The sequence below is a fragment of the Schistocerca cancellata genome, chromosome 9 (assembly GCF_023864275.1).
Source record: "Schistocerca cancellata isolate TAMUIC-IGC-003103 chromosome 9, iqSchCanc2.1, whole genome shotgun sequence".
Taxonomy (NCBI): domain Eukaryota; kingdom Metazoa; phylum Arthropoda; class Insecta; order Orthoptera; family Acrididae; genus Schistocerca; species Schistocerca cancellata.
The window spans coordinates 156,727,450-156,849,345 of NC_064634.1; the positions used below are offsets into that span (position 1 = coordinate 156,727,450).

At 40.9% G+C, this 121,896-nt stretch overlaps 1 protein-coding gene across 6 annotated transcripts; it reads left to right on the plus strand.

Annotated features, from left to right (window-relative positions):
* Positions 1-41,417: 41,417 nt before the first annotated feature.
* On the plus strand, positions 41,418-120,168 carry LOC126100267 (apoptosis-inducing factor 3). 6 transcript variants are annotated; one of them, XM_049910858.1, is made up of 12 exons: positions 41,418-41,552; positions 42,046-42,168; positions 42,495-42,555; positions 49,529-49,701; positions 64,856-65,032; positions 68,029-68,195; positions 78,361-78,482; positions 93,271-93,404; positions 95,838-96,172; positions 117,299-117,509; positions 118,755-118,948; positions 119,074-120,168. In XM_049910858.1, the coding sequence occupies exons 2-12, from the start codon at positions 42,096-42,098 to the stop codon at positions 119,086-119,088; spliced, it is 1,662 nt and encodes a 553-aa protein (XP_049766815.1). In that variant the 5' UTR covers positions 41,418-41,552; positions 42,046-42,095; the 3' UTR covers positions 119,089-120,168. The 6 variants fall into 6 exon arrangements, with proteins under 6 accessions (XP_049766815.1, XP_049766816.1, XP_049766814.1 ...); XM_049910859.1 differs by having other exon boundaries at positions 41,504-41,580; XM_049910857.1 differs by having other exon boundaries at positions 41,528-41,735.
* Positions 120,169-121,896: the final 1,728 nt, after the last annotated feature.

Consider the following 121,896-nt stretch of genomic DNA (forward strand, 5'->3'; position numbering starts at 1 on the left):
CGTATGCAGCGGGGCTTCCGCCTATCCCAGACTGTTTCACAGAACCGCTCGTGCAGTGTGTACGGATCACTGGGCGCACTGCAACCATTGTGGAAAAGATGAGCGTGTCCGAACGGTGTGCGATGAACCGTCAAGACGATCAGAGGTTCCCTGCATGCGTCAAGGGAGACAATAGGCCCTCCAGGTAGCCCTTTCGCTAACAAGCTATCTATAAGCCTCACCACTGGTACCGAGCGACGTGGCGCAGTGGTTAGCACACTGGACTCGCATTCGGGAGGACGACGGTTCAATCCCGTCTCCGGCCATCCTCATTTAGGTTTTCCGTGATTTCCCTAAATCGCTTGAGGCAAATGCCGGGATGGTTCCTTTGAAAGGGCACGGCCGATTTCCTTCCCTATCCTTCCCTCACCCAAGCTTACGCTCCGTCTCTAATGACCTCGTTGTCGACGGGACGTTAAACACTAATATCCTCCTCCTCCTCACGACTGGTGATACAGACGTGGGTTTCTAAGTTGACACAGGGACTGCAGTTTCCTTGGTAAAAGTGCAAACGCATGTTCGTCTAGGTTCCCAAGACGTAGCCCCACCCTCTCACACATTGGCAGCATACTCTACAGTTCAGTTCACAATCGCCACAGCCTACAGGGAGGTCGCACGGTTGACGACGCTATTTGTTGTCGACAGTCTCTCACCTGGAAACATTTTCGATCTGGATCCCTCCTCGTTCTTTCGATTCTCCATCCATGACGAAGTTCAGCTCGTCTCTGACACAATTCCCTTTCAGGAACTTGATGATTTCTGTGGTATCGTTCAAAGATCGCGGTGTCGTAACAAAGTTGGCACCTCGCAACAATATCACAGAGGATAACGATGTCTGGCTGCATACTGCAACGACGAGTGGGAGGCGCTGACGAAGCCGCACGCTCTCCCAGCTTCGTAACGCCACCGCACCGAGACGCCGGTATACAGCCGAGCAGAGCAAAGCCTAGTTCGTGATAAACGATTAAGTTGACAGCATCGTCTTAGATAAGGTACATCTACATCTACGTGATTACTCTGCTATTCACAATAAAATGCCTGGCAGAGGGTTCAATGAAGCACATTCAAGCTGTCTCTCTACTGTTCCACTCTCGAACGGCACGCGAGAAAAACGAGCACTTAAATTTTTCTGTGCGAGCCCTGATTTCTCTTATTTTATCGTGATGATCATTTCTCCCCATGTAGGTGGGTGCCAACAGAATGTTTTCGCAATCGGAGGAGAAAACTGGTGATTCAAATTTCATGAGAAGATCCCGTCGCAACGAAAAACGCCTTTGTTTTAATGATTGCCACTCCATTTCACGTATCATGTCTATGACACTATCTCCCCTATTTCGCGATAATGCAAAACGAGCTGCCCTTCTTTGAAACTTTTCCGATGTCATCCGTCAGCCCCATCTGATGCAGATCCCACACCGCACAGCAATACTCTAGAATAAGGGGACAAGCGTGGTGTAAGCAGTCTCTTTAGTAGACCTGTTGCACCTTCTAAGTGTCCTGCCAATGAATCGCAGTCTTTGGTTTGCTCTACCCACAATATTATCTATGTGATCGTTCCAATTTAGGTTCTTTGTAATTGTAATCCCTAAGTATTTAGTTGAATTTACAGCCTTCAGATTTGTGTGACTTATCGCGTAATCGAAATTTAGCCTATTTTATTTAAGTACTCATCTGAATAACTTCACACTATTCCTTATTCAGGGTCAATTGCCACTTTTCGCACCATACAGATATCTTATCTAAATAATTTTTCAAGTCGTTTTGATCATCTGATGACTTTACAAGACGGTAAATGACAGCATCATCTGCAAGCAATCGAAGACGGCTACTCAGATTGTCTCCTATGTCGTTAACATAGATCAGAAACAATAGAGGGCCTATAACACTTCCTTGGGGAACGCCTGATATTACTTCTGTTTTACTCAATGACTTTCCGTCTATTACTACGAACTGTGACCTTTCTGATAGGAAATCACGAATCCAGTCGAACAATAGAGGCGATACTCCGTAGGCACACAGTTTGGTAAGAAGACGCTTGTGAGGAACGGTGTCGAAACCCAATTGGAAATCTAAAAATATGGAATCAATTTGACATCCCCTGTCGATATCACTTATTACTTCATGAGTATAAGGAGCTAGTTGTGTTTCACAAGAACGATATTTTCTGAAACCATGCTGACTATGTGTCAATAAATCGTTTTCTTCGAGGTACTTCATAATGTTCGAATACAGTTTACGTACCAAAAACCTTCTGCAAATCGAGGTCTTACGCTGAACTTTAACTTGTGAACATTATGTCTATGTACTCCAAATGAAGAATCTTGGAAAGCTGATTGCATACAGTGATACTTTAATATTCAGAAACACCTGTAAATACTCAAAACATAACCGTGGAAATGGGTTATATAAAGTTAAATAACTCTTCGTATCTATTTTGCAATAAAGTGAACCAATATTTTACATGTTCTAGTTTCCACGTGTACTCCTCACTGAGTAAGTTGTAATGCTCATTGTTCAAAGTGACGTCCGCCAGTCTCAATTCATGTACTGTAACAGCGCATGCTGTTCTGCCGCACTCTTGCAAAGATTCCATGTGTCTGCTGTACACTGGAACAGGTAATGAGTGATAAACAGCGTACACCTCCCACCACCAAACAGTCATACTGTACACAATTTAGCTCATAGAACGTGTGTCATGTGACGGCCGCATGGATCGCATCGGCACGTTAACCTGTGCCGCACGAACGCCACTATCCCCGGTGTCAGTTATCCATTGCATCAGACAGCTTGTGAAGTGTTCATGGCGAGGTGAGTTACTATGTGTAGTGCATGACGCATAGTCAAAGATGGAAGGTTACTCGTCGCAAGAGTTAGCAGACATGCATTTGATGTACACTGCGGCAGGATGTAGTGCCTGTAAAGCCGCAAGAATGTACAGAGAACGCTTTGCCAACAGGCGTCATCGTAATTGGAAGGCGTTTATCGCCATTGATACCAGCTTATGAGAGACAGGATCGTTCATGCTGCAGAGTGTCAGACTAGGTTCCCGGCAAAGATATATCAAAACACCAGGTTTTGAGGAGATGGTGCTGGATTGCGTGGCCATGAAACTCACATTTTGAATAGTACAGTGTAGAGAGTACTGGTGGAACAAGTATACTCATGCTCATAGATTAAGGATAATTACAGAATGTGGTGCCACACAACGTGCCACTTCACAAAACTGGCGCTAATAGCAGAGGCACATAGCGAACACACACGACACAGATCTGTAAGTCCACGGTATTGGTGATAAGTTGAGAAAACCGTCCCGAAACACACATGCTACAAAACGCCACTACTTCCTGCGCATGTACCCCGACGTCAGTATGGGATATGATCACAATGCACACGTACACAGGCCGCACAACGGGTTGCCATACTCTGGATCAGGTGGTCGAGCAGCTGCTGGGTATAGCCTCCCATTCTTGTACCAGTGCATGTCGGAGCTCCTGAAGTGTCTTAGGGGGTTTGAAGACGTGCAGCGATACGTCGACCAAGAACATCCCAGACGTGCTCGATGGGATTTAGGTCTATAGAACAGGCAGGCCACCCATTCCCCTGATATCTTCTGTTTCAATGTACTCCTCCACGATGGCAGCTCTATGGGGCCGTGAGTTGTTATCAATCAGGAGGAAGGTGGGACCCACTGCACCACTGAAGAGGCGGACATACTGGTGCAAAATGACGTCCCGGTACACCTGACCTGTTACAGTTCCTCTGTCAAAGACATGCAGAGGTGTACGTGCACCAATCATAATCCCACCCCACACCATCAAACCACGACCTCCATACAGGTCTCTTTCAAGGACATTAAGGGGTTGGTATCTGCTTCCTGGTTCACGCCAGATGAAAACCTGGCGAGAGTCACTGTTCAGACTATACCTGGACTCGTTTGTGAACATAACCTGGGACCACTGTTCCAATGACGATGTACTGTATTCTTGACGCTAGGCTTTACGGGCTCTCCTGTGACCAGGGGCCAGTGGAAAGCACCTTGCAGGTCTCCTGGGGAATAAACCATGTCTGTTCAGTCGTCTGTAGACTGTGTGTCTGGAGACAACTGTCCCAGTGGCTGCAGTAAGGTCCCGAGCAAGGCTACCCGCAGTACTATATAGCCGTCTGCGGGCACTAATGGTGAAATATCGGTCTTCGTGTGGTACGCTGTGGACGTCCCGTACTGTAGCGCCTAGACACATTTCCTGTCTCCTGGAATCGTTGCCTTAATCTTGAGATCACACTTTATGGCACACGGAGGGCCCGTGCTACAACCTGCTGTGTTTGACCAGCCTCCAGTCGCCCTAGTATTCTACCCCTCATAACGCCATCAATATGTGTTCTTTAAGCCATTTTCAACACGCAGTCGCCATTAGCACGTCTGAAAACGTCTACACACTTACTCGCTGCACCGTACTGTGACACGCACCAACACACCTCTGCTATGTGGACTGCTGCCAGCGCCACCATGCGACGACTGCAGTCAAATGCACCGCATGGTCATAGTCTGAGGTGATTTAAATCCGCAAACCGCCCACCAGAGCGTTGTTTCACCATGTATCAGCATTATCCTTAATTTATGAGCACGAGTGTATTATACACCTATCCTAAAGAACATGTCCAAGTGCTGGAACTACTTCTGTCAATGCATTCACTGCAGTGCAGTAGTGTCGCACATTACACAGTTTGTATTATTAATGGATGAGACCACTTTCACCGATGGTGTTTTCAACAGCCCCGTCTGGAGTAAGGACAGTCCCCACACCACCCTCACCAGTGGCCATCAGCAACAATCCTCTGTCCTGGGCATTGTCCAGGATCACCTAATAGGACCTTTATTTGCTGCCTCCCACTTTGATTAGTCCACATTACCTGGTATTCCTGAGCGATATACTGCCACGTTTCTTGGAGATTGTACTCCTTGTTGTCTGCGGAAGGATGTGGTTTCAACACGACAGTACACCACCCCACTTTAACGTAAATATCAGCGAGCATCTGAACAACATGTACCCTCATCGTTGGATTGGAAGGGGTGGTCCTGTGCCATGGACAGCGTGATCGCCGCTTCTCACAACTCTTGTAAGGTGTCAGGCAAACCCAACACCTTCCATGAAAACCCTGACATGATAGCAAATCCGGCAGTATGTCACATAGCTCCAAATAAATCCTGACATTAAATTAACCAAAGTAATACGATCGACGAGTGAGCAAATGGAATACCACAGACTAACACAAGAACGCCTAAATGCATGTCATACCTTCCCACCGTGAAACAGACGCAGTTCTGAGGGGAGAAATGAGAACAGAAGCCGAGAGCAGAATCGTGTAGGCTAGGAGGCCCTATGATATGGGACGGACACCCACGTCACCAGCTGACCGCCAAAACCACCCCCCTGCCCATGTTAAAAGATAGAGCCCTCCAGAAGAACAGTATAGATCTTACGATAACACAAAAAGGGCCACACCAGCTGCAAGTTTTTGCGTGAGACTTTTTCGCGTCTCTGTTACGTTGCAAACGTTAAAAACATTACCCCACCACGAAAAGTATAACGTTTCTCATTGGATAGACAGAATTTTGTAGACGGAGCTGAAGGTTAACATTGAGACCCTGATTGGTCAGTTGAAAACACAGCCAGATGGTTTTTTTAAACCAACTTCGGTAAATTGTAGTAAGGAGAAGTTAGGAGAGAGTTGCTTCCGAGACGGCGAGGTGAGCGGAGCTGTGCTGTCCGCCGCCCCCTGACGAACACCGACAACGTAATGAACGCACGCGATGCCGCATAACAGCGCATAAAGCTTCACTCAGAACTGCAGAAGTCTCATCTGTTACATCCCCTTTTTGCGTAATACTAGTGTCGATCGTCAATTAAAGCTCATGGTATTCACATTTGCTACGTAAGTTAAAATCTGAAACTCGATGATTTTTCTGTTATATAATTATTGAGAAGCCACATCAGCCACTGTAATTTACGACAAGTTAGATAAGTAATTAAAGATAATTGAGGGTCACTGTAGACCATTTTGATAGTTTTCTCTTTTGTGAAACTTAATTTAAACCTACATTATAGATGTGATATGGCATAGGTCATCCTTCGATCCATTATAGAACTTGAAAACCCATTCAGTGAATGTTCGTTCACATTTTTGTTGAACGCAGTTGGTTTTTATCATCCTGTGTTAAAACATTTCCTTTTATCAATAGTGCAATTTATAAACAATGTTTTGTGAGTAGAATAAAATTTCCAGTGGTAGATTTAACTTCTTTTTCGACGTTATTTTACCAGCTAACTGAAAATAGGAAAGCCTTGAACCCCTTCCACTAAATTTAGTTAGTATTAAGAATCTTTTACAGGGAGTGCAGTGGACCTGACGCTGAAATCATTAAGAATTTGATTATATCACCGCTAGTCTCACTGAACTCTTCTGAACTCTACATGTCATGTGTGGTCTGGCGTCTCCTTACCAGCAACAGGTCCCAGGTTCAAACTAGTCAATTCCCTAAAAAAAAAATAAAAAAAAGGAAAAAAAACACGCTCAGAGCGTCGTTGCGCGAAAGTGGCAGGGAGACACGACTTAGAACAAACAGACACCACGCAGAATGTTAGACTCTGGACTTCATCATCTGCAGTTACATCAAGACGTTGGCGTATGGAACCTCCGTAGAAACGGATGAACATCTTCTTGCTAGGGACCAAGCTGCCGGTCTCCAGGCACAACATACTCCAGGGATCTTCGAGGGAGTGCAGCAGAACTTCATGCGCCACTGCCATACACGTATTCACACTGGCGTCGTCGCCTAGAACAATTACTATGAGCTATGTAATGTGGTGTATGCTGTGCATGTCCATAACACAATACATACGCTTTTGCGACCATTGGATTCCCAATCTCAAATTAATCAGCTGTGGACCCACTATCACCTGTTTAATCTGACTCAACAGGCAAACCTTTTGGCTCAGACATCCTGTAGACAGGGTGGTCCATTGATCGTGACCAGGCCAAATATCTCACGAAATAAGTATCAAACGAAAACACTACAAAGAACGAAACTTGTGTAGCTTGAAGAGGGAAACCAGATGGCGCTATGGTTGGCCCACTAGATGGCGCTGCCATAAGTCAAACGGATGTCAACTGCGTTTTTTCTTTAAATAGGAACCCCCACTTTTATTACATATTCGCGTAGCACATAAAGAAATATGAATGTTTTAGTTGGACCACTTTTTTCGCTTTGTGATAGATGGAGCTGTAATAGTCACATACATATGGCTCACAATTTTAGACGAACAGTTGGTAACACATAGGTTTTTTAAATTAAAGTACAGAACGTAGGTACGTTTGAACATTTTATTTCGGTTGTTCCAATGTGATACATGTACCTTTGTGAACTTATCATTTCTGAGAATGCATGCTGCTACAGCGTGATTACCTGTAAATACCACATTAATGCAATATATACTCAAAATTATGTCCGTTTACCTCAATGCATTTGGCAATACGTGTAACGAAATTCCTCTCAACAGCGAGTAGTTCGCCTTCCGTAATGTTCGCACATGCATTGACAGTGCGCTGACGCACGTTGTCAGGCGTTGTCGGTGGATTACGATAGCAAATACCCTTCAACTTTCCCCACAGAAAGAAATCCGGGGACGTCAGATCCGGTGAACGTGCGGGCCATGGTATGATGCTTCGACGACCAATCCACCTGTCATGAAATATGCTATTCAATACCGCTTCAACCGCACGCGAGCTATGTGCCGGACATCCATCATGTTGGAAGTACACCGTTATTCCGCCGTGCAGTGAAACATCTTGTTGTAACATCGGTAGAACATTACGTAGGAAATCAGCATACATTGCGCCATTTAGATTGCCATCGATAAAATGGGAACCAATTATCCTTCCTCCCATAATACCGCACCATACATTAACCCACCAAGGTCGCTGATGTTCCACTTGTCGCAGCCATCGTGGATTTTCTGTAGCCCAATAGTGCATATTATGCCGGTTTACGTTACCGCTGTTGGTGAATGACGCTTCGTCGCTAAATAGAACGCGTGCAAAAAATTTGTCATCGTCCCGCAATTTCTCTTGTGCCCAGTGGCAGAACTGTACACGACGTTTAAAGTCGTCGCCATGCAATTCCTGGTGCATAGAGATATGGTACGGGTGCAATCGGTGTTGACGTAGCATTCTCAACACCGACGTTTTTGAGATTCCCGATTCTCGCGCAATTTGTCTGCTACTGATGTGCGGATTAGCCGCGACAGCAGCTAAAACACCTACTTGAGCATCATCTTTTGTTGCAGGTCGGGTTTATGTTTCACATGTGGCTGAACACTTCCAGTTTACTTAAATACCGTAACTATCCGTCGAACGGTCCGGACACTTGGATGATATCGTCCAGGATTCCGAGCAGCATACACAGCACACGCCCGTTGGGCATTTTGATCACAATAGCCACACATCAACACGATATCGATCTTTTCCGGTCCATTTTAACACGGGTAATGTATCACGAAGCAAATACCGTCCGCACTGACGCAATGTCACGTGATATCACGTAGTTGTACATTTGTGACTATTACCGCGCCATCTATCACAAAGCGAAAAAAGTGGGCCAACGAAAACGTTCATATTTCTTTACGTACTACACGAATATGTAATAAAAAATGGGGGTTCCTATTTAAAAAACGCAGTTGATATCCGTTTGACCAGTGACAGTGCCATCTGGTTTCCCACTTCAAGCTAGACGAGTTTCGTTCTTTGTAGTTTTTTCGTTTGATGCTTATTTCGTGAGATATCTGGCCCGGTCACTATCAATGGACCACCTTGTATATTGAGAGGGAGCCTCTTGTCTGAGGAACACGCGACTACAGCGAGAATGCTCTTATGCCAAAGGTTACACTAGGAGAAAAATACTATTGTTTTAATAAAATCTTACTTGCTTATTCCTAACAATTGTAATAGAAGTTTCTAATTAGATATAAATGTTAGTAAAAGGGTCATAGCTAGGAGTCTGATTGCTCTTTTCATTCTACACTCCTAGGGGTGGAATGATCTATTCCAGATCTGGCACGCTGGAGAGTTACATTTCCATTCAGCCAAACATTAAACAAGCTGATAGTGGAGCAAATGGGGGAACATCCTGAAATCCTTCATGAGAACTAAGGGATTGGAACCATATTAATTTATTTCTGGCATAACGTCCTTCGATGAGAACATTGTCCCAGCCAAAAATTAAAATATGTATGTGTGAAGTGTGCATATGTTGAATGGTGTGTCTTTATGAAAAATGAAACAGGCTCCGCGAACGTTATACTACGCCTTCCACATCGATGGCAACGGGTTCTACACAACGCTGGTGACTACTTTGAAGGACAGTAACCGGTGCAAAAAATTAGGTCTTCTGTATCGGTTGTGAATAAATAGTTGCCACTATTTAAGTTCCAAACCTCGTATCTGTGAAAGCACGACGCTTGTAGCGAGTTTATGGCCATTCTTTGGAAAGTGCGAAAGGGACGCAACAGGGGAGATAACGATCTTTTTATGGAGTGCTGTGGTTCCATCCAGGTCATGTTTTAGCAAAACACACGGCGAAAACGCATGGGAAAGAGGCCACGAAGCTGAATATTTTTTCCTTTTCTCCCAATTAACTTTAAAGTCGCTGATTGGTCAAATCTGTGTGTGCAGAGCAAGGGGCAGTCGCCCAGTTTCGAATGAGGCGCTCCAGCTCGTGATTAGCTTGTGCTAAAGTGAGAATAGCCTAAGATGTAATTGTTCTATGCTACCGAGATGGCGAGGAAAGCTGAGAGAAAGGGGACTCTCTTGTACTGGCCCTTCGCTAGTAAAGAACTCACTTGTATGAATAGCAAGAGCTCAGATGGAAAACCAGTTCTAAGCAAAGAAGGGAAAGCAGAAATGTGGAAGGAGTATATAGATGGGAGAGCCAGCCATTACAAAACTCTACCATCTGGCGAGCAAGATGTATGAGACAGGCGAAATACCCTCAGACTTCAAGAACAATATAATAATTCCAATCCCAAAGAAAGCAGCTATTGACAAGTGTGAAATTACCGAATTATCAGTTTAATAAGTCACGGCCGCAAAATACTAACATGAATTCTTTACAGACGAATGGAAAAACTGGTAGAAGCCGACCTTGGGGAAGATCAGTTTGGATTCGGTACAACACATGAGGCAATACTGACCATGCGACTTATCTTAGAAGATAAATAAACGAAAGGAAAACATACTTTTCTAGCATTTGTAGACTTAGAAAAAGCTTTTGACAATGTTGACTGGAATACTCTCTTTCAAATTCTGAAGGTGGCAAGGGTCAAATACAGGGAGCGAAAGGCTATTTACAATTTGTACAGAAACCAGATGGCAATTATAAGAGTCGAGGGGCATCAAAGGGAAGCAGTGGATGGGAATTAAGTGAGATAAGGTTGTAGCCCATCACCGATGTTACTCAATCAGATTGCCAACGACATTGTACGAGGTGCATTCAAGTTCTAAGGCCTCCGATTTTTTTTCTAATTAACTACTCACCCGAAATCGATGAAACTGGCGTTACTTCTCGACGTAATCGCCCTGCAGACGTACACATTTTTCACAACGCTGACGCCATGATTCCATGGCAGCGGCGAAGGCTTCTTTAGGAGTCTGTTTTGACCACTGGAAAATCGCTGAGGCAATAGCAGCACGGCTGGTGAATGTGCGGCCACGGAGAGTGTCTTTCATTGTTGGAAAAAGCCAAAAGTCACTAGGAGCTAGGTCAGGTGAGTAGGGAGCATGAGGAATCACTTCAAAGTTATCACGAAGAAACTGATGCGTAACGTTAGCTCGATGTGCGGGTGCGTTGTCTTTGTGAAACAGCACACGTGCAGCCCTTCCCGGACGTTTTTGTTGCAGTGCAGGAAGGAATTTGTTCTTCAAAACATTTTCATAGGATACACCTGTTACCGTAGTGCCCTTTAGTATGCAGTGGGTAAGGATTACGCCCTCGCTGTCCTAGAACATGGACACCATCATTTTTTCAGCACTGGCGGTTACCCGAAATTTTTTTGGTGGCGGTGAATCTGTGCGCTTCCATTGAGCTGACTGGCGCTTTGTTTCTGGATTGAAAAATGGCATCCACGTCTCATCCATTGTCACAACCGACGAAAAGAGAGTCCCATTCATGCTGCCGTTGCGCGTCAACATTGCTTGGCAACATGCCACATGGGAAGCCATGTGGTCGTCCATCAGCATCCGTGGCACCCGCCTCGATGACACTTTTCGCATTTTCAGGTTGTCATGCAGGATTGTGTGCACAGAACCCACAGAAATGCCAACTCTGGAGGCGATCTGTTCAACAGTCATTCGGCGATCCCCCAAAACAATTCTCTCCACTTTCTCGATCATGTCGTCAAAACGGCTTGTGTGAGCCCGAGGTTGTTTCGGTTTGTTGTCACACGATGTTCTGCCTTCATTAAACTGTCGCACCTACGAACGCACTTTCGACACATCCATAACTCCATCACCACATGTCTCCTTCAACTGTCGATGAATTTCAATTGGTTTCACACCACGCAAATTCAGAAAACGAATGATTGCACGCTGTTCAAGTAAGTAAAACGTCACCATTTTAAGTATTTAAAACAGTTCTCATTCTCGCCGCTGGCGGTAAAATTCCATCTGCCGTACGATGTTGCCATCTCTGGGACGCTTTGAAAATGAACGAGGCCTCATTTTAAAACAATGCACATGTTTCTATCTCTTTCCAGTCTGGAGAAAAGAAATCTGAGGCCTTAGAACTTGAATGCACCTCGTAATTCTGTCAGCGACAGCAAAGGACCTGGAAGAGCAGTTGAGCTGAATGGACAGTGTCTTGTAAGGAGGACATAAGATGAACATCAACAAAAGGAAAACGAGAATAATGGAATGTAGTCCTATTAAATCAGATGATGCTGGGGGAATCAGATTAGGAAATGAGACACTTAAAGAAGTAGACGAGTTTTGAGCGAAATAACTGATGATGGTCAAAGTAGAGAGGATATAAAATGTAGACTGGCAATGGCAAGGAAAGCGTTTCTGAAGAAGAGAAATTTGTTAACATAGAGCATAGATTTAAATGTCAGGAAGTCTTTTCTGAAAGTATTTGTTTGGAGTGTAGCAATGTATGGAAGTGAGACATGGACGATAGATAATTTAAACAAGAAGTGAACAGAAGCTTTCGAAATGTGGTGCTACAAAAGAATGCTGAAGATTAGATGGGTAGTTCACGTAACTAATTAGAAGGTACTGAACAGAATTGGGGAGAAGAGGAATTTGCGGCACAACTTGACTAGAAGAAGGGATCGGTTGGTAGGACATGTTCTGAGGCATCAATGGATCACCAATTTAGTATTGGAGGCCAGCGTGGAGGGTAAAAATCGTAGAGGGAGACCAAGAGATGAATACACTAAGCAGATTCAGAAGGATGTAGGTTGCAGTAAGTACTTGGAGATGAAAAAGCTTTCACAGGATAGAGTAGCATGGAGAGCTGCATCAAACCAGTCTCTGGACTGTAGAGAACAACAACAACAACAACAACAACAACATCAACTACACGATCGAGATATGGGCAGCTGTAAAGGCAGCATGGCTCAATATTTCTGTAGAGTACTTCCAACGACTTGTTGAGACCATGGCACCTCGAGTTGCTGCACTACGCTGGGCCAAACGAGGTCCAAGGCGATGTTAGGAGGTATCCCATGACTCTTGTCACTTCAGTGCAATTTAGCAAGAAGTATGTTTTGTAACCTGAAATGTGACTAGTGAAAGAAATTACAGTGTGGCATAGAACCTTTTATCGGATGGGCGAAGCAGACTTGAGCCGAGACGTGTCAATTCATTATAACAGCCGTAAAAGGGAATAATCTGTAGACAATTTTTTCCCGTGAGATTTCTAGATTCTTAGATGGTCAAGTTCAATTATATACGTTTGAAACAATGAAGCAGATGGTGCTGTTACGAAAAACAGCAATATGATGTTTCATTACGAGACCGACCATCATTACAAAAATTGGTAGTTATATAGTTTTCCTGCGACATTCCAAAATGTTTGCAAAAATTCCTTATTGCGTAGAGCAATGGATCTTATGGGTCACGACGATGTCGTGATTGTACACTGCCACCCAGGAATATATGTCTACAGCGTAACTAAATTGATATGAGTTTAGTTCCGTCACCTGGTGGGAGTACGGCAGAAGAGACACCAGCCTGGAGACACACAGAGCCGCTACCACAACGGTCACAACTTCAGCGCGGCGAGCGCACCACACCGGGCGACATCTGCCCTCCCCATAGCGCCTCGTTCGACCACAGAGCCACAGCCCGCTTCGAGCATATGACCTCGGGCAAGCCACGGCCGAGTGCGATGGACTCCAGCGAGTATGAGCGATCAAAACGCCCAATTTGCACGCATCCACTGTACACTTCATATAAAGATGCTTCATTAGTCTGTACAAAAGCAAGATAAATAACTCCTTTTACACGTAGTGTTAAGTCCCACTGGTTATATTATGTAACGCGCGCGTCCGGAAACCGAACGCACTCCGGTCCTCGCGTCGCGGAAGACGGCGGTGTACTGGTTTTTGGACAACATGGTTGTGGAGAGAAGCAGCGATTAGTATGATTAGCCAATAATTCAAGAACAGTCTTAATCGCATTTATTATTGTTATAATACCGCCAACCAATTTCAGCCCGACGTAGGGGTCATCTTCTGGGCGTTTACACCATTGGTCGACTGCTGGTGGTGTCACTCCTGTCTACATAACGGCAGGAAACTATCTGTAGACAGGAGTGGCACCACCAGCAGTCGACCAATGGTGTAAACGCCCAGAAGATGACCACTACGTCTGGCTGAAACCGGTTGGCGGTATTATAACAATAATAAATGCGATTAAGACTTCTTGAATTATTGGCGGTGTACTGGCTGCAGGAAAGCGCGATCTCTCCGGCGTTTGCCATTCGCGACGTTGCCAACGGAGAGGTGAGGAAGTGACCTGTCAGCTGAGGTCGCTACACTTATAAGGGTGTGAGAAAAGTAATGACACTGATTTTTTATCTACCGAAGTGCCTTTTTTTTCCAAGGAATAATATTGTCGTCTTCAAAGTAGTCACCCTCCGGCAGCTGCACTCCCGGGGAGTCATTGTTCCCAGTCTTGGTAGCAGCACTGAAAGGCTTAAACTGGTAGGGCCTTTAACTCGTTGGTCATGTTCTTTTGAATGTTCTCCAGAGTCGTGTGGTATCACGTATTAATATCACCCCATGGGTGTCATAACAACAGAACAAACGGAACAAAACTGATAGATGTAAAGGTAATATCCGGAGTACCACAGGAAAGTGTGATAGGATCGTTGCTGTTTACAGTATATACACGATGCTGCAGTGTTCATAGTAGGATATTAAAAACACACCATCAGGCAGAAACTGCAATTTATTTATTACCTCTTAACTCAATTAATAGTTAAAGGTAAGCCATTTACTAATGTGTAAGTCATTGTCCATTGCATGGATTACTTTTTGAATATGGCTTCTATCAAATGATGCCCCTCAGTGAACGCTATCTAAAGATACTGCAAGACTTCGTTCTTCCCCAGTTAGGTATTGTCGATGTGGATGTGGAACAATTATAGTTTCAACAAGACGGAGCGACCTAACATGCAGTCAGAATTTGCATGGATTTCTTGCGACAGACATTTCCTAGTAGTCATTTCCCGTTTTGGTGACATTTTCTGGCCGCCTCGCTCACCTGAACTTTCATTTGCAGACTTTGCAACGTCCCCTTACAAAAATTATACGTGACTGTGTTTAAACTGACACAATATTTTCAGCGCAACGCAATCTGACTTTCAAAAATCCCTACAAAAGAATGGCCCTGACTAACATTAACCAATACCTTTCACAAATCACTTACCTCACCAAAAATCTTCGTTACTCGAACTACTGCAATACAGCGACCGCCACTACTGCCAGCTAAATAAAAGATTCAAACTACTGAAGGCACTAACTACTAATATGCATAGTTAACAAATGAAAGATTTTGATAGAGAACAAACAATGTATTTACCTTAATAGTGTTCAAAAATCATAATATATATAGCAGTTCATGACATCCATTCTTACAAATTTCAAAATTCCGCCATTTCTCTCCCCACATCTACCACTGCTGGCGGCTCACCTCCAACTGCACAATGCTACGTGCTGTTCACATCCAGCTGCCCAACACTACAATGGCAGACAACAATGCAAACTAGCCCCAGACTGCACACAGCACAGCCAGTGATTTTCATACAGAGCACTACGTAACGTTGCCAATAAGAAAACATAAACAGCCTACTTACATAGCCCCCATGCTCCCCACAAAAAATTTTACAAATTGTTTTGGGCAGTGGCCAATAATGATTTGATGAAATTTTTCATAATTACAGTAACAAAGATATAAATGCACACACTTATTGACACAATGTTGGTCAAAAGCTAAAATTTTCTCACAGTCCATAAAGACAGTCCTGATCGTTCATCACAGTAAAATAGCAGTGTTTTTCTCAAAGTCTGAGCAGTAAAAGAAAATGCACACAGAAGTAGTGGATTTCCATGCAGTCTTGAACAAGCAGTGTTGTCCTTCCAACGGAAAGGCAGTGCTGACTCTCGACATGCAGACAGGTAATGGGCCACAACAGAGCAAACCCACAGCAGAGTCAGTCCAAGTTCAAGAATATTGGTAGGTAGTTCATCACAGAGCAGACCCACTGTAGTCCTGGTAGAGATTACGGTATTGGTGGGCCATCAGAGGTGCAGACCCACTGCGGTCCTTGTAGAAATAATGATATTGGTGGGCCATCAGAGATGCAGACCCATTGTAGTCCTTGTAGAGATTACGGTACTGGTGGGACACTAGAGATGCAGACCCACTGCAATCCTTGTAGAAATAATGATATTGGTGAGTCATCAAAGATGCAGACCCACTGTAGTCCTTGTAGAGATGGCCAGCAGCCATCTGTTGTGACTGTGCAGGTGCACAATCACCACTGAAGAGTCTTGCAGATAATATAGAAAGTCCATAACCACCACTTGTGCACTCACAAAGTTTTTGGAATTGTCCTTAGAACCAGCAATGCTGTTATCCAGTCCCCTGCTGAATTATTAACACACGTGCAAACACTAACAGTCCCTACTTCTCACATATTGTCCATATAGTATGACCAACAGAAACGTGTGCAGTGAAATGGAACTTACAAGTTACTTAATTTGATGAACTGCTGTCAATTACAATTTTATAACATAAGAATACAATAACAAAGGTACAAAATACATCATTTAAAACATAATAATACAGATAACATTTGTAGTAATACAGGCTTTACAAAATAATAGAAATAAACATACACATCAATGTTACAGGAATTATGAGATAAGTAGACACATAAAAGATCTGAATAACTTTTGAAACATCACCTTCACACGAGCATTAAAACAAAACAGAATAAATAATGTCTAAACATCTTTACAAGGTAAATAACATATTATTAATGCCAATTATATTTGAGGATAACAGTATTCCTCATCATAGTGAATGTAGCTTAGTATTAGAAGAGAAAAAAATTCTATGAAACTACACAGAGACAGGAAGAAAACAAATACACAAGGGTACACAAACACATAGTGGGTTTACACAAGGAAAGGACAAGGTTTATTTTACTGCAGTATTTTGCAGACAAAACTTTCTTTACTTCTTGGAGATCTCCCTTCGTTCTTCTTTATTTCCAAAAAGTGCTATCTATACCTGCTTTCTGTACTTTTTTTGTAAAACTTCTCAATGCATTTCTTCCAATTCATCGCAACTCATTCTCTTATATAGTCTACCCCTCTTAAGCTAACTTAAATCTACTGAGCTCAGATGCTAAACTAAGGGACGAGGCAATGCAGCAGCACAAAACAATTAACACAAACAGCAATGACAAAAAAAATGGAAAATTGCAAAGCAAGCTACAGTAAATCTAAATTACCAGATAAAATGCAAAATTACAACTAATATAAGCCAATGAGCAGCAACAAGAAAAATAAATCAGTAGTAAAACTGGCTTAACAGAGTAATACAAAGTTAAATTTAGTAGCACTATGCCTGGCAAAGAGCAGCAGCAAATGCAATAGCTTATATCTAAACATGACAAAGCTCAAGCAGAAAAAATATTACAGTAAAGACAACAATGCAGACAAGGGAAATGTATATTCACATCTTAATGTCCATGTAATTAAAGTGGTGCACCACAAGAAGTTATTCTGCCAAAAAAATTACCAAGTAGTTGAAAAGAAAATTCTGTATGTAATTCCTGTGAAGGGAAATGTCTTTTTATGCTCTTTTCGTTTTTTTTTAATAGATCATCAAATTATTTACTGAATCTGTAGGCATAAAATATTTATATTAGAACATCTATTAAAATTTATTTTAACCAATGCTGCTGCAGCTAGAAACTTGATATTAAACAAAATGAGTAAATAAATACATAAAGCAAGCCATATGGCATTTCTCTCAACTAGCAAGACAATAGCCGTGAAATGTTTCTCATCGTTTCATTAGGCATTTTAGTAAATATCATAAATTAAGAGCTCCACAGTATAATCATATGTTTTCAAATTTGAGCGTGTCGTATTTGCGATGCTTTCTACAAAGGAATGTCAATAGCGAGGATAATGACCTCCCTTCTTTTTCTACCTGTGCCTCTGAAAAGGCACACACTAATGGATTTTTTTCAGGCGTCTGTCACGCGGCTGGGTGCCCATGACGCATTAGGTGAAGGTGGTCACTTAACTTTCTTACCGAAATATTTACGACAGCAGTTTCCGCTACAGTGACAGTCTCATATAAAAGTATTTCACAGGTCAAGAATTTGCGTTACAAATCTGTAGAAACAAAATCCTATTGATATAACAGTGTCCAAAAAATTTTCGTCGGCATTGTAATACATTCACGCATTTACATACATTTCATAACTCTTAAAGTATGATTCTTGGTTTCCAACATACTTTTTCACAAGTCAGAGTCCCTAACCACTACTCATTATTTCTTACCTTATTACACATATACATATTCGTCGACACTTCTTCAATATTTCATCATAATAAATACATAGCATATTCAAATTCCTCATACAGCATCAGCTTATTGATCACAAACATACCGCAACAGCGTAATACACATAGTCATCGTAATAATATCATAACACCTCAGTCAACTCTCAAAATCGTCGTAGATTCCTCCAATAATTAAAAAAAAATTCTCTGCTCATGTCAAAAGTGTCATCTGCCTCAACCGTTCTTTAAAAATCATGATCCCATACCAAATACATCATTCAAAGCTCTCGTAGTATCACAATGGTTGCAAAAAAAATATGAACAGTTCACAAAGTACAGACAAAATACTGTTTCATAAGTGTGAAGTTATTCAACTGTGTAATTGCGTAAACATGTGTCACTGATGTAATAAAAAAAAAAGTTTATCTCTCAGTTAAATGATCAGATAGCTGTGTAATTTGTGTGTTAGAGAAATATGGTACCGATGTGTAAAGTTGTATAAGCAAATACCATATTAACTAGGGCTCCTTGTGCTTGCCACACACATGATACACAAAGTAAGTGTGTACCCCCCTGAGGATTGATGTAATTATACCCTCAGGTGTTACAGATTACAGCAATGGAATGAAATGTATCATGGAAAACTTTCTTTGTAATTCAAAAATCTTGAAAAATAAATGGCTTAAGTACAAAATTAATCTCTCAAATGCGTGTCCTGTAGCGCTAAATGTGCGTCTTGCTGTAAGATAATTCTGTGGAAGTGTTGTAGTTATCGTCTTCTGTAAGCAAAGTTCTGCTGAAGTCAATGTACTTACCTCATCATAAACGAAAGTGAAATGCTTTGCGTATAGATATCGTAGTTATTACGTACCTTACCGTGATCAAGAAAGTACTATAATGTTACGTATTGTTGTGCTACAGAAAAGGCTATCTCATTGTAGCTATACCACAAAAGTTACTACTAAAACATGTTTTTCTTTACAGAAGAATTCAGAAAAACTGTGCAGATAGAAAATAGATACACCGCAAAAGCAACATTGTAAATTGTGTCACACATTAGTAGCGTCGTGATATAATCGTGTAGCTGTCAAAGAAACCAAATACTAAGTCATCTTTAATATCACAGAAAGTACTTCAAATAAAGAATGTCTTTTCAAGTAAACCAAAATGTTGCATTAAAATCTCATTAGCAGTACCAGTATATGTTCTAAGTACGTAAGCCTTATAGTCGTTATGTAATCGTGCAACTAACAAGGAAGAATGTACACACACAATAACACTATGATGTCTGTTTACTCTAACAATACATTCGTAATTTCTGTTTAAATAAGTTCTCTTGGTTCTTGACTGGACATTTAACTTCAAACATTGTTGCATGTTAACAGTTTCTTAAGTCTGACAAAGCATACTAGAAATGTGAAGTGTGGTGCAATCCTTTACTCTTCCTAGTATGCAGAGTTTCAACTTCAAAGCAATTATCATGTTGTATACATCGGTAAGGAATGCTAAAATTTGCTCAAGGTTAGCGTCTATGTTATTTTTCTCTGAGCCAGCCGGCGCACGTGGCTGCCTGCGGTGCGAGTCATTGTCTGTTCTTTGTTGGCACGCGTCGTTATTGGGATTTGGAGGTCTAACTTCTACAAATTCACCTTGCCCAGAGGGCCTAGCCCTGTTTAAATCCCGCCAGTTCTGATGAAATTCAGGTCTGTCGTTATGATTATATCGTCTGTCGTCATGTCGGTAGTTCCTGTAGTTTCTTTCTTGTCGGTTAAGTGGTGGAGAATTTCTCCCTGAATTACCACTGCATGGTGGACCGTTGCGTCTGAAGATATTCTATCTCCCGTGATAATAATAGTTCTGGTTGCCAAATTGTCTGTTTCTATGATTGTCTCTGTCATATTCATTACTACCGAAATGCGATCTTTCTCTGTAACTATTACTCTGCCAGTGGTTGTCATACGGGTGGTGTCTGTTTTGGTCACGATTTACATTGTAAGAATAGGCTTGTCGTGTCCAGTTATTGTTTCTGTCGTCACGGAATTGTGACGGATGTGACCTGTAGTGATTGTTTTCCTGTTTTCGCATCCCGCGACTGTCTGTGTCAATTTCTAATTCTTGTAAGAGTCCCTGAAAAGCTTCAATGTCGTCTTTGCAACGCCCTGCCAAAATAATATTTCTTAAATGTTCACGCAATTTCATTAAGCAAATGTGGATGAGTTCTGAAGGGCTGTATGGGTTTGACAGGTACTGATTCTTGTGCAACATGTCTTCAAAATATTTGACAAGACTGGAAAATTCAGATTGTTCAAAGTGTTTCATCATAATAATGCTATGTTTTACTCGGTCTTGTGTAGCTTGAGACCAATATGCTGAGAGGAACGCATGGTAAAATTCTCCTTCACTGTGACAATCGTGAATGACCGATCGCATTCTTTCAGCTTGTTCATTCTCTAAGTAGCCACACATAAATTCTAATCTGTGCTCTAACGACCAGTTGGGAGGAAAACAATGAGAGAATTGATGGAGCCATGCTTGTGGATGAATGTCGTTGCCAGAATTCTTAAATGTTTTGAATTTACATGTAGTAATGAACAGCTTATAGTCAAAATCATCATGTCGACGAGTCGCATGTCGGTCATTGTTACGTCGTTTCGGCGGTTCCATCGCAAAATTCGGTGTACCTTGCTAATTTCTTTCATAATTTCCGAAGTGCCCTGTGTTATTATTTTGTGGCTGTTCCGTATTTCTATGTCCCTCTTCCCGTATTGGAGCGCGAATGTCCTCTGAAATACGTAATTCTTGTATTACCTGTGTCAGCTGATCTTGTACTTCCCGGATTTCTCTTTTGTGTTGCGTATTAATTTGATTCTGATTTTGTTTGAATTTCTTAATTTGTTCATACTCTTCTGTGTCAGTGATGGCTACAGGTCTTGTGTCATTCAGATCATCATCTACCTTTGTAGATAAGTTAGTGAACTGATCTGAAAGTTCGGCTACTTTATCCGTTAGTGAAATTATTTCCTATGTGTGTTTTTCTGAACCAAGTTTCAGAGTGTCCATTTGTGTTGAAATCGTATCTACTGTGTCCTTTAAGTTTTCCTGAGTTTTTGCAAGTTGCATAACCGAATCGGTAGATGCAACTGAGTCAATTTTAGCTTGCAAGGTCTCATGATTTTCATGAACATTAGTTTGCAGTTCTTTTATGGCTGCTTCGTGATTCTGTAATGCATTTTCATGACGCGAAAAAATAGGTTGGAAATGCTCACAAATTTGTGTTTTTACGTCAGTACAGACTTTTTGACATTTCGATTCGATTTTATGTAACTCAGTAGTTAAATCTTCACGTGTTTGTTCAAGTGTGGTGTCTAACTTTTGAAGATTTTGTTCCATTGCGTCTAACTGTTGCTGTGTTTGTCTCTGGTGTTGTTCCATTGTGTCTAACTTTTGAAGCTTTTGCTGTGTTTGTCTCTGATTTTGTTCCATTTGTTGCGTTAGCTGTAATAACAATGCATTAGTGTCTGGAATCTGTTCCTCTACGCTTTTCGGCAGTGCATTTGCACCGGCAACATTCACATTTTGACAAGCAGAAAATGTGTCTTGACTTATTTGAGAAAACGGTGAGGACGCAAAACCTGAATCTACAGTATTTGTAAAATTGTGTCCTGTCATTTCGGATTCCTGAGGCGAGCTTTTGCCGAGCGCTCGATCGATAATGCTTCCCTGTTCACTAATTGTTTCGCTGCCTACGCCATTGTTTGCCACCCGCTCCATTTCCCTATGCACAATTACCAAATTACTATGTTGAACGTTAGTCAATTCATTACACGGTGGCGCTGACACACTGCTTTCGTCTTCACTGTCATTTCTCAGTTTACTTTGGAGCCTAGTATTACGTTTTTCACACGCCATTATTGTCACAATATTTCACACGACAACACAGAAAAACACAGTTTGAAGAGCAAAAACAGGGGAACACATTAACATAGCACTGAAAATAATATCTAGTTAATTGCAAGCGCAGCTGCGAAATACTTGGTGCAAATCTACATGCCTGCCACAACTGTTTTACTGTACAAGAATGAAAAACTACAACTACAAAGGAAATTCTCTCTACAATTACGCGCTAGCAATAAACAAAGGCTGCAGTAATTGCACAAACTACAAGAAAAAAAATCAGAAGATTCCAGTGAGGTATCCTCGGCTAAGGGTCGACATATGAAACGTCCCCTTAGAACAATTATACATGACTGTGTTTAAACTGACGCACAATATTTTTAGCGCAACGCAATCTGACTTTCAAAAATCCCTACAAAAGAATGGCCCTGACTAACATTAACCTATACGTTTCACAAATCACTTACCTCACCAAAAATCTTCGTTACTCGAACTACTGCAATACAGCGAGCGCCACTACTGCCAGCTAAATAAAAGATTCAAACTACTGAAGGCACTAACTACTAATACGCATAGTTAACAAATGAAAGATTTTGATAGAGAACAAACAATGTATTGACCTTAATAGTGTTCAAAAGTCATAATATACTGTATATAGCAGTTCATGACATCCAGTCTTACAAATTTCAAAATTCCGCCATTTCTCTCCCCACATCCACCACTGCTGGCGGCTCACCTCCAACTGCGCAACGCTACGCGCTGTTCACATCCAGCTGCCCAACACTACAATGGCAGACAACAATGCAAACTAGCCCCAGACTGCACACAGCACAGCCAGTGATTTTCATACAGAGCGCTACGTAACGTTGCCAATAAGAAAACATAAACAGCCTACTTACAACTTTTTCCTTTGGGGCTATCTGAAGCAAGAAGTGTTCCGAACACGTTGTGCCACCATTCCTGATTTGAAGGATCTCATGAGAACTGCCGTCGGCAATGTCCCAGGGAATACGTTACGCCGAGTTATGGAAAGCTTCCAACGCCGCCTAGATGAATGTGTTGTGCAGAGGGGGCACCATTTGACAGGAGTCATATTAAAAAACTAATCCCCGGAATGGACAATGACTTACACATTAGTAAATGGCATACCTTTAACTATTAATTGACACAACAGGTAATAAATAAATTACAGTTACTGCCTGATGGTGTGTTTTTAATATCCTACTATGAACGCTGCCGCACCCTGTATAAATGATCTAGTAGAAAGCGTCGGATGTTCTTTAAGGCTAATCGCAGATGATGCAGTTGTCTGTACCAAAGTAGCAACGCCAGAAGACAGTAAGAATTTGTAGAACTACCTGCAGAGAACTGATGATTGGTGCAGGCTCTGGCAATTGACCCTGAACGTAAATAAGCTGGCCGTTGTGGCCGAGCGGTTCTAGGCGCTTTAGTCCGTAACCGCGCTGCTGGTACGGTCGCAGGTTCGAATCCTGCATGTGTGCGATGTCCTTCGGTTAGGTTTAAGTAGTTCTAAGCCTAGGGGAGTGATGACCTCAGATGGTAAGTCCCATAATGCTCACAGCCAATTGAACGAAAATAAATGTAACATATTGCGCATACATAGGAAAAGAAATCCATTACAGTACAGTTACATTATTGATGACAAACAGCTGGAGACAGCGTCTGCCGTAAAATATCCAGGCGTAACTATCCAGAGTGACCTTATTGAAATGACCATATAAAACATAGTGGGAAAAGCAGACACCAGACTCAGATTCATCGGATGAATTTTAAGAACATGTAACTCACCCACGGAAGATGTGGCTTGTAAGGCTCTTGTTCAGCCGATTCTTGAGTATTGTTGATCTACCTGGGATCCCCATGTGGTAGGATTGATAGAGGAGATAGAGAAGATCCAACGAAGAGCGGCGCGTTTCGTCACGGAATCGTTTAGCTGGCGAGAGTGCATTACGGAGATGTTAAACTCCACTGGCAGACGTGACAAGAGAGGCGTTGTGCATCACGGAGAGATTTACTACCGAAATTTCGGGACAGTACTTTTCAGGAGGAGTTGGACAGTATATTACTTCGCCCACACGCACACACACCTCGCGCATTGACCTCGAGGAGAAAATTCGAGAAATTAAATCGAATACAGAGGCTTACCGACAATCATTCTTCCAACTATTCGCGAGTGGAACAGGGCTGGATAGTGGTACCGAAAGAACCCTCTGCTATACACCATTAGGTGGCTTGCCAAGTATGATGTAGATGTAGAATTGCAAATTTCCTTGAGACGCCGATAGCGGTCGTGTGGGATCCGAGGGCTCCAGTGGAACACGCCCATTGAGTCACGCCTCTAGCTGCATGGTACCTCGAGCGCCCTCTGCTGCTACAACATAGGATAGGCGGTGGTAGCGGCTCAGCCCACTCACACTCGGAGTCACATCAAGACAGGAAGCTACATAGACGCTGCCTAGTCACTGCTCTGACTCCATCGTTTTGCTAAAATCAGTGGAAAATCCAGGATGGAATGTAACAAGTTGCCTTTGCGTGTGTGTGTGTGTGTGTGTGTGTGTATTGCTGACAAAGGCCTTAATGGCCGAAAGCTATAACTGTGTGAATCTTTTTGTTGTGCCTCTCGCGACTCAGCATCTCCATCGTTTTGCTGTTATATAAGTTGGACTCTGATTCTTATCGCATTACCTGAAATGTCTTCGTGTACTTGGAGAGATACAAGTTAACTAAATCTTCTTTTTGTTGTGTTATCCTGTTCGCTAATCATTTCTGCTCTTCTCCAATTTACTTACGACCACAGCTGCCTCACCACTCTGTAGCCTACCTCTTCTTACCGTTGTGTACCAAGTCCTGTTCAATTTCGAGAAAAGAAAGAAGCCGCGAGAACTCATATCAGATGACCAGGGAGGCTGTGGAACGACAAGAATGCCTTTTGAGATCAAAAATTCCGTGATGAAAGCGGCCGTGTTACATGGGGCATCCTCATGATGCGGCATCCACTTGTCTGCAATGTCTCGATTCACCATTTTGCTGAACCTTTCAAGGACATCTTTGTAAAACAGTTAGTTGGCAGTTTGTACTGGAGGGACAAATTCCTTATGCACTATACACCTATGGTCAAAAAAGCAACTCAGCATTTCTCAATTTCTGATTTGCTCATTCGAGCTTTTTTAAGTCGACGAGATGTCTCAGTGTGCAACTCCTCCCTTTGCCACTTGGAGGATCGTACCCAAAAGTCCAGAATTCATCACCCGTACTCACACGACTGAACCATTCGTGGTCATTGGCAATCCTCTCAAGAAGATCTACGCACACATTGCTTCGATTTTGCTACTGCTTAGTTGTGAGGTTTTTCGGTACCAATTTGGCACAAACCTTTCGCATGTGCAAAACTTTGGTCAAAATTTGATGTACGGTGAAAGTGTTCAGGTTTAACAGGTCGCACATCATCTTTATTGTTAAATTTTGGTCCGATCTCATAAGAGGACGCACACATTCGATGTTTTCGTTGGTTTTTGAAGCTGAAGGTCTTCCTGAGCGAGGTTCACCTTCAGTGTGTTCTCGGCCTTCCAAAAATGATTTTTGCCAGCGGAAAACTTGTGCTCTTGATAAGGAATGTTCCACATAGGTCAGTTTCAACTTTTCAAAGGTCACACTCACGGATTCCCCAAGTTTAACACAAAAGTTGACAGCATAACACTGCTCTGAATGTTCCATTTTCGTAACACACAATATACACATAATTTCACTAATGGAGCTTTCAGAATTCATGGGGTGGCTATGTGGAGTTGAAACTCGGACTAAGCATCTGGAGGTAACGAATACACCGGTCTACACAAGTAGGACAACACAGCGTCACCAGATCGCTCGCAGTGTTGTCGCTCGCGTTACTTTTCTCACACACTTCATATATGTAGCCGCAGTTCCTCAATATTATTATCATATCTGCTCTAAGCGTAAATCAATGGAGAGAAAACAGACTGAATACGGCACTCTTGTAAAATCATACGACTTCGGTCACTCAAACAGAGAATTTCCATGTAAGTTGGGTTGGGTTGTTTGGCGGAAGAGACCAAACAGCGAGGTCATCGGTCTCATCGGATTAGGGAAGGACGAGGAAGGAAGTCGGTCGTGCCCTTTCAAAGAAACCATCCAGGCATTTTCCTGGAGCGATTTAGGGAAATCACGGAAAACATAAATCAAGATGGTCAGACGCGGGCCTGAACCGCCGTCCTCCCGAATGCGAGTCCAGTGTGCTAGCCACTGCGCTACCTCACTCGGTCTCCATGTAATTCATACATGTCCAGGTCTTCTGTTACTATATTATTGTGAAATGAGTATTTCGGGTAAAAGTAATAATTAACATCAATCTGGTTGGCCCAAGAAATTAACCAATAACACTGCGAGCCGCGATGCGCTGTCGAGGCCCGGGTGTCAGCAGGACTCGGTGCAATGGGGAAACATGCAGCGCTGGTAAGGCGGGAATGACGGGCCATACGCGAGTGGAATAGCCTTCTGAATCGTCTGCACTCCTCTGACAGGGGAAACTCCACATCGCACCCCCTTCACATTTAGTGGTAAGAGGGCCCAGTGGAAAGATCGTCAAAAATTGAACACAGATCAAGCACGAAAACAGGAAGCAGGTGTACTGAACTGTAAAAACGAAGCAAAGTAGAAACAGTCAATGGTCCAAGGACAAGAAGTGCAACATAGAGCCGCGTGACACAGCAAACGCGTCGTGGTGGTTGTTACTGCGATGGACTACCAAACGGGCGAGTCGGCTTCGAACCTCCCTCGTGTCAAATACCTTATTCAATGTTGTGTCTGTGTCGCGGTGTAACATCCGTTTGCAACAGCAAGGCGTAAGGAAGGGACCTACAATGATAGCTGACTCTGCACAACTACTCCATTACCAGCTGAAAGGAAGTGACTTTCGCGTGGTAACCGCAAATGTTTGATGACAACCGAATCCTCCTCCAGAAAACACGTCCGGTGTGTAATGCACGGCGTTAGTGATAGTACATGTGCTGTACGATATGAATCTCTTATCGACGCAGCCGGCCGGAGTGGCCGAGCGGTTCTAGGCGCTACATCTGGAAACGCGCGACCGCTACGGTCGCAGGTTCGAATCCTGCCTCGGGCTTGGATGTGTGTGATGTCCTTAGGTTAGTTAGGTTTAAGTAGTTCTAAGTTCTAGGGGACTGATGACCACAGATGTTAAGTCCCATAGTGCTCAGAGCCATTTGAACCATTTACCGACGCACCTAATTTGTACACCTGGTGACTGATATATGCCTCCTTGCTCGATTTAGGTGCTCGTATGAATGGGATCATTCCTAAGGAAATGATGAAAACTAATAGTTTGTCACGTAAGTTGCAACAAATAAACGCAGCAGTTTCACAATCGCACAGTTTGTGTTCTATCAAAATACACGTTTGTAATGTTTTTGAAGTTGCGTTCCGTTTTGAAAGTTTAGGCTCTTGAATTCCTTTGTTGTTACATAGTTCACACCCGTTTATTTGTTGTTTTCCTTTCTGTGAGATGCCTGTGTGGTACCTCGCCTGCTCTCACTATTCATTACGTTTACTTGCGACGGTAACGTATTCCTACTACATGACTCATGTGTTATAACCAATGAATAGTATGAGAACTGCCAAGACTTCATAAAGAGAACAAACATTTCAATGACCGGACGGACAGTTCATAATATTGTGAAAAAAAATAAAATAAAAATAAGTGGCGTGAGGAAGTTTTGAACAAGGCTCGTTTGCTTCATCGTTCAATACCGTGACCACTTTTTTTTTTAAAGGAAACTTTCCGGCGCCCGAAGGTAGGAATGGGGGCAAAGTGGGCTGGGTCGTAAACAGAGGCCTGGCCACCATGTCTCGTTCCCATCATCCAGGAACCAAGTAAGGCGTAGCGAACGTGGAGTAGAGGTACAATGAACATCGTTTATTTATTTGTGTTTCTTTCCGTTCATTTTTTTATTTTTATTTATTTATTTCTGTCATTTATATTACCGAGAATATCAGGAAACCAGCGTTACGCGAGAAGGGCGCAGCGAGACGTCAGACTAATAGACTATCAAACTTATAGTTTTTCCGAGATGAACATTGCCATCACTAGTGAATATATCGGTTGTAAGTGTGGAAGAGGCGGGGACAGGAACACCCCAGCTGTGGGGTGGGTTAAGAAAGACACTACAAAAGAAATTGGAGAAAAATTGTCTGTATTTTGGATTGCGGACAACTGTACAATGGCGTTCATTAAGGAATTGCCAAAAATCAAGGACAGTTTTCTCGCCATCAGCAAAAAAAGTAGTGAGCTGCGAGTCCACGAATCCACTTCAGAGTTCGTCTTTCAGGAAGTATCCAGAGTCCGGAAAGAGGAGAAGTTGAGAAAGTATCTGATGAGGGTAATTAGGGACATCTGCCGCACCAATAACCAGACACCTCTTGCCGATCTGCATACCAGGTGATGCTCGTCCGTGTCGATAACATCACAGTCGACACACAACGGGGTGCCTGCGAGGTGAATTCTGTGAAGGCGTGACTGGCATACCTTCCCATTGACAGTAAGGTACCATGCGGACTGGACGTCAGTGTCAAGGTAAAGAACGCTCACTGATCGCTAAACGGTACGGCAGTCGACGTGGGGAAGCTTCCCTTCAACAACATTCGGTGACTTGTGCTGCTGAAGGAAACCATAGATCACCTTTGTGGATGTCAATTACACAGTACAGACGTAGCCCCGTTCAAGAAAAAAGTGGAAGAAGTAAATGAAGGGCGGCGGGACTACCGAAAGTTGGATAGATGGTGAGAGATAGTGCGGTGCAAGGGCCTCCAGCAATAGGCTGGTGAGGCACATAAGACTACGGCGCCACGTCATGTGAGAACCAATGAAAAGGGCTACCGCTATTGAAACGCCTGGTTAAATCCGCAGGACAGAACAGTTAGTTGGAATTGTGGAAAGGAGCCAAAAAGGAGCGGCTGTCAGTTACACTCTAACTTTATTTAGTTGCCCAAACATTATAGCACGAATTTCCGAGCTTAACTATCAACTGAATATGTCACCCAATCTTATGGCGTAAGGGCACAACCCCTTTAAATTTTAAAACGGCTGAAGGCCCATGATTTAAAACAAAACTACAATAAATTTTCAAAGACAGAAGGCCAAAAGCTTTATCCAAAAAAAAATATTTTAAATGAGGCTGAAGGCCCAAACAATGCAAGACTTGACAAGTAAGGAGCTTTCAATTTTAAAATGGCTGAAGGCCCATTATTTAAAACCCAACTAAAAGCATACAAATTCAAACCATCGGCTATGAGCCATTAAAATACACAATCAAACACCAATAAGAAAAGGCAGTACAGCCAACGGCGCTCAGAAGTTTCCGGGGGTCGGTCTGCACTTGAAATATTAACGTTCGCCTTAGGGGAGACAGGTAGTCGGCCCAACGATATCAGATTCGCCGGCAACCCAACCAAGAGACAGTCACGGACCCCCGATCAGTACACAAGGAACTCCAATGCCAAAACGTAAAAGGCGTAGTAGCCCACAACCAAGTATGCATAAACTGTCAAAACTACACACACGTGTTCGACATCATCAGCACGGTGAGGAAAGGACACTGCCTGAATTTTACGCCAGGGTAGGTAACCGGAACGCTAACTGCCACAAGGCAGAAAATTCCGCTGGTGCACTTGGACTTCAAATAACCAAAATACAGTTAAACTTTCGCCAACTCGAAAACTCACGGGAATACCCCCAACAGCCAACCATGAAAACCAATGGCACAATGTGAACAGACTGGCTTCGGTAATTAAATCACCACTCAACTTTGATGTCCTGGGTCGGTGAGCCACGAATCTCGTAGCAACCGGTACAGCTCCCACACACTCCGACACTGCGTAGAGACTGCCACCTGGCCCAGCCCACTGCGTCGCGCGAATGTTTCCTGGCTGCTCCACACCAACCGACTGACTCTCGCACACCGGCTAGCCGGAAACTATAAGCAACAACCAAAGATAGTGCAAGGTGCGAATAACGATACACACCGCTGCTGCCACACGTAGAAAGAGGAGGAACCACGGCATAACCGCAATAACCGCGGCGAACCAAACACAGAGTAACAGTCAAGGTTTAAACCAATGCATAAGCCCGGGTCAGCACGGCTCAGCTGTGTCAGGCCCATGATACAGACCCAAACCGCCCCTGCACCGCGGGAGAGTGGGCGTTTCGTACCTTATCTTGAACAGCAAGCTTTGGCAAACACAAGAACCTAATGCCGCTAGCATGGGGCGGGCCATGGACGGCGGAATAGGAAGTGTCTGTGCCACGTGGTCGATACAGGACGCCAACTATACATTTACGTATTGTGTGCATTGTAGAAGATCGAGTGCTCCTAAACGGTAATCTAAGCTCGTAGTCGGGAAAAATGGTTCACATGGCTCTGAGCACTATGGGACTTTACTACTAAGGTCATCAGTCCCCTGGAACTTAGAACTACTTAAACCTAACTAACCTAAGGACATCACACACATCCATGCCCGAGGCAGGATTCGAACCTGCGACCGTAGCGGTCGCGCGGTTCCAGACTGTAGCGCCTAGAACCGCTCGGCCACTCCGGCCGGCCTAGTCGGGAAAGTAGACGTCGGCAGTTGAGGGCAATTTTCCGTCGCTGATCACTTCCGAAATCGAGTCCTAAGCATCGGAGAGTATCAGCTACACGTAAAGGAGCAGCACTGTCCACAAGAAGTCCCGCACCTATAGCCATTTTCCGCAGCTACTAGAAGTTTCGCCGTAGGTGGTGATCCATGCCAGTGACTCCCTGACCTCAGAACCGCTACGAAGAACGATGACGAGATCGTCTGCATATGCAATGCAGCTGAATACGTAGCCACCGAGAGACATCCCAAAGAGGCGCTGACGGAGGCCGCATAGTAACTGTCCCATGGCGAATGCATACAACAGTGCAAAGAGCGGGCAGTCTTGACGCACTGGTCTACGGATCGAGATGGGAGGAGTAAGACGGCCATTGTAAAGTACATGAGACGTAGCTCCACGTAGGAGACGCATTACGATATCGACGGTAGTATCAGGCTAGCACATAACGCGGAGCACCCTTTCCAGGAAGTCGTGATCGAATCGATCGAATGCCTGGCTGAAGTCAAGAGCTGCCAAAAGTCCAGGCATACGACGAGTCTGAGCGAGAGCGATTATGTCCCGATGTCCCGACAGCTCAAAAATGGTTCAAATGGCTCTGAGCACTATGGGACTCAACAGCTTAGGTCATAAGTCCCCTAGAACTTAGAACTACTTAAACCTAACCAACCTAAGGACATCACACACACCCATGCCCGAGGCAGGATTCGAACCTGCGACCGTAGCAGTCCCGCGGTTCCGGACTGCAGCGCCAGAAGTCCCGACAGCGGCGGATGTTACTGGTACCTCCGAAAGAAGTTTGATCGGGGGAAACCACGTACCGAGCTGTCCGTTTAAGCCACACAGCCAACAGCTGGATAAAGATCTTTTGTATCACTGTTGAGAAACGTCAAGGGGCGGTAATCGGATATCCGTGAGATACTCTGAGGCTTGTGGATGGGAATGAGAAAGTCATCGAGGAAAGCGTCTGGAACCGGCACGAAAGCTGACGTAAGGTCTTGGCAAATTTCCATCCACACTGGCGCCAGAAGGGGACGAAATGTGCGACAAAACTCCAGTGGGAGGCCGTCAGGGCCAGGCGACCTGTTCGTAAAACCCTCCTGAATAGCGTCATGAACTTCGTCCTCCGTGACATCAGTGTCAACAGAAACTTTTAAATACTTGCCGTTTCCTCATCAGTATTACAAAAATTCCATTAATCAATAGTGCGGTATTTAACGCGTCGTAAGGTACAGAATTTTTTACATGCACATAGCAATGAGTTGATTTAACAATTACAAGCAACGGTGGAGATTTAAGTGCCCATCTTGTTCCCGATGTTACAGCTATCAATTATTTTAAAGCAACACCGGAGGTTAATTACTGCGTCGGTAAATATTGTGCGAAGTAGAAAACTGTTTGCATGCGGAGCCACAGATATTTCGTTCTGCGCTCGCATCAGCTTTGAACACCCAAAAGCGGTATTGGGAAATCAGTTTACGAAATCGGTTTTGAGAGCCCCATGTAAACGGGGTGGTACGGTGCGTGTCGCCAGTCCAGATCTACGATATTTCCGAACCGGGGCCAACGTCAAAAATTGAAAAAAAATAGAGTTTTCAAAATTATGCAAATTTTGTAGCAGACATCTTTCTGAAGAGTTTGCTATATAAAATACATATGTCCGAGGAAATGTAAGACATGTTAGTCGATCTTAAAGTGTGCCAAAGTGCAGTGCCACACCTCTTCACACAGCGTTCTTCTGTCGTATGTCACTGTATTTCGCTCTGTGGAATTCAAACGTGTACATTTTGTAATGGAAGCCATGAAACCTCAAAGTACTTACTGCAACCTACATCTTTCTGAATCTGCTTAGTGTATTCATCTCTTGGTCTCCCTCTACGATTTTTACCCTCCACGCTGCCCTCCAGTACTAAATTGGTGATCCCTTGATGCCTCAGAACATGTCCTACCAACCGATCCCGTTTCCTAGTCAAGTTGTGCCACAAATTTCTCTTCTCCTCAATTCTATTGAGTACCTCCTCATCAGTTATGTGATCTACCCATCTAATCTTCAGCATCTTCGAAAGCTTCTATTCTCTTCTTGTCCAAACTATTTATCGTCCATGTTTCACTTACATACATGGCTACACTCCATACAAATACTTTCAGAAACGACTTCCTGACACTTAATTCTATACTCAATGTAAACAAATTTCTCTTCCTCTCAGCATCACCCGATTTAATTCGACTGCATTCCATTATCCTTGTTTTGCTTTTGATAAAGTTCATCTTATATCGTCCTTTCAAGAAACTGTCCATTCCGTTCAGCTGCTCTCCCAGGTCCTTTGCTGTCTCTGACAGAATTACAATGTCATCGGCGAACCTCAAAGTTTTTATTTCTTCTCCATGGATTTTAATTCCTACTCCGAATTTTTCTTTTGTTTCCTTTACTGCTTTCTCAATATACAGATTGAATAACATCGGGGAGAGGCTACAACCCTGTCTCACTCCCTTCCCAACCACTGCTTCCCTTTCATGTCCCTCGACTATTATAACTGCCATCTGGTTTCTGTACAAATTGTAAATAGCCTTTCGCTCCCTGTATTTTACACCTGCCACCTTCAGAATTTGAATGAGAGTATTCCATTCAACATTGTCAAAAGCTTTTTCTAAGTCTACAAATGCTAGAAACGTAGGTTTGCCTTTCCTTAATCTATTTTCTAAGATAAGCCGTAGGGTCAGTATTGCCTCACGTGTTCCAACATTTCTACGGAATCGAAACTGATGTTCCCCGAGGTCAGCTTCTACCAGTTTTTCCATTCGTCTGTAAAGAATTCGTGTTAGTATTTTGCAGCCGTGCTTTATTAAACTGATAGTTCGGTAATTTTCACATCTGTCAACGCCTGTTTTCTTTGGGATTGGAATTATTATATTCTTCTTGGAGTCTGGGGGTATTTTGGCTGTCTCATACATCTTGCTCACCAGATGTAGGAAACATAAAGCCAGTAAAGACAAGAGACAAGTACCAAAGTTCGTCAAACGTTTTACTACATGAAAAGTCAAAACGTGGTTGTCTAATACTGAAAAAGCTGTTAATACGAATTGTCTCTGTCTGCTAGATGAAACGAAATAAGCCTTTCTAATATTGCAGCAGTTGTAACAGAAGCCAAATAAGCGAGACTGTTTTGGCAAAAATTGTCATTTTAATGTACTTGATTTACATAAATTACACTGCAGAACATAATTCACGAATTACCCATATCAAATACCTATTAGGCCTACTACAAGCAAAAAGTTTCATGCTAGGAAATAGTTTCACATTTCATTCATACGCTCCACCTTCTCAAGCATGTGATCGAAAAGTAGTACTAGGAAATTAAAAAATAATAATAATAATTGGAATCGTCATATTCTTTCATATAATTTGTGTGATGTCCCAGTTTCCTTCCTCGTTCTAACAAACAATCTTGTCATCATTCTGTAACTATTCCTGCCATTCTTAAAACTTGTTCTCTAGTTAACTTCGCTAACACTGCTGTAATGACAAGTTCAGTTATACCACATTTATTCTTCAGTTAGGCGTATTGCCTCACGTGTTCCAACATTTCTACGGAATCGAAACTGATGTTCCCCGAGGTCAGCTTCTACCAGCGGCTGCTAACCGGGAAGTGTACAACTGGTAGTGTAGCGATCAGGCAAAAATTTTCTGTCAAAATTTCATTTTCTTGGGTCTTTCTTACCTGTTATTCCTGTTAGTCGTTCAGTCCTCTCTGGTAGTATGAATCGATGGATTTCGCTAATAATTATAACAATGCTGATCATTCGCACACCTAAACAACCACATAAACAGCGATTGGCACTCACCCGCTCGGGTTTATTCGGCTCAGATTGTATAGCCCCGTCCCCTTTTGTTTGCGGGAAAGATTTTTATTTTTAGATGCCAAGAGGATTCCCCTGGCAGAGACATCACGTACACTATGCATGCATTCAAAAATCAGCTCATAATTCGTTCAGAAATCAACTAATAATGTGTTCAAAAATGTTCTAAAACCAACAGGGATGCGTTTCAAAATCATATGAATAATCTATGGACCGTCCGCGGCTCGTGATCTTGCGGTAGTGTTCTCGCTTACCGCGCACGGGGTCCCGGGTTCGATTCCCGGGGGGTCAGGAATTTTCTCTGCCTCGAGATGACTGGGTGTTGCGTGTCTCTCATCATCATTTCATCCTCACTCACACGCAAGTCGCCGTAGTGGCGTTAAAGAACTTGTAGAGCGGCGGCCCCGCGAGGGGTCTCCCGGCCACCAATGCCATACGCTCATTATTATTATCTATAGACCAACGTGCATTGGATGCTAGGCGCTTTGTGAAACAAATAGACCAACGTGCATTGGATGCTAGGCGCTTTGTGAAACAAGGTGTTTTCTTTTCCTCAAGAGTATGGATTTGGCGCCCCCTAAATTGCCGCCCGGGGCAGGTACCCCGGTTCAGCCACGCAGGTCCGGGCGCGCAACGTGACAAGCAGCCGAGACGCACGGACGTCCGGATGGACTCGGGCGGCTGAGCACCGCTAGGCCATGCGGGCATCTGGGAGGCTCGCACAGCTGACCAAGCAGTGCGAGTCGAGGCACACCAGACAGTCATGGCTGCGGCCCCGGGAGGGCTGAGCAGGCACGATCCTCATCTGATCAGGCAAGTACTGGGGATTATTTTTCTTCACTATTAGGATTTGAACCAGCTATCTGAAAGTACCATTGCCAACCCGCCAGGATAGCCGAGAGCACTAACGCGCTGCTTCCTGCACTCGGGTAGGCGCGCCGGCCCCTGATCGAATCCGCCCGGCGGATTAACGACGAGGGCCGGTGTGCCGGCCAGCCTGGATGTGGTTTTTAGGCGGTTTTCCACATCCTACTAGGTGAATACCGGGCTGGTCCCCACCTTCCGCCTCAGTTACATGACTCGCCGACATCTGAACATGTTCACACTATTCCATGAATTACACTAGACGCAGACAGCTGGGGTACACTAATTCCGTCCCGGGGGGTACGGGATGGCGGCAGGAAGGGCATCAGGCCACCCCTTCATACTAACCTTGCCAAATCCGTTCCTAACAATGCCGACCCTGCGTCAGTGCAGGCCATGGCACCAGTGAAACAGAGAAGGAATCTGAAAGTACCATTGCCAACCCAAAGGTGTACAGTAATAATCTCAGCTACAAAGATAGAAGCTGAATTTCACTAATAGTATAACATAACCCAATTATTCTTAGAGTTGAAACAGACAGTAGTTTAATGGCTCTAAAATGGCTTTAAATGGAAGACTACATACAGATTCATAGGTAAATATATGTTGCAACCACTGGACGTGAAATCCAGACTAGAAATCTACTCTGTAGGTATCAGAATGGGTTTCGAAAAAGACGAAAGTGTGAAACCCAGCTCGCACTATTCGTCCACGAGACTCAGAGGGCCATAGACATGGGTTCCCAGGTAGATGCCGTGTTTCTTGACTTCCGCAAGGCATTTAATGAACAACGTAAGAGCATATGGACTATCAGACCAATAATAATAATAGTAGTAATAATAATAATAATAATAATGAGCGTATGTGGCATTGGTGGCCGGGAGACCCCTCGCAGGGCAGTTTGGCCGCCGCTCCACAAGTTCTTTAACGCCACTACGGCGACTTGCGAGTGAAAGAGGATGAAATGATGATGAGAGACACACAACTCCCAGTCATCTCGAGGCAGACAAAATCTCTGTCCCCGCCAGGAATCAAACTCGGGACCCTGTGCGCAGGAAGCGAGAACGCTACCGCAAGACCACCAGCCGCGGACATCAGACCGATAGTGTGATTGGATTGAAGAGTTTCTAGATAACAGAACGCAGCATGTCATTCTCAATGGAGAGAAGTCTTCCGAAGTAAGAGTGATTTCAGGTGTGCCGCAGGGGAGTGTCGTAGGACTGTTGCTATTCACAATATATATAAATGACCTTGTGGATAACATCAGAAGTTCACCGAGGCTTTGTGCGGATGATGCTGTAGTATATCGAGAAGTTGTAACAATGGAAAATTGTATTGAAATGCAGGAGGATCTGCAACGAATTGACGCATGGTGCAGGGAATGGCAATTTAATCTCAATGTAGACAAGTGTAATGTGCTGTGAATACATGGAAAGAAAGATCCTTTATCGTTTAGCTACAATATAGCATGTCAGCAACTGGAAGCAGTTAATTCCATAAATTACCTGGGAGTAGGCATTAGGAGTGATTCAAAATGGGATGATCATATAAAATTAATCGTCGGTAAAGCAGATGCCAGACTGAGATTCATTGGAAGAATCCTAAGGAAATGCAGTCCGTAAACAAAGGAAGCAGGTTACAGCACACTTGTTCGCCCACTGCTTGAATTCTGCTCACTGGTGTGGGATCCGTACCAGATATGGCTGATAGAAGAGATAGAGAAGATCCAACGGAGAGCAGCACGCTTCGTTACAGGATCATTCAGTAATCGAGAAAGCATTACGAAGATGACAGATAAACTCCAGTACAAGACTCTGCAAGAGAGATGCTCAGTAGCTCGGTACGGGCTTTTCTTGAAGTTTCGAAAACATACCTTCACCGGGTAGTCAAGCAGTATATTGCTCCCTCCTGTGTATATCTCGTGAAGAGACCATGAGGATAAAATCAGAGACATTAGAGCCCTCACAGTGGCATACCAGCAATCTTTCTTTCCAGGAACAATACGAGACTGGAATAGAATGGAAAACCGACAGAGGTACACAAGGTACCCTCTGCCACACACCATCAGGTGGCTTGCAGAGTATGGATGTAGATGTAGAACTCCATAAATTAAATTTATATAAATGAAAAACCACAACTTTATCCATCCCCAATAACTGTACAACACAATTATACCTAGTGTCAACACTAACTGATGATGAGTTTTGTTGCATATAAAGAACGAATGAGTGATTACATTCATTCATCACATTCCGTAGATCCCATGAAGAGGGAGCACTGTCAGGAATGTTGAATGAGACAAGGTATAGCTACATTAACAAAAGAGTATCAAATCGTATAGCCTTAAACTGTTGTCCCGTCAATTATATTAAAATCTTACAGTTATTCTTTTATTGATAGCTTAATATTTACTTGAATGTAGTAGTGTATTAAAAAAAAGTTGATATCTATATCTGTAACAACAGATGTCAATTTACGATAAACTCATATTTGCTGTACAGATTTACACTGAATATTGTTACTTGTCATATAGAAAATAAGTATTTTCGTGTCTTTAATGTAGTCAGTTAGTTTACAGAAGGAGTTATGAATTAAGTATGTTTATAATTTACTTTTGAACTGGTAGGATTCACAATTTTTTACTTCTTGGTAGATAAGCAATCAATGAAGAAATTCATGTATCTCTACTGTGAACCTTAACAAAGAGGCAAAGGCTATATGAAAATATTTTTGTGTCTTACAAATGAAGAATAAATTTCCCATTAGAGATTGAAAGTTACTGTTGAATGTAATAGGTAAATATAAATAGGAACATAAAAGAAAAAAAATGGAATATAGCAACTCTCAAGTTCTATGCAGATTTAAATATTAGTATTCATTAAATGTATATTAGGCAATCTGCAAGGACCTGAAGATTAAATATAGTTTGTTGATTGTTGATAAGTTGTAGAAATGACAATATGTAACATGTGAAGCGGCTGCATAATTTATTTTTAATTGTGTGATAGCTCTGGGCCAGAGACCATTTTCGAGTAGAATTTGGAAAATGTACATGTTCTGGCAGCTCGACTGAAGTGTATGGGTGCACCATCATGCTGGACCAGATACGTCAATGGGTTGCAAATGGCACCTCCTCTAGTAATTCTAGCAGCACTTCCTGGACAAACATTGTATGGATGTCACCTGTGAGTCAAGGGGGAAGCATACAGGGGCCAATGCAAGCCCATACATTGATGGTGAACCTTCCACGAGACATTGTTTGTGGATGTCATAGGGTTGGTTCAAATGGCTTTGAGCACTATGGGACTTAACTTCTGAGGTCATCAGTCCCCTATGACTTAGAACTACTTAAACCTAACTAACCTAAGGACATCACACACATCCATGCCCGAGCCAGGATTCGAACCTGCGACCGTAGCAGTCTCGTGGTTCCAGACTGTAGCATCTAGAAGCGCTCGGCCACCCCGGCCGGCGATGTCATAGGGGTTCACCTCTGCCCACACATGGTAATTGTGGTTTTTGAGCACAGCTTCATGGGTGAAAGATGCCTCATCCATGAACAACAACTATGCAACATAATATATCTGTCTGACACAATGCTGCAGCAAACCACTGCCCAAACTCCATGTGCAGAGCAAAATAGTAGACCAACGAGGCCTGTTTCTTCTGAAGATAGAATGAAAGCCTTCCCTACTCATGCAGCACCCACCAAATCACTGAGTGGTAGCTTTGCATTGCATATGCCATAGTATACATATCATGAAACAAATGCAAAGTTGTATAATTTCGAAATATTGGTATCTTGGCGTGTGTGTGTGTGTGTGTGTGTGTGTAAAAAACACTTGTTATTGACAAAAAAAATTACTGGACAATGGTCTTCAATCCAAACCAGTTGTAATATTAAAAATAAATTATACTGGAGCATCACTTCTTACATAATGTCACTTATACAAAATTTAAACAGTTCATGAAATGAGATAACAGTAACCTGATAAGTTTTGCTAAAAACTGCAAGTTATTGTTTTCAAGAAAGAGAGAGTTGATAAGTGAGAAATATTTGGAATTGCTTTAGTGATTTGGAATCAAGTTAATGTAAACTGTTATTTAAAATAAGTTGGAACGCATGATGAGGGCATTTTATGTAACATGTACTGTTTCTCAAAAAACTAATAAACAGAATTTTAATCTTCAGTGTTCTGTGATTACACAGAGGCTTACTTCACATGTGATCACAACAAAAAGAAAAAGTACACAACAGGCAGTATCATACTGTGATTATGCTTTATAAGCACATTCTTTCTCACTTTAAATATGTACCAAATTAAAAACGTGTAAAGGAAAAATGAAGTAGTTCCTATTTGACAATTGCTTCTACTCAGTGAATTTTCACAGTATCACATAAATGTATAGCTACAGCTAACTAATAAAATGTTGTTAGTTACCATACATCATTACTTCTAAATTACAGTTACTTTAGTACTATGGCATTACTTTACATTCAGTTCCACTATTATGTATGAACTTTATTGTTCTGCAGTTGATGAGTAACTCTACTTCACTAATAATAAATACAAATAAAATAGCTACAAAGCAAAATAAGAAAAGCACATGAAGAAAAGAGAATAAAATTATCAACATTTGACATTGCTCCTGTGCTTCTGACTTAGAGGGACATGGAGTAAATTTGTAACTGAATGATTGACGTACAATAAATAGGTCTACCTCAACTGCCAAATAACAAAAACGAACACTAGTTTCACCAACAGTGAAGTGAATCCCACTGAATGTCGACTCGACACTTAAAAAAAAATTAAAAATAAAATAAAACTGTGGACTTGCAGAGGAATAATTAGACTTGTAAAAGTTTAAATGGTTGATGTGCCATAATGCAAAGCAACTTCAGCAAGCTATGAGTGATGTAATTCTTTGCTACTGGTATTGGGAAAATTATGTGGAAGTACTATAAAGATAATTGAAAAATCTTGCAGAAAGCTTAAAGCTTGACTGTACTGTATTGTTATATTCTAGATAGGTACTTATCACAAAATACTAGCAATAAACCAAAGAAAATGCCAAGCTGTTGTAGACGGTCACATTCACATCATATACTAAAGAATGGTTAATTCCGTTGTTTGGAACTCATGCTTTTGATGGACAAAGGAAAAAAATACGTCCCACAGATACGTGAAAGTTGGTGTTGATCTTCCCACTGTCGGCTTCGTTATAGAAGTTTCAAATGGCTCTGAGCACTATGGGACATAACATCTGAGGTCATCAGTCCCCTACAACTTAGAACTACTTAAACCTAACTAACCGAAGGACATTACACACATCCATGGCCGAGGCAGGATTCGAACCTGCGACCGTAGCGGCCGCGCGGTTCCAGACTGAAGCGCCTAGAACCGCTCGCCCAGCCGGCCGGCCTACAGAAGTTTACTTGCCAGAATAGCGAAGAGTACGGAAGGAAACAGGGCGTGCCCTTTTCGAAGAGCCGTATGTTGCCAGCCAGTGTCTTCACGTATCATGGGGAAACCACGGCAAATCTGCGTTGCCATGAGAGGAACTGAATACTTTTTATCCCCATTGAGGACACGAGGAAATTTTGACACACAGAGCAAATCACTATCGAGACTGGGGACTAAACAATAAATTAAGAATCCAAAAGGGATAAACGTTGGCAATTCGATGCCACAGGTCTACTATCGAAACTTCCTGGCGGATTGAAACTGTGTGCCGGACCGAGACTCGAACTCGGTACCTTTGCCCATCGCGGGCAAGTGCATTTCATTCAGGTCTGCTACCTTTGTACACATAACATGGAAAAGCAAGTATGAAATAAAAAAAGAATTAATCACATAAAACGTCAGTCACAGAATGTAGCTTCTTTTATAGAGACAAATTGAACGTCAGGTTAAATACTTAAGTTAATTGTAAGATAAGTTCCCTGAAATAGAGACCATTCGAGCACGCAGGCGTTATGTCGTAATAACCAGTGGTCGAGTATTACGTCATTTGTACCGCCGCTGAAGGCGGAGACACGAACTGCTATCAGAAGTGAAAGTTGACTCGAGCAAGTACGTTGTTGATGTCTGCCTCGCTATAGTAATTACGGTTTGCGCTTTACTTTTTCGCACAGCTTCTGTTTCCGCCAACTAACTGACACTAACATTACACAGTGGCTTCATAGCGATTAGTTTACACTTTATCGTCGTGAGGTATATATTTGAAGATCTCTGCAGCAGTCAGCAGTGATAGCAGTATGTTTACAAGCAGACGTTTGTTTACCGCCCTGTGCGGAAGGAAGTTTAATAATACAAAATTCACGCGCAACAGTTATGTCACAAAATTAATTAGCACTCTTGAATATTTGCGCGTATATAACTGTTTTTCATGCATTCAAAAATTGTTTCCTATTAGCTAGATATTTATCTCAAACTTATTAATATTTCGAAATGTGTCATAGCTCGTAGAAGTTCTGTAAAGCAAAATCCAACCTATTTAGTGTGTGTCGAATTGCATATCTATAAAATCATTAGCAGTGAAACTTTTTCTTTCTGTTTCTCCCAGATTTACTTCAGTATCGTTTGGACAGTCATCCGACAGCATTCAAAAGCACAATGGGTAATGGGAAGTCTAAATATGAACTCTCAGCAGCAGCAGAAGCAGCGGGCTCAGGAAGCGCCCAAAAGGGTCTGTATCTCCACTTTTGTATATCTTTTGTTTATATGAATTTGTAAGGGGACATAAATTTTATCTCTGTCAGGATTTTCAGAGGAATGTGTACTTTAGCGAAATTACGCAAGCCATTTTCAGTTGTTACAGTTGTACTGGTCTGTGGAAAGTTGTTTCACAAAATTCGTGTAACCAGATAAATTACTGCGTTCATAGGCCCTTCCGTCATCAGTAAATTAATTCTGAAGATGGCGTGTAAATGCTGTAAATTATTAGCTCTCTTGCTTTTGGTCAGTGTAATTCATCACAGTTACTGACAAAATGTTCAATCTTTTATATTCCAGCAACGCAAGATGAGTTTGTGGAAGAAGTTGTTTGCCAGGCATCAGACATCAATGACAATGAGTGAGTATAATGTAATTGTGCCGTTAGTCGGAAATTAAATGTTGGTTTTAGTCTTAGAAGCAAGTATAACATGTAGAAACTAGAAGTGCAGAACTTTGGTTTTCAGAAATGCCTTTAATGCTACAGACATCAAGTGGAAGTTTTTCTAAATAATTTACCTCGAGAGATATGTATGAAATACTCAATTTTTTTCTGATTTATGCAGTGGACATTGACTTGCAATAATTTCGATGTTCGTGCCCTTTTTATGTATGCTACTTGACAAATTGCTACATTATCCCTCTACATTTTCTAGAGACTTAAGGTTGGGACCATAATGGTGTCAAAGGAAAATAATCAAATTCATATACTGTTATATATAGGCCTAATTTGAATAGAATATCAAAGTAGGCACAATACCTGTGATCATTTATTCTTCTAAAATTCCAAAAGTTTTTTTGTATGTTCTGTCACAAAGTGATTACATACACATTGTCCATGAATAAAGTTGGTGGATATCTTTTCATATTAGGTTTGAGTTTAAACATATTGTTGCAATATTCGGCAAAATTGAATATAAGGCATACAAGTAGGTTATTGGATTAATGGCACGTGGGTAATAGGCTACACTACACATCAGTCTATTATGTCAATTATATTTTGTGTCAAGATTCATCTGAACTCACAAGCAAATTCACATATTCCAACCTAACATAGACCTCGGGCTACACTATATGTCTGTCTATCAGCGTGTCTAATTTTCTTCAATTCACATTCATTTGCTTACCAATTCATAACATTACAGTCTAATCTAGGCCTTGAGCTTCATGACAAGTCAGTCTGTTAGCAAATCTAGTGTTCCCATCCATTAAATAAATAAATGTATCAATAAAAAATGTAACATTCAAAAGAATTATATAAGTAAAAGTTATTCTGGCACGATCCAAATTGAAAACAAATGTATTGGTACATACCTTCTGCCAAAAGGAATCATTAGGTTTAGTATTTTTCATTTGCTACCATATATTATCACCAGATGGAAACTCCAGGTTGGAATATCAGCAATGTAACAAAAAGATAGATTGGTACTTATCGTAAAGCTGATGTATTAAGGTATTAAGTTGCAGGCAGGCACAGCTAAAAGACACATTAGCTTTCGGCCACAACTTTCAACAGAGAAGGAGAAATGTGCCCCACACACACACACACACACACACACAAAGTGAGCACGGAAGGGGGGGGGGGGGGGGTGGAAACCAACAGCCATCAGCTCGCAACTCAAGAGGTCCAGACACTATAAATGTACTTAAGCCTTTTAGTTTCCATAGTAAAATTTTATTATGTGTACAGTTAAATACCTTGGCAAAATCACAGACAATGCTAACAGAACTGAGTTTGTGATGTATACCATCACTGTAACTGTTTTCGTGATATGTATCATCACTACAGATGCACAAACAGGACCAAACTGAGCTGCTGTTATAACATAATTCTCTGGAAGGTGGTCAGTATACTATTGTAAGCCACCCCTCTTAAACATTTGTAGAATATAAATAGGATGAATTAAATTACTTATAACAAAAATAAGGATGTAGGCCTAGATACTAAATTACGGAGATAGGAGTATATGTGGCACTTTAAGTAGAACATAAAAAAATACATGGCGAGACACAAAATGAAATTCTGTTAGGTGATGGCTGTACCTGTGCTACTATATGGCAGTGCATCCTGGGTTATGAAGAGAAAAGTCTGTAGCCATGTTCATGTGACTGAAATGAAAGTTTTACAAGCAAATGTTTTAGTAAGCTGGACAGGATGCCTAATGAAAACATTAGACAAGAACTGAATATTTTTGCAATAATGGCAAAATAGAACATCACAAACAAACCTGGAAACCACATCTGCAACGAATGCAAGAAACAAGGATTCCAAAGATGGCCTTACAGCACAAACCCAAAGGGACATAGGACAACCAGTTAAAAGGTGGACCTTAGAGCAGAACAGGTCAACAGGTGTAATCTGTGAAAAGCAGAAGAAGAAAGATTGGTTATAATTAGAGATCTGTTGCTTCTCTCCTCTTTTATAAATAGGTGTTACTCCCATGTTACAGTTTTTTCAGGTAATGCACTGTGACTGGTTGGTTACAAAAGTAACTGAAGTGAGTTGCTGTCAAGCCAGTGTAAGGTTTGAGTATTTTTGTTGAAATACCACCATAGCCAGAAGAGTTTTTCAAATCAGTTCGTATGTTTCATATCAACAACGGCCTTATAGATTCTAGTCCACCTTGGTATTATGTAATGAGGAGGGAAAACTTTTATCTCTGATTTGCCTGGATATCATCAGGTTAATAAACTATTTCTGCAAGGTGGTTCTCCACAGTTGTAACAAGTTAATAAAAGACATGTTTATATACACCATCAGCTGCTTTATTGAAATGTGCTGCCTTCCCAAGTTACTCAAATTATGCTCACTCACAGTTGTTAAAAAAAAAAAAAAAATTCATTTCTCCAGTGATTAAAATCATTTGAATTTTAAGCTAAACTTACCAAAGGCCTCCACATCCTACAACTTTTCCCGGTATAGAGCAAATAAGCATAACACATCTCCATGCCAAGTTGGAGGCAGTCAGTGGGAGGTTAATATGTGGTAACTAGTAAAGTGCTGTTAACTGTCTTCGTGTTGTTAACATATGAATTAATTGTTTTTTGCTGACAGCCTTTCCTTCACATGATGCTGTTTTTACCACTATTTTTATTTTGTATCTTCAGCTGAAGTTAATGATTATGCCAGAAATATATGAATTTTGTTTGTGGTGGAAAAATGATATGAATTATTTTCATTTTGTGGACTAACGTTTCTTCAGTTTCTGCTTTTGCCAATCACAGGAGTTTCTTTCATTGATGAATGTACAGCACTTTTACACTCTGTGTTGAAAGATTATTAATGTTTTGGAATTTTCATTGTGGCTACGATAAGTGCCTTAATTTAAATGGCAACTGTGCAGAAAAGTAGTATTTAAGTGTGGCTTTCATCTGTATATAATAAAAAAAATTTCCAATACTTTATTTATTTTTAATTCCAAAACGTAATGTACTTTGTGGATAGCCCTCATATGTAGTGCAGCCTGAAGTACATGTTAGCCTGAACGGTGACAGTTTGGTTGCAAGTTGGCAAAATTGATGAATGTGAGTATTAAGTCTAGATTGTGGTGATGGATGGGTTTATAATGAGGCCAGGGATCTCTGTAAGCCCAGATAGTTCAGGTTCCAATTATTTTTCGTTTATTTGCATCCAGAGTTCTGAGAAATGCCAAGGAGTGGCAAAAGCAGAATGTGAAAACTCAGGGTTAAATTATTTATTACACCTTTCTGTATTTTTGTCCTGCAAAGAGTAAATGTTCTCTAAACATTCAGTTCATTTGCACTCTGGCACCTAGTATGTTAAGGCTATTATTCTCATACATTTGAAACAAAAACCTTATTGTGTCATTGGGTTTACACATTGGCTGTCCTGTCATATCAGCTTGCCATGACTACACACAACAAGCATTACCAACGTACACTTTGAGATTGGACCATGAACAGCCCATCATAAAGTTTTCTCAGTTTTAGATTGGAGCAGAAGGAAAATTTAGTAGTTCTTGCTCATTAAGATTCCAGATAGGAAATGGCACTTTATCAAGATAGCTGAAAATAAGTTTCTCTCCCACCCTCACCATTCAGTTTCTTGTTGAGTGCTCTCTCTCCCGGTCATTTGCCTCTACCATTATCCATGAGTCCACACCCATAGTTTTGCATTTCGTTCCACATATACACTTTGTAAGCCACTGTATGGTGCACGAGAGGGGGGGGGGGGGGCCTCAGTTCCCGTATTGCCACTTTGTCATATTCCATTTGTGTATGCCACGAGGGATGAATGACTGTCTGTATGCCTCTGTATGTACCCATAATCTCTGTATTATTCTCTTGACAACTACACAAGACATGAAATGGACCCAGCAGAATTGTTGCACTGTCTTCCTTGAAGTCTGTACTCTTAATTTATCCAACAATGTTTAGTAAATATGTAACGTTGTAGGCCTTTGTGGCTGGTGTCATTGAAAGTAAAATCTTCTACAGTGTTAGGGCTCCTTCGTGTTCCTGTTAAATTTCTTCTTATAGAATCAACATTTGGACTCCTCTTCTGAGGTCTTCTGATGTTTCCAAGGTAGCTGAAAATCCTATCCTTCCGTAGGTTCCCACATAAGATTTTTGAGCTATTCTACTACATGTTCCTATTGGCTTTATTGGCCCATTACAAACTTTGGGAACTCGTTACAAACTGTCTCCAGATGCTTAGCTTCATTTCCTTAGCAGAAAGATCTGGTTTCGGTTCTCAGTATCTCCTCAGATTTTTCTGAGGCAGGGAGGTCTAGAACAGAGTCCACTAAACAGTGTGATGCCAAATGAGGAAATGTTTGAATAAAGAAGCAGTGTTGTCACTAGGATCCATCTATTGGTAACAATAGGTGGATGGATTTGCAACATGCTGATCACATGTTCCACAGTAATAAATCACTCCTCATGCTATCTTTTAGACAGCAGTTGGGCCTAAGGCCTAATCTGTCAGTGGTGGCTACATTCACAAACCTTGCAATGCATCCCAGAAACTATTAATGTAATTAGTCATACCCAATTGATAACGCTGGCCAACAAAAAAATATTTTTGAATGCTTCCTTCACTTCATGAGTCAAATTATGCATTAAAAAATTAGAATATGACAGAAAAATTTATTAGCTCTAATTTCTGTGATTCACAGTAGGTGGAAATATTATATTTTAGTGGATTAAGAGAAAACAGTACATTTTAATTAAATAAGTCAACAACATTGAAAGTCCAGTTGAATATTTTTTTTAGTGAGCATCAAATTCTGAGTATTTCAAATTTATGGAAGAACCCCTGATTGGCAGTTTGGTCTGAAGAGAATTGTGAGATAGCTCATGAGCTCATTGTCTTTCGGCTTCCCTCTTGTGAGTTCCAGAGCATTCCTATACAGAGAGCAGTAGTAATTGGCAAGCATTGCTTCATTTCAATAGTCCTGATGTCTGTGTTCCAGTACAGTAATTTCCTGATTGAGCCTTTCCCTGTGCTTATCATAACGAGGAGGGAAAAAAAGTCTAGTGGGAGTGAAAGAAATGCACCTTAAGGCACAGGTTGCATCAGAGCAGACGGTATTTTTGCAGGAATACTGCCACCAACTGAGAATAGTTTCTGTCTCTTTTGCTGCTTAAAAAGTCATGAATAACTCCATTGAAGGCTTCCCAAGCTTTCAAAACTTGATTCAATGCAGGATCCTTTACAAGGTAAAAATTTGTGGCCCAACAAAAATACCTTCCTTAACCTTTGCATAACGTGATGTAGGAAACAACAGGATTATTTTTGTCTCAAAATAAGGCAGCAGATTCCTCTGGAATCTGTAATCTGAGACTCTGACAGGTTGAAGAAGATTCCATTGCTGTAATCTTGACCCTAAAAGTTTTGCTTTCTCCTTTGGCAAATCAAGGTCTTGAATGAGATCGCTCAATTCTTATTGCTTCAGTCAGTGTGGTTTATTATCTTTTTCCTCCTCATAATAAGGGTCATGGGTGCCGTAAAGCTCCATGGGTCCTTCTTTCACACTTCCTGCATCCTTTGTTTCCACCTCAAAGTTTTGGGGATGGAGTAGAATCTGAATGTCGAATAGCAGATGGAAGATTCATGTAGTGAATTGAATTGATCTTCTTCTTCTTCTTCTCTCTCTCTCTCTCTCTCTCTCTCTCTCTCTCTCTCTCTCTCTCTCTCTCTCTCCCCCCCCCCCCCCCCTTTTTTACGATCCTGCCTGTATAGGTGGAGTCAAGCAGAAATAGCAGTCATCTGCATGGTTTGTGGGCTCCAGCCAAAACCATATGTACAGCAAAAGCCACAGATCATTTATTTTTCAACCATTCTTGAAGTGTAACACAGCATGAGTTGCATTAGATAAGTGGAGCCCATGGCTTGTCCTGGGCCCCCCTACCTTCATACCAAGCTAATGGCAGTAGGCAGTCTTCCCAAGAGGTATCACATTCAGTTTCAGTGATGAAAATGTTAGTTCTCCACTTATTTAACAAAAATGATTCTCTGATTTTGCACATTTCCTTGACATTTTAATAACTCTTACAGTGTGACTGCAGACACCAGAAATTCTGCACTAATTACAATAGAAACAATATTAAATTTTCACTAACAGCAAAAGTATGTATGTTTATAACCTTCAGGTATTTGCAGAACATTGGGCTTGTCAGGTGACAGGCATGCCAGTTGCAAAAATAAAATTTTCCCCAGACAGAATTTTTTTTTTTTTAAAAAAAAAAAAAAAACTTGTAACTTTATTGGCAAGACAAGAGCTAATTGATCATTTTTATTGTTAGTTATAAATTCAGCAGGTGGATGTACATAACAATCAGCTTTTTTTTCCCCAAAAAAACTTTTTCACTGTTGGCCAGCATAAGGACTCCAAACAGGTGGAGCTTTGCCATCAAATTGCATATACTGTGTTGTATTTACATGTTGTTTCCTTAACAGATGCACCACACTGTCTCAGAATACTCCCAAAAAGTCCAGATCTTAAATTTTCTTTCCCTACTACTGGTTTCACTTGTTTTTCCATTTCATATCACTTTTTAGTATTACCTTATACATTTAAATGGTATGGCAGTCTTGAAAATTACTAGTAATGTAATTAGATAACATAGTATTTAAAAGAAATAATTGATCCATTAGTACTGCTCTCCACAGTTTGGCCTGTAGCTACTTAATGTGTGCATGTTAATATTGAATTCTAAACAATTTTCATAAATATAATTGTTTTGCAAATATTTGTATGCTCCTATTAGTTTCTTGTGACATGATAGCATTTAAATTTTTTGTACAATTATCATCTGTTGTGTTGTTATTTCTTAAAGTACATTTGTTTACAATTTCTTTTCTTGTGAAGAATGAAATCATTTGAAGTGGGTGGCGGAAAAGTGCTGCTGGTAAAGCAGGGCGGTAAGCTGTCTGCAATTGCCAACAAGTGTTCACATTATGGAGCTCCTCTATCTTCTGGGGTCTTGGGAGATGGACGTGTCCGCTGCCCCTGGCATGGAGCTTGCTTTAATGTTCATACAGGTGAGTTGAGTATTTTAATAATTTCATCATTATATAGTTACTGTGTGTTTAATGGTCGTAATTTATGGCTGCTCCTTGTAAACAGATGGCTTGCACGCATTCATTTGTGTGATATTCTGTCTGTTCCCTTACTTAAACTGATTTAAGAATCTAGTAGGAAACACATGAACCTATTCAGTTCAGAGTGTAGAAGTACCTAAAGGCAATTGGGGCATATCATTTTATGTACAATGTGGCAAAATCAGTGATTTGTTGAGCTCAACATAGGACTCAATTATCAGCTATGCAATCGCATGCTTTCAAGAGAGAGATGAAAGAGGTGATTATGACTGTAAAGCAGCCACCTAGTATGAGTTGTGATAGACAGATTACAGGGTCCCATTATCTTGGCTGACAGCGAACAGCATTCAGGATGCTGCTGCATCATAGCAGTAAACATAGCTGCCAAAGAAACAGACAGCATTGCATCAACTTAAATGCCACTGGGCTCTGTAAGTGCAGTACTGTGTCAATGTACTGATTTGCTTCTCATTCTACAGTACCAGCCACTAGAAATGTCAGTGAAAGCTGCTATCAATAAATGTTAGCTCCCCTCCTCCCTGCTCATCTTGTTGATTCAAAAATTAAGTTATGTAATATTCTTAAAAACTGTTAATGGAAATATGATGAAATAGTGTATATAAAATACAAAATGGCACTGGTTCATTATTAAATACACCAACCAGATGAAAGGCCGCTTCAACAATAGCAAAATCTTGGCTAATATAGTATGATGACATGGTCATATATCCAGAAATGTTTTTCTGAAGAATACTAAATACATTTAGTAATACAATATATTCTAATTTTCACCTCGCAGCCGTAAATACAACATTAAGATCTAGATGCTGAGTTGCTGACTAACTAGGACATCTATAAATTCCACACTGGTCAGTCCTTAGCCTTACCCACCTTAACCTTGGCCAGTACATTGTCTCTGCTAACCACAACTCCCAAAATTCTCTACCTTTCAGCCCATGGATATGCTAGCACACTCAGTGCAGATCATCTTGAAGCCAGCCACAAACTTGAACAAAACACCCGACACCCCAAAGAAACAATTGTTAAGGCTGTTAGTTATATACTTCAAAAATGGTGTTTTCTGTCGCAACTGTCATTGACACGGCCATCTCCACCAACCTCCCCCCCCCCCCCCCCCCCCCACCACCACCACCACCACCACTGTCGTCACGTCTGTCTGGCCAAAAGCCTAGTCTAGCCTCCTGTCATAGACTACCAATCCCAGCGAGTCACTCCAACAACTCACAGCCTAGTGCCCCCCCCCCTCCCCCCAGTCCTAAATCTCTCATCCAGATCGCTCTCCAGTCCAGTCCAGGGTGGTCATTTCTTTCCAAAAACTCAACTGTACTGCCATATTTAAATATCTTCTTTCATCTCCAAGTAACCTCATCTGAATATACCACTTCACCACTCAATGCCAAACCACAACCAAGAGAATGAGCATCAAACCCTGCCTAGAACAGTTCTAACTCAAACCCCGAAGGGATCCTCCTACCTTCCATAAAATCATCCTCTCACAGCATTTCAGCCGCTATATTATGCTGGAAAAACATAACCAAAACAGCAAACCTTACTAGAGCTGAGTTCTGAGCTGTCCGTGACCTGCAATCCTCCAGTCAGACTGCTCTATCATCCTTCCCGCAGACAAAGGCTTGACTACTCTAGTTCTTGACCTTAATGAGGGTGTGGCAGAGGTGCATTGTCAGCTCTTGTATACTTCAGCTCGCAGAATTATTCCTAATGACCAGATTTCCTTCATCCAGACTAAGCTGCAGAAAATTCTGAAAACTCTAGGCACCTCACAAGGATTCACAACTGCTTCTGCAGAAATCCTCATCCCTCCTGATACCCACTCTCACTTTTTACTTAATTCCCAAAATACACAAATAAAAACATCCTGTCTGTCCCTTAGTAGCATTTCTAGCGTATCAGCAGAGCCTCTCATCCTATGTAAAAAGACACCAGTCACTCTCTTTAATGTCTCAAATCCATTCCCCCCCTCTTGCATCTGGTACCCTCCTTGTCACCATCATTATGATCACACTGTACACAAACAACATCCCTGCACATAACCTCTCAGCCCTAGGACTCACCCTCTCCCTATGGCCACCTGAAAGTCTTTCTAAAACTTTGTTTACTGTCATCCTAGTGAACGTCATTGTTATTTTAAGTGCGTCACTTGCTAACTGTAACTACTAATTACATAACTCAATAACTATAATTACATCACTTTTGAAGGCCAGACCTACAAACAAAATGGAAGACTGCTGTGCAAACCAGGATGGCTCCATTCTATCCCAATATTTTCGTGCCCTGCATGCAAAAAGCATTTTCATGATTCAGAAGTTTGGCCCCTGGTATAGATTTATCAATGACAGCTTGGTGGTCTGGACGTATTGTGTGACTAACAACTCTGTTTTCTTCAACAACGTCACTCCTTTTCTCAACACACTCACCTGGGCCTTTTCTAAATCCAAAGTCACCTTTCTTGCTTCCTTGGTGTTAACCTTTGCCTTGCTGAAGTCAATAAACCACAGTCCATGTAATACCAACCAATAACTGACAGTTTCTAAAATTTGAAAACTGTTACCTTTCCAGGTAAAATGCTCCCTTCTTTTCAGCCCAGGTATATGCACCAAACTGATCTGTTCCACTGCCAAATCCTTCAACACCTACATCAAATATTGTCCCAAACTTCCTTTCCTGTGACTACCCCATAGGGTTTAATCAGAAACGAATCTCTCGGGGAGTATTCTCCTCTGCCCTCTTACTAATGCTGTTGCCAGTCCCAAAAAAATGAGAAGCATCCTCTTGTCACACAATTCCACACAGGGCTTGAGTCCTCAATACTTTGCCAAGGCTATGATTTTTTAAATTGTAACCTCCCTTGTATAGTTTAATTTTTGTGGTAATTGGACATGGGCAGGGGATGGTTAACAAAGAGAGAATCATTTATTGCTAGATGAATCTGACTATTGTCTAGTACCAAAACATATTCCTTTTGACAAATATTTAAGTCAAAATTCATATTCCTGAGGAGAAAAACCTTGTTTCACAAAGCTCCTAGCATCCAGCGCACATTGGTCTATCGATTATTCATATGATTTTGAAACGCATCCCTGTTGGTTTTTGAACACATTCTAGGTTTATTTCAGAATGAATCATAAGTTGAGTTTTGAATGCATGCGTAGTGTATGTGTGGAATACGCAACTAACAGGAATAACAGGTAAGAAAGATTATGTGTTGTCTTCTCAATGTATCAAAAAAAATTAGAATTTGACAAAGTTTTAAGCCAGTTAGCTACACTGGTGAGGGCCAGTTGCACAGTTCCCAGCTAGCAGGTGCTTTAAGTTCTGTTCTGGGAGTAGTTCGGAAAATGTGTTGTGTGAATACGTAAAAACACCTAACGGGAAAATAAACTTGGGATAACTAAACCAGTGACTGTAGCAGGGTTAATGAAGTTAACCGGAGAATAAATTTTGACACTGTCACAGAATTAGTGATGACAAGATTGTTTGGATGAGGAAGGAGAAGAAACGGGGACATCAAACAAATTACAGAAGAATATGACGATATCAAAATTATATAAACATTTTGTACTACTACTATTCAATCTCGTGCTCAAGAAGTGAAGCATATGAATGAAATGTGAAACTATTTCCTAACATACAACTTTTTGCTTGTAGTAGCTTTAATAGGCATTTTATATTGGTACTTCGTGAATTTTATTCTGTCGTGACATAAAAATGACCATTTGTTTCAAAACAGTCTCGTTTATTTTGTGTGTATTACAACTGCTGCAATATTAGGCAGGTCTATTTCATTTTATCTAGCAGACAGTGACAAATTACATGTAATCAGCTCAAGAAACCACACCAGTCTTTGGTACTATTTGTATTAACAGCTTTTTCCGTATTAGATAACGGCATTTAATTTTTCGTGAAGCAAAAAGTTTGACAAACTTTGATGAGGTAATAGATCCTTTTGCAGAAAGAAAAGCACGCCATGTATAGCCGTAGCAAGATTAGAAAAAAAATATGTTATGACTTAAGGATTGAAGAAATGTGTACTGTCTTGCTTGTTTCTTGTCTTTAATTGTTTTATTTAATTTTATGTCACTCAAAACAGCAAGTTATTAGCTAATAGGCAATAGAGTGTGCAAATTTTCTGAAGAGTTCTTGTAGTCCCGGTTACAAATAATTCCATCCAGTATTAATTGTGAGGTTTATATATATATATATATGTCTGCTTGTGTCTGTATATGTGTGGATGGATATGTGTGTGTGTGCGAGTGTGCACCCGTCCTTTTTTTCCCCCTAAGGTAAGTCTTTCCGCTCCCGGGACTGGAATGACTCCTTACCCTCTCCCTTAAAACCCACATCCTTTCGTCTTTCCCTCTCCTTCCCTCTTTCCTGATGAGGCAACAGTTTGTTGCGAAAGCTTGAATTTTGTGTGTATGTTTGTGTTCGTTTGTGTGTCTGTCGACCTGCCAGCACTTTCATTTGGTAAGTCACATCATCTTTGTTTTTATATATATATATATATATATAGGGTGTTTCAAAAATGACCGGTATATTTGAAACGGCAATAAAAACTAAACGAGCAGCGATAGAAATACACCGTTTGTTGCAATATGCTTGGGACAACAGTACATTTTCAGGCAGACAAACTTTCGAAATTACAGTAGTTACAATTTTCAACAACAGATGGCGCTGCGGTCTGGGAAACTCTATAGTACGATATTTTCCACATATCCACCATGCGTAGCAATAATATGGCGTAGTCTCTGAATGAAATTACCCGAAACCTTTGACAACGTGTCTGGCGGAATGGCTTCACATGCAGATGAGATGTACTGCTTCAGCTGTTCATTTGTTTCTGGGTACTGGCGGTACACCTGGTCTTTCAAGTGTCCCCACAGAAAGAAGTCACAGGGGTTCATGTCTGGCGAATAGGGAGGCCAATCCACGCCGCCTCCTGTATGTTTCGGATAGCCCAAAGCAATCACACGATCATCGAAATATTCATTCAGGAAATTTAAGACGTCGGCCGTGCGATGTGGCCGGGCACCATCTTGCATAAACCACGAGGTGTTCGCAGTGTCGTCTAAGGGACTTTGTACCGCCACAAATTCACGAAGAATGTCCAGATAGCGTGATGCAGTAATCGTTTCGGATCTGAAAAATGGGCCAATGATTCCTTTGGAAGAAATGGCGGCCCAGACCAGTACTTTTTGAGGATGCAGGGACGATGGGACTGCAACATGGGGCTTTTCAGTTCCCCATATGCGCCAGTTCTGTTTATTGACGAAGCCGTCCAGGTAAAAATAAGCTTCGTCAGTAAACCAAATGCTGCCCACATGCATATCGCCGTCATCAATCCTGTGCACTATATCGTTAGCGAATGTCTCTTGTGCAGCAATGGTAGCGGTGCTGAGGGGTTGCCGCGTTTGAATTTTGTATGGATAGAGGTGTAAACTCTGGCGCATGAGACGATACGTGGACGTTGGCGTCATTTGGACCGCAGCTGCAACACGGCGAACGGAAACCCGAGGCCGCTGTTGGATCACCTGCTGCACTAGCTGCGCGTTGCCCTCTGTGGTTGCCGTACGCGGTCGCCCTACCTTTCCAGCACGTTCATCCGTCACGTTCCCAGTCCGTTGAAATTTTTCAAACAGATTCTTTATTGTATCGCTTTTCGGTCCTTTGGTTACATTAAACCTCCGTTGAAAACTTCGTCTTGTTGCAACAACACTGTGTTCTAGGCGGTGGAATTCCAACACCAGAAAAATCCTCTGTTCTAAGGAATAAACCATGTTGTCTACAGCACACTTGCACGTTGTGAACAGCACACGCTTACAGCAGAAAGACGACGTACAGAATGGCGCACCCACAGACGGCGTTGTCTTCTATATCTTTCACATCACTTGCAGCGCCATCTGTTGTTGAAAATTGTAACTACTGCAATTTCGAAAGTTTGTCTGCCTGAAAATGTACTGTTGTCCCAAGCATATCATTTTTGAAACACCGTGTGTGTGTGTGTGTGTGTGTGTGTGTGTGTGTGTGTGTGTGTGTGTATATATATACCTAAAAACAAAGATGATGTGACTTACCAAATGAAAGTGCTGGCAGGTCGACAGACACACAAACGAACACAAACATACACACAAAATTCAAGCTTTCGCAACAAACTGTTGCCTCATCAGGAAAGAGGGAAGGAGAGGGAAAGACGAAAGGATGTGGGTTTTAAGGGAGAGGGTAAGGAGTCATTCCAGTCCCGGGAGCGGAAAGACTTACCTTAGGGGGAAAAAAGGACGGGTATACACTCGCGCGCACACACACACATATCCATCCACACATATATATAAAGAGGTGCAGGATGTCAAACCAGCCAACTGGGAACAGGAGAGGCACCGCAGCACATTTTAATTTCCACTGTCCTGGACACAGTTTGATGGCACCCATCACAAAATATACAAGTTTGCATTCGATAGAGCAAAATACCTTGATGTGCGATAGAAGAATGCTGTGTGAAGAGGTGTAGCTCTGTACTAAACAGTCTTACACTCCCCCGAAGTCTTACGTTTTATGTACCACAATCTTCAGAAAGATGTGCACTACAAAATGAACATTTTTTGAAGTCTCTATAATTTTTGGCATCCTACCTCAAATGCTGGAGGGAGGGGGAGGTGGGACACCACTATGTAGTATTGCCCTGGTCCGGGAATATCGTGGACCCAGCACTGATTCACAGAGCAGTGTCAGTTGTAGTCGGTAGGTGAGTGGTCTCTATGTGTGCCGTGCCATGTTTAGGTTTAGTGATTTTGTTGTTTCCTCTTCGTTTATTGCTCTCATGTCAAATGAAAACAAAATGGATTTCTGTGGCCAGGAACTATCAAGTGAATTAAAATACATTCACATAATCATGGAAGGCTAAAATAAATTATTAGTTTCAAATTTTATTTTATTTCCACCTTTCTGACAGTCAAGCATTAATCACTTAGCAGAACAATGAAGTTATTTTTGTCGGTTTCCTAAAAAAATTTGACTTTTATAAATCCTCTCTCCTGAGGCAATCAATTTATTTGAAACGAAGTGTTTAATTCCACACTGTTGGCTTGTTTCAACTGTTCGCTGCATTTCAAGTGTGTGTTTTCATCTTCTAGCACATATGGCATTATGGCATAATAAGGAACCAAACATGAGATAATACAGTACCGGTACTTCAAGAAAATTTACTTCAGAATCTGGACAAACGAATGTGCACTTTAAGCTGAATTATGCATTTTAGTATGGTTCATGAAATTCCCATGCTCTTGGAGTATCCTCTGATGTTTTATTTCTTTTATGACATAATGTAACATCTCGTAATATTTTAGACGTACAAACATACAGGCTTTCTGTGTCGTCGTAGCTGCGCAAGCGTGGTGACGCCTGTTATCTGGCGCTCTCTGGCAGCTGCTTAAACAAATCTATTTGTAACAGATTGTGAGAAAAATATTGCAAATGTTGGTTTGAAAAGCATTATTTTCAAAGTAAATTTCCTTTTACGCAAGATGAACTATGTGGGAGAATGTATGATGAATTTCTTAAATCGCAGAGCATTTGACTCTCATTTAAAAGTCAACTCTTGGAGGATGACCATTAGAATTTTGAGCCCAGATGATCAGACATTTATGTCGTTATTAAAAATTTTTCTGGCACATCTGTGTGATGTACACTAAAGTGTAACACATGCAAAAAAGATCAGCAGTGTATGTGAAAGCTTAGATTCTCTTGAAGCTTATTAATCTTATCATCAACATCATCGTCATTTAAGACTGATTATGTCTTTCAGCATTCAGTCTGGAGCATAGCCCCCTTATAAAATTCCTCCATGATCCCCTATTCAGTGCTAACATCGGTGCCTCTTCTGATGTTAAACCTACTACTTCAAAATCATTCTTAACCGAATCCAGGTACCTTCTCCTTGGTCTGCCCCGACTCCTCCTACCCTCTACTGCTGAACCCATGAGTCTCTTGGGTAACCTTGCTTCTCCCATGTGTGTAACATGACCCCACCATCTAAGCATGTTCACCCTGACTGCTACATCTATAGAGTTCATTCCCAGTTTTTCTTTGATTTCCTCATTGTGGACACCCTCCTGCCATTGTTCCCATCTACTAGTACCTGCAATCATCCTAGTTACATTCATATCCATAACCTCAACCTTGTTGATAAGGTAACCTGAATCCACCCAGCTTTCTCTCCCGTACAACAAAGTTGGTCAAAAGATTGAACGGTGCACAGATAACTTAGTCTTGGTACTGACTTCCTTCTTGCAGAAGAGAGTAGATCATAGCTGAGCGCTCACTGCATTAGCTTTGCTACACCTCGCTTCCAGTTCTTTCACTATGTTGCCATCCTGTGAGAATATGCATCCTAAGTACTTGAAACCATCCACCTGTTCTAACTTTGTTCCTCCTATTTGGCACTCAATCCGTTTATATTTCTTTCCCACTGACATTACTTTCATTTTGGAGATGCTAATCTTCATACCATAGTCCTTACATTTCTGATCTAGCTCTGAAATATTACTTTGCAAACTTTCAATCGAATCTGCCATCACAACTAAGTCATCCGCATATGCAAGACTGCTTATTTTGTGTTCACATATCTTAATCTCACCCAGCCAGTCCATTGTTTTCAACATATGATCCATAAATAATATGAACAACAGTGGAGACAGGTTGCAGCCTTGTCTTACCCCTGAAACTACTCTGAACCATGAACTCAATTTACCGTCAACTCTAACTGCTGCCTGACTATCCATGTAAAGATCTTTAATTGCTTGCAAAATTTTGCCTCCTATTCCATAATCTTGTAGAACAGACAATAACTTCCTCCTTGGAACCCGGTCATATGCCTTTTCTAGATCTATAAAGCATAGATACAATTCCCTGTTCCACTCATAACACTTCTCCATTATTTGCCGTAAGCTAAAGATCTGGTCCTGACAATCTCTAAGAGGCCTAAACCCACACTGATTTTCATCCAATTGGTCCTCAACTAATACTCGCACTTTCCTTTCAACAATACCTGAGAAGATTTTACCCACAACGGTGATTAAAGAGATACCTCTGTAGTTGTTACAATCTTTTCTGTTTCCATGTTTAAAGATTGGTGTGATTACTACTGCTTTTGTGCAGTCTGATGGAACCTGTCCCGACTCCCAGGCCATTTCAGTTATCCTGTGTAGCCATTTAAGACCTGACATTCCACTGTATTTGATGAGTTCCGACTTAATTTCATCCACCCCAGCTGCTTTATTGCACTGCAATCTATTGACCATTTTCTCCACTTCCTCAAATGTGATCCTATTTCCATCATCATTCCTATCCCATTCTACCTCGAAATCGGAAACATTACTGTATTTTCACCTACATTGAGCAACTCTTCAAAATATTCCCTCCATCTGCCCAAGGCATCCACAGGATTCACCAGCAGTTTTCCTGACCTGTCCATAATACTTGTCATTTCTTTCTTACCTCCCTTTTGAAGACTGCTAATTACACTCCAGAATGGTTTTCCAGCAGTTTGACTCATAGTCTCCAACTTGTTTCCAAAGTCTTCCCAAGATTTCTTCTTGGATGCTGCAATTAATCGTAGAGACCAATATTATGTGAAAGCTTTTCTTTTCTTGTAGAAACACTTTGTATATTAATGTAAACCATTAACTTTTTCTATTTGTGTGGTCGTGCCAGATCACATGACAGAAGCTATGACTGGATTACAAAAGTGCATCCCAATCTCGATTTCAATAATTCGGAAAATAACCACATGGGAACTCAAATTTATACTTTCGTAATATGAAAATATGCAGCGTACTTGTTGCTGCACATCAAAGGTCTTTCCAAAACGTTCTTTTTTCCCACTAAGTTTCATCTTGTAAAGTACTGGGAAATACAGTGCCGGTGTATAAAACAATAGCTATTCAAGGGACTGATTACTTTTACGAGGAAAAGTATACTGTCACTTAACATGGAAAAAGTGTGTTTTCACCTGGGAGAAAGTGTATTTTTAACCAAGAAATCCAGGAAAAATCTGGGAATTTTTTTCCTTGTCTGCATATACACCCTGCCCTTATATCCCCCCCACCCCTCCTACACACTGGAATTTTTCAAAAAACATATAGAAACGTTTTTGAAAACCCAGAAAGAAGCTAGATATCCCCAAGGTCTTGACTCAGCCACTGGATTCCCAGGAAAATAAAAAACTGCACAGTAACGAACAACCCACCAATGTCTTTCTGTGCCTGAATCGTCAGAACTGTAATACAATAAAAATAGCAAGCGCACACAGTCTCTCATCCCTACACCTGAAGCTACATTTTGCTTGCATTTTGCTTGTAAGTAGACATAGGATATGGAAAGGAATCAATTTGGTTATGATCAGCCACAACATTATGACTACCAACCTACTATTGATATAAACCCTTCCAGGCAATAGCATCATCATCTGGTGAGGAATGACTGCTATTCAGACACCACATGGTGCATGTAGTATCAGGGAGCATGCTATTCGTGTGTAGAATGAGGAAGGCAAGCGATCTATCTGAGTTCGACCAAGGGCAGATTGTGATGGTCTGGAGGCTCAGTGTGAGCATTTCAGAAACTTCACAACTTGTCAGGTGTTAGAGGAGTGCTGTGGTGAGTGTCTTCAACACGTGGCAAAACCAAGGTGGAAGCATGTTTAGATGTTGTGGGGTTGGGCAGTCAACCCTTTTTACAGATGTCTGACGACGTAGGCTGGGTAGACTGATAAAACAGGACAGGTGGCAAACTATGGCTGAACACCAGACTTTAATGCTGGGCAGAGTACAATTGTGTCTGAACACACAGTGCAGCAAACATTCCTAACGATGGGCCTCCGCAGCGGACGACCCATGCATGTGCCAAACTTAATACCATGACATCGGCAACTATGACTGAAATGGGCATGTGACCATCGGCACCAAATGTTGGCCCATGGCAGAGCATTGCATGATCTGATGAATCCCAATACCTGTTTCATCTTGCTGATGGTAGAGTGCAAATCCATCATTTTCTAGGGGAACAGCTCCTTGACACGTGTACTGCTTTATGCAGACAAGCTGGTGGCAGCTCCATTATGCTCTGTGAAACATTTGTGTGGGCATCCATGGGTCCACTGGAGCTCGTGCAAGGCACCATGATGACCAAGGAGTATCATACACTGGTTGCAAACCACGTACAGTCTTCATGTTTCCCGATGTCAGTGGCATTTTTTAAGAAGATAATGTGCCATGTCACAAGGCTAGGAGTGTGGTGGAGTGGCCGGAGGAACACGGTGGTGAGTTTCAATTGACGTACTGACCCCCAACTCTCCAGATCTGATTTTGATTGAACACATGCGGGATGTGATTGAATGGGGCGTGAGAGCTCATCGTCCCTCTTCCCGGAATTTACTAGAATTAGGTGACTTTTGTGTGTAGATGTGTCCTAACACCCCCTAGCAGCTTACCAAGGCCTCATAGCTTCCTTATCATGTCGCATTGCCACTGTTACCTGTGCCAAAGATGGACATACTGGCTATTAGGTAGGTGGTCATAATGTTCTGGCTGATCAGTGTATATCTAGACCAAACAAAAAAATCTGAAAAACACCTTTCGTGTTACTGTTTTTCAGCAATTAAAAAGAAAAATAAGGCATATCAGTAGGATGAAATAGAAAACAAAGCACAAAAAACATGTACTGTTCTACTTAAATACCACAAATAAGAAACAGTTTAATGTCTGTTGGCACACCCAACGGCACTCAAGCAAAAGTGGGGAAAAAATCCCGTAAGGATAAACAATATGACATAAGTACTCGTATATATGGTGTGATCAGTGTGAAAGTTTAACTAGCATGATGTTAAGGAATAGGTAAGTTTGTTTCGAGGTAAGTAAGTAAGATAAAACAGACTGAAAAATGCTGTATTTATAGTTGGGAAACTAACACAAGTTGTAATTAGTCTGCTGGAAGATGATTTCGATGATCTCCCTATTGCCTGGAAGAGAATGGAAGGTGAAGAAAACACCTGTGTGGCCCTCTTGTGTGTCAGTTCTCCATCATTACATCAGGGATGGGTGCACCGAAGCTTAGCTGCAGTGTCACATCTCTTGGTCATTTGTAGCAGGTTCGATTGGGGAACTGTGTTGTGTCTTAGTCCCATTCCATTATTGCTTCATCAACATGGCAGACATGCAAACAACAAAGTGGCTTTGCATACATACGCGTGACAATAATCGGAATGTGTGCAGTGCAGTAATGCTCCTACTTTCTCTGCCACTACCCTTGTACGTGTTGCAAGGCTGGAAAGCAAAAGAAGGGAGAATAGAATACTTAGACTTCTTGCAGTAATGAAAGTCTTCATGGCTGCTAGCACTAAAGTGTGCGTCATTTATTACGGCAGCCGAGTTTACGTTCGTTCTGCGCATCTGACGTCACAAAACACAGTCAGCCAATGAACAGAGAACGACGTTGCCAGAGCCCGACCGCAGTGCAGTCATAAATAAAGTAATTGAACAAAAGCAATGTCTTGATAGCAGACTTTCTTTTATAGAAAGTTTGGAAAAAGCATTCTTTATACCAATTGCTTCATATTCTATTAATTAATTAAACCAGACAAGCAATAAGCCTCCTAATTCAGGCGATAGCAAGGAAAGGTTTTTGTATCATTCTCACTAACGGTTTTTTCGCATTAAAGAACAGCGGTAATATTTTATTTCCTGTTGTACTTTGATGAAACTGAGTAATTCATAATCATACCAACAGTGTTTGTCGGTATTTTGCATGATATTTTAAAGTCCTCCGGGTGGTATATTGAACGACGAGCTGCGTTAGCGCAATGGTTAAAGTGTATGGCTGCTAAGCAAAAGGTTCCGAGTTCAAACCTTGATCAGTGCTTAATATTTTCTTTATTTAAAAACAATATCGAAGTGTCTTACTTCATGAATTTTATTTGTTTGAATGTAATTTTTTGAAATTTCTAGTGGCAACTAAAATCGACCAAATGGAAAGTATACGCTATGGACTTTTACCTCTGCAAACTCTTCAAAATTTTGTGCAATGGTTTACTACATCTAATGCTGACAATAACTGTGTTGAACATCAAAACAAAATTAAGTCATTTATGGGGGGAAGGTATCAGTCAAAAAGATGTGTAAAAATCAAATTTTTGGGCCAAATAGTTTTTGTGAAATCAAATGATAGTGTGTCAAAGCAGTTGAAACACCATGTGTCTGCCCAGGCGAGCAGTGTAATGATGACAAAATCGTGCATATCGCAGAATGCGGGGAGCACTTCTCTGTAGCAGTGAAAGGGTTAATGCGGTCGTGGTGGCTTTACTTCATAAACTGCGCGCTCCCTCCTAAACGTAAGTTTGCGAACTATACTATGGTGCTGCTTCTCTTGGCGCGTACAACTGGCAACGCAGCAATCTCCCGCATCTGGGCGGGCATGCGCGAACCACCAAGAAAAAGAATTGAACTATAATCGTTCATTAGGCTAACACAAACCGATTAATGTTCAGAAAAACTTAACATTTCTTTTATTTTGTGGCTACCACACAGCCTTATTGCTGACTTAAAATGTGCTCCATTGTACTGTTGTTGACCTCTTTGCCATCTTATTCTGCCTCTTCTTCCAGTGTATAATATAAGTGGACATTTTGAAATATTGTCTTTCATAAATTCTCCCATTTTGTTAATTTTCTGGAGCTGGGATGTATGGGTGCCTAATTTCAACAGCCTCAGAAGAACCTATGTAATTTTGTAATCTTGTGCTTAGTCTTCTTTAATTGCGTGTGTGTACACTGACCAAAATGAAGTCTCCATTCCTATACACATACTCTGATGTACCAACTTTTCATACTGTACCTTCCTGGCAGTGGCCGTCTTCACTAGCATTGGTGACACCAGTAACCAATTGCTGAACATTCTCTAAGGGATCGGTACTGATAGTTTCCAAGAACTAAGTGGATAGAGGTTTTCTAGCACTTGATATATGCGTCTTTGCTGACTAATTCACAAATCTGTATGTGATGCATTTCACCTCATGTATGAAATAAAAATAACTGGTGCACCCAGAGTCATGGTGACTGATGGAGAAGTGTGTTGGTAAAATTGATGAGTAGGATGAGAGTATGAAATACCAGTAGAGGGAGACACATAATGAGAGACATTGTTTTAAACATCATGATGGACATACACAAATTCTGAATTCTTTTCTGTTCATATTCAGTTTCTTTAAAACACTAAGAGATTTGGTGTACTTTATGAGACCACCTGTACAATTCTACTGTGAAGTCTCTGGTTAGTGAGGGATTATATTTAATGCCGCACAGTGCAAAAATTACTTATTTCATTGACTTGCCACACTTTTGTTGAAAAGGCTCAAGATGTTTTCAGAGACATAGAAATTGAGTGCGTGAGTGACATACTCATTGCATGTACGTATAAAAAATAATACAATCATTCATACAAACAAATGTACTGCAACACCAGTGCCAAACTTGAATTTTGTTGATGCTGGTTTGGTAGCATTGTTAGGACTGAAGTAAAATGTGAAATCTAACAGTTATGTGACTGTTTGGGCTGTTCTGGCAGGTATAATGAGTGTATGGCAATTTACACAGTGTAATCCAGTAGCAGAACGGAAAACATTTGTTTATTATTTCAACAATAAGTAAGGGTTGTCAGTGTAGTTATGCATTCATAAGTTTAGCTGAGGACTGATGTTTTGTCAAAGCAGTGTACTCTGTTCAAATAATACTTCGTTCAAGAGACTTAAACTAGCCCTTTAAATCCAGGAGTGAAAGTGTTTCTGGAATATGTGAAGTTGGCCAACTATTTCCTGATGTATATTTTTTAATGTATTTGTGTTAGTGTAAACATATACATTTTGGCTAAAGCATCTTACATTTTTATTAAGAGATCTTTTGTAGACCACTGTCTTCTTTTACATTTTACTGTTGGGAAGTTAATCTTTCATGTAATGGTATCTCTGCTGCCCTATCATAATTTGCTGTGCAACTCTGTTCATCTTTTTTCAGGTGACATTGAAGAGTTTCCTGGTTTGGATAGTGTTCCATGCTTTAGTGTGAGAGTAACATCAGATGGTGGTGTTGCTATTAGAGGAAAACGAAGTGATCTGAAATCTGGAAAGCGAGTGAAGCCAATGCAGACTCGTGATCCAGTGAACCAAGATACTTTCGTTATTGTTGGAGCAGGTAATAGCTATAATAATTACTGTTGTTGATGGAATACCAAATATAAATGAGATTAGTATCAAGTATATCTTCCTGTAACATGACTTTTCAATAAATACACCAATTGAGGTGGTGCCACAGTTAGCACACTGGACTTGCATTCAGGACGATGATGTTTCAAACCAATGTTCAGCCACCCTGATTTAGGTTTTCCGTGATTTCCATAAATCGCTTCAGGCAAATCTCGGGATGGTTCCTGTGAAAGGGCACAGCCGATTTCCTTCCCTAATCCGATGGGACTGATGACCTCACTATTTGGTCCCCCTCCCCCAAATCAACCAACCAGCCATTAAGTACAAAACTTAATTTTTCTCGTGGAAAGGATGATGAACTAAACGGAAGTAAGCTGCCTATCTGATGAAGTCAGTGCAGTTACTTACTGGAGTTAAAAAAGTTAACAGATGGGTGGTGATCAAAGCAATGAGAGAAAAATAAAAATACGTGCTGTGCTGATGGTGTTAGATTGCTGCTACATTGGAAAAGTAGCTTTTGATCATAGAATATGCCCAAATTACACTGAAGATTTTTCAGACCATGGGATTTTACTCCAATTAGAGTGGAAACTTATACAGATAGTGTACAGTATGAGAATGAGCAAGATGAGAAGGCAGTTTTATTTTGATGTCTCTTTTGCAGTAATTGTGAGATTTTACTACAGTCAGAGTGCAGATTCATAATTTATATCAGAATTACCCATACGCCATACCAAAGGACAAGGAAGGGAAGGAAAAAAATATAGTCACATGTTTTTCTGTCAAGAAAATTGTTCAGAAGTTGATATTATGCAGGTTTTTAACAGGGTCAGAACTGGAACTTATGGTTACTTACAAGTTGCCATTCGTATTCCATAATATTAAAAATACGTCATACCCCCCAGGTCTAGCTCCCTCCTCCTCCCCACTATGGTCAAAGTTCAACAAATGACAGGATTATTCTTTCAGGTTTTGCGTCTTTATGCTACTGCTTTTTGTATTACAAACATAGATTACTTGCATTGTACCACTCCTGTTGAACATTGCGAAAATATCACTCTGGGCCAGGAAAGCTAATTTATTTTAAGACTGGCCCGGCCCAGCTTGACATCTTTATGGTGTTACGAAAAAGTGTGATAACGTAAGGCTTCTACTTATCTCTCATCTCAGTATCTTTTGCTCAGGCAGATATACCAAAGAATAGCCGTTTGAAGCTAGAAAGACGACTGTTTACTTCACTGGTAGTGAACTGCAACAGAATCTCCTTTCTCATTTTTTAGCAACCCAACAAAATAAAGATCATATATCCATCACTCTTCTATAAATCCAGTACTGGTAAAACAGTTACCTGTGAAATTACATATGTGATCTGTGTAATATATAAATTCAGGGAGTTCCAACAAAACATCTGACTGTTCATTCTTCTTCACCTTGAAACACACCTGTTCATTGTTGTTCTCATCAAGTAGCATTTTTTGTTCCCGGCTTTCAATGATCTGCTATATCTTACCCAACATAAAAACACTGGAAAATATATCCCGGCACAGCATATCAAATCTGCTTGATATTTGTACTTAAAAATTTTCAGTAAGTTCAAACAGAAAGTAATTCCATCTTATGCATTCAGCTAATGCTGTGTTACTGACACATCGTATGTCATTTAACAGCTGCACATTTCAAATTTTAGATAAGTAATTTAGTAATATCTCTTAAATGAAAAATTGTGAAACCTGTGTGCTGTGAAATTTGTCTGAAGAGTGATGGTACAACTGGTTTGTTATTAAAAAGTGACAGTCTCAGCCTTATCAGTTGTGCATTCACTGTAAGTGTGAAAAGTGTGTATTATGAATAAAAAATTATATGCAAGACAGCACATGTTTGTGTTACAGATGTGGTGGAAATTTGATCGAAGTTTTGAAGATGTAAGACTATCTTTCATTGAAAAGTTCCCACATTCACAGCCATCATGCAGGCAAGCATCTACAAATTAAATCAAAGGTTCGAGGTGACAGGTTCTGTAGCTGGCTTAGGACACAGTGGCCACCAAAGAAAATCTGCAGCTCTTTGCACAGGCACTTGTTTAGCCATGCAAGAAATTTGCATGAACAGCACCTAAGGAACTAGAATATTCTGACAGAAGTTGAAGTAGAATGTTAAAAACATTACAGCTGAAGCCTTTATAAGCCTTTATTGGTGCACACAGTAGTAAATCAAATTTAAAATTAAATGAAAGAGCAGTTACATATATACTCTGAAAATCTGCAATTGTTATTGAGGAGTAGTTAATGGTGATGGAGTTAAGGTTTTTTGCTGATGTATGGGGCAAAATAGTGATAGGTCCTTACTTTTTTAGTGGGACCATGAATGCAGAGAAGTTGTTATTGAATCAAGCAATACCACTGTACGAAAAGCTGTATGAAACCCCCTCATTTGCCAGCAAGACAATATTCCACTGCACTACGGATTCTTTATCTCTGCATGTTTGGGTGACAGTTTTCAGGAGTGGATGGAAAAGCGGGATAATATTGATTGATCTGCTAGGTAACATAGTACTGTGACCAGTGACACTTGACAGAAAGTTAAGTAAGCTGAAATAATAAGTTAGTCTGTGTGAGGAATAGGCAGTAACGATAGATATGCGAATATCTTAGATATGGGACTACCTTAGATATGGGAATACCTTAGATATGGGAATACCTTAGATATGGGAATACCTTAGATATGGGAATACCTTAGATATGGGAATATCTTAGTCTTCGGAGAATAAGACTTGTAGCTGTTTTTTTTTTTTGTGTGTGTGTGTGGGGGGGGGGGGGGGGGGGAGGGGTGGGGGAGGTTGCACTCCTGAAGTAACTAAAATAATCCTACCATCCTTCATTTTGGAAAAATTCTAAATAATATACAACTATGTAACATAAGGAATTAACATAAAAATTTCTCAAAATACTCAGAAGAGCTGTAGCAATTTTACTTTTTATGTTCTAGGTGCAGCTGGTATGTCTTGTGCTGAGACTTTAAGGCAGGAGGGTTTCAGGGGCCGGCTGGTTCTTATAACAGCTGAGAGGTATCCACCTTATGACCGCATCAAGCTTAGTAAAATGTTGGATGCAACCATTGATAAGTTGGCAACGAGGCAAGATAGTTTTTATCAGGTATATGGTTTATATTGTAATGTTTTGTGACCTGTAAGTCACAAAAATCTAGTTCCTTCTTAGATTACTCCTGAAAGTTACCACTGTGTGATCTGAGGTGCCTTGTCACAGTCTGCGTGGCTCCCCCCGTCGGAAGTTAAGAGTCCCCCCTCGGACATGGATGTGTGTGTTGTCCTTAGTGTAAGTTAGTTTGAGTTAGATTAAATAGTACGTAAGCTTCGGGACCGATGACCTCGGCAGTTTGGTCCCATAAGACCTGACGACAAATTTCCAAATTTGAAAGTTACCAAATATTTTTTAAAAAACTGATGTTTTGTTGAAGTTCATTTTCAGAAGTTTGCCAGTATGCTGTGGCTAATGAAATTGAGCATTGCTGAGGATTATGAATTTAAAATAAGACATATGTGGCAACTGCCTGAGGCAGGCTGCCGTGTGGAAGAATTATATCCTTATAGCAGGCATGAATTCCACAAACCATTGTCTATAATTTCTGAGCCAGCTGGAGTGGCTGTGCAGTTCTAGGTGCTACAGTCTGGAGCCGAGTGACCCCTATGGTCGCAGGTTCGAATCCTGCCTCAAGCATGGATGTGTGTGATGTTCTTAGGTTAGTTAGGTTTAATTAGTTCTAAGTTCTAGGCAACTGATGACTTCAGAAGTTAAGTCGCATAGTGCTCAGAGGCATTTGATTTTGTAATTCCTGATGCTCGGTTTTCACAAAGGATGCTGTAAACAGGGACAATTTTGAAATGCATGATGGGAACCTTGACTAAAAATGTATTAAATCCATAACAGTATTCTATAAAGAAACACTATCATGCTATATTATTTACCTGTAGCCCTCCTCCATTCTCTTATATAAAATAACTTAAAACACCTGATTACTTTACAAAGGAGTTAAGTTAAATATTTGACTTTAAGCTTGTAAGCAAGAAAAAGTTCAAATGAGATGTGAAATTATGCTGAAAGTTTGTTGGAAGCCACTAAGTGCTCTCATTATGAAACACTGGATGAATATAGTATGAATAATTGGTGTTCCATTTTAAGAGAGAGAGATTGAGTTTTTTTACACATCTCAATGTTTATGACATAGTGTCTTCTGAACTGCAAATTGTTCAGTGATACAATTTTGCAGGTACATTCAGCAATATACTGTCTGCAAACTGTTGCAAATAATCAGTAGTAAAGAAGTGCTGAAGTAAAATGTGATGCCTGATAGCAAAGTTTTCTTGCATCCCAATTCTGTAGTCATGCCAATGTACAAGGCTGAACAGTGTTTACATATTAGGTGGTATGACATATGTTGTTTTGAATGTGCGATATGTCATACCAACTGTTATGTAAACACTATTCAGCCTTCTACCACCAAATTATCAATTAGGATAAACGGGCATAGGCAGAGGGTATATACTGGCAAATCGCAATATTCTGCTGCAGAGCATGCTCTACAACATGACATTCGTGACCTCGGCACCTGTTTCGCTACACGCGCTATCTAAATTCTTCCCCCAGACACCAGTTTCTCAGAACTCCCCAGGTGGGAACTATCACAACAACATGTCCTTGGTTCTCACCGCCCATCTGGCCTTAATTTATGTTAATTTCTTCCGTCTCAGCTTTCCTTCACTGTAATTACTGTTTGCTTCACTTTGTTTTAGTTTTCTACATCTTTGATTGTCTTTCCTGTCAATTTTTCACCACCCCCTCCCACCTATGTTACGTACAACGTGCACGTTGTTTCATAGGAATCTCTGGCTTGCATATTACTCTGCCTTCCATCTTTAAACTCTCAGGTTTTCAAATCACATCCGATGCAGTCCCCAACAATCAGTCTTTCCTTCTCATCCCATGCGGTAAGTCTCTCCTGAGTTGTGGGTGACTTTACAAAATCTACTCCTTTTCCTATACCTCTCCTGTCCTTTTCCTTCACCCGTCTTCCTTCCCCTTCAGTCCTTCTGCCTGAAGGAGCCACTGGCTCTGAAAGCTTGCCAATCACAACAGTCTTTTATGTGTGTGTTCTGCCACAGCTTAGCGAATAGATTTTTTATTTATCCAATTAAGTAATTTCGCAAAGGTTTGAAATTTATATGTAAACTTGGTTGAAAGTTGGTAAGTGTTCTTGTTTCCAAATACTCGATGAATAAAGTCTGGTTATTTGCATGCCACTAGTTATGCTGCTGCAAGACAAACGTACAGTGTTAAACTTTTAACATCAGATTATTATTCTTAATGAGTGGATTATGACAGCATTTTAAATTAGGTCAACAAGTACATGCAATACAGAAAATCAAATTTTTGTTGCTGTTGGGTTCACATTGAAATTATGTGACAAGTAAGGCATACTATGTGTGTGAGTAAATTATCACATTGGTGTACACATCAGTTAGCCTAATTTGTTTTTAAGGACTACCTTTCATACTCAAGAATGAAGAATGAATGTATGATAGTAAACTTTTAGATAAACTTTCTAGCTTATATAATATGTGCTCTGACGCAATTTATGTCACATTTCCAGTTATGGAGGCTACAGTGTGTTTTAATTTTAAAATTGAATACTTGCAACAGACTTGACAAATAAGGTTTTAAACATTTGATCTTGTTTTGAGTGCTCTGATGACAGCAATTTTAATTCTGGAATAGTTCGTGCAGCCTGCTTTACAATGAATTTAACTTAACTTTTCAAGTGCACTTGTTTAATATTCTTTTAGCTCAAACATTGATAATCGAGAAGTAGAATGCCTTTAAAGACAAACTAGACTTTGTGAGTCTATGCTTGGCTACCACCAAGCCCCAGCCTTTGCAGCACCTCTTGCTTTATTGTGCCTGCTGCATTTCTGTCCTCCTGCTATTCTTTTTCCCCTCCCTTCTGAAGTTTTGTTATCCTGGTGTCAGAACAGTCCTTAGTCTGTTTTTTTTCTTCATTTTTCACCTCATCCCTTTCCTCAGCTTTGGTGTTTGATCTCTCTCTCTCTCTCTCCCTCTCTCTCTCTCTCTCTCTCTCTCTCTCTCTCTCTCTCTCTCTCTCTCTCTCTCTGTTTTTTTTTTTTTTTTTAATGTGGTCCTGAATGCCAGTCCACGCATTTGACGTGTAACAGGTAACTAGGTAATGCTTAATTCCCAGCTGTGGGTTGACAGTAGGGTTTGTACATACCTCTGGTACAGGCCAGGCCCAGGGAAGGGTGATTGCCTGAGCTGTTACCTTCACAGTTGCCAATTGGTCCCTCTGATCGTAGTTCGGGAAGTGTGACCTAAGGTGTGAACACCCACCAAAGTTGGGTGAGCCATTACCTGTGAGGGTCTCCCAATCGGAAGGAGTGCACCATCGGAGAAGCTGGCAATTGTGGGGATTTTTGCGTAATGAGCCAATCTTCTTCATCTTAGTAAACGTCTAACAAACATAAGTGGAATGTGGCTAAATATTTGATAACTCTCCCAGCTACACCTCTGCTCCTTGTGATGTCACATACTGAAGGAAATCAGCCTTCAGTTCATCCATTTATTGTTCAGAAATGCATTGATGCAGTTACAAGCTCTCGGTTACATGATGGGACTTTGCTTCTGGAGTCCATTTGCGATTTTCAAGCCCAACAGATGCTTACAGCTTCACTCCTTCACAGGTATCCTGTTTGTGTCAAGGCCCATTGTACCTTGAATTCTTCACATGGTGTTACTTGCGCTCAGCTGCTTGATGGTCTGACCAAGGGTGAAATCCAACATTATCTCTCTGTTCAGGGCATCACTGTGGTCCATTGCATTATGAAAATGGTTGATGAAAACTTAGTGCCTACACACTCTCTTTGTCTTACATATGGTCGAGTAGTGCTTCCGTTGTTAGCCAACTTATCAAACGACGGGAACAGGAGTGTTTGGAGAGGAACCGTAGTGACTATAATAGTGTGTCAGATAGAGTTTGCATTTATGTCCTAAACTCAGTCTGTAGTGACACTGTGCCCCTTCAAACCTCTCTTGAAGCTGTGGCTGTCAGAATAAGGGTGACACAGGAAATAACTGTCTACAATGTATATCTTCTTCCAGATGGTGCAGTACCCATGAATGTATTAGCTGCACTGATTGATCAATTCCCTAAACCTTTCCTACTTTTGGGAGATTTTAACACCCATAACCCCTTATGGGGTGGCATTGTGCTTACTGGCCGAGGCAGAGATGTCGAAACTTTACTGTCTCAGTTCGACCTCTGTCTCTTAAATACTGGGGCTGCCACACATTTCAGTGATTGATTTATCAATTGGCAGCCCAGTACTTCTCCCATCTATCCAATGGAGAGCACATGACGACCTGTGTGGTAGTGACCACTTCCCCATCTTCCTATCACAGCCCCAGCGTCAGGCCCACGGACACCTGCCCAGATGGGCTTTTAACAAGGCAGACTGGGAAACTTTCACCTATGCTGTTACGGTTGAATCTCCCCCACACAGTAACATGGCTGTGATGGTTGAGCAGGTGACTACAACAATTGTTTCTGTGGCAGAAAACGAGATCCCTCACTCTTTAGGGTGCCCGAGGGGTAAGGCAATCCATTGGTGGTCGCCGGAAGATGCTGAAGTAATTAAGGAGCGTCGACAAGCTCTACAGTGGCATAAGCGGCACCCTTCGCTGTTCCCGGTGTTACCATAAATGGCGTGTTATCTACCGACGCAAACGCGATTGCTGAGCACTTTGCTCAATCCCCTGTTTCAGAGAATTACCCTCCAGCCTTTCACACTCTGACAGCGACTGGAAGGGAATGTCCTCTCATTCACTACACGCCACAGTGAATCCTATAACGCCCCATTTACAGAGCGTGAGCTCCTCAGTGCCCTTGCACATTGCCCCAACACAGCTCCTGGGCCTGATCGTATCCACAGCCAGATGATTAAACATCTCTCATCTGACTACAAGTGACATCTCCTTGTCATCTTCAACCGGATCTGGTGCAATGGCGTCTTTCCATCGCAATGGTGGGAGAGCACCATCATTCCAGTGCTCAAACCCGGTAAAAACCCATGTGATGTGGATAGCTATCTGTCCATCAGCCCCACCAACATTCTTTGTAAGCTGCTGGAACGTATGGTATGTTGGCAGTTGGCTTGGGTCCTGGAGTCACGTGGCCTACTGGCTCCATGTAAGGGCAGCTTCTGCCAGGGTCACTCTACCTCTGATAACCCTGTCTCCCTAGAGTCTGCCATCTGAACAGCCTTTTACAGGCGCCAATACCTGTTTGCTGTCTTTTTTGACTTACGTAAAGCATACAACACGACCTGGCGACATCATATCCTTGCCACATTGTATGAGTGAGGTCTCTGGGTCCCGCTCCTGATTTTTATCGAAAACTTCTTGTCACTGTGTACTTTCCGTGTCCAAGTTGGTGCCTCCCATAGTTCCATCCATATCCAAGAGAATGGGAGTCCCATAGGGCTCTTTATTGAGTGTGTGTCTATTTTTAGTGGCCATTAACGGTCTAGCAGCAGCTGTCCGGCCATCCATCTCACCTCTCTGTGTGCAGACGAGTTTTGCATTTCGTACGGCTGCTCCAGTGCTGGTGTGTCTGAGCGTCGCCTACAAGGAGCCATCCCAAGGCACAGTCACAGGCTGTAGCCCCTGGCTTCCAGTTTTCGGCTGCAGAGTCGTGTGTCATGCACTTCTGTCAGCATTGTACCATTCATCCGGACCCAGAACCTTGTGTTCCTGACGATCCACTCACTGTAATGGAGACATATCGATTCTTAGGACTGGTTTTTGATGCTTGATTGACTTGGCTTCCTCATCTTTGTCAGCTTAAGCAGAAGTGCTGGCAGCACCTCAATGCTCTCTATTGCCTGAGTAACACCAATTGGGGTACAGATCGCTCTACACTGCTGCAGCTCTACAGAGCCCTTGTCCAATCCCAAATTGACTGTGGGAGTATGGTTTATGGTTCGGCAGCACCCTCAGCATTGCATTTACTCGACCCTGTGCACCACTGCGAGGTTTGACTAGCAACAGGAGCTTTTAGGAGTAGTCTGGTGACCAGCATACTGGTGGAGGCTGGGGTCCCTCCGTTGCAAATCAGATGTGCATAACTGCTCACTAGTTACGTAGCACAAATTTGTAGTTCTCCTGGGCATCTGAATTACTGTCTCCTTTTCCCACCTGCGGCAGTCCATCTCCCGCATCAGCAGCCCAGGTTGGGGCTAACGATTGCGGTTCACGTGCGGTCCTTTCTCTCTGAACTGGAGTCCTTCTCTGTACCACCTCTACTTGCGGTCCGTTCATGTACGCCTCCATGGTGCACGCCTCGGTTGCAGTTTCGTCTGGACCTTTCAGGTAGCCCTAAGGACTCCATTAACTCTGCAGCTCTCCACTGGCGTTTCCTCACTCTCGATTCTTGACGTGTTCTGGGGCTCTGAAGTGGTTTACGCCGGTGGCTCGATGGTTGATGGTCACATTGGCTTTGCCTACGTTCACAGCGTCTGTATTGAACAGCATTCCTTACCCGATGGATGCACTGTGTTCACTGCAGAGTTGGTGGCCATTTCTCGTGCACTTCAGTATCTCCGTTCGTGCCCTGGGGAGTCTTTTCTTTTATATACTGACTCCTTGAGCAGCCTGAAAACTATCAGCCAGTTCTATCCTTGTCATCCTTTGGTAGCATCCATCCAGGAGTCCATCTATGCCCTGGAACGGAGCAGTCGTCCAGTGGTTTTTGTCTGGACCCCGATCATGTCGGAATCCCAGAAAATGAACTTGCTGGAGATGGGCATCCCTACAACTGACCTGCATTCGTTATATGCCGCAAGGTTTTTCAGCTTTGGGAGACGAAATGGCAAAATCTCAGTATGCATAACAAACTGCGAGCCATTATGGGGACCACGAATGTGTGGAAGTCCTTAATGAGGGCTTCTCACAGGGACTCTGTGGTTCTCTGTCGGCTCTGCATTGGCAATGCCTGGGCGACTCAAGGCGACCTCCTAAGCCACGAACACCCGCCTGAGTGTTAGTGTGGCGCCCGGTTGACAGTGGCGCACATTCTTCTGCTATGTGCTTCTTTGGCTGCCCTGCAACTTCATCTTCAGTTGCTGGACTCGTTATAATCGGCTGATTTGGTTTTATGTTTCATCTGTGAGGGTGGGTTTTATAATTCGATTTGAGTTTAAGCGCATGTCCTTTGTTCCTCTGTGTCCTCCACCCTAGTGCTTTTATGGTGGAGGTTTTAATGTGTGCAGTGTGGCTGGCTTTTCCTTTTTATTTTCGTGGTTGGCCAGCCACTGTAATCTGCTTCCTTGTTTTACTCTCTTCTAATTGTCTCTTTCATCTTTGTCATTTTCTTGTCCTTTTGTTCCTTTTAGTGTTCGTTTCATTTCCTTCGTTCTTGTGGCCTTTCCTTCATTTCTGTTTTGTGTTATATGTCTCATCTGTTTTATTCTCACACTTGTGGCATTGTTTTATTAGGAACAAGGGACCGATGACCTCATAGTTTGGTCACTTTCCCCCTCGTTTAAACCAACCAATCAATCAACTTTTCATCCAGTATTGTCTGTACCTTGGTGCCCATAATAAAATTGCTTCCAGTGCTAAATGTTGTACTTGATTCATGGTGTTGCTTTCTGATTTGGACTTGATTGTGGTTATGACATATTATTAATTCCGCCCAGGATTTTTCAAATTTTGCCATTTTACAAGGCAAATTCGAGCATTTACCCAATTAGTAAATAGTATTGCCCTTCTGTGAAGAGAAGTTCTGGGAACACTTTGAGCGGGTTAGGATGGTGCATGAAAAAGCTTCACAAGGTACCAGACTGTAATACTTGTTGTTACTGTCCTAATATTTTTCTGCAATGCTGGCTTATGTTATGTACAACAAACTTCATCAAGAAATTGTTTGTTATACTAGCAGGGCAGGCCTCAAGAGTTTCTCAGGGAATGTCTCATGCGAATAACTGTTTAGTGCGTTCTTTGCTGTAGATTATTACACATGAAAATATTTGTAATATTATGAGACATTTGTCAGTTTACCACAAAGTAAAACAATGGAAATATGAAAGAAATCGTTAGAATTCGGTTTTTGCATAGTTAAATTTTAAGGTGGTGTGGATACTGAATCTTTTAGTGTCACTGAATTGTAAAGTAACAATCAAAAATATTGTTTCTATCACTGCAAAGCATGATTGAATTCCATTGGTAGAGTAATGGTTGCCTCGTTCCGCTAGGTTCTTAATCAACATTTCATTTTTTGTGTAACTTCTTCTGTTGATGCATGAGGTTAATGATTTTTCTGATTGCTTTTAGTTGTGAGAGCACAATAGTTCACTTCTGAGAATCCACAGTTGCCTTAACTTTGTGTGGTCTTCCAGTGAATCGACTGTTTGTACCGTTCTTGGGTGTCCAGCCTGGTGCAATTGTCTTTGTAGCTTGTTACTGTGGCAGTGTACCTTGCCATCATCTTCAGGGGATTCCTATGGAATGAACATCTTTGTTACATCCACCTCTTTCATACTGTAATATCTCCCCACCCCATCCTGCAGCACTACCCGGTTGCACGACGTATCGGGCGGTGGAGAGAGGGGTGGGGGGTGGCATTGCTGAAGGCTGGGTGTGGACTCTGGTCCTTCAGTGCTTTTGTAGATCCTGTCCGGCATAGAAATGGCTCTCAGCTAACACTGTCATTTTAGTTGGTTGAGTGCTGTGTCCCAAGCTTTGCTTAGGGTGTAGCCACTGTTTTTCGTGAAGCCGGTTGGCCACTCAAATTCTGGTAGCCTCCTTCAGAGCACAGTTCTCCCAAAACTATGATGTCTGTCTTAGCACTTCCGTTTATTCATACTTCATTGAGCCCCTTTAGCTATACAGTGTTCTGCAACCACAGGTCTTATTGGTGGCTCAAGTTCATTATGTCTTCTGTGTTCCTTGCATCTTTGTTTGATTGTCCACACAATCTGCCCAATGTATGCCTTACCACATCTACATGGAATATTGTAAACATCCGGTTTACCGAGCACAAAGCTGTCTTTCACTATACCTGATATTGCATATCTTTCCAGAGATGTACAGAAAATGCATTTACTGTTAAATCAAGCTAGTATTCTGCTAATATTATTTGATACTTTGCTAGTGGATGGCAGATGTACCATTGTCTTACCCTCCTCATTGTGTTATATTTACTGGGTCTGTATCTTCTGCGTGAAGGTACATTTGATTTGTTTCCCACTGTATCCATTCTTGAATACATCCTTTTGATTGAGCTCTCTGGTAGCTTTCTTTGTGCTATATTGCACAGGTCTGTGCACACCCCCACACTGTGGAGGATGACGGCAGCTGACAGCATTGAGATACAAATCAGTGTGGGTGGCTGTCTTGTATATACTGTCTCATAGTGCTGTCCTTTTTGTGCTTGCCTAATACATCAAAAAAGGGGAGTTTGCCATTCTCATTCACCACTATGGTGAATTTGATACTGGGGTGCCAACATTTCAGATGTTTGAAGAACTCCTAAAGTTTTTCACTCCCATGTGGCCACACAACAAATGTTGTTTCCAGAGCTTTCTCTTCGAAATTCTCCATAAAAAAGTTTGCCATAACCCTGTTGATAGAGAACACCCCATCGCAACGCTAACCAATTATTCATAATAGTTGCCATTGAAGAGTGAGAATGTTGATGTGAGGACTGATTCAAAGAGGTTAGTCAGTGTTGGGTTGAATTTCTCTCTAATCAATGTGAGGGAATCTGCAAGCAGCACTCTGGTGAAGAGGGAAACTACATCAAAGCTCACAATAAAGTCCTAGTCATGAAGACATAGTTCTTGCAGCCATTGACTGAAATGTACAGAATTCCCGATGTGATGGTAACATTTACCAACGTAGAGGCGGTTAAATATTCTGCCAACTGGTAAATAGGTGAGCATATCTTGTTCACAAGTGAACATAGAGGCGTATATTGTTTAGAGGAGCATATTATTTGTGAACCTCTGTTAGTCTGTGGGCCTTTGTGGTGCAGCAGCTCTTGTTTTAACTTTGTTTCATCTGTAGAAATCCTGCATGAACTTTTTGCCAAAATATTTACTGTATCTGTCATTATTACAGAATCAATTTCCAAGTTTGTGATTTTATAATTTCAATGACTATGTTAATATAATTATAGCACCATAATTGAGTTTTAATTTTATTTACATCCCATGACTAGTTTCTTGTATTTTAGGAATATAATATTGAACTCATGCTGTCAACTGAAGTCACTGGTTTGGACACGCATCACAAGCAGCTGAAGTTGGGAAGTAATACTCTGAACTACACGTCCCTTTTTTTGGCTACTGGTGCAAAGTGAGTATCTGAATGTTTTGGTTCATTATAAAAGATGCAGAAGTGATAGTTGTAACTTAGCAGTAAGAGTACCGTCAACCCGTCTGTTTCTGACACTACTTCATAGACAAAGTGATCTGCATTTTCAGTGAAAATGATACGTATCTTACAGCTCAGGGATTGTTTCCTGTTGTTTTCATTTTTTAACATCCAGAGTCACAGAGGAAACCACATTATAAGTGCAGGTCGGCTCAACCCAGTACTCGGTGTTATGTCAACCACCGTATTAAAAGTACACAGAAAAGAATGTTCACAAATATCCTGGTTGATATCAGCCTCTATTTTATATTATTCTGTTATTTATTTTTTAACTTTTTTTAAAAGGAATTTTGGGATCGGAAGATGTGGACTTCAATATATTTTGTTAAGTGCATACATTATTCAATTTCGTACTCACAAATTTAATAGAAAATATTTAATTTATTCCCAGACATAAAATTACGTCAACGTAACACCATATTATCACAATTATTAATGAACTAATTAACCTGAAAATTAGGGGCTCTGCAATGATGTTTATTCCTAATTAGTTGCTTGACTGACCCATCTGTTCTTCATTATTCTTCTGTAGCACCACATACCAAAATCTTCTGTTCTCTTCTTGTCTAAACTGTTAACTATCCATGTTTCACTTCCATACATGGCTACACCCAAGACAAATACCTTCAGAAAAGACTTTCAACACTTAAGTCTATATCACACTATGCTGTCCGGTGACACCACAGTGGTGTTGTGTGCGAAATAGTGGTCAACAGCCAGCAACACCACAGCGGTGTCATGTGCATAGTACCGCTCAGTGGCCGGCGATATCACAGTGGTGTCGTGAGCACCGTATTGCGTAATGGCTAGCAAGAGCACTTTAGTATCTTTTGCATTCTGTTGGTGTTTTGTTTAGGTAACAGTAAGTTACACACGTCAACAGGTTTTTTGTTTTTATAAGTACTTGTGCTCTTTCTTCGTGGCAGACGAAAGAGACAATATGATTATTTACGATGAATGCACGGACGTCTTGTCTGATATTTCAGACAACTTGGCCTATTGGGAAGAAGACATTCGATATAAAAAAAAAAGTGAAGCAGAATCATCGGAAGATAGTGAAATACGTCCAAGAAGAATTCGGTGAATGCTATGGTTGCCAATTGATTCGTATGAATCAGACGAATAAGACACAGTGGTCAGACTTTGATTTACGAACAATAATAAATCTGAAGGACCTCCGGGTCCATACATAATTCTCAAAGATACACAAATCGTCGAGGATATTATAGAATTATATATTGAGAATGATCTATTTGAATATATTATCAACAAAACCAACAAGCTCTTCTGTCAAAATTGCAATAGAAGGAAACTGGAGGAAAAAATGCCAAATTTGTCGACGTTACGGGACCTGAACTTAGAAAATGGTTTGGGCTTGCTATGTAAGGGAATTGGTAAAGGGGGGGGGGGGGGTTTGGGCTTGCTATCCTTAAGGGAATTGTCAAAGGGGGGGAAGGAAGCAAGGGTCGATGATTGTTGGTCAACGATTCCGTTGATAGACACCATGATATTTCGCAAAACGATGTCCTGCAACCAATTCAGACAAATATTATCATTTTTACAACAGTAAACAAAATAATGCCAACTGGATTTTCAAAGTGCCGTTTGTAATTGATTATTTTTCCAAAATGTTTCAAGAAACTTTTAATCGAAGTCAAAACATCTCAGCCAATGAAGGAATGATACCATGGTATGGACGGTTAAATTTTAAAGTTTACAATCCGTTGAAAATTATGAAAAATGGCATTTTCATTCAGATGCTGTGCGATTCGAGTACGGGATACAATTCCTCATTCAAGATACACTACTGGCCATTAGAATTGCTACACCAAGAAGAAATGCAGATGATAAACGGGTATTCATTGGACAAATATATTATATTATAACTGACATGTTATTACATTTTCATGCAATTTGGGTGCATAGATCCTGAGAAATCAGTACCCAGAACCACCACCTCTGGCCATAATAACGGCCTTGACACACCTGTGCATTGAGTCAAACAGAGCTTGGATGGCGTGTACAGGTACAGCTGCTCATGCAACCACAGTTCATCAAGAGTAGTGACTGGCGTATTGTGACGAGCCAGTTACTCGGCCACCATTGACCAGACGTTTTCAATTGGTGAGAGATCTGGAGAATGTGCTGGCCAGGGTAGCAGTTGAACATTGTCTGTATCCAGAAAGGCCCGTACAGGACCTGCAACATGCAGTTGTGCATTATCCTGATGAAATGTAGGGTTTCGCAGGGATCGAATGAAGGGTGGAGCCATGAGTTGTAACACATCTGAAATGTAACGTCCACTGTTCAAAGTGCCGTCAATGCGAACAAGAGGTGACAGAGACGTGTAACCAATGGTACCCCATACCATCAAGCTGGGTGATACGCCAGTATAGCGATGATGAATACACGCTTCCAGTGTGCGTTCACTGCAGTGTCACCAAACACGGAGGCGACTATCATGATGCTGTAAACAGAACCTGGATTCATCTGAAAAAATGACGTTTTGCCATTCGTGTACCCAGGTTTGTCATTGGGTACACCATCGCAGGCTTTCCTGTCTGTCATGCAGCGTCAAGGGTAACCGCAGCCATGGTCTCCGAGCTGATAGTCCATGCTCCTGCAAACGTCATCGAACTGTTCGTGCAGATGGTTGTTGTCTTGCAAACGTCCCTATCTGTTGACTCAGGGATCGAGACGTGGCTGCACAATTCGTTACAGCCATGCGGTCAAGATGCCTGTCATCTCAACTGCACGGCGTTCCATATTACCCTCCTGAACCCACCGATTCCATATTCTGCTAACAGTCATTGAATCTCGACCAACGCGAGCAGCAATGTCGCGATACGATAAACCACAATCGCGATAGGCTACAATCTGACCTTTATCAGAGTCAGAAACGTGATGGTACGCATTTCTCCTCCTTAAACAAGGCATCACAACAACGTTTCACCAGGCAACGCCGGTCAACTGCTGTTTGTGTTTGAGCAATTGGTTGGGAACTTGCCTCATGTCAGCACGTTGTAGGTGTTGCCACCGGCGCCATCCTTGTGTGAATGCTCTGAAAAGCTAATGCTTATTGTTTGCATATCACAGCATCTTCTTCCTGTCGGTTAAATTTCGCGTCTGTAGCACGTCATCGTGGTGTAGAAATTTTAATGGCCAGTAGTGTATATTCCAGTGCTGGACAGCCTTTAGCAAGAACAGTAATGTAACTGTTGTCACATTCTTATGGAAAGTGGCCTCAGCATGGATAATAATAATAATGATAATGATAATGACAATAATAATAATAATAATAATATCCTTTTCTCAGACGTTACGTCTGGTTAAAAATGGAAAGTGATGCGGACGTTGATCAAGCGTGACCTCCTTTTAACTGTACGGTATATGTTACATTGCATTTAGGAACTTTTGAGTAATTGAACATGTATCAATAATTACAGATTTCTGTTGTTGTATATACAAGTTTGGATGTATTATTATTATTATTATTATTATTATTATTATTATTATTATTTACATTTAGCCAACTTCATACAAAGAATTTTTCAGTTTCCTGTCAGCCCAGTATTCTTCATTCTCTTTGATCTCGTCCTTCTTTCTTTATCGGAAATCACCCTTCCTATTGTCTGTTTGTTGATTCTCGTTTGCAGTCTGGTTTGTTTGTCTGTGAGTTTCCTGATTTTGTCAGTGTCGTTTCTTAGATCTTCCAATGTAATCTGTAGCTCATCCGTATCTTCCTTTATTTCTGTAATCCACTGGATGTTGCACTTACTATTCCACAAATTTTCTATTATTCTCCTGATGATCATGTTCTCTGGTGTTCTGATTAGATGTCCAAAAAATAAAATGCATTTCTTCCTGATTGTACTCATTACTGGTTCTATTTCCTTGTAGACTGTTTCATTTGTTGCTACTCTCCAGTGTCCATCTTTCTGGTACGATTTGTAGATGCACATTCTGATGATTCTTCTCTCTGTTTTGAGTATTTTGTCTGTTTGTGCAGTGTTAGTTGTTTTGAAGATGGCTTCACTTGCGTATGTTATTTATAGTTGAGTGGCTGTTTTTTTGTGTTTTTGTTTTGTTGCTATTGACAGGCTCTTTTTGTTGTAGGTGTTCTTGGTGATATATTGTGGTCTGGTCAATTTGTTTATTCTTTTGTGCCATGTTGGCTTTTCGTTGAGGTTATATGTTATGATTCCTCATTGATAATTATTATAACTGTGTAGAACTTGCAGAGAAGGTACTTGAAAAGAAAATTCGATTTTTGTGGAACGATATGGCAAAATAGGGGATTTCCAGAAAAATTAAAGCGCGCAAAAGTCAATGTGTTCAAAGCTTGTCATCAACGGACAGGTGAAGTACTCACCGCACAGGTATGGAGAGCTTCGAAAACTAAAATGATATGAATGATCTCTACAATACATAATGCCACTTTGACTGACACGCAAAGAAAATGTAGAAAAACCAATTACTCAATTTAAAAAACCTGGAAGTGTATTAGATTACAACGAATACATGAAAGGAGTGGATCGAGCAGACCAATAGTTGGGTTGTTACCCTATATACTGAAAAACTATAAAATGGTCAAAAAAGGTTGAAATTCACATTATTTAATGCATTCTGTACATGGCAGAATACAAGAATGTCCGCTTTCACAATTTTTTATTGAAAGTGTCCAATTCGAGGATTCACATAAAGCAAGAACAACTAATACATATTTCCGAAACGAATAAACGAAAACAAAGAAACTGCCATGTATGTCCCCCCCCCCCCCCCCCCCAAAAAAAAAAAAAAAAAAAAAAGGGGGGGGGGAGAGAGAGAGAGAGAGAGAGAGAGAGAGAGAGAGAACAACAAATTTAATGTGCAAGTCTTGTGGAGTTGCGTTACATCTTGAAGACTGTTTTGCTGCGTATCATATGAAAGAGAAATATTAAATACCAAAGGCAATGCAAATAAATAAATATATGAAACAAACAAATTTTCTATTTATTTACATATGTATATCTCCGAAATTTCATGAAAGTAGGGGAACAGGGTTGTTAACTAATGAGAACTTAACGATGAGATTAGTAAAACTTAACCATTTATAATCTCCTGATAATGTCAAGGAGGGCCGGCGACAAGCCAAGTAATCCACCATAACACTGCCGGTGCCAAGTGACTAAATTTGTAGGAGAGGTGCAGACAGCAAAGTGTTAACAAATTTCTCTTCTTCAGAAAATATAATGTAATTGGTTAGATAAAAAATCTACTCAGTACCAGATGAGATGAGAAGGAAAGACTGATTGCTGGGGACTGCTTCTTCAGGTAAGCGTTTCTTGCCAATTCAAGTCAAAATCTTATGTCATTCCTACTTTGGCTATCATCAGTTATTTTGCTGAAAAGATAGTGTAAACTATCTAATACTTCAAGTGTGTTGTCTCTTAATCTGATTCATTTAGCATCACCTGATTTAATGCGACTACATTCCTTTATTCTTGTCTTGCTTTTGTTGACGTTCATCTCATATCCCCCTTTTCAAGACAATCTCTTAAACTGCTCTTCCAAGTCTTTTGCTGTCTCTGACAGAATTACAATGTGATCAGAAAACCTCATTTTTTTCATTTCTTGTCCTTGGATGTTGATGCCTAATCTAAATGTATCTTTGGTTTTCTTTACTGCTTGCTTAATGTACAGATGCAATAACGTTGGGAATAGGCTACAAACCTGTCTTTACCTTCTCGACCACTGCTTCCCTTTCATGCTCCTTGACTTTTATAACAGCCCCTTTGTTTCTGTACAAATTGTAAATAGCCTATCACTTCTTGTATTTTATCCCCTGCTACCTTTAGAGTTTCAAAGAGAGTATTCCAGTCAACATTGTCAAAGGCTTTTTCTAAGTCTATGAATGCTATAAACATAGATTTGCCATTCCTTAACTTATCTTCCAAGGTAAGCTGTAAGGCCAATATTGCCTCGCATGTTGCTCTATCTTTTTGTCATCAGTTTTCTGACTGGTTTTATGTGGCCTGCGACAAATTTCTCTCGTGTGCCAACCTCCTCATCTCAGAGAAGCACTTGCAGCGTATGTCCTCAATTATTTTCTGGATGTATTCCAATATCTGTCTTTCCATGCAGCTTTTACCATCTGCAGCTCCCTCTAGGACCATGGAAGTTATTCTGTTCACTCCATTCAGCAGGTCCTGTGATTCTTCTTCACTTTCACTGAGGATAGCAATGTCATCAGCTAATCTTATCAGTGATACCCTTTCACTTTGAATTTTAATTCCAGTCTTGAACCTATCTTTTATTTCCATCATTGGTTCTTCGGTTTAGAAAGTCAGAAATGCCTCTCCAGTGCCTTTACCTTTCCTACAGCCAAACAGATAATCATCAGCACATCCTCAATTTTGTTTTTAATTCTTCTGTATATTATTCTTGTCAGCAACTTGGACGTATGAGCTGTTAAGCTGATTGCTCAAAGATTTTCACACTTGTAAGCTCTTGTAGTCTTTGGAATTGAGTGGATGGTGTTTTTCCAAAGTCAGATGATATATCACCAGACTCATACATTCTACATACCAACGTGAATAGTCATTTTGTTGCCACTTTCCCAATGCCTTTAGAAATTCTGATGGAATGTTATCTATCCCTTCTGTCTTATTCAATCCTAAGTCTTCCAAAGCTCTCTTAAATTCTGATTCTAATACTGGATCCCCTATCTCTTGTAAATTGACTCCTGTTTCTTCTTTAATCACATTGGATAAATCTTCCTCTGATAGAGGCCTTCAGTGTACTCTTTCCACCTATTTGCTCTCTCCTCTGCATTTAACAATGGAATTCTCGTTGCACTTGTAGTATTACCATACTTGCTTTTAATTTCACCGAAGGTTATTTCTACTTTTCTATATGCTGAGTCAGGCCTTTCGACAATCTGTTCTTTTTCGATTTCTTGACATTTTTTGTGCAGCCATGTGCCTTAGCTTCTCTGCACTTCCTCTTAATTTCATTCCTACGTGACTTGTATTTCTGTATTCCTGGTTCTCCCTGAACATTTTTGTACTTCCTTCTTTCATTGATCAACTGAAGTATATCTTGATACCCTGGTCTCTTCACATTTACCTTCTTTGTACCGTGTTTCTTTCCAACTTCTGTGGTTGCTCTTTTTAGATATGTGCATTCCTCTTCAACTGAACTGCCTACTGAGCTATCCCTTATAGCAATATCCATAGCCTTAGAGAAAGCATATTTCTTAATGCCTTAGTACTTCTGTATCCCACTGTTTTGTGCATGTTCCTACACTTCTCCAAAATCAAAACTGATCTTCCCCGAGATCGGCATCTACTAGGTTTTCCATTCTTCCTAATGGACTTGGTGTTAGTATTTTGCAGCCATGACTAATTAACTGATAGTTCAATAATATTCAAATTTGTCAGCACCTGGTTTCTTTGGAATTGAAATTATTGCATTCTTCTTGAAGTCTGAGGGTATTTTGGCGATCTCGTACATCTTATGCCCAGGTGGTTCTAACAAAATGTCATCTACTCCTAGGATTTTTTTTGACATAGGTCTTTAAATGCCCTTCTCAAACTCTTCTCGCAGTTTCATATCCCCCAACTCGTCTTCGTCTATGTCCTCTTCCATTTCTATAGTATTGCCTTAAAGTTCACCTCATTTGTATAGATCCTCTGTATGCTCCTTTCAGCGTTCTCTTCGTTGCTTCATAAGAGGTTTCCACCTAAGGTCTTGATAGTCATACAGCCGCTTTCGCTTTTCTCCTAAGTCCTCTTTATTCTTCTTGTGGGTAGTATCTATTTTTCGCCTAGTGAAATATGCTGCTAACTCCTTACATTCATTCTCCAGCCATTCCTGCTTAGCCATTTTCACTTTCTGTCCGTCATTTTTTAGACATTTGTGTTAATTCTCACCTGCTTCTTTGTCTGTTCCCAAGGTAGTTTGTGGAATTCCTTACTTCTGTGCAGCATTTCTTATTTATAATGCATTTGTCTCTGGATCTTCAATTGCTTTGGCAAAATATGGATGTTTGGAAGACATGGCTGTGACCTAATGCATTACAGAGAAGACAGACTGTGTAAGTATAAAAATTGCAGTAAGACAACAATGGTCTTCATGGTAGAATGAGATCACTCTATAAAAAGTGCAACTGCTCTGCCTCGTCAGATGCTTGGTTGACTCTGTACTGGAACACTAAATTTGTGACTAGTTTCTGTAATGTGGAAAAAATATTTTTGTTGTAATATTTGGTTAAATTGAAAATGATGATTATAGAAATAAGTTTATTTGTGTTTTAGTACAGCTTGAAAGGGTGGATAAAAGTTACACACAATACTATTTTATTAATTTCACTATTGACAACCATGAGTTACAAATCGTCAGTGTCACACAGTATGTTGTGCACACCTTGCAAGGTCAAAGGGAGATCTTAGCAGTTGGCTAGAAGCCAGCAGTGCCTGCTAGTAGCTAATTTTGTTGGCATAAACATGCAAATTTAGAAAGTGAACACAGTAGTCGAATTCAAGCACCCAAGGTCCGTTATAGACAGTTTAGCAGCAGTGAATTATAAAAAGATTCATTTCTGCATGATGAGGCCTAATGTGGGCAAGTTACCGTCTAAATTTACATCTACATTTATATTTCATTCCAAGCCACATTACGATATATGGTGGGGGACACTTTATGTATCACTATCATTTCTCCTTTTCACTGTTTGGTAATGAATGGTTTGTGGGAACAGCTGTTGATGATAAGCCCCTGTGTGTACTCCAATATCTCTAATTTTACCTTCAATGATGTTTCACAGATCTACTTAGGAGGAAGTAACTTGCCGTGAAACAAGCTAATGTTACCCTCTGAGAGGATTTCAAATTTTGATTGTTTATGTATCTAATGTATAATGGCATCAGATTATAATTTTGAATATGGTAAAAATTAACAGAAAGACTAAATGGACTTTAACCTTGAGAGTTAATGAAAGTGGTAAAAAGTATACGAATGGAAAAAATGAACGGCCCCAACCCAATTAGGCACATTAATTTGTAAATCTATGTTTAAGAAAATTGAATATTGGTTATTAAAGTTACTTTTGTTGGTTTTTCGCTTTGAATAGAGCACAGGATACAGACTGACACAGTGCACTTTGAGCTATGTGTAGCAGCAGTTACCAATAACGTACACATCAGTAATTTTGGAAAGCAAATTTGCACCAGCTGATACTAATAACAGCTACACTAAAGATCATTACTTAAACCAATACTGAAATGTTATTGTCTGAAGTGCAGAGCTAAATTTGGACATGGGGATCTTCTATTTTAACTGACGTAAAAGCACAAATAAAGATAAATAATATCCTAAATACACTGTTTATACTCCTCTACAAATATCAATTTTCCTTAGCAGCAGTTATAGTCCAGTTATTTTTCTAATATGTGGAGAATATGATGGGGACCCATGAACTAGTATAGTGTCACTGGTCAATCTCTTTGATTATTTCAGTAAAAAAGACTAATTCAAACAAAGCTAACCTCTCACTTCACTTGGAGTAGTTCATAATTTACTTTGCAACACAAAAAATTCAACACTGAGCTCAATTAACTTCAAAAAAGGAACCATTCATGACAGAAATAAAGACCACACTATTGTTACAATGAGCTTAACGTATTTGCCGGTTTTATCACCTGTGAAGCAGGTATTTTAGACAATAACATTTACAAATCTAGCACTGTATTCTTGCAAAACTATACTTTGCAATGAACTGAGAGTACTTTAGCCAAATCCTATCTTAACTTCAGTTTTGTGGTTTTAATTTAGACTTTTACTGCTCTTTTCACATTTGCCCCAAAAAAGAAAAAGAAAAGAAAAAAAAACACTTTGAAATACTTGAATGCCAGTATTGTTCATTTAACACAGGATACTCGGTGTTAGTAGCACTTAAGTGAGGACCCTGCATAGGTTCGTGATCAGGATAGAAGATATGGTTCTGGACACAGATTTATAGCATTTGGCTTATTATTAAAGCCACACACACAGATTAACTGGTCCATGTCCATATACACAGCTGCATTATGAAGTTCGTAAAGCACTGGTGAAGTTTTGGTGGCAAGTGACATGGTGGGTAACTGTACTCATGGCTCTTGATGTTGTAATGCTCTATAAAATCTCTTCTTGGTGTCGGATTTTCAACATTTAGGACCATTCCCTTTTGCAGAAAATACCAAATAATAGCCAGATCCACATCCGAGGCAACAATCCTTTGCAAAGCAACTTCCAATTGCCTCTCTTGGCACCATTGAAGTGTACCGTGCTACAGCTAGCCACATACTGTATACTGTTCACACCAAGGAGCCACCGAGTTCGACTGTCAAAACCACCTTTTACATCGCACCATGCCACTTCCGTTGTGGAGGGACTTCCCTACATCTTTTACACATTACAAATACAATTGCCATAAGCATGAACCAGCTTTCAATAAACATTGTCTTTTTTATAAACACACACATATTATAAAAATTTATTCTTTTAACAATTAATTTTGCTTTTTTCATATATACATTACAAAACTCTAAATTTCATGTCGCAAATCAATGACTTTAACTAACAAAGAATACACACACCATAATTGTAGATACACAGTTACATGATATGAACCTACTTCTAATCAATATAAGTGTTACACTGTCTCTTACAGACCCCCAGGCTTATGAGCAATATTCAGGTATTGGTTGAATAAGGGTTTTGTGAGCTGCCTCCTCTTCAGGTGGATTATATTTCCTGAGCATTCTTTCAATGAATCTGTCTGGCATCTGCCTTACCTGCAATTAGTTCTGTGTAGCCATTCAGCATTAAGTTGTTCTGTACACATACTCGTAGATATTTTATTGATGTAACTGCTTCCAATGTTTGCTCTGAAATCGTGTAATTGCCCAGTGACGAGTCTTTCTGCCTATTGCGTGTTGACAGTCCGTTGCCAACCCCTACACCAAGTGTCAATCCTCTGCAGGTCTTCCTGCATTTTGCTACAATAATTTTCTATCATTGTGACTTCTCTTTATACAACAGCATCATCCATGAGAAGCCTCTTCCAGCTTCCAGTGTTATCCACTAGGTAATTTATATGCATTATAAAATGAAATGGTTCTGTAAAACTTCCTTGGGGTACACCCAAAGTTGCTTTTACATGTGAAGCTTTCTCCTCATTGAGAATTACATGTTTTGTTCTGTTTGCTTAGAAATTCTTCAGACCAAACACACAGCTGGCCTGATCTGTGCACTTGTATCTTGTTTATTAAGCAGTTGTGCATAACTTTATTGAATGCCTTCAAAATGTCGAGGAACATGGCACTGAACTAGATGCTGCTTTCTTTGTCTTGTGGGTGAATGTAGTGAGCTGGATTTCACAACCCCAGTTGATACATACGGAGGAGATTTTTCGATCTCCAGAAATGTCATAATATGCGAACACTTCTACGACAGACCAACATCAGAGGTGTAGACCTATAGCTTGTTGTGCCTATTCGATGACACATCCAGAAAATAGGAATGACGTGCACTACTTTCCATTCATTAGCGATACTTCAGAGGTTCAGTGTCCTATAATACATTGCTGCTAGAAGGAGAGAAAGTTCTTTCACATACTCTCTGTAGAATCTTATTGGTATCCCATCAGGTCCCATAGCCTTTCCTCTGCTGAGTGATTTCAGTTGCTTTTCTTTCTTGTGGTCACTTACTTCAATGTCATTTTGATGTTTGTGGGACAATTTGAAGGTGTAAGTACAATGCAGTCATCCTCATTGAAATAGTGTTGCAACAGCCATTTAGTACTTCGATATTCTGTGTCATCATCCTCTTTTTGCTTGTCAGTGCATTTGAGCAGATGGTTCCAGTCAGTACACTAATTTAACAAAGATCAAGACATTTTAGGGTTTTCTGTCAAGTAGATAGAATTTAGTTTCAGATTCATTGAACATATCATGCACAACTCTCTTTATGTGGGGTTCTCTCCACATTTAAATTTGCTGTGAAGCTCTCTTTGCTTTCGTAACAGCTTTTTAAGAAGACTGCTGAACCTCTTTCCCATACCTCACAACTCTGCTCAACACATACCTGACTGTAGCATAATTTGCCTATTGATGCTCAACATTGCCAGTGCTGGAGTTTAAATTTTCGTGGTGACTGCCCAGGTAATTTGAATTTGATTAGTGTCATTCTCGCTAAGCAGAATGTGTTACTATGTTTCTTTATATTCTTATTTACAATCATATTCAGTGGTATTGTAATGGCCTTACAATCGCAGAGATGAAAGGTTTGGGCCTGTTGGCGACCATGATATCTAATACACTGATCAGCCAGAACATTATGACCACTGACCTACTGTCGATATAAACCTTTCCAGGCAATAGCACCTGGCGAGGAATGACTGCTAGGCAGACACACGCGTGGCGCATGTAGTATTAGTGAGTGTGTTGCCCATGTGTTGAATGGAGGAGACGTGTGATCTGATTTGACTGGGCGCGGATTGTGACGGCCCGGAGTCTTGGCAAAAGTATTTCGGAAACTTTACGAATTGTGAAGTGTTAGAGGAGTGCTATGGTGAGTGTCTTCAGCACGTGGCAAAACAAAGGTGAAACCACGTCCAAATGTTGTTGGGTTGGGCGGCCGCCCTTCATTACAGATGTCGGACATTGTAGGCTGGGTAGACTGGTAAAACAGGACAGGTGGCAAGCTGTGGTGGATCAAACCTCAAACTTATAATGTTGGGCAGAGTATAAGTGTATGTGAACACACAGTGCATCGAACGCTCCTAATGATGGGCCTCAGCAGATGATGATCTATGCAAGTGCCAATGTTAACACCACGACATCGGCAACTATGACTGAAATGGGCAAGCGAACATTGGCGCTGAACATTGGCCTAATGGCAGAGCATTGCATGGTCTGATGAATCCCAATACCTTCATCATCATGCTCATGGAAGGGCGCAAATCCATCTTCCTCCAGGGGAGCAGCTCCTTGGCACCTGTGCTAAGAGACGGAGACAAGTTGGCTGTGGCTCCATTGTGCTCTGAGGAACATTAACGTGGGTATCTGTGGGTTGAGAGTGGAGCTCATGCAAGGCACCATGATAGCCAAGTGGTATCGTGCACTGGTTGCAGGCCATGTACACCCTTCGTGACGATCATGTCTCCCGACAGCAGTGGCATTTTTCAAGAAGATAATGCGCCATGTCACAATACCAGGAATGTGTTAGGGCAGTTCGACGAACATCATGGTGAGTTACATTTGATGTGCTGACCCCCAGCTATAATTCTTCCTCCGATAGCAGAAGTCAAGTAATCCACATCCAAGATTGTCACAGCATCGTCTGAATAACTTATGTAAGTCTTCCACTTGGCTCCAAACCAGAGGGCCACTTTCGGTTCTGGGAATGATACTTTAAAATGCTTAGTTCTGCTTCCACCCTGTGAGTGAGGCATTCTGATTTATTTTGCATTTGGACTTGTGATAGAGAGCTCATTAAAATCCTTCCAGGTGTAGTGCCATGTCATCTTAAAAAATTTTAAGATAACCAACATTTTGTGCATGTTGTAGCAACCTTCCTCAGGGCATACACTAGTTCACTGGGGAGTGGGTGCTTCAGTATATTGTATCTCTAGAGGTGTAATAAGACCACTGACACCATGTGTCTTAGTGACCCTAAAATACCACTCGTTGTAGGCTGGGGATATCGGGCAGACCATTCATGGGTTATATGGATTCTGGTAATTTTAGTTCACTATAATTTGGCAACAAGCTTGTGAGGGCTGTTTTGCTGCTATTAGTTGCAGATAAACAGTGCCAGTTATCAGCAGTTGTAGGAAAAGTTCTCACATCTTGAAACTTGTAAAATTAAGAAGTGATGTGTTTTAAAGAAATGTGTGAATTGAATTGCCTCTGTGAAAGACTTGCCTCTAGTATAGATAAACTTAAATCATCATCTGGAAGAAAGTGGGCCTGAAAATAGAATATAATAATCCTGAATATCAACCATAATAACGCCTATTTAATGATGGGAAAGAAAATAGTGCAGTTGTACAACCAGTTGTTATAGTTTTGGTATTTAGAGTTGTTGAAGATGACAACTTGATGGGCAACAAAAGAATACACAGAAGAGTAAGAAAGGGAAATGATATAATATGTAGAGAACTTCAGCAATGAGAGATTCTATAGCTTTTGCTAAAAGTAACTGATGGCATTCAAAAACATTGAGCCATATCTCAATTTGCTCTCTACAGCTTATCATATTTTGGATTGTGAGCTGTGACCTTGAAAATTTCCACTGCGTATGTATTCAGTACCTGCAAGAGAGAGACTGCCAAAAATTTGTTATTTAGGTTTTTTTTTTCTTTTCTATCTCATTCACATACATTGTCTGGTTTGATCAGATCTTTAGTGAAGGTAAAGTTGCTTAAAGAAACTACAGTAATATGATCTTCTTCTTGTTTTCAAAGTATAGTTGTTTATCTTAAAGTCACAACAGATGAATGTATTTGAAATTTTGTAGAATATATATTAAATATATTTTTTACTACAGATGTTGTCTGATATACAGAGACTGGTGTTCATGATCTTATTTGGTAAGATTTGTGGGTGACTGCAACCTCCATTCCTTTCCTGAACTTTTTAAATTCTCCAAAATTAATTTGTACTAAGAAGATCTCTCTCTATTTCAGCCCACGTGTACCTTCAATTCCAGGAAGTACATTGGAGAATGTATTTGTTTTACGGTCAATTGATAATGCTAATTCTATCAATCAGGCACTTGGTAAAGACAAAAACGTAGTCATCCTAGGAGGTTCCTTTATAGGTAGGTAACTGTTGTACTGCCAAGAGGCTGCAATGATATTCTTTTTCTTTTTTTGTGATTTCATGTTTCTTGCAAAGAAAAAAATATTGTAAAGGCAGTTCCAATTGTGTGATAAGTGATTAATTTTTGTGATTAAATGATTGTTTTGCGAAAATGTACAGAGGGTAGATGTACCTCATACAGCATCATTTGTGAAATTAAAAAAAAAAAATAAAAAAAAATAAAAATAAATTGAAAGATGAAAGGTGTAACGTATAAGGCAGGCTTTTTTTACCTTTGTTAAGTTGTGATCCCCTTTTTAAAACTTACCCTGCTGTTAACACATACATACTTATAATAAGATATACTATACTTTAGTTGCTGATGTGACACATAGACTATAGGCGTATTTGCCAAAAGAATAATAATTTGACAACAGGATAATTATTAAACGCATTTAATAAAAATTTTCTTGATGTGGTTGTTAAGCAGAGAAAATCCTTCCAGAAGGTTAGCGTGGAAATTGATAAATAATGTTTTGCTATATCAAGAGTGCTAAATTCTGCACTCTTATTCATGTGGAGCTTGGTTTTTGTTGTAGGCAGCTTACTTTTGGTTTCTCTTACAGCTTCCTTAAACAATTATAGTCTGGCAGAAAGGTGTCATCAGAAAGGTTGCAACCAGTCTTTCTCCATTATTCTTGTCACAACTGAACCTTTATTTTTATTTTTTTTTTAATATTAACAATTCTTGGTGGGGTCTTAAATCCTAAAAATGTACTTCGAGATGCATTTGAAACTAAAACAGTTAATTTGACAGGTTTTGGTTTACATTTTGAATTCAAAACACTTTGCTTGAAGTATGTTTCTGGATTAAGAGAAATCAGAACTCGAACAGAAAGGTTTAGGTGTTCGTTTTTTCCACGCGCTGTTCGGGAGTGGAATGGTAGAGCAATAGTATGATTGTGGTTCGATGAACCCTCTGCCAAGCACTTAAATGTGAATTGCAGAGTAATCATGTAGATGTAGATTACATAGGTTACAAAATATGATTTATGCATATATAGATGGAACTACTGTTACAGTGAAACAAAGAAATGTAATCAATATGAACAGATATTTGGTGGTTACGTAGCTTAGTCAGTATTAAAATTCCATTACAGGTAAGAATATCAACAATGTAGGAAAAGACAGATTGCTACTTACCATAAAAAAGACACAAAAAGTTGCAGACAGGTACACGCAAGCAAGCAAGCAAGCACACCTCATGCACGCACAACTGTCAACTCCAGCATTTCCGGCCCGAGATGCTAGTTTGCAGTCGTGTGTGCATGAGGTGCGCTGGTTGTCTCTCTCTCTCTCTCTCTCTCTCTCTCTCTCTCTCTCTCTCTCTCTCTACTGACAAAAGGCTGTGACCGTAAGCTATATGTAAGAAAAATAAAATGCCTACAAATGTCCTTATGACTTACTTATTTTGTTGCAACCAGTTCAGTGCTTCAATGAGCCATCTTTGGGCTGTAGTTGATATGAAACGGGTTGTTACGATCCCTATATATATCGCATCAGTGGCCATCATAATTGGATATGCAGGTAATCTGTAAACTGAGGTGACAGCACTCTAACCACAACTGAATTGGCAGTTGATGGTTAGAGTGGTGACACCTAAGTTTGGAGATTATCTGTGTATCCAGTTATGATGACCACTAATGCGATATACATAGGGATTGTATCAAACCTTTCCCCATCAACTACAGCCTGAAGAAGGGGCACTGAAGTGCTGAAACTGGTTGCAACAAAATAAATAAAATCATAAGGACAGCTGCAGGCGTTCTGTTTTCTCATAATAGTACATGGCAGTCATCCCAAAGATCTCCTGCCAAAAGGATGGACATACAAAAACTTGAAAGCTACATGTGTCTTTTAATCGTGCCTGTCTGCAACTTCAGGTGTCTGTCTTTTCTTATATTGTTGATAATATTCCTACCTGGAGTTTCCATTACAGGTAAGCAATAGTTGTGTATACAATTTGAACAATTTGAGATTCTGCCAAGTTTTCAAAGGTAAAAATTTGTCATTGGAAAAAAAGGATAAATATAAATTGAAAATACAGTAAAAGAAGTTGTCATCAGTACCGTACCAGGAAAGGGACAAGCGGTTTACAAACACTGTAATACTTGATTTTTTAAAGATACTGATAAGGACATTAAAAGAAAGTGTGAAGCCAAAATGAGTAAAAAATACTGATGGAAATATTAGAGCAAGAAGGCAGGAGAGGTGGTGATGTGTACACAAACTAGCCTTTTAATCATTTAAAATCATGCTATATTGAAATCATCATTTATGTAAAGACCTTCAAAATGTGGAACAAATTAAAATGAATAAATGCTCTCCAATGTTTTGTATTATACAGTTGTTACCCTCTAATTTCTTAATTTGTATAATTCTTTGATTCCAGGAATGGAAGCAGCAGCTTACTGTGTGAAGAAAGTTCACTCAGTTACTGTGGTGATTCGTGACAGTGTCCCATTCAAAGCATCACTTGGTGAGGCAGTCGGTGGCAGATTGATGGCTTTTGCTCAGGAGAATGGTGTCCAGTTTATCACTGGGAGTGGTCTAACAGAACTCCGCCCTGATGAAAGTGGCAAAAAAGTAGCAGCTGCCATAACAAAAGATGGAAGAGAGCTTCCTGCTGATGTTGTTATCTTTGGTGTTGGTGCTACACCTAGTACTAACTTCCTTAAAGGCTCTGATGTGAATGTTGCTCCATCTGGAGTTATTCCAGTGGATGAGGTTGGTATCTGTCTTCTAATTATGACTCTTGAACAATGTTTTTACTCGTTTTTCTGTGCCACTATCTTTGCCGATTCAGCCTGTTTCAAGACATGTGTATTGAGGTATAGATCTGTCTGATAGCAGATAGTTCCACATCTAGTTTCTGGTGTATTGTGAAATCTTAAATTCATAATTCAGAGACTAAAGAATGGTATATTTTTACTGAAATTTTGCAGAAATGTGTCCAGTTTATTCATTTTCAGAGTGCCAGGTTTGAAACCAATTATTTGGAATGTTATAACACGTACTGTTAATATCTGCAGCCATTCTTCCTCAGTTGTGACTTCAATTATTATCATGTAGATAATAGTAAATACAGGGTCCAACAAAAGACCTCCTGTGTTTTAAAAAGCATTTACAAACAAACAAATTAAGATAAAAAGAAAATACTTGTATCTGTGAGTAACAAAGACTATACCATTTTACATTAGCTGGTTTTAAAAATTATGTCCGATAAATGGCTTCCTCCATTGTTGACACATGGACAGAGTCTTTCTCAGAAGTTGTCTATACTTCTTCATGCAATCTCTGGAGGAATGGCAGCCTCTTCCTGGGTGATTGCCTCCTTAAGTGTGTGCAGGGTTGTGGGGTTATGTTCGTACACTTGAACCTTTAAGTGCCCCCCCCCCCCCCCCTCCAAAAAAAAAAAAGGGCAAGGTGATAAATCAGGTTGCTTAGGGAGCCAGGCGATGTCTCCTCGTGAAGAGAAAAGACATATTGGAAACAACTCTCTCAACATTTCTAGAGAACACTGAGAAGTGTGAGCTGTGGCTAGGTCTTGTTGGAACCAGACTTCTCTCTGTTCTTAGTCCCCAACAAACTTATTTAACTAAGGTCTTTACTATGTGACAGTAACCATTTGAATTAACCATTACCGTCACGCTATCATCTTTTAAAAAATGCAGACCCCAACATCAAATTCAGCGATACACCAAACTGTCGCATGATGGCTTTGAAGTGGTCATTGGTGAAGTACCTGACAAGTGGAAGTGGGCCTTGTCAGAAGAAATCAAAATGGCGCCAAGTGGAGTGTTCTGAAGGATTTTCTTACACACAACTCTGTTGTTGTTGTTGTTGTTGTTGTAGTTGTTTTTGTTGTCTTCAGTCCTGAGACTGGTTTGATGCAGCTGTCCATGCTACTCTATCCTGTGCAAGCTTCTTCATCTCCCAGCACTTACTGCAACCTACATCCTTCTGAATCTGCTTAGTGTATTCATCTCTTGGTCTCCCTCTACGATTTTTACCCTCCATGCTGCCCTCCGATGCTAAATTTGTGATCCCCCGATGCCTCAGAACATGTCCTACCAACCGATCCCTTCTTCTTGTCAAGTTGTGCCACAAGCTCCTCTTCTCTCCAATTCTATTCAATACCTCCTCATTAGTTATGTGATCTACCCATCTAATCTTCAGCATTCTTCTGTAGCACCACATTTCGAAAGCTTCTATTCTCTTCTTGTCCAAACTATTTATCGTCCATGTTTCACTTCCATACATGGCTGCACTCCATACAAATGCTTTCCTGACACTTAAATCTATACTCGATGTTAACAAATTTCTCTTCTTCAGAAACGCTTTCCTTGCCATTGCCAGTCTACATTTTATATCCTCTCTACTTCGACCATCGTCAGTTATTTTGCTCCCCAAATAGCAAAACTGCTTTACTACTTTAAGTGTCTCATTTCCTAATCTAATTCCCTCAGCATCACCTGAATTAATTCAACTACATTCCATTATTCTCGTTTTGCTTTTGTTGATGGTCACCTTATACCCTCCTTTCAAGACACTGTCCACTCCGTTCAACTGCTCTTCAAAGTCCTTTTGCTGTCACTGACAGAATTAAAATGTCATCAGCAAAACTCAAATTTTTATTTCATCCCCATGGATTTTAATACCTACCCCGAACATTTCTTTTGTTTCCTTTACTGCTTGCTCAATATACAGATTGAATGACATCGGGGAGAGGCTACAACCCTGTCTCACTCCCTTCCCAACCACTGCTTCCCTTTCATGTCCCTCGACTCTTATAATTCCCATCTGGTTTCTGTACAAATTGTCAATAGCCTTTCGCTCCCTATATTTTACCCTGCCACCTTTAGAATTTGAAAGAGAGTATTCCAATCAACATTGTCAAAAGCTTTCTCTAAGTCTACAAATGCTAGAAACGTAGGTTTGCCTTTCCTTAATCTTTCTTCTAAGATAAGTCATAAGGCCAGTATTGCGTCATGTGTTCCAACATTTCTACGGAATCCAAACTGATCTTCCCCGAGGTCAGCTTTTACCAGTTTTTCCATTCGTCTGTAAAGAATTCGTGTTAGTATTTTGCAGCTGTGACTTATTAAAGTGATAGTTCGATAATTTTCACATCTGTCAACACCTGTCATACCTGTGGGTTTCAAAATCTCTCTCATTTAATTCTTGGTTGATGATCTTTTGTAGGATTCTTCATACATTCTTATTAGATGATCCCAGGGCAACTGCATGTTTAACTGCTGTACACTTTGGAGACTGCTAGATGGATGTTCTCATGTAAGCAACATTTTCCAGCATTTTTACAGTCCATTGTCAGCCAGCAGATTTTTATTTCAGTGCAGAACCTGCTGTTCTAACGTTTTCTACCCAGGCTTGAATAGTTTTTCTATCAAGACCAGAATCATGTCAGGCATGTGTGAACTGTATGCAAAATGCTCATTGAGTAGCAATCACAGATCCACCATTACAAATATATTCCCCCTTAAAAATTCACAGTGCTCATCTACCCAAGCTACTGCACCTACTGAAAATGCCAGGTATAGTGCTATCAATCAATACACCCCCCACCCCGCTTCCACATCAGTCGTCCCACTACAGCTTGCACAGTGGCCTCTCCAAATACGGAGATCCTTTTGCGAGACTGTATTATCCATCTATTGCAAATGAGTACTTGTTATTGTTTTTAACCATACATGTTTCACCTATCCATATTAGGCATCATCAGTGATTTTTGTGTGTCCTATTTTTATTGTATTCATCTAGCATGCACACAAACATAATAGGAAACGTAAAAACAATTGATAATGCTTCACACAAATAATGAAAAATCAAGGATGGAATGTAACAATATTCCGAGAAGGAGAGTTGCTACTCACCAAATAGCGGAGATGTTAAGTTGCAGATAGGCACAACAAAAAGACACTCACAATTATAGCTTTGTCATTAAGGCCTTCTTCAATAAAACACACACACACACACACACACACACACACACACACACACACACACGCGTACATCTGTGTGTGTGCATGCATGCGTCTATTGTTGAAAAAGGCATTAATGACCGAAAGCTATAATTCTGTCTTTTTGTTGTGCCTATCTGCAACTCTCACAAATAAGTGAAACATGTTTGGTTAAAAACAATTACAAACATTGAGTTCCAAATGATGGATAATATTTATTCATATCTACTTGATAAAGATAATTGTACCTTTATGTAATATAAGATAAAAAGGTGGAAAAATAGTGCCTTGGGAGATATATCATTAAGCACAAATTAAAATACACTATGTGGTTTATGTGCACTCATAGAAAATGAGATTACAGCTGGATACAGTGTCACAAGTGTTACTTATTCTCACTGTAGTGCATTTATCATATTGTTTGATTGCTTAGACATAAGATACATTGGTGTGTGATAAGATACCAGGATGGTTAATTACAGAATTGAGAGGTTTGAATGAAACTTTCTTCTGGGTGTATGGGTTGTTGAATGCCAGCATTAATCGAGACCAAGATCATATGGTGGTTTTCTTAACTACTGTGGAAGGTATAATTACATCAAATTGACCTGCATGCTACAGCATATTAAGTTAGTTTTTGAAAATATAATGTAATTGGATAGATAAAAATCTACTCACCAAGTGGTGGCAGGAGAACACACATAAAAGGTATTACAGTTTGCAAGCTTTTGGAGCCAGTGGCTCCTTCTTCTGGGAGAAGGGTTAAAGGGAAAGGAACAGGTTGAAGGAAAAGTATGTGAGGTTTAGGAAAAGGGGCAGTTAGGAAAAGTTGCCCAGAATCCTGAGTCAGGGGAAATTTACCGGACGGGATGAGAATGAAAGACTGATTGTTGCGGACTGTGCCAGTCAAGATGTAAAAACCTGGGAACTTAATGCCTAAGGTGGAAGAGAGTTTAATACACAAGACAGAGTTTACTGCTGAATCGTGCTCGAGTTAATAAGCACAAATAGCGAAGTATGTATGTGATAGTAGTGGGAGGGGGGTGGCAAAAAATAAGACAGGTCAGAAAATGAAAGACTTAGAAAATTAAAAGGGAGCGAAGCAAGGAATAATTAATGTGTAGAAATGCTGAGACTGATGAAATTAACCCCAGGCGGGTAACAAGAACCAAAAACATGTTATAGCACCAGTTCCAAATAGGACTGTGTGACATTTAATGTTGTTGTTGTTGTTGTTGTTGTTGTTCTGGTCTTCAGTCTTGAGACTGGTTTGATGCAGCTCTCCATGCTACTCTATCCTGTGCAAGCTTCTTCATCTCCCAGTACCTACTGCAGCCTACATCCTTCTGAATCTGCTTAGTGTATTCATCTCTTGGTCTCCCTCTTCGATTTTTACCCTCCATGCTGCTCTCCAATACTAAATTTGTGATCCCCTCAATGTCTCGGAACATGTCCTACCAACCGATCCCTTCTTCTACTCAAGTTGTGCCACAAGCTCCTCTTCTCCCCAATTCTATTCAATACCTCCTAATTAGTTATGTGATCTACCCATTTCATCTTCAGCATTCTTCTGTAGCACCACATTTCGAAAGCTTCTATTCTCTTCTTGTCCAAACTATTTATCGTCCATGTTTCACTTCCATACATGGCTGCACTCCATACAAATGCTTTCCTGACACTTAAATCTATACTCGATGTTAACAAATTTCTCTTCTTCAGAAACGCTTTCCTTGCCATTGCCAGTCTCCAGAAAGAAAAAGAAATTGCTAATGTGAATTAAAAGTGAAGAGACTCCAAACATACAGTCAAACAGAGGGATGAAATATCTACAGTAACTAGTTCTTTCCTCTCACATGAGACTGAGCAAACTGATTCAGTAGTCATAGCACTGAATTGCATTTAGGAGGAATGGGTTTCAAATTGCCGCCAGGTTTCTCCATATTATGTCATTATTTCTCGTCAATTAAGGTGAATGCCAGGATTGTTACTTTGCAAAAGAGATGGACAGTTTTCTTCCCCATCCTAACTTGAGCTCTGTCATTATAAATGGGACATCTAACCACAACAGTAAGAATACCACGTATGGCAAAGCCTCTTCACAGTGAAACCACTGCACTGCTATGATTATTTTTCACAACTATTTTTTTTTGAAATTCAGTGAAACAGTTCTTTGCCTTCATTATACACAAACCTACATTGCATGTTTTACACACTGATCTTGTCTGATGCAGTACTAGTGTGGAGAGAGATGGTCCTCCACATGGCATATAGGATGCATTATCAAAGTGTATTTCTAATGCAACAAATGGCTTGATTCTGTTCTGCTGGATCTCAGACCTCTTGTGATTAGGAGATGAGGGAGATGCTCCAAATATGAGGTCTGTTCAAAAAATTCTTGAACTTTATCCACAAAACCTTCCTTCACTCACCTATTATTTGTTGTACATGGTCTTCTTCGACCTCCACAATTGATACACCACTCCCAGTGCTGTTTCCACTTCCAGAAGCAGTCTCCCCCACCTCCCCTCTCCACCCACCCAGGGGGCTAGTCACTCTGGTGGGTTCGTGCTTGGCTACCACAGGGTCTTCTTGCTGCTGTTTTTCTCCTCCCTTAAGGTAACATGCCTGGGCTGTTTTTGGAAATATATTCTGCATTTTTGGTAGTCGGTATCAGAATACTCTCCACCGTTTTTCGTTCCTCGTTCACCTTTTCCTATCCTTCCTCTGCTTCGATGTTTGACGTGTCTCTGTTGCGTCTTCCTCCCTGTGCACTCCTGAAGGCCCACCACCTGACGCGCAACAGGTGACTGGGTTATGAGGAATTCCCAGCCCTGGATCAACAGGTGCGGTTCACGTGTACCCCCTGGTACAGGCCAGGCCCGTGGGAATGGTTGGGGGGGGGGGGGGGGGGGGTGATTGCCTGAGCTCTGAGCTGCTACCTTCCCAAACTGCCAGTTGGTCCCTCTGTCAGGTGTTCAGGAAGCATGACGTGAGGTGTGAACAGTCATCTAAGGTGGGTGAGCCCCCCCTTCTGTGAGGAGGAGGAGGAGGAGGAGGGGGGGGGGGGCTGTTGGAAGGAGCGTGCCATTGGAGATGCTGGCAGACATGGGGCATTTTCTCGCTGTGAGCCAGTCATCATCTTTGTAGTCAACGTTTACCAAACATAACTGGAATGAAGCTCCCGATTCGAAGGCCCTCCCAGGTGCATCACGGTTCCTCGTGGTTTCATGTGCTGAAGACAGTCATTTGCAATGCTAAATCAGTTTCTTATTCAGAAAGGTGTTGATGCAATTGCCGGCTCTGTAAAATCTTGGTCTCATTCACGCAATGGCAATTTGCTTTTGGAGACTACTTCTGATTATCAAGCACAACACCTGCTTGCCACGTCACGTTTCCACGGCTGTCCTGTTCGTGTCGAGGCTTATAGAACTCTGAATTTTTCCCATGGTGTTTTTTACACTAGGCTGCTCGGTGATCTGACTGAGGCAGAAATCCAGATGTACCTCTCTGATCAGAGTGTCATTGCAGTCCATCGGGTGATGAAGAAAGTAGATGCATCTTTAGTGCCTACATGCACTCTTTTTCTCACATTTGATAGAGTAGTGCTTCCATCAAAGATCGAAGCAGGCTATGAAGTTATCACAGCCCGACCGTACATTCCAAACCCAATGTGCTGCTACCAGTTGTAATATAATTAATAAAAAAAGCAAAACTTGAGATGAGTTATCTGTGCATAGACAAAAATCCTTGGACATGTCCGGGTGGCTAAGAATGTTTGCATTTACCAATACCTGCTTAATGTTATTAAAGTCCTCTTGACACTTATCATCCCATAACCAAAGCCTATTTTTTCTTAACAAGTTGAGCAATGCATCACTGTTCATCAGTTCTTGTGGTACGAATTTACGGAAAAACAAAGCTAGTCCTAAAAAAGCTTTTAGTTGTTTTTTGTTCCTTGGGGCTGGACAACTGTGTATGGCATAAAGTTTTTTCAGAACAGGTAATATGCCTTGTTCTGACTCAACATGTCCTAAAAATTTGACTTGCTCCTTACCAAAACTAGACTTTTTTAAGTTAGCTGTTACTCCGTAATCTGCAAATTGTTGAAGCACCTGTTCAATGAGCCTGATACGTTCTAACCAAGTAGGTGTGGCTATTACCAGGTCATCTACATAGACAGTGACTTTGTTAAGCAATTTTGGTCCTAAAACCTTGTCCAATACATATATAAACACTCCTGCACTAATGTTCAGTCCAAAAGGTAGAACACAGAATTGGTAACCTCTGCCCCCACTTTCTTCGTGGAGCTTTATTTGCCAGTAGGACATTTTGTGATCGAGTATACTGAAATATTTTGTATTGTAAAACCTTAGAAGCTGTTCATCCAAGTTGTGTGGTCTTATGCGTACTGGTACTATAATCTTTATTAATACCTCTGGCATCGAGAACTAATCTTACAGAACTGTCTGGTTTGCTTACTGGTAATATTGGACTACAATAGGGTGAAAATGAAGTTTTTTATAATTTCCCATGTAATCATACAATTGATCTCTTCCCTTACTGCCTCTCATTTTTCCCATGGAATAGGATATGACATTACACAAAATGTTTCATGTGGATAGACTTCAAATTTATATTCATAGTCTTTGACTACTCCTGGCTCCTTTCTGAAAACATTGGCATACTTAAACAAGAAGTTAAAAGTTCTTGTCATGGCATATCGTTTAGTACCTGTGATTCACTTAGTTTCTGCTCTACCATTTCGTAACTAACCTCAGTGTTTGCTTCTTGTTCAGCATCAAATTTGTTTCTGAAATACACAGCTGGAAGGGAATATTGTACTAAGACATTTGACTCTGTTTTTTTATCTTACTTTCATCAGGTGTTTTGACTAAATCAGTAGAAAAGATCTGACCCTTTACATAAAAGTGGTATTTACTATTACTTATGTCAATCTGATTTTTGTATGTTCTAATGTGTCTGTGCCAATAAGACAATTAACAATAAGTTTGTCAATTATAAGAAAATTGCATTTCACTGTAAAATGTTCAATTTGTACTGGAATAAGTGCTTGATGCTTAACCAATTTAGTCTTACTGTCTGTAGCAGTCTGCACCTTGCAATTTTGTACAGGAAATGTTGGGAACTTGCCTCTCTTCTTCAATTCACAAAAAATGCATTTGACATTAGGTTGGTAGCTGAACTCTTATCTAAAATTAACTGTCTGTCAATGTTAAATCTTTTCACCTTAATGATTGCTTGTACTTGTTCTTCCTTGACTTTATCTACTATATCTAACTCATGCTGATACAAATCATCCTTGATGTCACCTCGTTTGTCAAATCTTATGAAACATGTTTGCAACTCTGCCTTGCCCCCACTCCCTGAGAGGTCAATAGCCTGGGGCTTTACTACAACTGGCATAGTGTGATTTAGTTCATTACCTGGAGAAATTTCAGTGAGTTGCGCTGTGTGTGTACTTCGCCAATTTGTGTCGTTAGCCGCTGTGCAGTTATTTTGCTGCCCAAAAGTTGGCCGTGGTACAGCGTAAGGCATGGCATTGTTGCCGCACGTTGGCCACGGCTGCAGCTGACTGTTCCTGTTCCTATTCATATTCGGCATAGGGCCTTGTGATGGTAAATTGTAATTCACTCGTGTGTTGAAATTACGCCTGTTGTTTTGAAAATTTCTTTTAAATCTTTTTTTTTTCCATTCCTGCTATGGTACTCATTACCTCTGGGTATGTAATTTTGTTGTTGTGTACCAACCTTGCTGTGTGTTTAAATCATGTTTTACTGACAGATTTACATAATTATGTTGTTGTTGTTGTGCCTGATTTTCTGTTGCTTTATGGGATACAGGTATGGGGTACAGGTCTTTCCTCAATTGAATCTAGCAATGACAGAAAATATTCAGTGTCGTGCTCGGGTGTTGTGACTAATTTTTCTGTAATGTGCGATGGTAAATAACTTCTCAAAAATTTTATCATGTCTACCTGTGATATTTTGTTCTTCCAGTTGCATGTCTTGTTCAGGTATTTTTCAAAGTATCCGCGTAGACTATCTTCTTTGCCATTGAATGGTGCGGAGTTGAAAACCACGTGTCTGCGTCTTTCTTGCACTGCCTCAGACAAATATTTGTCGAGGAAAGCTCGTTCAAATTGGATGTAAGTGCTCCAACGTTCGACCACTTCGGTTGCCCTTAAGACCACATCACCTTGTGTTTATCCCACAACAAATCTGATTTTCTGTGCTTCTGTCCAGTTGCATGGAAATACGTGATGAAAAGCACTGATTCATTCTTTTACCTTCGGTAGTGAATGTAGGAAACTGTTGATGTCTCAGCAAACCTTTGTCTACAGAAATAGTTGATAAACACATGGCATTTTTGGTTGTATTTATGTTATTATTGTAGTTGCCTGTAATTCTGGCTGGTAATTGTTCAGATATTGGAGTTGTGGATATGTTTACATTTTGTAACCTACAGCTGTCACTGGTACCTGCTGTGGGATTCATGACAATTTGTGAATAGATACCAACAGGTTGTGGTTTGTTCACTGTAGCCTGTGTATTATTTACATGTGTATTTCGAGCTCCAGTAATATTTTCTTCTAAAAGATTGCGGATCGTATTTTCCTCGGCTTGTGGGTTAATGTTTACCTTGTTCACGATTTCATTTTCCTTCTCCTGAATAGCCTTTTCTACTAAATCTGTGAATAACTTAAAATCGGATACTGTCTTCTCTGCAATGGTATTACCCTTATCTAGCATACCTGCTTCAGCTTGACCAAAGATATCACTCAGATTTTCATTGATCTTCTCTCTCTCCTTCTTAGCACATGAGTCAACTTCTAATGTTGCTACCCTTAAAAGTAAGCTCTTCTACAGCTTGAGGTACACCTTCATAGTATTTATTTAGTTTGTTAACAATAGTGGTTTTCTTTTTTACTGTCAAAACCAACTGGTATTGTGTGGCTTCAATGTTTATGTTTGCATCTGTGATTTTCTTTATGTCTTGTTCCACTAGAGTGTGATGGTCATTAAAAGAATCTACCTTCTGTTTTAACTCCGTAATGTTATTGTTAACTACAGAAAGTACTTCATGCTTTACATGTGTTTTCATGTCATTCAATTTTTTATCAATTTCATTGTGAAAATTTTTGGCTAAGTCATAGAATTTCTGAGAGACTGTTTCTTGCAGATCCTGGAATACTGGTTTTTGTTCTTGCTTCATTGTATTTAGCTCTTGTGTAACAATGTTAGCTGCTGTTTTATTATGGTCATATCTTGAGTGAAATGACTGAAATTTGTGTTGATACTATCCAATTTTGTGTTCGTGTTGGATAGTAACTGCCATAGCAGTGTGTTAGTTGTACTACTGTGGTTGCTGTCTGCTGTGCTTCCCAAGTTAATTTTTTGTGTTGTGACCAAATGGTGTTTGTAATGTGTTGTTAAAATTCATATTGGAATTGCCCTCTAATGTTTCATTCATGAGCAGTATGTTGCTCTGGAAGATGCATGACATTGTCTTGTCAATTGTAAACATTATGTCGTAAAGGTCGATCTGCTGTGGAGCATCGCTATCATTTATCACTCCTGCGACACGCATCTCTGATCTACTTAAAACTTTCTGCAGTAGGCAGGCATGCCGCCTGAACTTCAGTTGCTTGATCCCGCAATTCTACACCATCTTGGCTGATTGCATTTTCGCTATTGCTATCAACAATGGGCATAAATTTCTTGGCCGTGTTATACGAATTATTAAAAAATAGAAATTTCACAAAAATGTTAAAAATTTCATACATTAATTATTACACTTGATAAATGCAAATCATGTGATGTCAGAGCCTGTTTTTTCGTCTATTATGATGCTCAAACTATTGTCACAATTCTTTGTTTTGCTGACAATGCATATCACATTGAAAAATTTTTGTAAATTTTTCGCCAATAAAACTCAAGGAAGGAAATAATGAGGAAAAGGTTTCTATCTACACCAAAAGAGGCGCTACCAAGCGTAACCATGCTAGCAACTTGTGTAGCCGTCCTACCTTTGCTGCACCGAATAAAACAGCCTACTATGGAAAATTTTACATGAATTGTGTCCAATTCTTATTTGTGCTTATCTTAATTTTGTTGAACGATTGGACTTCACTGACCTAGTTGAAGATGCTGGCAGCAGTGGACTTCCGGGATACCGGTGCTTGTTGTGACTGAAATAATCCACTTTCTTCGTTTTCCTCTTCCCTCAATAAATAAAAATGCTTGATACATTCTTTAACCTTGTATTATTCACTCATACAATAGAATACATCACTGTCACTCTTAAAACAGAAACAACTGTAAAAAAAATTGAATGATAAAATGTTTTCTTTTGTCTGCACCTTACCACGCATTCATAATTAATGTCTTGCTAATGCATCTGTTCGATCTCTGTTTCATTTTTGCTTTGTTCTTAAATAAATATTAAGGTAACGGCATCGTGGGGCTCTTTCGTCATGTATTTGTACACAGTGTCACTGTTTCAACCACACCCGGCCAAATGTGTAACCTGTGGTAAGGATGCTCATGAGGGCAGTTGTCTGCTTCCTCATCCCCAATGTATCAACCGCAGTGGCGGCCGTGGGTAAAGGAAAAAGTGCCTTACCCCGTTGCTTGCAAGTTATTTGCTTGTCGCAAACCGTGCATTCTACCATGTGGCACTTTCGATACTGTCCTTGCTACATCTCACTCCATGGAGGACATGGCCACACAGACATGTGACCTCAAATTCAGTTTTGTGGTTATAAAATCACCCAGTGTCGTGATAGCATTGCGATTTCCTTGTCCAGCTGTGCAACATGCCACCAAACTTTCGCCTCATGGAACGAAGTCACCTGCTACTACACAACCGGCAGGCCGGAAAGAACGGAAGGAATACTCTTGCGAAGACTTTCTATGTCCTTCAAGCCAATAACCATCTGAGTCTTCCTCTGCCAACTGGAAAGGCTCCAAGAAGTTGAGCAAAGGCAAAATTTGTACTCTTTTGCTGACTCGGAGATACTCTACGGCAGTGTCACCATGTGGCACCCTCGCCTGTCCATGTCGCCGGTATGCGCCGCCAACTGTTTTTCTGCCCTGGACTACACAGATCGAAAGACAGAGCCTGCCGATCCCTCTGTAGATCTCACGGATCAGTGTCCTCCAACCTCTGCCCTGTAGCATAGTCTTTGAAGGCTGGCACTCGGCAGCCACATAGGTGACAACCAGTCATTTTTTTCCTCCTCCCCTTTCCTTGTTATGGCTCTCCTTCAATGGAACATTCATTGCCTTCGATCAACCAAAGTGGACTTACGGCTGCACTTAGAATCACAGCATCTGCTTGTTCTCTGTCTCGAGGAAACAAAATTGTGTCCTCATGACCACTTTGAGTTCTTGGATTTCTCCCTGGTCCGTTTTGATGATCTGCAACTTCTCTGTACACTAAAACATCATCCGCGAAAAGCCGCATGGAACTTCTGACACTATCTACTAGGTCATTTATATATATTGTGAAAAGCAATGGTCCCATAACACTCCCCTGTGGCACGCCAGAGGTTACTTTAACGTCGGTAGACGTCTCTCCATTGAGAACAACATGCTGTGTTCTGTTTGCTAAAAACTCTTCAATCCAGCCACACAGCTGGTCTGATATTCTGTAGGCTCTTACTTTGTTTATTAGGTGACAGTGCGGAATTGTATCGAACGCCTTCCGGAAAATGGCATTTACCTGGGAGCCTGTATCTAATATTTTCTGGGTCTCATGAACAAATAAAGTGAGTTCGGTCTCACACGATCACTGTTTCCGGAATCCATGTTGATTCCTACAGAGTAGATACTGGGTTTCCAGAAATGACATGATATGCGAGCAGAAAACATGTTCTAAAATTCTACAACAGATCAATGTCAGAGATACAGGTCTATAGTTTTTGCATCTGCTCGACGACCCTTTTTGAAAACTGGGACTACCTGTGCTCTTTTCCAATCATTTGGAACCTTCCATTCCTCTAGAGACATGCGGTACACGGCTGTTAGAAGGGGGGCAAGTTCTTTTGCGTACTCTGTGTAGAATCGGATTGGTATCCCCTTAGGTCCAGTGGACTTTCCTCTGTTGAGTGATTTCAGTTGCTTTTCTATTCCTTGGACACTTATTTCGATGTCAGCCATTTTTTTGTTCATGTGAGGATTTAGAGAAGGAACTGCAGTGCGGTCTTCCTCTGTGAAACAGCTTTGGAAAAAGGTGTTTAGTATTTCAGCTTTACGCGTGTCATCCTCTGTTTCAATGCCATTATCATCCCAGAGTGTCTGGATATGCGGTTTCGATCCACTTACTGATTTAACGTAAGACCAGACTTCCTAGGATTTTCTGTCAAGTCGGTACATAGAATTTTACTTTCGAATTCACTGAACGCTTCATGCATAGCCCTATTTATGCTAACTTTGACATCGTTTAGCTTCTGTTTGTCTGAGAGGTTTTGGCTGCGTTCAAATTTGCAGTGAAGCTCTCTTTGCTTTCGCAGTAGTTTCCTAACTTTGTTGTTGAACCACGGTGGGTTTTTCCCATCCCTCACAGTTTTACTCATCACATACCTGTCTAAAATACATTTTATGATTGCCTTGAACTTTTTCCATAAACACTCAACATTGTCAGTGTCTGAACAGAAATTTTCGTTTTGATCTGTTAGGTAGTCTGAAATCTGCCTTCTATTACTCTTGCTAAACAGGTAAACCTTCCTCCCTTTTTTTATATTCCTATTAACTTGCATATTCAGGGATGCTGCAACGGCCTTATGATCACTGATTCCCTGTTCTGCACATACAGAGTCGAAAAGTTCGGGTGTGTTTGTTATCAGTAGGTCCAAGATGTTATCTCCACGAGTCGGTTCTCTGTTTAATTGCTCGAGGTAATTTTCGGATAGTGCACTCAGTATAGTGTCACTCGATGCTCTGTCCCTACCACCCGTCCTAAACATCCGAGTGTCCCAGTCTATATCTGGTCAATTGAAATCTCCACCTAAGACTATAACATGCTGAGGAAATTTATGTGAGATGTATTCCAGATTTTCTCTCAGTTGTTCTGCCACTAATGCTGCTGAGTCGGGAGGTCGGTAATAGGAGCCAGTTATTAACCTAGCTCGGTTGTTGAGTATAACCTCCACCCACAATAATTCACAGGAACTATCCACTTCTATTTCACTACAGGATAAACTACTACTAACAGCAACAAACACGCTACCACCGGTTGCATGCAATCTATCCTTTCTAAACACCGTCTGTGCCTTTGTAAAAATTTCAGCAGAATTTCTCTCTGGCTTCAGCCAGCTTTCTGTACCTATAACGATTTCAGCTTCAGTTCTTTCTATCAGCGCTTGAAGTTCCGGTACTTTACCAATGCAGCTTCGACAGTTTACAATTACAATACTGATTGCTGCTTGGTCCTGACATGTCTTGACTTTCCCCCTGCACTGTTTGAGGCTGTTGCCCTTTCTGTACTTGCCCGAGGCCATCTAACCTAAAAAACCATCCAGCCCACACCACACAACACCTGCTACCCATGTAGCCACCTGCTGTGTATAGTGGACTCCTGACCTATCCAGCGGAACCCGAAACCCCATTACCCTACGGCACAAATCGAGGAATCTGCAGCCCACACTGTCGCAGAACTGTCTCAGCCTCTGATTCAGACCCTCCACTCACCTCTGTACCAAAGGTCCGCAGTCAGTCCTGTCGACGATGCTGCAGATGGTGAGCTCTGCTTTTATCCCGCTAGTGAGACTGTCTTCACCAAATCAGATAGCCACCAGAAGCCAGAGAGGATTTATTCTGATCCATAGTGACACACATAATTGGTGCCAACACGAGCGACCATCGCAGATGGGTGCATCCTGTATCCTTCATGGCATCCGGAAGGACCCTTTCCACATCTGGAATGACTCCCCCCGGTATGCATATGGTGTGCACATTGGTTTTCTTCCCCTCCCTTGCAGCCATATCCCTAAGGGGCCCCATTACGCGCCTGACGTTGGAGCTCCCAACTACCAGTAAGCCTACCCTCTGCGACCGCCCGGATCTTGCAGTTTGAGGGGGCAACCTCTGGAACAGGACAAGCAGCCATGTCCAGCCAAAGATCAGTATCAGCCGGAGACAGAGCCTGAAACCGGTTCGTCAGACTAACTGGAGAGGCGTTCCGTTCAGTCCTCCGGAATGTCTTTCGCCCCCTGCCACACCTCGAGACGACCTCCCACTCTACCACAGGTGATGGCTCAGCCTCAATGTGGGCAGTATCCCAGGCAGCCACAGCTGTAGTACGATCGGCGGATGCGTGGGACGAGTTGGCCGTCCCTGTCAAACCCCTGTCCGGACCCCCACAGTGATGCCCATTGGCAACAGCCTCAAGCTGTGTGACCGAAGCCAACACTGCCTGAAGCTGGGAGCGAAGGGATGCCAACTCAGCCCGCATCTGAACACAGCAGTCGCAGTCCCTGTCCATGCTAAATACTGTTGTGCAAAGAACGTCTGAACTAATCTACAGAGAGCACAAACAATTCGACACAAAGTTAAAATAGTTATTAAAATACAAGACTACCTAGTAAATGCAGTAATGCTGCTACTTGCATATTGCTGACACACTGCTCGGCGGCAGAAGGCTAACTGTACTGTCAGTAACATACAAAGACTATTTGAAAGAAATAAACAAATGACAGACGACTACGCGACTTTACATGTCACAGATATTAAAATGCAAATCTGCCCCTGCTAATTACAAAACTATACAATGATTTGACGGATTTAACTAAACAAGTGCACTACGAACACTCAAACAAATTTTCAACTTGACTACCACACTTATATGAACACTAAATAAGCCACTTGCTGCTACTTGCGCACTACTGACACAGTGCTCGGCAGCAGAAGGCTCCAGCCTGACAGTAGCAGACGATGTCATAGTGGACACTGTTGGTATCTCCAATACCTTGGGCCACTATTTTGTGGAGATTTCAAGCTACTATCAGTCTGCCTTCCTCCATCGGAAACAAGTCAAGGAGGCTTGGGCAATACCCATCACATTTCAGAAAAGTGAGTGTTACAATGCCACCTTTACTATGAGGGAGCTATATTATGCTCTCACATTCATCCCGATCCTGCACCCCAGGGCCAGACGATGTTCACATTCAGATGTTGCAGCACCTTTCTCTTGCAGGCAGGTACTTTCTCCTTCATACAGACAACCGTATCTGGGCAGAGGGCACGTTTGCTAGATGCTGGCGTAAAGCCATTGTCATACCCATACCTAAACCCGGTAAGGACAAACACCTTCCCTCCAGCTACTGCCCTATTTCCCTCACCCGCTGTGTTTGCAAGATGATGGAACGTATGATTCATGCCTGGCTGGTATTGTGGCTCGAGTCTCGCAATTTACTATCCATTGCACAGTGTGGATTTAGAACGCACCATTCTGCAGTTGACCATCTCATCACTTTGTCTACCCATATCATGAAGGGTTTTCTGGGGAAATCAGACTGTGCCACGTTTTTCGATTTGGAAAAAGCCTACGATGGCTGCTGGAGGACTGGTATCCTCCATACTCTCTACACATGGAGCTTCTGTAGCTGCATGCCTCATTTCCTTCACAAATTTTTAAAAGACCTAGTTTCCAAGGTACGATTTGGTCCTGCCTTGTCGGGCACTTTTATCCCGGTAAACGGTGTGCCTCAGGGGTCTGTCCCGAGCATCGTCCTCTTTGCTATCGCCATTAACACTATAATGACCTATCTCCTGCTGGTCATCTCCGTCTCCCATTGCATTGACAATTTCGCCATCTATTGCAGTTCTCCAAGGACTTTACTCTCATTGAGTGGCATCTTCAGTGATGTCTTGATCGTCTTTACTTATGGCTTGTCGACAGTGGCTTCTGCTTTTCCACTGACAAAACAGTTTGTATGAATTTCTGGTGGCGTAATTGATTTCTTTCACCTTCTTTACATCTTGGGCCCGTTGCTCTTCCATTTGTTGCAGCTACGACATTCCTGGGGTTCACGCTTGATAGGAAACTTTCTTGGTCCTACCACATCTTACCTGGCAGCCTGCTGTATGCAGTCCCTCAATGTCCTGTGTGTCCTCACTGTAAGTTTCTGGGAATCAGATCCCACTACCCTCCTCCATTTGTACCAGACCCTTGTTCATTCGAAACTAGACTATGGGTGTTTTGTTCACGCATCTGCATGTCCATCCCTCTTATTCCGTCTCAATACTATACACGATTGTGGCATCCTTTTGGCTACTGGTGCCTTTTACACTAGCCCAGTTGAGAATCTGCGTGCGGAAGCTGCCAAACTACCATTGTCCTAATACCATGGCCTTCTCCTCAACAGATATGCATGATGTTTGTCTGCCACGCATGGCCACCCATCCTATGAGGCACCTCCTTCGATGACTCCTTTGATCGCCACTATGGGGCACGTTCCTTTTCTCTGCTACCTCCTGGAGTTCACTTTCAGCTCTTGCTCTGGCAGCTTAACTTCACGCTACCTGCCACTTTCCCTATGGGTGTGAACCCTTCACCATCCTGGCTTGGGGGGTAGTGTTCACCTTGGCCTTCATTCCTTAGGACACTACTTCAGCCTCGCTCTATCGCTTTCAGTTTCACAACCTTCACATAGAACTTGCTGATAGTACCTTTCTGTGTGTTCACTGATGGTTCTTGGACTGACCATGGTATCAGGAGTGCCTTCGTCATTGGTACCAACCTCGGCTTCCGGAACACTGCTCAGTACGTACGGTAGAGCTCTTCACCCTGTGTGAGGCCACACAGTACGTCCAGCAACACAGGCTTTTCAATTGTCATCTGCTCAGACTCATCCTTCAAAGTCTCCATGTGCTGGACACCATCCATCCTTTAGTGCAACAGGTCCAGGAAGGCTCTCTCTTGCTGGAGCTACATGATGATTATGTGGGTTCCATGTCACATCGGTCTGACAGGAAATGAGGCCGCTAATGCTGCTGCCAAGGCTGCAGTACTCATATCTCGGCCGGCTAGTTTTTACATTCTCTCCAATGATCTCTGTGTGTTGCCATCTGTCAGCAGATGGTGTCACTTTGGCATCACCACTGGTCCACCACTCATGGGAACAGGCTCTGGGTTATTAAGCCTCTCCCAGCAGCTTGGCCACCCTCCCTTTGGCCCTCTCACTACGAGTAAATCATTTTAGCCGGGTTGCTTATCGAACACTTTCTTTTTAGCTATTGCCATTTGTTAAATGGTGCTCCCCCACCACTTTGTGCCCATTGCTTTCAACCAAGCACCATTTCCTGACAGAGTGCCCTATTTTAACCACGTACATTCTTGTTTGTGGATGTCCGTGTGACTTATTGGCCATTTTAGCAAACAATGTGCGGGCTGTCAACTGCATTTTACTTTTTATCCATCGTAGCAATATGGTGAAGCACCATTTTTAGTTCAGCACCTCCATTTCTCTATGGTGTATTTATAGACATCCATCGGGTTGGGACTAACATGTATTTTTTAAAAATTCTCTCTTTGTCTTTTGTTCTACAGTTCTGACATGGATGTGTATGACCCTAGTTGTTTTTGTGTCCTAAAATAAAACAAAAACAGAAACAGTCTTGTTTCGCCTCTTGTTAGATAGCCCGAAGCGGTATCTGTGAATTTTCTTCTCTCTCTCTCTTCTATCGTTGCAAATCTTTGTTCTTTCAACAGGGTTTTCAACTTTGGAAATAAAAAAAAGTGCACTGGGCCCAGGTCTGGAGAGTACAGATGATGAGGCAGCATAATGATTCCATTTTTTGTGCAATAGTCATGTACCCACAGGTATGAATGTGTGGGTGCATTATCATGATGCAAGAGCCATGAATTGTCTTCCCACATTTCAGGCCGTTTCCTTCTCATATTTTCTCGCAGGTCACAACAACAGTTTGTCCCTGTGGCACGAATTGATGATGAAATAATCTTTGAAAGTCAAAGAAAACTGTCAGCATGCCTCTGTCATTTGTGACGAGCTTGTTTTGGTCTTGGATAATCCTTCTTGACCCATTGTTAAGATTGAAAATGTTAAGATTGAACATTGGTCTCAACATAGACTCCTGTCTTATTACCTATTATGAGTCTCTTAAGGAATGTTTACATTCTCATTTGCGCAATCCGAAAGCTCTTCATAGATTACGAGGTGAAGATCTTTAACTCTGCCATCTCAAAATTTGCAAACTGTGCAACACAATGTTCTATTCAATATATTCTCTGCCTGGGGACTGGATGTTTGTGTTGTCATATCATCATCATCATCATCATCATTCAGGAAGTGCTGACACTGGAAATGGAAAGATTTGGAACTTGTACGGGTCCTGATGACCACGACGTTGAGCGCCCCATAAACTGACATCGTCATCATCATCATCAATACAGAATTGAACTATAATTAACAAACATACATCAATGAAACTTCTGGCAGTTACACATTGAACACAGGTCTGTGCAGGGATACCAACCGCATTTCGCTCCAGCACACCATTGTAGTGTAATTACAAATGTTCTGGAACTTTTTGAACAGACATCACTCACTCATTTCCAAATAATAAAATGTCAATAATATTTTATTCGACGTTTAAAGGCAAACATGCCGCCCCCTTCTCAGCAGCAAGATCAATTAGGTGACAAGAACGATTAAGTTAGCTACTTCTTGCTTCAAACATCCTGCCACACCCTTTTTTAGCCCTACCACTACAGGAGTATTATCGGCGCCAAAAGCCAGTTTTTTAATGGAATACGGAATTCCCGTAAAGTTGAAAGTAGAAGATCAGCAATATTAGCTCCAGTGGCATCCCCTTTTAAATTAGGCACAGAGAGTAGGCAATTTTGAATTTCACGGAGTTCAGGGGTGAAGAACGATACGATAATAGGATATAACGTAATGCCCGTTTTATTACTAGCATCGGTAGCAATAGCGAATGGATTCGACTGCAAGTGTGTAATAACTTTCGCCTTTTCTTCCATGCACATTTCCGTAAGGATAACGATCGTTTTTGTTCTGGCGCACCCATATCGTTTCGCAATTTCAGAATCAGGAAACATTTTGCGAAACAAAGGCCCAGCGTGGTCGAGGCAATTTATGCTCTACCATAAATGCGGTAAATAAAGCCTCGGCACTCGTAACAGCATCTACATTTTGGGGTTTACACGAGAAGTTAAATTTCTGGTTCCGTTCTACACACTGGACGCTGTCCTGGTGTTTTTTTTAGTTTGCAAATGTTTAAGAATGTCGCATTTCCCGCCATGAGCTACTGAAAAGTCACATCTACATAACAGACATCATAAACCATCAGTCAACAAAGAGGTGAATTGCTACAAAGCACAGTGAAGGCAGTTTCAACAGTGACATCATGAATGTGCCAGTAAAATTCAGTGCCACCACTTTTTGCTTTTTTTGTCAATTGGTTTTCTTTTGGCAGCAATTTGTTTTCCATGCTGACAGTTAAAAAAAAATCTGCATCTAGATTTATTGTATTAAGTTCGTCACATTCCAGTGGCCTCAGAATGAAAACACCTGTATTTTTGTAACAAATGAAACTGCTTATTAATATTTATTAATAAAAGACATCTTTTAAAAAGAAAAAAGTAGTACCCGAAATTCCAAGAGTCTGCTGTAGAGATGTCACAGATTAAGTATATAACTAAGTCTGGCTTGCATGCCTCATTACTCAGTGCAACATGACACTAAAAATGTGGGTAACCTTCAACAATCACTTTTCTGCTGCAACTAGTTATTGGCACTGATGCTAGCTACTGCCAGCAATCAAAGTGCCACATATACCAAGGATAGTAATCAATCTTTGTTTGGCTTCAGTACCTGCGGACAAATGTTGACGGTGTGTATGCCGGTGGGGATATTGCAATGGCTCCAGTCCTGGGTGGTGAACAAGCTGCTATAGGCCACTGGCAGCTTGCACAACACCACGGTGCTCATGCTGCCCGCAACATGCTTGGTGCTGCCAAGCATCTGAAGACGGTGCCATTCTTCTGGACAATGCTGTACAACAAAGGAGTGCGCTATGCTGGTAAGTAGTTTGTAACTGGCCTTCTTCCATTGTGATGCTAAGTATCATCTTCCAGATTCCTTAAATTTAATATTAGCGACAATTCATGGATAGTTGAACTGGTCTTCAGTTTCCTCTGTGAAAGTAGTTTTTATTTCTAGATATAAGGTTTCGCTTTACTCCGGGAGCGGGAGCAGGGTGGTTGCGGTTGGGACCTCTCATCATGTCTTCGCTTTTATTGTGTTTGTTTTAGCATCGTTATTTTATAATTTGACTCCCCTGATTGGATCTGTCTGCTTTTAGCAAACACTCTTTCTTCTGTAACTTAGGAATCATGGGACTGGTGACCCATAAACCCTCTCAGTTAATCAATCAATCAATCATGCACTCAATTTGTTCCATTGTAGGGTTCTCATGCTGATGGCTAGGTAAAACTGTGAGTATAATTCATGAATTTAAAACCCTGGATAAAGATATGAAAAAAACGCTATGAGGAAAAATGACAACTCACTCTACAGAGGTAGTGAGTTTTGGACACAGGGTGAAAACAGACAGTTGTCATATGTGCATAGAAAAGTGGCAGTTGCAATTTCATGTGTGACATCACTGTCAGACCACCTGACATTTAATCCTCTGTATTTATCCCTTTGGCCTTTCATTTGCTACAAAAGTAAAACATAGTGTCAACTGTCGTCGTCAGTAGTTGTAATCCTGGTGGTGGTGGTGGTGGTGGTGGTGGTGGTGCGGGCAGCTGTCAGAAGCTTGTATTTCATTTGAAATGATGTGTATTCGAAAAATAAGATTATTTTATTTGGGCATGCCACTGTGAAAGACTTAGAGGGCGTACAACATTTCTGGGCTTCCTCTACAGTGCAAGAACGTATTTGAAGTATTACACTTCCACTGCAGTGGAGTTAATAAATTTTGATTTAACTTGTCACAGCATAAGGACACTGGTCTAGGTTGCAGCCTGATGTGCCATAGCAAATAGTTCTTAAGTAGTGCAAACAGTCTTACTTATTAAGTGTTGAAGGTGTACATGTATCTTCATGGATTCACTGTCATATATGGGAAAAAGAGGTTGTCTTTCAGTTGAAAAATACTGTTTTTGTAATACGAGAGGTGGCACATTTTGTCTTTCATCTATGTAATCTGAATGTAGCTTTCCTTCTTGCTTACTCATTATTTGTAAGTGTATTTGCTCTTCATAGATTGCATAAAATTTTTCAGACACTGCTAATGCTAATTTTTTTTTCATTCTGCTAGGCTACGCTCCTTCATATGAAGACGTTATGATAACAGGCAGCCTGCAAGACTTAGCATTTGTGGCGTATTATCTGAAAGGTGATAATGTACTAGCCATTGCCACAATGGGCCGTGATCCTTTGGCAGCAAAGTTTGCTGAGCGGTTAAATTCTGGGCGAAGCCTAACTAGATCAGAAGCTGAGGGTGATGCATGGGTAAGATCTTCTGTTCTTTAACAACAGTTTGTTTCATGCTTTGTGGTTGTCTGTTGTAAAAACATATCTTTGTATTATGCTCTTACTGAAGAACAATATTATTAGCTAATGTTTATTTGTTCCAGGTTAATGAGGCATGATTAATGGATTAAACTGAACATGAATGATGCCAAACTGATGCATTTATACTTGGTGCTGACATAGTTCACAAAAAAATATAATATACTTAGAGCTGGTGCTAGCATGTGCAATCTTTTGTGTTCCTTCAGTTAATTTAGCATTTTTCAGAGGCACTGATGAAAAAGAAAGTACCTCACATTTTGTGCCTTGTAAGATTTCTTTGTTCATGTCACTGCAGTTCTGAAGCTTCTTAATGCAGTATTTTCCCTGTGTGTCAAGCATTCCACAAACACCAACAAGTGTATATGGCAACAACTTGTAAGACTACAGTTAATTATTCTGCTATGATATATTTAATGAAGTATTAAAACAGCACCACATCTCATCTGTACTATGTGATACTGTGGAAAATCTGAAACCGATATTTTAAGTGGGAAGCTTTGGTAATATATAAAATTAAAGGCATGCTTTTAGTTAGTTAACATATCTTGTTTCAGCATCATAGAATAAAATATTGAATCTCAAGCTTCAGAAACTTAAGCTGAACAAACAGGGGGAAATTTTGAAATTAAAGGGTTTAGAATGCTTGTGTGTGTGTGTGTGTGTGTGTGTGTGTGTGTGTGAGAGAGAGAGAGAGAGAGAGAGAGAGAGAGAGAGAGAGAGAAAACAGTAGAAACTCACAGTATGAATACAAATAGTGAAAGGTGTAAATCAACTTTAGCTAGCAGATAACACTATGTAGTGCATGTGCATCTAAAAGAGCAGAAGTTATGTGTGAAGTTAACATTTGCTGAAAGAATTTAGAATGTGTATTATTTATTGAAGTGTTTGGCATCTTAAATAGTGTGGTATGCTAGCTGAAGTTGGAGACCAAGAAGCAATCTGTACCAGTCAACATTTTTTCCTTTTTTTAAAGCTACTCCTGTCAACTATTTTGCTGATAGCCATCTTGAAGTGTAGTAGTACACACACTTAGATGACTTCGTTGACCTGGAGTTAGTGCTGGGAAAAGTATAGTGATGATTACAATCTTGTTTGTGTTTGTTGATGACTAAATGCCTTATTATCCGATGAAAAGAAAAAGGAAAATAAATAATAAATCTGTGGAAAAAATCTGTGGAAGAAATTTTGTTCTGAAAGCTTGAAGAATCCTCCAAAACTTCGTTTTTCTGTTGGCATGGAGATATGTACTGTGGTTAACTCGTATTATGTACTTAAATCCAATTACAAACCAGTCTGTGCTAATTCTGTATTCTTAGAAGTGCAATGCAGGGCACACTCGGTGAAAAAGATTTTACCCTTTCCCATGTGACTGGATGTTGCACTGTGCAGTGAAGCTGTAAGCTTTCAAATGAAAGGCCTTATATAATGAAGAAAGTAAACATTCTTTAAAACTGCTACATTTTTAAAATGTTTCACATGCTCCATAAAAGGGACTGCACCATTGAATGTGGTCTCTGTTGATTTGTTTCCACAAAAAAAAAGAAAAAAAAAAGAAGTTGCTGCAATGTATGCTGGACACACAACTTTGCTACAAAGAAAGAGACTGAATTTCTGGAAATGCAGGATTTTCTATTTTAATTCTCTTAAACTGAGTTATTAGAGTTTGTGCAATATTTTAATGTTTTTACGTAATGTGATATCTTTTCTCAACATTGAAATATTTTGAAATGCATTTTATTACATTTTTGTAGCTCAGTATTATCACTTGTGACAAATGTATGACCATTTTTCCTTGGTATGATTAAACTGATAAACCGTTATTTTGTAAGCCAAATATATTTTTTGAAATAAAGTCAATGTTTAAGACCTTGTGTTTAAAAGATTACACAGACATTTTTTTTTTTCTCCTGATGTATAAAGGTACAAATGTTATGTGGTTAGTATTAGTAATTTCTTAATTAACTCTGTCATGTATAGAATGTAGAAAGCATTTAAATTTTTGAGCCTGTCAAATTATGCTTTGTGGTTACTTGGCTCTGAGGTCCCTGTAATAGAATAGACCTAGATGCAAGACCTGTCCCATACATCCTCACACCACGACTTAATCCAGTCCGGTCACAAGCATCACCTATCCCATCATAGGCAGAGCTACCTGCAAAGCCACTTATCTTTTTGTAATTTTTTAAAAAACTAAGTACATCTCACATGAAAGGAAGGGAACATAAAATGTGAACATCCAGTCCTATGCAACGAACCTTGGTAAGTCATTTTTATTGATGGACATGGAAATATATACACCCATTAGCAATAACAAATTTGACAAAATGGAGAATTTATTCAAGGGCTACTTCAAAAAGTATTTGTCCACACATTTTTTTTTTAAATTTACAATATGAAAATTGATTTCAATTATAAAAATTGATATTTAGTGGGGTTTCCCTTTGCAGCTATTACTGCTTCTAGTCATCTGGGCAACAACTGGACCAAGTTTGCCATCAGAGAGGCTGGAATTTTGTCCCATCTGTCTTTAAATGCTTCTTTTAGGTCTCTCTTGTTAGAAATTTGTCTTCTCCTGAAGCTATCTTCCAGTACTTTCCAAAAGTGTTAAATAGGGTCAACGTCTGGGCTCTGAGGAGGTGTGTTAGTTGTTTTGAGGTATTGCACAGGAGCCACAGCCTTGTATTTATAGTCTATCAGAAAACGTGATGTAAACAAACATATTGAACGTGTAGCGCGGTCAGTAGAGATATTGGAACATGAACCCAATACGGTTATTCGTGCGTTGGATCCCCCCCCCCCCCCCCCCCCCACACACACACACACACACACACACACAAACGTTCAATTTGAAATACCTACATCTCATAATTACAAAACTCATCATC

What these genes read in the sequence shown, in the direction of transcription:
- LOC126100267 (XM_049910856.1), top strand. Translation starts at nt 41,738, where the DNA reads ATGTTTACAAGCAGACGTTTGTTTACCGCCCTGTGCGGAAGGAAGTTT. An exon ending in TACAAAATTCACGCGCAACA is followed by an intron (nt 41,811 to 42,045) that starts GTTATGTCACAA and finishes TGTTTCTCCCAG; the next exon opens with ATTTACTTCAGTATCGTTTG. An exon ending in CAAAGGAGTGCGCTATGCTG is followed by an intron (nt 117,510 to 118,754) that starts GTAAGTAGTTTG and finishes TCATTCTGCTAG; the next exon opens with GCTACGCTCCTTCATATGAA.